This window comes from Lissotriton vulgaris, chromosome 12, assembly GCF_964263255.1.
Source record: "Lissotriton vulgaris chromosome 12, aLisVul1.2, whole genome shotgun sequence".
Lineage (NCBI taxonomy): Eukaryota > Metazoa > Chordata > Amphibia > Caudata > Salamandridae > Lissotriton > Lissotriton vulgaris.
In genome coordinates, this window is record NC_141700.1 from 744,469,695 (window position 1) to 744,581,462 (window position 111,768).

Here is a 111,768-nt window from a genome sequence, read left to right on the forward strand (position 1 = left end):
TTGCAAGAGCCCACGAGAGGCTCCAGGTTCCCACGTTGTTTTGGGCCCCTTGTCCCTGTGGGAGCCCAGAGTTGTACTACAGCTGCCCAGCACTTAGTGGGCAGCTGCTTACTTTAGGCCCCTGCATCTCTTTTGGCTGCCTGCGCAGCCTGCCCGGACTGCTCTGGACACAGGGCGTTTCAGCCCCAGAGAGGCCAGTTGGCCTGGGGGACAGTTCTTGTGTTGTTCCCTTGCGTGGGGTTCATGTTTGGCCCTATGTGTTTTGCGCAGATGTGATTTCCTGCCTAATGTGATTGATGCAATGCTTTTGCCCATGCCTCTAAATATGTGTTTTTATGCCTAGGAGGTTCTTTGCCCTAGAAGAGTGATGCTAGTGAGGTCATGGTGCCCTGCATGATATTTACCTAAGGTGTTTTAGGATTACGTAGGAGGTGTTTACCTGTTAGCAGTGAGTACTGGTTGCGTGCTACATGTGCTAATTTTGGTACTACAGTTATGATATGTTCTACGTGCTAGTTCTAAAAGAGATTACTCCTGACAGCGGCTCAGGTGGCCCTGTCCCATGTAAATAATCCCCTCTACATTCTGCCCGTGCCCATGGCACCTTGTAAAGTATATGTTTATTATCTAATGTTTGTGGTATAATACAAAGACTATTTTTTATATATGCCCTTGTGTGGAGTTTCGTTTGTGGTGAGCCTTGGGTGTTGTTGCTGGGTGCGCGCAAAAACGCTTTACACATCGCCTCTGAGATAAGCCTGACTGCTCGTGCCAAGCTACCAAGGGGGTGAGCAGGGGTTATCTTGGCGGGTAACTTCCTTGCCCTGACTAGAGTGGTGGTTTTTGCCTGTCCTTGGCGCAAGCCTCAGCCAACCAGAAATTCCCATTTCTAACATTGTTGGTCAGCGGTGAGGATAGGACTTGCGTTTGCGCTGTGCCGCAGCAGCGACTGGCTGCACCACAAAACTCTGCATTTTTTTTAGATAATTACATGTTGGGGTTTATTGTTTTTTGAAGTTCTAGTATTTCTTTTCACAAGAGTGTCATTTTCAAAGAGTGTCCAGTACATTTGATTCCCGCCCGGCTCCCAGAGTTTGGTACCTGTGTCACGTGTGGTCAGGTTGAGAAATCAGGGGTGGTAAAAACTGCCTTACCGGTCCAAGGGGGGTGTGTGTGGAGGAAGTTGTTGCCCTGGACAAATGAGTGTGAGTTCTCTGGGATAGGCAGCTTGCTGGATGCTTTGAACTGTGTACTCTTACTTCAGCTCATTTAAGTCCCCTGTGTTGCACGTGCCCCTGAGCGTCCTGCCAATATGGAGTCTGCTTTTAACTTCTGTGGGCTGTTGAGCTACAGTACATATGAGTTGATGGAGTTTTGTGTAGAAAGAGACATAGCAGTGAATGAGTCAGACAACCCGTCCAAATTGAGGGACAACCTGATCTTGTGGCAGAAGGATGAATGGAAACGTGAGCGCAGTGAGGAAGATAGGGCCTGGGCAGCACGCTATGAGGGTGGTGGGTCTGAGGGGAGCCCTGAAGAGTCTGAAGAGGAGGATGAAGATGACAGTGAATGGGCACCAGCAGATTGTGAGGACCCCATAGATAGGGAGTCCTTTGCTGGGTCCAGTGTCAGATGCAGCAAACCATTCCTTTCCCTGTCCCCAGAGGAGTGGGTAGATAGAAGGGAAGAGAGGGAGCTACTGCTGGCTTTGGAGAAGCACAGGTTAGAGCATGCCAAGGAGATAGCGCAGCTGGGTGTGCAGGAGAGGATTGCAGAGGCTGAGAGGGCCTTGGCCAGGGAGATGATAGCCCTAGAGGGTAGGTTATCCCCTGTCCGCAGTTATAGTTTTCTGGATTCCCCAGGGAGGGTTGAGTCCAGTGGTGGCAGCAATAGAAAGTTCGGTGCAGGAAGTGCCATTCCCCGTTTCCAAAGAATAGTACCTTGTTTCCGAGAGGACACATACAGGTTGAAGTTCAGGGGCAGTAGGAGACTGCCTCACCAGGATTGGGGGGATTTTGCGGATGATTGTCGTGAGGCACTGCTTGATTGGTTAGAGGTTCACGAGGAATCTGATTTTGATGGACTGCTCAACCTGGTTAACAGAGAGCACCTGTTCAATTGTTTTGTGCCAGAGTTGCGCCAACACCTATCGAGGGGTGACTACGTTTGTCCTTGGGACATTGCAAAGGAAGCAGACCGCTGGGAAGGTGCCAGAGGTTCTGACACGTCATGGGTGAGTGAATCCGAAAGTAGTGGTTCAGGTATCTTCCAGCCCAGTGTGGTGGAAGAGGCTCAGAGGAGCCCAGCTAGGTCCCAGTGTAGCGAGAGGGGTGAGGGGCTCACGTCTTATCTCAGTGGAGTAGGAGTGAGTGTGGAACTGAGTGTTCCCAGGTGCCCGAAACCCAGTCTCAGAATCTGGATGGTTTCTTAAGGGAACACCAGGTTGGGGACCTAGGCTGTCTTGTTAGACCCCTTGAGGAGAATCTCCTAGTGTCTAGAGAACCTGGAGTGTCTTTAAATAGTGCTCCAGTGGTTCTAGTGTCCGGCAGTGCCACTCCAGTTGGGAGGGCACAGAAGTCCGAAGTGAGGAGTGAATGGGGGATGTGTTCCCCAGTGGGTGATCCAGTGGGTCAGGGACTAGCCAGCTGGGCTACGTTCCCTTGGAGTGACCATGGTGACACCACTTCTGTTCTGGGGGATCTTCCCGCACTGTCAGGTGGACAGGGGACGGAAGATATGCGCCAGACAGACAGTCGCACAGCACATGAGTCATGTGTTAGCCTCAGGGGGATGGTGTGTGAGTCCCCAGAAGTCCTGGAGTGCCAGGCAATTATCCCACCTAGGGTTTTAGACCAAAAGTGGGGAGGCCAGGTTCAGGATCGGCTTGACCTGGAGGGTGGGACGTCTGTAACCAGAGTCCTGGCCAGTGCTTCTTCCAGGGGTACCTCTCCAGTTGGGAGGGTGCGGAACTCTGGAAGGGGGGCAGAGGGTGGGAGAGCCCACCTCTGACCCCGGTGCAACCTGAGGGGTTAAACCCTAGGTTGGGTGAATGGCGTTCTAAGGGTGCCTGTCAGAGGAGGAGGAACCCTAGAAGGAGAGGTAGGGGGAGGAGAGCCTTCCCTGTGACTCCTGGTCCGCCTGAGGGTATAGACCCTAGGCTGGAGAACAAGTGGCAGTCTAGCCCTGTCTCAGAGACAGGAAGAGTGGAGAATGGCTACTATGTGCCAGGGGTTACTACCCCCCACTCTGTGAGTAGGCAAGGACCAGTGGCACCTGGGTGGCCTAGGGCCTGGTCCTGGCCGCGGTCAGCTAGGGAGTACCAGTGGGGTAGCCCTGTTGTTCAAGATGGAGGTTTTAGAAGGAATCCCAGGGGTTCACAGTGGCGTAGAACAGGAGGGTGTCCCGGCAGTGGCGGGCCCGTGTCCGTGTTCTATCGCCCAAAGCAGGGAAGCCCATCACGGTGGTGATCGGTCTACCCTGCTTTTTGGCTGGAAGGGGGTTGTGTTGGACCCGGGCCTTTTTGGCCGGTTCACCCTGAACTTTTTGCTTTTGATGGTGACCTGGCATTTGTGATTTCTGGCTTGGCGCACTTCTTCCCTGTGTCCCAGGGTAAAGTGCGTGCATGTAGTGAGGTTGGCCTGCCCTCCCATAGGAATGCATGGGGAATGTATGTGACCATGTTAGTTCATGATGCGTGGGGAGTGCAGGCTCGAGTTTGGTATGTGCGGACTCGTGAGGTTGAATGCTGCACAATGATGTGTGCGGCGTGAATGGGTCTAGTGTGGAAGTGCCACTTCTAGACATGGGTGTGCGTGTGCACTGAGTGTGCTGGCATGTGATTGGCTGGAGCTGGCTGGTGAGCCTGGCTCCAGGAGTCTGGATGGGTCTGCCCCGGTGGTGAGTGGGGAGATTAGCATGCTGATGTGAGGGAGGGGAACAGCTGGGACCTGAATAGGGCTGGGCTTTCCCCACACAATGCTGGCTCCGCCCCCTGTGGTGCGACTGATGACCCTAGCCTAACTAGTGAATAGGAAGGGTGGCTGAGCACATCAAGAGTGCTCCAAAACCAGCTGCGACTGGTTTCTCTCCCACCCTGCACCCAGACAAAGGTTTTATCTGTATAAAAAGGGGCTGTGTCCCCTTACAAAATGTTCTTTGCTGATCCTAATTTGAGGGGGGCCTGCTGCTGCTGCTGGGCCCCAGGAGGAACCGCCACTGGGACTGCCTCCCTGCTTGGGGGGCCCTGTGAGCTTGCCTGCCTGGGCCCAGCCTTTGCCCCCCCTACTTCCTACAGGACGTTGCTTGGACCTTTGATTCTGTTTCTTACAGCGCTGGGAGCGCTGTATTTGTCCTACTAGCGCTGGGGAGAACTCTCTTTGCGTTACTGGTTGGAGCAGGTGCCCACCCGGCAGAGTTGCCGCCCTCGAGGGATTCCCCGGCGTGGGGGTCCCCCTTTTTCGCTGACTTGCGGCACGGGTGCCCACCCCTCATTGCCTGCTGCATATTGTGCCCTGGTCTACGGCGCGGGAGCCGACCCCGCTCATTGCCGTGATTTGGCCGTGTTTTATAGGCCCCTGGCAGGTGCCCACCCTGCCAGGAGCCTCGTGCTAATTACAAAGGTAGCCTACCCCGTACTGCCAAGAAATCCTCACGCTGCCTCCGCAGCGCGCCCCGGAGCCTGGAGGCTCATCCAAGGGGCTGCGCTGCCATCGGCTATCCTAAATAGCGCGACCCGGAAGTGGACCGGAAGTCGACGGGAGCCCACCCCGCGCTCCGGTGTAAGGAGGGAAGTGCCGGCGAAGGAGAGCCTGGTCGGGACATCGGCTGTGGAGACGAGGCGGAGGGGGCCCGAGGCACAGAGCCGGTGCCTGCCCCCACCGCAGAAAGAGGAGACGCGCTGCTCGCCTCCCAAGGAGAGACCCGGTGAGTGAAGACCCGGGTGGGCGGTTGCTGGAAGGTGTGGGCTCTTCGCACCAAGCCCCGAGCGGCCCCGACAGTCAGTGGGCCGCTCCCACGAAGCTCTCCAGTGCCGAGGGAGAGAGGGGGCATTTCGTTGTTTCGAGTCCCCTGCGGGAGACTCCAACGCGGGACATTATTGTTTTAGAGCCCTAAGAGGGCTCCGGGGGCCAGTGTCTTTTCGAGTCCAAGAGCAGGACTCCAACGTCCTGCCAGCATCGTTGTTTAGAGCCTAGAAGGCTCTGGGGGCATTTTGTTTATTTCGAGTCCCCAGAGGGGGGACTCCAACGTTGGGGCCACATTGCTGCAGAGCCCACGAGGCTCCAAGGGGGCCATTTTGGTTGCAAGAGCCCACGAGAGGCTCCAGGTTTCCACGTTGTTTTAGGCCCCTTGTCCCTGTGGGAACCCAGAGTTGTTCTACAGCTGCCCAGCACTTAGTGGGAAGCTGCTACGTTTAGGCCCCTGCATTTCTTTTGGCTGCCTGCGCAGCCTGCTCGGACTGCTCTGGACACAGGGCGTTTCAGCCCAGAGAGGCCAGTTGGCCTGGGGACAGTTCTTGTGTTGTGCCCTTGCGTGGGGTACATGTTTGGCCCTATGTGTTTTGTGCAGATGTGATTTCCTGCCTAATGTGATTGATGCAATGCTTTTGCCCATGCCTCTAAATACTTTGCCACTGGATTCAAGCAAGCCAGGCTGAAGACGGCTGGAATGCCAGAAACCGGTTCTCGGAAGCTTGTTTCCGGTCCAGGGAAGACATGGCTTGGCAGTTCGGGCTGGACTGTTCCCATGAGGCACAGGGTCAGACTGATTTGCATATAGCCATGTCTGAACTGGGGTGGCAGAGTGGGCTAAAGAACGGTGATGGATTAAACCCAGATCTTTTGAATGTGCAGGGTTAGGTATTGACCTGGGATAGGCCTTATAATGTTGGTGTCCTCATAGGGAACGTCAGTGTGCTTTACTGTCTGGGTTGCAGCGACCCTCAATTATACACTATGGGGAGGACTGCCTTAGAGTGCAGCTCCTCTCCCCTTGGGTCTAGAGGCACGAGCGTCATACCACTGTACATTGAAACCCGTATGAAAAGGACATTCCTGTAAAGTCCAATGTCATAACTGTACAGCTTATGGGCCATCCAGGACTGTGATTTTGTTTGGCTCAGCTCAGGATCAGAACCCAGGACTGTTGTTACCCTGCTGGACTGGTTTGATTACTTTTCTATTGAGCTGCAGGAACAAAGGACTCCCACCACAAAGGGATAAATTACCCTTTATTAGGTCAGCTCCTCAGAATAACGGGGTGGGGTGCACAGCTCTACATCAATCAATGAGCTATCATCCTGCGCCAGAAAGAGGCCTGGCCCAAGCCTATTAAATAAGTGGAGGGAGCCCAGACTCTGAAACCAAACCAGCTGGAGGGCTCCCTTGAAGTTTTGCTGAGGCAGGCCCTGACAGTAATGTCAATGAGGGGTGGAGCTGAGACCCCCTGAGCACATATGGCAAATGACTCCTGGGTGACACCATCTTGAAGTATCCCAGAAGTCTGTGCAGGAAGGTTGAAGCAGGGGCAGAGATGTGATGTGACACCTCAGGATAGACCAGAAATGCAATCATGCTGGCACATCTCACCCCACTTAATTGGCTTGAGCAGGAGGGGCAGCTCTCTTTTGACTGTGTTTTCTGCAGAGCACTGAGAATGGAGCTGATGCCATGGACAATTGGAAGGAGGAACCCCCTGACTGCACCTGGATTAAGGACTCTGCCTCTGATTCAACCCAGGACCAGTGGGGCACTACCCTAGGACAAGAGACGCTGGCACCCTTATGCCCCCTGAGGATCAGGTGGGGGAAAGAATGGTCTTCTGTGCCAGGAGATAGGGAAAGGCTGGTGCAGGGAGCCAGTGACACAACTTTTCTGGCAAATTTGTCCTTTTTGGGGCCAGAAGGCTGGAAGAAAGTGTTCCAGGTGGATATGACTCACCACCAGGAGCAAACAAAACCAAAATTGTTAAAAACGTCCCCACGGTGTCCGAGTTATGACCGTTGGCAGTTTGACGATCTTTGACCCTTGTTCCAGTGATGAAGCGAGGGGCTTTGCCGCCAGTTCTAGTTTGGCCCGGGAATTGCCCCGAGAAGCTAGAGAAGAAAGGGGATGTGTTGCGCTTTCCCCCGACTCAGAGAGAAGGGGCCCAGGACCCAATCCCTGGTTCCCGAGAAGATCGCTGTTGCAAGGGAGTGCATCACGCTTCCCCTTTTGAAAGCAGAAGGGGCCCAGGACCCAATCCCTGGGTGCAGCCCACATTCCTCACTCCCACTGTCTTGGCCTTTTGCTCAATTTAGTTTCTTGCTCCTATCTCAGCCTGCGGTGGTCTGAGGGTGATGGGACCACCACCACATTGCTCAGGACGACGTGCTTGTGCTCATCACACCATTCTTCAGCATCCTCACCCTCATTTGGGGGGACTCTAAAATCCTCACCGTCCCAGCTATGCATTTCCAAGCTATTCCGTGGCTGGAGCTTTCGCTCTACAACTGGAAGTGCAGCGTCTTCTAGTATCAAAGACTGTGGTCGCAATCTTTGTGGCCTAAAAGTGTACAATGTGAGTTTTCATGTTGAGCCATCATTCAGGGGTGAAGGGTAGTAATTGCACATGTGTATTACTATTAACAAACATGAGATTCTTTAGGGATTATGTATAAAGGCAATATTATATGCTGAATGTACTTCAAAAGTGTATGCTGCCAACACCCCCTAAGGGTAAAAATCTATAATTTCTTAATAATGAATTTATAAAGGTGATGCCCTTTAGAGGCTGTGATTAACTTGTGTTAATCATGTTAACACATGATGACTATACAGCTCTCTCAGTCATGCTTAGACATTTACTCTTGCTAATGCTTTATTTAAAAAATGAGACTGACAGCCACTCTTGATCAATGTTTACATGCTTTATTGCCAGTAGGCTCTCAGCCATGGTTATATGTAAATATTCCAATATTTCTATAATAAAATGCTTGTTGAGGTAATGAGGAAACAGCCCCTCGCACTGGTGCCAGTATTCAGTTCTCTTGCTCCAAGCTATGTTGAACCCTTACATAAAGGGACAAGATAATGTTTAGACATGTGAGTTGTTGTGCTAGACCACCTTCCCCGTTGGCAGGGTTAAGAATGATTATGCAATGTCATAAAAAAGTATTTCCATCAGCTTGTGTACTTTTGTAAATTGCAGCATAGTATTGAGTAGCGTGCGTGTATTAAATGTACTTTTTGCTTTTTCAAATCAAAAAGCACAGAGTGGACAGTCATTTATTAAGTGTTATTACTGCATATCTGTCAATTGTGATTACTAGCCCACGCCATCTCCTTAAGTAGGCCTTGGACTGCTCTGATTTGCTACCCTATGATAGTCAAAAGCTACAATTGGGCGGTTGGTTCCCAGTGAAGGAGAAACCTAGACCCATTACCTGGGTAGTCCTCATAACTAATGACTCATCTTTTAAGAAGTCTCATGTAGTGAGGATTGTTCAATGGGAAATGCTTCTTGCCTATGTGTGGTCTGGTGGCACCTCAGTTCTCGAGAACATTCTGTAGGAAGGGGAGTTGAGAGCCACCTTCAGTACCTTTGTAAAGGTGATGTTGGTTGTTGAGAAATGGAAACATCTCAATCATTCAGTATTAAAACGATCCTATTTAGCTGCTGGTGTTCTGGTGAATATTTGACCATAGGAGACAAACAGAAAAAGCTATTAGACATCTGTGAAATTATAGCTTGCTTTGTGAAGATGGTTTTGCATTATAATTGCTGAAACTATTTTTTATAATCTGTTCTTTTTGTGACATCTGATTTCTCACTTCACTTACTAGGCTTGTTGTTCAGATTTACCAGTGGATCCATGCAATGATATTCGCAATTGAGGAGGTAAATAGAAGTACACAACTCTTACCCAACATCACCCTCGGCTTCCAGATTTTTGATTCTTGCACACTGCTTCAGCGGGCTCTCCAGGGAAGCATGTGGATGCTCACAGGACAAAATGAGCCAATGCCCAACTACCAATGCCGAAAACAGCCTTCTCTTGTGGGCTTTGTTGGAGACTCTGGATCAGCAGCTACCATTACAATGGCAAGAGTACTTGGCCTTTACAGGTTTCCACAGGTTAGAAACCGGTGACATCCTTGGTGACGAAAAGTTAATTTGTGAATTAGATGTAGTCTGAAGGGCACCACAACCAGATTAAGGGGCTCATTATGATGGAGGATTTTCCGCATGCGGAAAATCCTCTGCGGACCCACCAAAGACCAACCGCAACGTTAGGATGGCTGGTGGGTCCTGGTTTCAGTCCGCCGCTTTTCCACCGCGGTTGACTTACAACCACGGCGGAAAAGTTGTAACATGGCTGGCGGTGTCTATCAGACACCGCCAGCCATATTAGGATGTCGTAAAAGAGATGCTTTTCCACGGCGGCTTTTCCGCCGTGGAAAAGCATGTGGAACTTCACTGCGGGGGCCTGTTGCGGGCCCCCTGGGTGAAGGGGGGGTGGGGGGTGCACATGGGGGGTACCTATGGTACCCCCATGCATTTGTATGCAGTAATCGGCAGGCACCGCACGGTGCCTGCCGCTTTCTGCATACAAATGCAATGTATGCATTTTTACCATTGCGGCGGGTGCAGCTTGATGCCGCACCCGCAGCAATGGTAAAAATAGAGGATGTGACCGCCAGGGTGGCGGTCACATCCTAATTGGACAGGAGGGAACTCCGCAGGCCATGCGGAGGTTCCCTCCTCCACTATGGTCGCGGACGGACTCAAGTCCGTCTGCGATCATAATGAGCCCCTAAATGAGGTATTTCATATGGTAAGGGGTTTGGGTCACAGGTGTAATAAAGTGATAAAGCTATGACATAGATCATTTATGTTTAAAATGAAGCTTGAAGGGACAATATAGTAATATGAGGTGGGTCTCATGTAAATAGGTTTAGGTAGTGGCTGATTTTAACCTAAAGTGAGGATGGATATCTCTCTTGGAAATAAGACAGACAAAAGGTTCGAGGTGAGATAGAGAGAAGAGGTAAGGTGTAGGTGTAGTTCTTATAGACAGATGTTTCTGTTGTGATTGGATGGAAGCTGTAAGTGTGAAAGGAGGTATCATGTAAGTATATGTGACTTTAGGTTGGCTGTGGGCTGCAGGACATTTGTATATACTCATAGAAACAGTGAGAATGGCAATTGAAAGTGTATTATAGTGAGAGAAGTTAAAACTAACTAAAGGAGCTGTAAATAGTGATAGAAAGTCTTTGTGACATCAGTATTGCTTCAACATTTAAAACAAATGGAGGACATATGCAGATCTCTTGAGTTTAAAAATGCAGTCTATAGAAATACCCATTCCCTCCTTGAGATCAAAGGCTGGCAATTCTGGAAACTATTCGAAACTGTAAGAAATGGAGTATTAGTTGATTGGGTAATAACCCACCTAAATAATATTCAAAAGAATTGTCTTGGCTAATCACAGAAGGCAATAAACAAACCACAGTTCAACCACATGCCAGCTAAGGCACAAAGAGCAGCAAGGCTTCATTTAGAGGCAATGTGTAAAATATGTATGGACTACTAAAGCAATAATACAGTGACAATACAGCACAAGAAACACCTCAAACCTATTTAGAAAAATAGAGTAAAATATAATACATTAAATTACAATAAAATTACAAATACCCTATAAGTACAACCAGAGAAAATATTTTTTTTATATTTGAGTTAAGCATAACACGAAAAATCACAAAGCACCAACCATGGGTATCTGTTCACGCTAGGTCAAAAGTAAACCTCGATGAAGCTCAGGTCACATAAAGGGATGAGGCATATCCAGGTGGAAAGTTTACTGTCTGGCTGTAAGAAATTGGGTTCTTTTTTTAGGGCAGTTGCAGGTGGTGGTTTTTATTTTTAGTGGGGTGCAATACCGGCCTGACGTTTACCCTTTTTTTCTAAATTTCCTTTAAGTAGGCTCACTCCTGCTTACATGTCTCCTCTTTCCCCTCACTCACTCTAACTCTCATTCTCTCACTTGCTCATTCTCACTTATACTCACTCCCACCCATTGTTACACACACACAAGCGTACCTATATCCACTGGTTCTCATTCTCACTTACTAACACACCTATACACACTCACTAAGGGCCTCATTAGGATCGCGGACGGACTTGCATCCGTCCGCGACCCCAGAGGATGAGGGAACGTCTGCATGGGCTGCGGCGTTCCCTCATGTGCAATTAGGATGTGACCGCCACTCTGGCGGTCACATCCTGGATATTGAACATTGCGGCCAGTGCTGCTTCAAGCAGCACCCGCCGTAATGTTAAAAGTGCATGTTTAACATTTACATGCACAAAGCGGCAGGCACCGCGCGGTGCCTGCCGCTTTGTGCATGTAAATGCTGGGGGGTACCATAGGTACCCCCCATGTGCACCCCCCACCCGCCAACACCCTACAAATGCTTCCTAATTTGGCTGGCGGTGTCTGATAGACACTGCCAGCCAAATGAGAGCTTTTCCGCCGCGGTTGTAATCCGACCGCGGCGGAAAAGCAGCGGACAGAAACCAAGACCCACCAGCCATCGTAATGCGGCGGTGGGTCTTTGGAGAGTCCGCAGAGGATGTTCCACCTCCTCCGGGCCGGAGGTGGCTTCCGCCGGCCCGGAGGAGGTGGAAAATCCTCCATCATAATGAGGCCCTAAGTCTGGACCTGGTGCAACTGCATCAGCTGTACTATTGATATCTACGCACCTGATTCACTTCCACTCCCTGTCACAACATTCACTCAATCACTCTTTCTAGTACAGTCATAATCCTATGCACTCCCTCATACTTGTGTGCACTCATTAATTTACACTCAATATTTTCTCTCACTTTTGCTCTCATTGACACTCTCACACACACACTTTAACTCAATTCCATTCATTCTCAAGAACTCACAAACACACTCACAAACACATGCACGCATGTATAGAGAAATAGCATTCTTTTTACTTACCTTGCTTACTTATCTGGCAACTCGGAGGCTCCATGGCTGCAGCGAAACAGGAATCTGGTGCTGGGCATTGGAACCAATAAGCCATGTGTGAGGGGATCAGAGTTTAACTACTCCCCACAGACATGCACAATCCAAAAATCCACCTACAGGGTATTTTTATATACAACCCTTTGTAGCTGGCTCATGCCTCCCCCTCATCTTATCATCAAGAGCCTGGAGAGGGGGCAGAGGGGGCTGCCCTCAACACTGGAAATGCTCAAGAAAACACTAAATGTATCTTCTTATGAACACTGCTGAATTTAAAAAAATGACAGAGGCCTCACATGAGGCACACGCCTGCTCCCTGTACCCCTCAGGAGCAACTGCTGGTTAGGGGGTGGAAACTCCTCTCAGGACACAACTAAAAGCCTTGTCTGGTTGAACCACAAAAGTTACTAAATTAGCCTGTGCTTACCCCTCTGATAGCTTGGCACAAAACAGCCAGGCTTAACTTAGAAGCAATGTGTAAAGGTTTTAGACAGCACACAAACAGCATTAAAGTGAACACACAACACAGGAAAACCCCCAAACTAATTTTGAAATATGGACTACATTTTAATAAATTAAATAATACCAGAATGACAAAATCCAATTATTAGAATCGGAAATATTCAATAGAATTTTTTTTTAAATGCCTCTCTCTGTCATCTGGTCATGCTACACTGGGGTAAGTTCACCAGTTTAGGCCAATCGCGATGGAGCATGGGTCAAATACAGGAACCATGTTAGTCCCACTGGAAAGTTACCTGATTAAGAAGCAAAGAGTTCATTTGTGGTGGAGGAGGCCACGGGGAGCAGGGCGACCATCATGAGCGTTTGCTGTTGTGAAAAGAGGAGGTCAGGCATTGTGAGCAGTGATTGCTGTAGCTTCATGTTGGCAGTCATCGCTGACTTTATTTGCTGTAGTGTTATGTTTGGCTTTTGTGTTGCTGGTCGTCACTTGCAGTCCCTATCTATGTGAAGATAATATCTCACTGGAGCTATACAATGGTGGTTGTCTCTGGTAGCAGATTCTTCAAGTGCAGCATCCTGATCACGGTCACAAAAAGCCAAAACTTGAGGATTTTTGCCTTCTCTTAAGGAGGAGTATACTCAGAGGCCAGACAAGTGTCCAGTACCTGGGGAAGTGCCTCATGGGATAAGGCACTCACTGCAATTGTGGCCATCAAGGATTAGGCAGGTCCAGGCATGTCCAGTTGTATCAATCAATCAATAAATCAATCAGACATTTGTATAGCGCACTACTCACCCATGAGGGTCTCAAGGCACTAAGGGAAGGGGGAGCAGCTACTGGTCAAACATCCAGGTCTTGAGACATCTCCTGAAGGTCAGCAGGTCCTGGGTCTGATGCAGGTGAATGGGGAGGGTGTTCCATGTTTTGGCGTCGAGGTGGGAGAATGATCTTCCACCAGTGGTCGTTCGGCGGATGTGTAGGACGGTGGCAAGTGTGAGGTGGGCAGAGCAGAGCTGGCAGTTCAGAGTGTAGAAGGACAGTTGTTCGTTGAGGTATGGTAATCAGGTGTTGTGGAGCGCTTAGTGAGCTTGGGTGAGGAGCTTGAAGGTAATCCTCTTGTTGATCGTGAGCCAGTGCAGGTCTCTCAGGTGGGTGGGGATGTGGCTGTGGCAAGGGAGTCCAAGGATGAGGCGTGCGGAGGCGTTTTGTATGCGTTGGAGTCTCTTCTGGAGTGTGGTGATGGTTCCTGCGTAGAGGGCATTGCCGTAGTCCAGCCTGCTACTGACGAGTGCTTGGGTGACCGTTCTTCTGCTTTCAGTGGGGATCCATATGTAGATCTTGTGGAGCATGCAGAGGGTGTTGAACCAGGAGGAGGAGACCGTGTTGACTTGCTGGGTCATAGGGAGCGTTGAGTCCAGGATGACTCCCAGGTTGTGTGCGTATTTGGTAGGAGTCGGGGCGTCACCCAGCGTGGCCGGCCACACCATGCAGTGGGGGTGGAGCCAAGAATGAGGACCTCCGTCTTGTCCGTGATCAGTTTCAGCTGGCTCGTCTTCATCCACTCAGCAACGGCCTTCATTACCTCTTGGAGATTGGATTTGGTGGTGGTATCAGGTCAGCTGGAGGGGGTATCAGGTCAGCTGGCCTTTGCAGGGAGTCTTCTGAAGCTTGTTGTGTTTTTGTAGTTTGACAGAAGGTCAGCCCACTGACCTTTGGAGTCACTCTAGTTAGCATAGGATGACCACAAGGAGTCCCAGTCTTACTTCTGAGAAAGCAAGTCAATCCTTCATGCAGCAGGACAATCCTCTGGCAGTCAGGCAGTCCTTCTTCTGTATTTTTCACATGTCCAGGAGTGTTCTGATGAGTGGCTGTGGGGGTCCAATATTAATACCTGGGGCCAGCCTGTATGGGGGGGCTGGGGGAGGGTGTTCCATGTCCTAACCCCACATCTGGTTCTGCAAAGGTCTTCTTCTTCCCTTGGCTAGGCTCCACTCTGTGTTGGTGACAAAAGACAGGGTAGGTCTGGTGTCCTGTTCCTTTGTGTGTGCAGGAGGCAAAGCCCTTTGAAGTGTAAGTGGGACTGGGCAAAATTCCTCCCAATGACTTCCTTCCAAGAAAGCCCATCTTGTCCACATCTAGGACTCTTTTGTTATACTGTCTGGAAACAATGCACAAGCCCTGACAGCAGGTTGATTCACAATCATGTGATGCAAGATACCAGCAGAAAGCACAAATTGTTGGGCCAATTTGTGCTCTTTTCAGAATTGTAATAAACTACGGGAAGTTGCTGGCCCCACACTTTTATATTTTGTCTCCAGAGTAAAGAGAAAACGAACAAAGATTAATCTTCTGTTTGTTGGGTATATTTATTCTTACCCTTATGAATTTGTCAATACTGTTTTCAAATTTTCATGAGTGAGAAAAACACTGTACAATAAATACACATTTATACATATATACACAACTACTTCACATTATACATATATACATTTTATAGACATTCTTCTTCTATAAGAGGATAGTTTTTATCCACAAATAATTACTCTTTGCAAGATAAATGTCAAGAATGGGATAACCACAAAAAGAATAAGCAAAGAAATTGCTAAAAGGAAGATCAAAATCAAACTTTGAAAACTGAATCAAAGTAGCAATTAATGAAATCTTGTGGTCTTTCTTTTATGCCTGCCTGCCGACGCGTTTCGAATCCGGTGTTTACAATTGCCAGATTCTCATCAGGGCTCTTTCGTTGTGGGTACTCTAAACAAAAAGTGTAGAAGAAGGAAATAAATAACTGGGGTTCTCTAGTTGTCTCATGTCCCTTAAGTCACTGGGTGTCACATCAAAACTAAAAGTACCTTCATTCATGGACGGGCGGTCCCGCGGGTCCACTTCTTCTAGTAGTACCGAAACAGTCCTCAACCTTTTATGGGGACGGATCACCTTAATGTGCAAGTGAAAGGGAGTATTTACTAATCTGGAGTAAAGACAGCACAGTCATGGCGGCACCAAATTAAAGGGCCTCGAAATCGTACCTTATTTCTTTAGGCAAAACGTATGTACAAAGACTTCGGTTCTTCATGTGTCGCACTCGTCGCAATCTAAAACAATAATCAGACATGGTACTTAGAGCCCGGTTCCAGTGAAGTCTAAGATTAAGTCTGCATACCTGCCGAGCAACGTACCGTACTCGCTCGTTATGGACGCGGGTTTATAGTTGTTTGGCACTTTTTCTCCTCCGCGCTGCTGTCATCAGCATTACTTGGTCATGGGGATTCCCTAAGTAAAGCGTAAACTTGTTAATACAATGGGACACGGTGCTCCCGTTTGTGTGTGTTTAGCACGAGTGCTCTCTCACCTGTCGGTATCTGCTCTGGGACGGAGATGCGAACGTTCTCTCGACGTGGTGGCCATGTTTGGTTCCTCCAATATAGACAATCATCCAACTGCATTCTGGACATTGTAGTGATGACAGAATTACCATCAGAAATTGTGTCAAAGTCTAGATATTTCAGAGAGCGAATTCAGCCCCGTCTGTGTGCTATTAAATTTTAGAATTAAGTAGGCCTCCTTTTTCAATAAGATCTGCTCTGTATTAGTCACCAGTTTCGACTGATTCGCACCGAACAACACAGTCCACTTAAAGTCGTGATCTCCATGTTTATTTTCTAAAAAATGCTGTACAAGGGGCGCAGTTAGGACCTTATTTTTGAGGCGTGATCTGTGTTGGGTCATTCGGGCGTTAACTTGTTGATTCGTCTTACCAACATAAATTTCGGGGCATGGACACACAATGGCATAAACCACGTTCTTGGTCCTACAAGTGGAAAAGCCCTCATGCTTCCAAGTGACATTCGCATGTTGAAATGTTTTGCCCTCGATGGTGGTATCGCACGCCACGCAGTTGCCACATCTGTGGTGTCCTTCTATGGGTTTCATCCCCCATTGTGATAGGAGATCATTTTTAGGTTTTGGTAACCTTATGTCAGCTCGGACAATCTGCTGGCCAATGTTTTGATTCTTCCTATATGCAAATATAGGACGAGGGAATGGCACTTCCAATTCTTCCAGAAGATGCCAGTTTTTCAGGACCATTTGTCTTATTTTATGGGTGTCCGGACAAAATGTGGTGACACATACCATGTTTTCAAGCTCACGTTTTTCTTTGACTTCAAGGAGGCACTCTCTTGGAGTATAGCGTGCCCTCTTGTAGGAATGTTTGAGTAACTTCCTCGGATACCCCCTTTGGATCATCTCCTCACAGAAATTCTGTCCATATTGGTCATACTGACCTACCTCAGAACAGTTTCTTCGTATACGAAGAAGTTGCCCATATGGCAGATTGGCCCTCAAGTTCCTTGGATGTGAACTCTTGTAGTGGAGGATGGTGTTTTTGTCAGTTCTTTTCTTATGCAGGGAGGAATTAAATTTGCCATCTACGTTTGATATTTCGACGTCCAGAAACGTCATTCTCTCGCAACTGGAGTCTATGGAAAATGTAATGTCTTGGTGTTTCAAATTTAACCACTCGTGGAACTCTGACAACTCATTGTGGCTCCCCTGCCACAGGAGCCACACGTCGTCGATATATCTGAACCATTGTACATTGAACTTTCGTACCAAGCCAAAATATCCCGAAACAGGTCTACGCCTTTGAGCAAATCATGCTGTCATCCATCAATAAACTGGAAAACAAGAAAAAATTTGTACGGCAGAACATTAGAAAGGGTCAGCGTGCCGCACTTAAAAGTCTCAAAGAAGATTTTACAGTAGTTATAAAACAGGCCGACAAAGGCGATGCTGTAGTTATCTGGCCTAGAGAGAAATATCTAGCCGAAGGCTCCTCCCAGGTTAACAACTTAGAGTGGTACAGGAAGCTACAAGAAGACCCCCTACAACAGATCCAGGCATTAATATCAGACATTGTCCAAACTGGCAGGGTTTTTGGGCCCAAAGGAGAGTTAGTTCCTATTGAAGAAGTTTCCAAGAACCCCAGTGGCATATTTTTTGCCCAAGATACATAAAGATCTAAATAATCCCCCGGGACGGCCCATCGTCTCGGGCTGTGAATCGTGCCTTGAACCCCTTTCCAAATATGTGGACTTTTTCTTAAAGCCTTTTGTTAATAAAGTCAAAGCATATTTGAGAGATACAACTGACTTTTTGACTAAAGTAGAAGGTACCCTGTTCGACCAAACAACACAACTCATGGTCACAATGGATGTTGCATCCCTCTACACGCAGATCCCACAGGACGAAGCGTTAGAGGTGATAGAACTTTACTTGGACTCTAGAGAAAGACCACATAGGGTCCCCACATCCTTTATTTTGAAATTAGCGGAAATCATGCTAAAAAAGAACTACTTCCGCTTTAATAAAGAGTTCTTTATGCAGATTATGGTCACCGCCATGGGGTGCCCTTATGCTCCAGAAATGGCCGTACTTTTCATGGCCGAATATGAAAAGAAATACGTGGAAGAAAATAATCCATTTAAACATCACATTGTACAATGGTTCAGATATATCGACGACGTGTGGCTCTTGTGGCAGGGGAGCCACAATGAGTTGTCAGAGTTTCACGAGTGGTTAAATTTGAAACACCAGGACATTAAATTTTCCATAGACTCCAGTTGCGAGAGAATGACGTTTCAGGACGTCGAAATATCAAATGTTGATGGCAAATTAAATTCCTCTCTGCATAAGAAAAGAACTGACAAAAACACCATCCTCCACTACAAGAGTTCACATCCAAGGAACTTGAGGGCCAACCTGCCATATGGGCAACTTCTTCGTATACGAAGAAACTGTTCTGAGGTAGGTCAGTATGACCAATATGGACAGAATTTCTGTGAGGAGATGATCCAAAGGGGGTATCCGAGGAAGTTACTCAAACATTCCTACAAGAGGGCACGCTATACTCCAAGAGAGTGCCTCCTTGAAGTCAAAGAAAAACGTGAGCTTGAAAACATGGTATGTGTCACCACATTTTGTCCGGACACCCATAAAATAAGACAAATGGTCCTGAAAAACTGGCACCTTCTGGAAGAATTGGAAATGCCATTCCCTCGTCCTATATTTGTATATAGGAAGAATCAAAACATTGGCCAGCAGATTGTCCGAGCTGACATAAGGTTACCAAAACCTAAAAATGATCTTCTATCACAATGGGGGATGAAACCTATAGAAGGACACCACAGATGTGGCAACTGCGTGGCGTGCGATACCACCATCAAGGGCTAAACATTTCAACATGCGAATGTCACTTGGAAGCATGAGGGCTTTTCCAATTGTAGGACCAAGAACGTGGTTTATGCCATTGTGTGTCCATGCCCCAAAATTTATGTTGGTAAGACGAATCAACAAGTTAACGCCCGAATGACCCAACACAGATCACGCCTCAAAAATAAGGTCCTAACTGCGCCCCTTGTACAGCATTTTTTAGAAAATAAACATGGAGATCACGAATTTAAGTGGACTGTGTTGTTCAGTGCGAATCAGTCGAAACTGGTGACTAATACAGAGCAGGTCTTATTGAAAAAGGAGGCCTACTTAATTCTAAAATTTAATAGCACACAGACAGGGCTGAATTCGCACTCTGAAGTATATAGACTTTGACACAATTTCTGATGGTAATTCTGTCATCACTACAATGTCCAGAATGCAGTTGGATGATTGTCTATATTGGAGGAACCAAACATGGCCGCCACGTCGAGAGAACGTTCGCATCTCCGTCCCAGAGCAGATACGGACAGGTGAGAGAGCGCTCGTGCTAAACACACACAAACGGGAGCACCGTGTCCCATTGTATTAACAAGTTTGCGCTTTACTTAGGGAATCCCCATGACCAAGTAATGCTGATGACAGCAGCGCGGAGGAGAAAAAGTGCCAAACAACTATAAACCCCGCGTCCATAACAAGCGAGTCAGGTATGTTGCTCGGCAGGTATGCAGACTTAATCTTAGACTTCACTGGAACCGGGCTCTAAGTACCATGTCTGATTATTGTTTTAGATTGCGACGAGTGCGACACATGAAGAACCGAAGTCTTTGTAAATACGTTTTGCCTAAAAAAATAAGGTACGATTTCGAGGCCCTTTAATTTGGTGCCGCCATGACTGTGCTGTCTTTACTCCAGATTAGTAAATACTCCCTTTCACTTGCACATTAAGGTGATCCATCCCCATAAAAGGTTGAGGACTGTTTCGGTACTACTAGAAGAAGTGAACCCGCGGGACCGCCCGTCCATGAATGAAGGTACTTTTAGTTTTGATGTGACACCCAGTGACTTAAGGGACATGAGACAACTAGAGAACCCCAGTTATTTATTTCCTTCTTCTTCACTTTTTGTTTAGAGTACCCACAACGAAAGAGCCCTGATGAGAATCTGGCAATTGTAAACACCGGATTCGAAACGCGTCGGCAGGCAGGCATAAAAGAAAGACAACAAGATTTCATTAATTGCTACTATGATTCAGTTTTCAAAGTTTGATTTTGATCTTCCTTTTAGCAATTCCTTTGCTTATTCTTTTTGTGGTTATCCCATTCTTGACATTTATCTTGCAAAGAGTAATTATTTGTGGATAAAAACTATTGTCTTATAGAAGAAGATTGTCTATAAAATGTATATATGTATAATGTGAAGTAGTTGTGTATATATGTATAAATGTGTATTTATTGTAGTGTTTTTCTCACTCATGAAAATTTGAAAACAGTATTGACAAATTCATAAGGGTAAACATAAATATACCCAACAAACAGAAGATTAATCTTTGTTTGTTTTCTCTTAACTCTGGAGACAAAAAATAAAAGTGTGGGGCCAGCAACTTCCCGTAGTTTATTGAATTTAATTGGTCCAGCTGCCCCCTCGTCCCAGGACCACACTCCGCTGTGTTACAAACTTTTCAGAATTGTTGCTTAAAATCTGACTTTCATATTAAAGACAACTTTAAATGACATTCATTTGAGTGTAAGGTAAAGCAGTATTAGTCAGTGGGACAGATAGGCCTTACAGTGAATAATGACGTTCTGAGTTTTTCACTCCCAGGATATGTCAAACATAAGTACACATGTACTACTTTTTAAATGCCAGGTGCCCTGCCCTATGAGCCATTATAGCCTTCTTTAGTGGTGATTTATAAATATTAAAAAGGAAGGTTTAATACCTAGAAAATGATTTATTTTGCTAGGTCAAAATGGCAGTTCAAAACTGCACTACAGGCCTGAGACATGTTTTAAAAGGCTACTTAAGTGGGTGACACATGATTGATTGTTGCAGGCTCACTAATAGTATTTTTGTTACAGGTCATGGGTACATTTAGTTCCATTTACTGGGGACTTTGAAGTAAATTAAATGTGAAAATTAGGGTTAGGCTAATTTTACCATGTTTTAGGAAGAGAGCAAAAGCACTTTACCACTGATTAGCAGGAAAAAGGAGTCCCAATGCCAACAAAAGTGGGTGCAGCAAAAGAAGGAAAATCTGGGGGAGACCAGGCAAAAATGGCCAGGTCCAAGGCTAACTTAAAAACTTTTATAGGGAAAGTGGTTGTCAATGAGTCATCAACAGGGCAAGTTAGATCCAAAGTGGGGCATAATGATGAAAGCAGGAAAGCTGTGAGTGGGCGATGGTTTCAGAGAAGCCATCTACACTATATTTGGACTTTGAAACTTCTCTGGAATTAAGATCTACTTTAGGCCTGGGTTCTGAAAAACCCTGCTCCACATAATGGAGCAGAGGTTTTTCCTCATTTGCACTTGCCAACGTCAAGTTGAGGAGCGCAGTAGAGGAAAATACACCTTCTGGTGACATTTCTCAACGCGGGCGGTTGAATTTCTCAATGCAGGCAGTCACGGATGGTTACGGCGCCTTGCATTGAGAAACTTCTGTTTGTGTTGAGAAAAGAAGAAGCGCCTTCTTGGGCTGCACGTGGTGCTATTTGCGCTGATCTTACAGCGCAGGACAAATACTCTGCACTGAAAATCAACGTGAAAGGCATTACCAAATGCAGTCCACTGCATGTGGAAATCCGCGTAGCTCGGCAGAGTTTTTTAGTCACTTTTTGGAGTTCCGTATAGCGTATCTCCTTGAACTTTGCTCAGGTCTAATCTCCTTTAATGGTGCAAACCAGCAAGGTGAGGTTGACCAGCAATTCAAACACCATCAGCTTCTGCTTTGCCAACGACCCCGATCTCTGTCTGTTCTTTAGGCAGAAATTTAGTAAGCGTTTCTAAATCCCACTTCTTCCAGTTTGGGTACAGGAGAAGTCCAGGACTTGAGGGGCATCACTTGGGGCTTAGGAGTCACGACAGCAAGGGGAAACAGCAAGGTCAAGGGGAGGTCTAGTTGCAACCTATAGCTCAAACATGAGGTCAACCACTGACACTTGGGGTCACTTCTGGGTTCCTGGGATCAAGGCAAAAACACCCCAGTGCATTGGACCATTTATTTTTTGTTCAAAAAAACTAATTTTCCAATTTTGTGGGTAATTTTCTCTGAACACCAAAGTTTTTCAAGTGGGTCCTTTTACCATGTAGCTCACTCAGCAAAATTCCGTGCTGTGAAGTGAGCCACTGAGAGAGATGAAGGCTGAGAGATCCCAGCTAGGCTGGTAAAGTTCTCTAAATATGGTGTGTAGCCTCAGCCAGGACACTCTCCAAGATCTAAATAACATAAATAGGTATAGCATTAGTTATGTTGAGTAAAACATGTTTTGCAGAACTGGGTGCATTTCATGAAGACTATGCTTGATATGGTGGTGTAACACGTTACCTACAGGGGACTGAGATGTTAGCAGTGGTAGGAGGAGTATTGTAGTTATTGGCAAAATGGTTCAAAGTAGCTGTGGTATAATTAACCATGAAGGACTGGCTGCAATGAAACTTTTTTGTGCATGAACCAGAGGTATCCTTATCTTTGCTGATTTTTAATTCTTGGCATTCTCATTTTTCCAGATCAGTTACTTTTCAACGAGTCCACTCCTAAATGACAAGTATGAGTTTCCATCTTTCTTTCGTACAATTCCCAGTGATGACTTCCAATCCCGTGGGCTTGGCGAGCTCATCATGCACTTTGGCTGGACATGGGTGGGTCTCCTTGCTGAAGACACAGACTATGGACAGCAAGGAATTCAGATCCTGAGGCAGGAGATTGATAAGGCTGGTGTTTGTGTTGCCTTCTCAGAAACTATTCTCACAGGGCGAGCTGACAGAAATGCCTTACAGATTGTCCAAGTGATCAGAGACTCAACAGCAAAAGCTGTTGTCATATTCTCTAGTGGAACAAGCTTAAACCCAGTCATGGATGAGATCTTGAGACAAAACGTGACCGGGAAGATTTGGATTGCGAGCGAGTCATGGTCTACCACTGCTCTCCTATCGACAGTAAAGTACTCTGATTTACTCACTGGCACCATTGGCTTTGCAATCAACAGTGGAGAGATGCCAGGGTTCAAGGAGCATCTTAGCAACATCAGCCTTTCAAGGTTTGCTGATGATATATTTATAAGAGAATTCTGGGAAGAAGCTTTTGGTTGCAAATGGCCTACACCCGAGAACACAGGAGGTCCAGAAGGTAACCGAATTAAAACATGCAAAGGAGATGAAAGACTAGACAGCGTCTTCGCTGATTTCACCAATTTACGAATCACATTCAACGTCTATACAGCAGTTCATGCCATAGCATTGGCTCTACAGGATCTGATATCCTGCAGAACAGGAGAAGGCCCTTTCCAAAATGCTATCTGTGCAGATAGAGATAATTTGCACCTGTGGCAGGTAAGACTTTTCCACAGTTACTATTGAAAAGCATTCAATGCACACCACTTAGCCTTGTAAATTGTAAAATTGATACTTGTATAGCGCACTACTCACCCACAAGGGTCTCAAGGCGCTTGTACGAATACCACTGTGGAACCCATCCTGGCTTTCCCTGTGAGGCGTCCACTCCTGGGCACCCCCAAGGTGGAGGACAGGCATCCTTAGCGTTGTGGGGGCCATTGTGGAGATTAAGCAAGCTATTGCCCAGAGTTGCAGAGTGGGACTCCATGATTGGAATAGGCATGGAGGTGAGAATTATCAGGTCCGTGGAATTTTGGGGAATTGAACCCTGGTCCCGGGCTAGACCTCTGCATCAGTATCTGCCGTCTAATCATTGAGCCACACTTCTATTTGAGAATGGCTTTCCCTTGTTAGCCTACTATGACTGGAGCCATATCAATTATATATTGATTGCCATTGAAGATTCATTCTGTGGAAATGTATCCTGTATTGGGTGGACTAAAAATCTAGCATTGTTTCTTCACTCAGGAACCAATGTTCCTCAATGAAGGAGTCTAACTTTAGGAAAAATGCAACATTTAGAAACAAAAAAATATGGCCATTAACAGTACACAATGCTATGGCAAGTTATGGTGTCAGTAACCAGCAGTGGGCTACGCAATTAATCCAATCTGGGATGATCTCTCCTAGAAAGCGCAACACTAGTGGTGCAATCTGATCGGAGATCTAGCCAAATTCCCCCACTCTCAATGGCCCGCAAGACCGCATATTCTTTGTCACATTAACACATCAATTTCTGAAGATTATGACCACCAGAATAAGATTTCAGACCAAATAGTACGAACCCCCAAAAAGTTGAGTCATCTCAATGCATGCCTTGAAAAAGCCCAGGGCTTGCATGCCAACAGGTTTATGAAACATGGGTTGTCTGTGTCCAGGAATGTCTGTATATCATTAAAAAGTAACTGGCACAAACAAAACAAAAATATTTTTTGCTTAGCAGTCTTTCTTCATTCCTGTATTAATACATATCAAGTTTTTTTGTTGTTTTTTTTTAACAAAAAACGATGGATAAAGGCCCATATTTTTTTTAAATTTTTAATTTTTTTTTAATTTATTGATTCTATATGTATTTATGAGCATTAACTGTATTTTACACACCATGGTTTTACATTTGCTGACAAAACTTGTTTTTTTAGGAATGCTTTTATGGTTTGCACATAAACCGAATAAAGATATTTGACTGACTACATATCAAGTAGATATTGAATGTGAACATTCAAAAACCTCTGTATATAATGTTTACCTCTTTGGTTTGGCAAGGGAGACTTACTCATACCATGGAAATGTAAAAGCACAACCTTAATCACTAGAGTATTGAGGGTCTGTGGCTCCAAGGGTCCCTCCTGTCTTCACTGGGCATATTCCAGTGTGGGGCCTGGAGCTTCTTCAGGTTTAGATAAGTTACAAGTCACGGATGTTACCTGTGGATAGTTGCATCATATGCAAATGCAGTTCTGATTCCCAGCTAGGCACTTGCGGGCCGATTCACAGAACTAACTTAAGACAAAATCCTAAACTTACTACTTTTGATATTCTCAGAAGTTAGGATTTTGTCTTAAGTTTGTCTTAAGACAGACTTAAGACAAAATCCTAACTTACGTCTGTCTTAAGTCTGTCTTAAAATTGTCTTAAGACAAACTTAAGACAAAATCCTAACTTCTGTGAATACCAAAAGTAGTAAGTTAAGGATTTTGTCTTAAGTTAATTCTGTGAATCTGGCCCATTCTTTTTAGAGGAAAAATATATACTCTGCCTCTGAATATTCCTTTATGGTAGAAATCCACAAAAATGTCTCTTATTTTCATTGTTTCTGCTCTTCTAGCTTCTCCACTACATGAAAAAGGTGCGCTTCCAGAATCTTGTTGGCACAGAAGCATTCTTTGATAGTAGTGGCAACCCTCCTGCACGCTACGACATTGTCAATTGGCAGCTGGGCCCCTCGGGCGCTGTCAGACACATGAAGGTGGGCAGATATGACCCTGCAGCCTTCCAGGGGCAGCACCTCCTCGTCAATGTCAGTGGAGTCCAGTGGGCGACTGGTGGCAGGCAGGTAAAGACTGCACGGTTGTACAGTTACCACACCTAAGCAAATGAAGGACAATAATGCATAGATGTAAAGACAATCAAAAATATTTGTCTTTTAGAGACACACAAATAAGTAACATAAATATACTTACAAGTAGAGCACCCAAAAAAGAATGTGATCTGACTTTTGGAGCATTTCGAGAAGGGAAGATTGTTTATATGCATGCATTTCCAAAGAAAGGGTGACATTTGAGTTATGCAGTATAATGGATTTCCTTGAACCCAAATTGCATACCCAGTCCATCAACCATGGCTGCAAGTACAATCTTGGCATTGCAATATTTAACTATGTTATATTATGTTAACAATGATTTGTTAAGCGCACTGACATCGATTGGTTTCCTGGCGCTGTTGAAGACAGAGGACAAAGTCAGAGTTTAAAGCCTGCAGAGTAAGTGGTATGCTTGTTGGTAGAGCCAGGTCTTTAGGGATTTCCTAAATGACATGAGGTCCGGACATAACCGGATCTCAAGAGGAAAGGCATTCCACAGGCGAGGAGCCAGGGTGCCGAATCTGCAACCGCCCGAGCATTTGCGTTTAAAGGATGGTGTCTGTAAGAGACATTGGTGAGCCAAGCGTAGATTTCGGGACAGGGCATGCTTTGTGATAAGTTTCGAAATAAATTCAGGACTTTTGCAGTGAAGCGCTTTAAATATCATACAGCCAAATTTGAAGGTGCAGTGCTGGGCCACAGGGAGCCAATGAAGTGTCTTCAGAAGGGGGGTGGCTGATTGCCATCTGGGCTGGCTCAGAATCAGTCTGGCTGCATGATTTTGTACCATCTGAAGGAGTTTCAGAAGAAACTGAGGGAGGCCTAGACAGATCGAGTTTGCGTAATCTAGGTGGGAGATCACAGTAGCGATCACCACCTGTGTCAAAGCTTCCAGGGCCAAGAGGCGATGAACCTTCCGGATTTTTCTCAATTGGAAGAGACACTTGGAGACCACCTGACCCACTTGTGTTTTGAGTGAGAGGTCGCTATTCAAGCTGACACCAAGCGTTTTTGCCGAAGATGAAGGGATTGGAGCCTGACCCATGTCTGTGGGCCAGTAATGTGAGCCCCAGTGTTTAACACTGTCCCCGGTCAGAACCAGCTCGGTTTTTCCTGGATTCAGTTTCAAATGATTTTGGTTCATCCAAGTTTGGATGAACCTCATTGTTGACTGAAAGAAGGAAATGGACGTTTCCGAGTTGTCGATTGTAAAATGTAGCTACAGGTCGTCCGCATAGTTGAGCACCGTCACCTGTTTGTCTCTGAGGGCCTGTATTAGGGGGAAGATGTAGAGATTGAACAAGTGGGGTGACAGGGACGAGCCCTGAGGTACGCCGCACGCAATGACCTGCTTGGTACCAACTAAATCACCCAGACGAAATGCCTGAGAACTGTCTTCTAAAAAGGACTTCAGCCAACAGGCTGCCGTGCCCCGGATGCCGGCCTGGGTGACACGGTCGATCAAGATGGTGTGATCGAACGAGGCCGACAAATCCAGAAGCACTAAAGCCTGCGGAAGGCGTTTGTCGGCACAGTCCTGGAGAGTATCCATTACTGAAACTACCACCGCCTCTGTTGAGTGGGCCGGGCGAAAACCCGCTTGATGTGATTTGAGGCAGTTTGATACCTCCATGAAGTTGGACAGGCAATTAGCAACATGAGCCTCCAACACCTTTGCTAAGAAGGGGAGAAGGGAAATTGGGCAGTAGTTTGCCTTGCAGGTGGGGTTTGCCCCAGGTTTCTTTAAGAGTGGTATTACTGTTGCTTCCTCAAATGCGAAGGGAACTTGTCCGGTGGCTAATGAATTGTTTAAGAGGGTGCAGGCAGGGACCAGAATAACTGAAAGGCAGTCTTTCAAGATGTAGGGTGGACATCTGTCTGATGGAGCACCTGATTTTACTCTCACCAGTAATTCTGGAATTGGTCTAAGGTAATAGGAATGAAGCTGCTAAGTGAGCCAGTAGTATTAGGACTTGCTGATTCAGAAAGGGTGGGGTTTATGGTTTGTGGAATACTGGCTTTAATGGCTGCGATTTTCTCTGTAAAGAAGACGTTCAGTGAATCGCAGAGAGTCTGGGTTGGAGGCAAGCTTGGGCGGGCGTTGTCAAGGTTTGTTAACTCATTGAGGATAGAAAAAATGTCCTTTGATTTATTAGTTGAGCTGATACTGCGGGAAGAAAAGTAAGCAACCTTCGTGGATAGGATAGATTTCATATATTCCTTCCTGGCCATGATGTAACGAGATTTAGAGTCAGGGGCATAGTTGCGACGCCAGTGGCGCTCTAATTGGCGAAGGGCCAATTTCTTTGCTTTAAGGTCCGGTGAAAACCATTTTTGGGCGTCTGCGCACCGGGCCAATTTAACCTTCTTGTACGGGGCGTGGACATCACTAGCTGTTTTCAGCCAGCAAGAGAGATTGTTTTCTGATGTATTAATGTCAGGGTGATGGGGTGGAATGGAATTGGCAAGTGTTTGTAGAAATTCAGACCTGTCTAGGGAGTTCCATTTCCTGGCTCGTCCACCCACAGCTGTAGCGGTTATCTTTTTAGGGGAATAGACGAGGTTAAATTTAAGAAGAAAGTGGTCAGACCATAAACATGGGGTATTTACCAGGGTTGTAAATAAAAGAGAGTTGGACCAGACCTGATCCAAGATATGAACTTTGCAATGGGTTGGTGAGAGCACTTGTTGTTCAAAATTTAGATTTGTGAGAAGCTCGGTGAGTTCACACGACTGAGGGCCTTCCAAAGGGTCATTAAACCAGTAGTTGAAGTCCCCAACCAGAAGAATCCTGGCATGGTCAATGGCCAGATTAGCGATTTGTTCGCTGAGCATTAGAGGGAAAGTAGGCATATTGTTAGGGCGTCTGTACAAAAGGACGCATGCCATTGTTGTGTAGGAGGTATCAATTTTTAGAACCAGATTTTCAGTGTCTGGGAGGTTCAGGCTAGTCAAGGCTATGACTCCCAGGTCATGGCGAAAAATATCCGCCACTCCCCCGCCAGGTTTACCTGATCCACGATCAGCATGGATAATACAATAATTTGGTGGCAGTGCCGCTATCATATCTGAGGCAGAGTCTTGGGTTAGCCAAGTTTCAGTAAGTAGGAGGATGTCAGGTTTATCCATATCCAATAAGATAAAAAGGTCCATCTTGTGTTTCATCATGGAGCGGGTGTTTAGATAGACTATGGACATGGAATGGGAATGGAAGCCAGGCACTGTGTGACTGGTAAGGCCTAAATTTGTCGTTATGGTAGTTTCAGAGGTGGAGGTACAGTTAGCTAAAATCCCCAATCTCTGGATCCCGGTTGTATGTTAGCCCAGCCAAGTGACCCTGACTGTTGTTAATGTTCAGCAGCTCCTCACTGGAATAAGTGGTCAGCCCGGCAGCATGGCCGGCCCCGGGGCCCGTCAGGGCGCGGACGGGCGCAGACGGGCTTGCCTTTGGCGTGCCTTCCGCATGCCGCTGGCATGCCTGCTGCGCACGTCCGCTGCGCGGCCGGGGGAGGCACATCGGAAAGTAGGTGGAAAGGGGCGTGACCTAGTGTCAGCGTGTGTGGCCTAGCTCCGTCACCCAGGGCTTCCCCCGAGAATGGCGGCGATGCTCCCCGTGGCCGGTAGCAGCGCCTTAATGGCTGCACGGGTGCAAGCGGTGAGGGGAATAGAGGAAGAGGGTAAGTGCCCAGTAGTTAAAACAAAACACAGATTGCACAAAATTACAATTTAAAAAACAGCGTTGCTCCCGGCTTCCGCCTCAGGAGTTCGTTTCTATCTGCAGCGCGCGGTGCTAGGGGCGCGGTTAAGTAGAGGAAGGAGGGGGCATGGCCTAGCATCAGCGGGCGTGGCCTAGCTCCGTCACCCAGGGTTTCCCCAGAGATTGACGGCGATCCTCCCCATGGCCCGTAACAGCGCTTTAATCGGCTGCACGGGTGCAAGCGGTGAGGGGAATAGAGGAAGAGGGTAAGTGCTCAGTAGTTAAAACAAAACAGAGATTGCACAAAATTACAATTTAAAACACAGCGTTGCTCCCGGCTTCCGCCTCAGCAGTTCGTTTCTATCTAACTATGGGGGTACCAGAAGAGGTTGTGCATCAGAAAAGAAGGAGTATCGATATTGAGACAAGCTCAGAGAGACTAGGCAAGGAAATGGACAAGACACATATATTATAAATGAAAGAAACATTTTATTCTTGACAAGCATTCGAATTTGAGTTTTTTACGTGATTGTCTCATGAAAGGCTTAGTATACGTACAAATGCACAACCATAGCAGGCTATCCCTTGCCAAACTGTTAGTCATGCAGCTAAAATGACTACAAATGTTTGTTGTATCTGCTACGGTACAAGTATGCCTCTTCCAGTGTGCTTGAGTTTTATGGAACTAGTATTTGGCACTTGTTTTTATACATTTTAGGCTGTATTTTATGTTGTTTGCATGGGGGAGAACGTTTTATTTTATTGGATGTTAATTGTTTTTTAGAAAGAGTAAATTGCAAAACGTCGATTGGTTTTATGGAAGGCTTTTCTAAAACGTAGGCAAACAGAGCAGAGTACTTTTCTTATACCGACTAGGAGCCTACTAGCAATGGTTTAATAGTTTTTTAATGTGACCTTTTAACTTTATTTCATTCATTCATTCAGAAACTTTATTTCGGTTCGATTAAACCATAAAAGCACATGTAATTTACAGAATTGTTTCAAAATATTGCAATAAGAGCAAAAATATACCCTCATTTTATTATCAATGGAATTCATCATTTTTAAAATTCACCGTCATGGGAAAAGATTTATAAAAGTAGATACTATATAAAAATTTGAGTTAAATATAAAATCTAAAATAATAAAATTTCCTTTAGTCTACATGTCTCATAAAGATGGCGCCACCCAACACCACTACAGATAACAAAGGTCCACAGCTTGGGCTAAACCTACTAATACTGGAGCTCTATACCTTAGGGAGCAACTTCCTACGAGTATTCCACATTATAAACAAAAACTTAGCTACAGCAGTCACAATAACTTTATACTTGGACTCTTTTTGGGAACTGAGGGTCAAGGTCAGGCTGCCAGACATTATTTACCGTCAGCTCAGACAGGCAGGCAGGCGTTGTACATGCTCGACATGCGCAGGTGCCTGGACGCCTGAGGCAAGCTTTGCCGGGATGAAGAATTCACAGCCTGAGGGCGTGACTTCATCAGCCTGGCACAGACCTGGCACAGTCCTGTGAGAGCTTCCCCCCTTGACACGGGATCTCTCTGATAGCCTCAGACCTGGGTGCTTCAATTTTAATCCCTGAAGTGCCTAGGGTTGAGTGTCCGTCATAGAGTAGAGTGGGGTCTGCAACTCCCACTGACCCCATCAAACTTATAGGCAGGGAAGGTCATCCTCTCATTGACTGACCCATGACAAGGTCACCGTGCATGTGCTTTTAAAAAAGATTTCAGGTGTATGCATGCATGTATGAATATGTATGTGCACGTGAGTGCTTTAAATGGATGTGTGTATGTCCTTGTGAATGGTGAGTGTATGTGTGCGCGCTAGTGTGTGGTTGGGTATGAGTGAGTGTGTATGTGGATGAGTGTGTGTTATTCTTGCCTGCCCTGAAAAAACACAGTTGATATACAGAATGTAGAACAATGTCATACATTCACCCCAGTACAAGGATCTGGCCTAAATCCATCGTTTTTTTTGCACTCCACACCACCCTGGGTTAGACACTGGCTATATGCAAATCAGCTCTGACCCTGTGCCTCATGGGAACAGTCCAGTCCGAACTACCAAGCCATGTCTTTCCCGGACCGGAATCAAGCATCCAAGGACCGGTTTCTGGCTATCAGCCTTCATCAGCCTGGTCCTCGGAAGCTTGTTTCCGGTCCAGAGAAGGCATGGCTTGGCAGTTCGGGCTGGACTGTTCCCATGAGGCACAGGGTCAGACTGATTTGCATATAGCCATGTCTGAACTGGGGTGGCGTGGAGTGCAGAAAAACGATGGATTTAGGTCCAGATCTCTGTACTGGGGTGAATGTATGACATTGTTCTGCATTCTGTCCATCACCTGTGGTTTTTGCATTTGTCACCCCGAGTGGGATGGGTATGCTCAGACGTGAGTCCCATGCACTCCACACCACTGGATTCAAGCAAGCCTGGCTGAAGACGGCTGGAATGCCAGAAACCGGTCCTTGGAAGCTTGTTTCCGGTCCAGAGAAGGCATGGCTTGGCAGTTCGGGCTGGACTGTTCCCATGAAGCACAGGGTCAGACTGATTTGCATACAGCCATGTCTGAACTGGGGTGGTTTGGAGTGCAGAAAAACGATGGATTTAGTCCCCGATCTCTGTACTGGGGTGAATGTATGACATTGTTCGGAATTCTGTCCATCACCTGTGGTTTTTGCATTTGTCACCTCGAGTGGGATGGGTATGCTCAGACGTGAGTCCCATGCACTCCACACCACTGGATTCAAGCAAGCCGGGCTGAAGACGGCTGGAATGCCACAAACTGGTCCTCGGAAGCTTGTTTCTGGTCCAGAGAATGCATGGCTTGGCAGTTCGGGCTGGACTGTTCCCATGAGGCACAGGGTCAGACTGATTTGCATATAGCCATGTCTGAACTGGGGTGGTGTGGAGTGCAGAAAAACGATGGATTTTGGCCCAGATCTCTGTACTGGGGTGAATGTATGACATTGTTCTGCATTATGTCTATCACCTGTGATTTTTGCATTTGTCACCCCGAGTGGGATGGGCATGCTCAGACGTGAGTCCCATGTACTCCACACCACTGGATTCAAGCAAGCCGGGCTGAAGACGGCTGGAATGCCAGAAACCGGTCCTCGGAAGCTTGTTTCCGGTCCAGAGAAGGCATGGTTTGGCAGTTCGGGCTGGACTGTTCCCATGAGGCACAGGGTCAGACTGATTTGCATATAGCCATGTCTGAACTGGGGTGGTGTGGAGTGCAGAAAAACGATGGATTCAGGCCCAGATCTCTGTACTGGGGTGAATGTATGACATTGTTTTGCATTCTGTCCATCACCTGTGGTTTTTGCATTTGTCACCCCGAGTGGGATGGGTATGCTCAGACATGAGTCCCATGCACTCCACACCACTGGATTCAAGCAAGCCGGGCTGAAGACGGCTGGAATGCCAGAAACCGGTCCTCGGAAGCTTGTTTCCGGTCCAGAAAAGGCTTGGCTTGGCAGTTCGGGCTGGACTGTTCCCATGAGGCACAGGGTCAGACTGATTTGCATATAGCCATGTCTGAACTGGGGTGGTGTGGAGTGCAGAAAAACAATGGATTTAGGCCCAGATCTCTGTACTGGGGTGAATGTATGACATTGTTCTGCATTCTGTCCATCACCTGTGGTTTTTGCATTTGTCACCCCAAGTGGGATGGGTATGCTCAGACATGAGTCCCATGCACTCCACACCACTGGATTCAAGCAAGCCGGACTGAAGACGGCTGGAATGCCAGAAACCGGTCCTCGGAAGCTTGTTTCCGGTCCAGAGAAGGCATGGCTTGGCAGTTCGGGCTGGACGAATCACATGAGGCACAGGGTCAGACTGATTTGCATATAGCGATGCCTGAACTGGGGTGGTGTGGAGTGCAGAAAGACAATGGATTTATGCCCAGATCTCTGTACTGGGGTGAATGTATGACATTGTTCTGCATTCTGTCCATCACCTGTGGTTTTTGCATTTGTCACCCGAGTGGGATGGGTATGCTCAGACGTGATTCCCATGCACTCCACACCACTGGATTCAAGCAAGCCGGGCTGAAAACGGCTGGAATGCCAGAAACCGGTCCTCGGAAGCTTGTTTCCGGTCCAGAGAAGGCATGGCTTGGCAGTTCGGGCTGGACTGTTCCCATGAGGCACAGGGTCAGACTGATTTGCATATAGCCATGCCTGAACTGGGGTGGTGTGGAGTGCAGAAAAACGATGGATTTAGGCCCAGATCTCTGTACTGGGGTGAATGTATGACATTGTTCTGCATTCTGTCCATCACCTGTGGTTTTTGCATTTGTCACCCGAGTGGGATGGGTATGCTCAGACATGAGTCCCATGCACTCCACACCACTGGATTCAAGCAAGCCGGGCTGAAGACGGCTGGAATGCCAGAAACCGGTCCTCGGAAGCTTGTTTCCGGTCCAGAGTAGGCATCGCTTGGCAGTTCAGGCTGGACTGTTCCCATGAGGCACAGGGTCAGACTGATTAGCATATAGCCATGTCTGAACTGGGGTGGTGTGGAGTACAGAAAAACGATGGATTTGGGCCCAGATCTCATCTCTGTACTGGGGTGAATGTATGACATTGTTCTGCATTCTGTCCATCATCTGTGGTCTTTGCATTCATAATAAATGCCCATTCTTGACATATGATTAACATTCTAGGTGACAATCGGAAAAACAAAGGAAAGAGAGCGAGAGAGCGAGGGAGAGAGATGGAGTGATACTGCACAAGCAGCGCAAGGCCTTGCAGGGCACCTAGCACCAACCTGTGTGTGAATGACCATCCTTTCACCATGAGCCCAAGGACGGTTCCCAATCGCAGCAGCAAAGCCACATCACATTCCCAAACCACAAGTAGTAGTCAGACAAACCTCTAGTAGAAAGCTCCATTGTCCCAATGAGGAGGACGGGAGGACACCTGCACATCTGACATTGGTCGAGAACATGCCTAAAACACCCTGAGAAAGATGCCATGGCAGAAGCGGACGACTCCCACACCACGCATTGCCCAAAAGAACTATCCGACTTATACACACCCCACACACACTGCCTGAGGTACCCCCGCATGGGATGGCCTTGACTCACAATGAAACAGCAAACAGATGCTGCCCAACATTGCACACATGTTCAAACCATTGCTCAGAGCCATGGCATATCCTCCACACAACTGCCGCAGCACAGAAGAGTGCAGGTTCCATGAGACGCACCAAGGCAATGGCAGGCCATCGCGGGCACATCACCAGGAAATCTAGTGGGACATTTTTGGTGAAATATTTGTTTTTACAGACCAACACAAAATAATCCTTTATACACAAAGGTCATTCATGGTATCTTTCAGGTTATTTCTGATATAACAGACACAACAAGATCAATGACGTAGTGCTGAAACTTTTCAACCACTCACCCCCAGTCACATGTCTGGGTGTAGTCCATCATTCTATTGCTCACCATGACAACCCAGTTTGAAACCAGCCATATGCCAATTAGTCTTGCTCCGCCTTCTCGTGGTAACAGACCGGCCCACACTTCCAAACCAGGTACTCCCTGGACCTGGAAAAAAGCATCCTGGGACCGGTTTCGGGCATCACCCCTATCAGCCAGGCTAGCATGACTCCATTGGCATGAAGAGCATGTGAGATGTAAATGTAAATGTAAATGTAAATGTATGAAGCTTATATAGCGCATGACTTACCCTGGGGCATCTCCGCGCTTGCTTAGGGAACACGTCCTGGTATTCCCCTGTGAGATAACCCTGGCAGGGTATCCACAAGGTGAAAGCCAGGCATCCCACCGCGAGGGGCCGATGTGGAGATTAAGCAAGCTATTGCCCAGAGTCGCAGAGTGTGAACCCGTGAGTCGAGAAGGCACCGGAGCGAGAATTAACGAGTCCGTGGAATTATTGAGCCCAAGACCCGCAGAGGCGGGGAATTGAACCCTGGTCCAGGGCCGAACTCAAGCTCCAGGTCTGCCGCCTCTAACCCCTGAGCCACACTTCTCCACCGCCTGGGCATATCCGTCCCACTTGTAGTGACAAATGTGAAAAGAACAATTGATGGACAGAATGCTGCACAATGTCAAACATTCATCCCAGTTCAGAGTTATGGGCATAAATCCATCGTTTTTTTGTTCCAAATCAGTCTTGGCCCTGTTCCCCATGGGGACAGTCCAGCCCGAAGTGCCAACCCAGATCCTCCCGGAACTGGAAACAAGCATTCTGATATAATGCGGATCCATTTAAACGTCTATTGGATATTCTTTATAACATTCTGACTTTGCGGACATAAAAGAGGCCCCTTCTGGAAATTTAGTTGCAATTTGTTGGACAGGCCGCGTGGAAGGCCCGCTCCCTCCCCGCATGGCGGGGCCCATACCCCTGCTCTCCCTGTATCCAAGACAAGAACCATCCAGGCAACCCGCTGGGGCAACCCACGACCCATCCACAACAGAACTCCAGCCCCCGAACACCCCAGTATCGGCTGGCCCGGGCCCCCGTCAGCACCACTGCCCCGGCCCAGCCGCCATCTTTGGACACTACATAACAAGGCTGCGTGGCCTCGGCTCGACCCCAACCCTGGGCCTGGCCAGGCCCCAACATCGAGGCACCACCATCCACCTAGGGGGTGAAGAGACCACTTGGCAGGTCAATGGGAGAAGGAGTGTCGATGGCTCCCCTCCGCCAGGTGTCGATCGCCCCCGGCCTCCCCGGGCGCTGGCTCCACCCCCCTGCTGGGTGTCTGGACTCCCTCATCCCGGATGGCGCTGCCGCGGGCCTCCTCGTTGTGAACCATCGTCCTAGCCTGCTGGCGCTGCCGCGGCCCTCCTCATTGTGAACCATCGTCCTAGCCTGCTGGCGCTGCCGCGGCCCTCCTCGTTGTGAACCATCGTCCTAGCCTGCTGGCGCTGCCGCGGCCCCTCTCATTGTGAACCATCGTCCTAGCCTGCTGGCACTGCCGCGGCCCTCCTCGTTGTGAACCACCGACCTAGCCTGCTGGCGCTGCCGCGGCTCATCTTTGCGGACCCCCAAGCTCGAGGATTGTGAGCTTCCCTCTTGCCGCACCTGTACCGGACCGGTACTGAGACTGTCCCGCTACCCCCTTTCCCCTACAGAGACTAGAATTGGCAGGATCCCCGTATCCTGGTTCCACTGTATCGTTACCACCTTGCCTCAAGATTCGTATATAAAGTGTGTTGAACTCATCCTTGTGTGGTGTCCATCTGTGGGGGGGAAGTTACTTGTCTGTACGATCGCCGGAGACGGCCCTCACCGGAGGCCTCTCCCCCTGCTCTCGGCCGACCCTCCGGGTCCCCGTCTAACACAATTCATTGTCATTTTATTGCTATCTCTGACAAATTCCCTTTGTCTGCAACAAAGACCATTCCGTGGCATATGATGGCTTTCTTATTGATATTTAGCCTGTTCCTGCATAACAGAGCACAATCGTTGGCATACGGCCAGCGTTCTAGTCAACCTTGCCATTATCGATCCCATCCTTGACATACCATAGGCTCTGCTTGTGACATTCTGATTGTTTCTCATGGACTTCACATTTGATGTGTATTCTTGGTGACATTCTGGTTGCCACTGACACATAAGAAGCCCACTCTTGACACACAGTGGGAGCTCTGTGCGACAACTGACCTGTTCTGTTATAAGACAAGTTCATCTTTGAAATCTAGTAGGCATTTGCAGCAATATTATTATAATGCCTCAGAAATAGTGACCCATCCTTGACAGACTGTGTGCATCCTTGTTAGCATTCTGGTGATCTCTTCAATAAAATAGGAAACAGTCAGGCTATACATGGAATGATAGTTGTCATCCTTAGCAAATCGTTCTCACGTTTGCAACATTGTGACTATCCTGTACCCCCTTTTTGACATATTGAGAGCATTCTTGGTGTCATTGTGTCTGCCAGATTTATAAAGTTAGGAGTGGCAGAGTCATGTAAGTTTTTCATTCCTCTTAGCCATTTCTGACTGGCTATCACTGACACAATGGTGAAAATCTAGCCTGTATAATATTAAGCATCTGATGGTAATAATAAGCATGAAAGGCATAATCTGTCCATGTGAGACAATAGTGTTCTCTTCTAAGTGTTCTCTACTAGGTGCTGCTTCATCAGTGCCAAGATTCGGCTTAAAACATGAAAAGAAAGAGATTGCATGATCCACCATAAGAATGCCTATAGATGTATGTAATTGAACTGAGTGTGGTTGCTCAGTTACAGGCAAATTTCCTATGTTTCATGTTCTGGTCGCTGAGCTAAATGTTGGGGAGGAATATGCCTCCTTTTTCGGCTTTCCCTCACCCCGCATGTTGTTACAACAACCGTGTTGTAACAATGCAATACCATCACCCTGCAAGTCCTTACAACGCTTTGCGAAGGGGAACGCTGGATGTTGGAATAGTATAATTTACTATTCCAACTCCTAACTGTGCGGACAGTAGGGAAGGTGTTGGATTTTAACTCCAACACCTTCTCCCCCCCTCTATAAGTCGTTGTAACGACTTGCGGGTAATGGTATCGCGTTTTCACAATGCTGTCGTTGTAATAACTGCGTTGTCACAACATGTGGGGATGACGGATGTGGGGTGACTCATGTTTACCGCTGGGGAGAGAGCTTCAAAGGACCGATCAAATCGAAGTGAATAGCATGAGAAACAGAATTAAGATTCACTTCTGCTTTTCTAGTGGCAAAAGGATCATAGGTCATCAAACCAGTTTGGGTGGGTCCAGCATTGCTTGCCATGGAGTGGATCAAATATAAATGGACGTTTATTGGAGCATAGTTTGTTATTAAGATCTGTGATATGAGCCCGGTGTGTGCCTGCCAGCCTCTCACTTCGACAGGACCTGCGCGTGGTTCTGAAAGAGGATCAGATTGAGCTCATCACCTGTTGATCCCCAGGACACAAAAAGAGCTGCAACGAGAGCTCTGCTTGTGAGTGTGTATGCCAGACTGTCAGCCACAACGATTTTATAATATAAATATTTTGTAGCAAGAATAGTAACAACAGAAATATTGTGAGGATAAGTATGTACAGGTAATACTAGATTTGGTATTTGTAATTCCACATATAAGATCCTTAAAGATATATACATGCTGCTCCTTAAAGGTGTATGCATATTGTGAAGATATATATTACTTAGTGTACTTGGTTTCACAATGTTTTGGTCTTAAATATATTGCTACTATATTTGAGTAGCATGATATTTAGGACTCGATATTCTGGTAAAGTATCTCTTGTGAAGCATCCTGGTGGCCATTTGAAACTGTCTTTTCACTGGTCCTCTTGAAGATAAAGTTTTGGATCATGGAAGCGAGTGACAAAGCCAAATTCCTCTCATTGAGTGTTTGTTCCCTTAAGGAGAACATTCAGCGGTCTTGGGGGTGTCAGTGCCAAGAACAGAAAATGTATCTGGCAAGATAATTGAAGAACTGAATTTGGTAGTTGGAAAAGTGGTATGCTATCTTCTGGTTTTAGCAAACACAGAGGGAACAAACACTCTGTCGAGACACAGGCCTGAGAAACAATCTTAAGGAAGTCTGTGAAGTTTTTTACGAAATCTGTGATGGGCTTTTAGGTATACAAGTCTTGCCCTATTACGAACTAGTTGAATGCTAGGAAGAAAGAGACTTTTTCCAACTGAGGTAATAAAAGTTCATGGTGCTATCAATGTATGTGAAAATTGTCCTATCCTGCACAATTTAGACTTCTTTTCAAACATTTCTTGGGGAGGCCTCCATTGAGCTCACTAAAAACAGAGCTAGGCTTGCTTTCTTTTTTAGCCTAATTCAAGTTAGGTCATTATTCCCCACCACTGCTGATCGTGAGCATCACTCATAACCTTTTAAAATATGTCTCGTTGTCAGTCTGATGACAGACACCTTTTTCTTTCCCCCAAAAAATAAGGAAAACATATTACAATTTACAATTCATGATTGAACATTTGTAATGTACTTCTTGCAGATCAAGGTGCTGCTTCAGTGTATCAAATGGTCAAGGACCTTTAACGTATTGGGGAGGAATATGGGAGGGATTGAACATTAATGGCAAGAGTGAATCGATTAAAGAAGAGTGAGACAATATGGGGTTTTAGCACCTGACATAGTAGTAGATCTTCCTCTTTCTTCACCAGAAGCCATCACAATGAAACTGCAGCCACCAATCAATTATCTGTGGAATTTTGGTGCCTCCTGAAATGTGCATTTCAAAATCTTAGGTACTGTTCAAGCGTGTTTCTCATGAGGTTGTATTCCAAGTAGACAGGTAACAGAGGGAATTTGGGCACTGGTTGTGATCATTTGATTGATTTGCATTGTCAAAATAGGATTGAAGAGAATATGAGGCAGATTTATCAAGACTTTGCACTTCCTCAAAGACACGCAAAGCAGCATAACGTCTTGATAGTATATTTCTTTCCACAGAGGAACTTTTTTAATCTGCAAAACTGTCCTTTTTGTAGCGCAATTAGTACTTAGTGCTACTTTGTGTTAAATTGCCTCAAGCATTTGCACCATGGGTGGTCCCTGAGCAACCCAACATTATCACTCATGAATTTTGATGGAAAGCTAGACCTACAATGATTGTCAGATCTCCCCTTGCATCAAAAATGTTTTTATTTCTCCTTACATATATCGGACCCTTTGATCAAATACTTAGGCCTACTCAACTAGGTTTTTGGGGTTTCAATGCCTTTGTTTTGATTATTCTTACATTATTTTTGTTCCTGGTTACATTTATTAAAGGTGAGTTGTTTGCCGCTGGTTGCTCACTTGTCTGCAAGTTTATTGATTTAATTTATTTAGGTATTGCATTCGCCATAAAAAGTTTCTTCATAGCTACCTTTTGCTTTTTTTGTTGCAAGTCCCCTTTAACAACAACAATGACTTAAAAAGCAACAGGAGCAGATGTATAAAAAGAAAGCGATAGGCAGAAAGTGTGTGAATGTTTTCAGCTCCTTAATAAGCAATCATGAAGTAGTTTGGAATAAAAGTCATTATAAAACTCAAAGAATCGAATTTTAAGGGTCTTTCTTCTTAAATAAGAATGATGTGAAGCCTGTTAGTGGCCGGCCTCTCTTATATATAATCTCTTCTCTGGCAATGGTCAGCACTGGTTTTCTCAGAGGCGACCGGGCAAAGTCGTGTTCAACAGAATGTGAAAAAGATTAAATATTATCAATTGACAAAAGAATGAAAGTGAAACAGACCTGTTCTTACGTTGTACAATGGACCTATAGCAGGAAAGTTAATTTTCAACAGCGTTTAAAAAAAAGCAAAAATACTTCCCAAGATAAAATGGAGCTTAAAGTTGTTTCGTATCCCGGAAGACTGAACAATTAATGCACAAAGCCAGAAACACCTTTCAGGTGCATAACTTTCAGTCATCAGGGCATACTCCGTTTGGAGGCATGTTTCAAAGCGCCCTGTTCATATGTAGACGTGTATCCATCTGTGCCAACGTGCAAAGGGAGAGGTCTTTCATGGCAAGATGCGTCTGAATAATATATAAAATATGCGCATTCCAAAACTCTATAGTATACTAACATGGAAGGTCTAGACTTGTACTTAAGCATACTGGCAGCCCGTATTTACTTTGCACATACTTACTGACAGGTCAGCCACGTCTTTATTTATGTGACTAGTAACCGCACGTTTCCTGAACTATATAGGCTAGTGTTTCAAAATCTAAATTTGTGATTCCTTGATGTTTCACACTGCATTTTCGCTGCACAGTGTGAATCATTATTTTGTGGCACTTTCTACTCCCCCACCAACATCCCCTCAGTCCCAATACCCCTCTGGACCCCCCTCGGCCGCCCCTACTCCCAACCCTCTCCAGAATGACAGTCCCCTGGCAAATGCTCCTACCCTCACTCAAACCATCCCCTAGCGCTATCCAATTCCACCACTCCTCATCTGCCCCCCACTAGACCCCTGCCAACTCTCCTCTCTCCCCCAAACACTTACTCCACTCCTCCATGACACTCCTACCCATAACAACTCACCCCTCATCTTTAATCCTACCCTTCCCTCTTCTCCAGAACCATCCCCAGCCACCCCCACAATTCACTCCTCCAAACCCCCACATCCCCTAATGACCGACCAATTCCGACACTCCACACCCTCCCTATTACTCCTCCTCCCCTTCTTACTAGCCCCTCATCGAGCAATGCCCCGCATATCTCCACCCCTGCCTTAACAAACTGCATGTCCATCCATTTCACCCTCCCGCTTCCCCCCGGCCCCGTATACCCTGCCTCCACCTACCCCCCCTTCCCCTCTCCCCCTTCCAGTCCAGCACACATCACGCCTAACCCCCCTCCCGGCTCATACACCCCTCCCATCCCCTGGCCTTCCCCAATCCTTCTCCCAACACAGTACATCTCACATTATCACCCCCTCTTAAAACTACCACTCCATGCCTCCAACCCTCCCTCCCTAGCCACTCCGTCCATAACCCCTCCTTTAGCCCTGACACCGCACCCCCCAACCTCCATCAGCTACATCGTAACCTAGATTTCAATCTTTCTACCCGAGCAACTGAAATAACACTGCTCAGAAAAGACTTCAATCGGATTAAATCCATCAATCCCTTTGTCTGCCCCCTTTGCCCTATGCTCTTAACCCTATTCACAGAAAGCACCCATACCCCAATCTTTGGACCCCTACGCCCCTCCTCCTATGCTCTGACAGACCACTTTGCACCACAAATACCTATTCATTCCCCGATCTATCTGCCCTATTCTACGACTACCTTAACACTCCCCCCCTCACACCAACATTCCTGTCATACTGGGGACCTGCAGAAACTCAGAGTCTCTGAGCTCCCCCTGGCACCCCCAACTCACCAGCATTCAACTCTTCCCAGCCCTTAACTCCAAACCGAAACCCCTTTCCTGCATGCTCGTGAACTGCCACTCAGCAGTCCCTCATGCGACCGAAATCTCAGAAACAAGCTTCAAGGAGGATGCGGACATTGCCTTCCTCACTCACTAAACAGAAATTGGTAACAGTTAATCGGAGCGCACAGCACAGTCGAGGTAGATGTATGTCCACAAACAAGTCAAATGGTGCTCAGGAAGAAAAGGAAGGGCTGGTTACCACAGCCCTCAAATGTTGACCAGTCACACCTGGCTGAAAGACCACTCTACACCCATCCTTTACCTTATGACCCCTCCTGGCTACTCTATTCTCAGAAAAGATAGACCTGAAAAAATAGGGGGAGGCCTAGCAATTATTTTCAAAGAAAAACTACAACTCGCCCAAATTAACAACCCTGACTACTCAACCTTTGAATACTTAGGAGTCAAATTCAAAATAAAAAACACCCCCCCAATACGACTCCATAACATATACCACCCTCCTGGCGAACACCTCCCATTTGTAGAAGAACTTTCCGATCTTATCTCCACTTCACTACTTCGTTCCAACTCCAACGATCTCTTCCTTGGATATCTTAACCTCCACCGGGATAAATCCAATGACCCTACAACCAACCTTCTCAATAACATTCTCGAGATTAGCGACCTCAAGCAGATTTGCAATGCCCCCACCCACGCTAAAGGAGCTACTCTAGATGCCATCATCTCCAAATCTGATCTAACATCCTTATCCAACATCATCCCCATTGACTTGTCATCTTATCCTGTTTACTATTTCCCCCCCAGCACCACCTGCACCTAAACAAAACATTAAGACTACTACTATCTCCAGAAATCTTAGGCAAATCCCCCTGGAGTGTTAGCGCACAAACTCCAATCCCATCTCGGTCGCTCTGCCCCCTCCTCCAACGCAAATGAACTTACCGAGCACTTTAATAAAGCTATATCAGAGGTTTTAGACAAACTTGCTCCACTAAAAACGAAAACGCAAAAAAATGTCCCCTTTAAACAATGGTTCACCCTTGACCTTAATAATGAAAGGCGCTCTCTGAGACTGACTGAAAGAACATGGAGACATCACCCTTCCCCATCCCATCTTGCTCTCCTCAGAAATGCCAGATTGTCCTACAAAAAACACATCTTTTCTGAGAAAGACTCATTCTTTCGTCTCCAACTCTCTCGCGCCAAAAACAGACCTAGAGAACTGTTCAACATTATTAGAAATCAAACCTCTCCTACACTGCCTAACTCCGTGGCCTCCATTAACAAATGTGAAGAAATCGCCAACTTTTTCAGTGAAAAAATTGCTAAAATTGACCACGCCTTCCTCCACCCTCAGCCACCACCCACCCCTCAACTCCCTCGCATTTCCACCCCCTATCTCCCTCTCCCTGCGAACACCCCTCTGATTCCTCCACTCCTCCTACCATCACTCACCCCTCCTGATCCTCTCCCTATTATCCCACCGCCTAAAAGCAATGCCTCATGGCATAATTTCCTCCACGTATCTGAACAGGAAGTCTTCAGCATCCTAACTACACTCAAACCATCCTCCCACACGAAAGACACTCTCCCGTCCGCACTTGTCCAAGATCTCAAACATGTTATTGTCCCCTACTGGACCAACATCATTAACACCTCCCTCGCTACAGGAAATTTTCCCACCTCACTTCAATTCGGACAAATCACCCCCATCCCCAAAAATCCCAAAGCCGACCCTAATGAGCCGAACAATCTCTGCCCTATCTCCAATCTCCCTCTCTTCTCCAAAGCCCTCGATAAATGTGCTCTCCACCAATTGGACAATCACATTGACACATTTAACCTTATTGGCCCCCTACAATCTGGCTTCCGCAAAGGCTGTAGCACTGAAACCGTACTGCTAAACATAGTAGATGATATTCACTTAGCCCTGGACAAGGGTGAGAGCTACCTACTTATCCTCATTGACCTTACCGCTGCAGTTGACACAGTCTACCACCCTACCTTACTCAATACACTGAAAGATCGCTTTGGCAATAATGGCACTGTTCTTACCTGGTTCACATCCTACTTCCAACATCAAACACAACAAATTAAAAACCAAAACAGCCTCTCTAAACCTACTTCTGTCTCACTAGGTGTCCCTCAAGGATCCATCCTTTTCCCCGCCCTCTTCAACCTCTTTATGGAACCCCTTACCATCATACTTAAACAAGCAAAAATCAACTACCACCTTTACGCTGATGACACCCAACTGTACTATAAAATGAAATCACATGATGATATTCTTCACCTTAACTCTACATTAACCATGATCTAAGCCTGGTTCCATAACAACCATCTTAAACTCAACCCTAACAAAACCGAGATCATCCTCTTCTCTCCCAAAAGCAACCCTCTCCCCATCCAAACATGGATTGCGGACCTTAACGCTCTAAACTGGTCTCCCCCCCTCGCTGATTCAGTCAAATCACTCGGTATCACCATCACCAATAAACTCACACTCAACGCTAAAAGTGCACTCTTCACACTCCGCCACCTCAAAAAAATCAAACCTTTTATCCCAGCCAACGACTTCAAACTAATTATCCAATCTCTGGTCCTATCCAAAATTGATTACGGGAATGCCCTTCTCTCTGGTACTCCCCAAATTCACCTAACTCCTATCAAATGCGTCCACAACCTCGCTGCTAGATTATCAACTAACAGTAAACGCTTTGACCACATCTCCCCTACCCTCAAGACCCTCAAATGGCTCCCCATCGAAGGCAGGTCCTTTACAAAATTGCATGTATCACACACAAAGCCCTCTATCAGGACACTCCAACATACCTCTCAACGAAACTCAAAAAAGCTGGCGATACCAGATCGTTGAGAAGCTCTAACACGCTTCTTCTCATTCCACCTCTTCTCAAAAAAATCTCATCTAAATCCTGCTTCTTCTCTGGCAAGGCCCCTACCATATGGAAAGCCCTCCCCAAAGACCTCCTATGCAACCCCTCTTATGACAGCTTCAAGAGAGACCTTAAAATTAATCTCCTCATCAAATTCTTGGACTAATTTAGGGCCTAGGTCCCCCCTCATCATACTGTCGCCCCCTCAGGATACTGCCTAACTTGTCCTCCCTATTTCATTATATAGTTTACTTGTCACAATGACTCACTGATCATAGTTATCTGCTCTCTATTACGATAAATGCATGATGATCATTATGTTATTCTATTTATACCTTTATTTTCATGTGATGTTTAGTGTTATTTGCTTCATATACTGTTTATTATGATGTTTTCCTCTCATCTTCAATGTTGATGTAAAGCGCTCTGATACCCTCGGGTGTAGCCAGCGCTATTTAAAACCTTTAAAATATATATATTTTTTTAAAAATCCTTTTGAGCCAGATTAATGAAGTTCTATATCTTCCTACACCCACTCCAAGATGCTTCATTCGTTTTAGCAATGGCTTCAAAATGTTGTTCTCCTGTTTCTCTTGAGAACATTTTGTTATGTACCATAAAGTGGATACAACTTGAGTGTTCATATCTTTTTAGGAAAGTAGCCAGAATGGTGTACAAAGCAATGCTGAAAATGTTCAACAAATGCTTAAAACTATACATTTCTCTATTAACTTACAATGGGAATACATTGAATTTTGCAGACAGCTGCGCAGTACGCAGTATATGTTCAGTGCACACATTTTCCACCATTTGTAGACATTGTTGCAAGTCCTCCATTGACCAAAATTGATATGTAACTATGCCTGCTGTCAAATTTGCTTCCTACTATCTCCAATATTATTTCTCAATGCATTTAGGTGCCCACCTCGGTGTGCAGTCCCAGCTGCCCTCTGGGTATGAGAAAGGCAGGTAGAGAGGGTGAACCTGCCTGCTGTTTCCAGTGCGTGTTGTGTCCTCCAGGGGAAATATCAAACCAAACAGGTATGGATGTAGAACCAATCTAAAACCTTGACAGCAGCATGTCATCAAGTAACTGCACCTTGCCCAGGTGATCAGATTTCCTGTAAACGCGTCTACAAAATATGGATAAACTGATCACCTAACTATCAAATACCTAATTCACAATTATCGCCATCTTACACTAATCAAACCAAGTATGGTTCAACCCAAACAAAAAAGGGACAATAATTGTGGGCAGCTTGGGAAACTGCTATCCAGTGCATAACATAACTTTATTACAAAAATGTCTTTAAAAATCTGTCTGAAATTAAAGGACAAAGCGCACAGGCACCTACAGGTGGAATGGATACAGACAACTAGTTCACGAATGCCAAAAAAATACTGAAATAGAGGTTTCTGCAGGAGTAAAACTTCGCTTGTAGGTAGGGAATGGGTGATAGTGAGCGTAAATGGCCAACAATGTAGCAAACATGCACACATTTACCTGAATGTAGGTATTTGCAAGCCATTTTCCTAAACTGTCTCACTCTTGACGAGATTGCTGATTTACTTCTACAAAGGATGAAAATAAATCTCTCTTAAGATGGGAAGAGCAAAACCCTAAAATTGATGTTCCCTATTGAGCTCTATTTTTTTCCAAAGGCAAAAATATATGCAACTAAAGATTTACATGTCATGAAGAAATTCACAAAAGGATATAGGCCTACTCCGGAAAAGCTGCAAGGTACAGATGTTTCTAGGATGGACCTTATAGAGGTTTATTTGAACCGCCTAGATCTGTATCATGTGCGGTGAAAAATATGTGGGTGTAGTTTACAACTCTTTTTAAAATATATAACCGGAGGCAATAGCTTTAAGATCATCCTTAAGACCAAGGTTATAGACAAAACGGATATATAACAAACTGATTAAATGTGGTGGTCGCAACGGGTGATATAGGCTTGGACAGTGCATAGTGTGTAATCACTACACATTTTACCTGCTGACAATGTACTTGCTTTCAATGACAGTCTTATCCTTCTTGTGCACAAGAGAAAGAAGGTAGGATTTGGGCTATTTTGAAATACACAAAGGAGGAAATGGCTTTTAGATGGTAAAGGAAAATGCTCTAAAGGAGAGGACCAACTGCTTCAAAGCAATGGAAATCTAAGGGGACACAAACAGACATTTGTGGAGTTAGGACATTACTAATGGGTGTGATAGGTGATTAATGTGTAGAAAATTAGTGTTGTGTCATGGATGAGCCTAAATGCAGGGTGAGTGGCTTGCACTGGGCTTTGCATTTGGTTAACAGCGGTCCTGATTAGTGGCAGTAGTAAGGAATGGGCATCAATCTGGGTTAATTTTAAATTGGGGTAAGGCTGATGGCCTTCTTCATGGGAGAAAATTGATGTTGAGGAAACCCACCAACAAGCTAATGCAGTACTGGGAAGATGGATGTTTCCTGTAACAGCTGAATAGCTCACAAATTGTCCTGTGAGAGACCATTGTATAAATTAAAGTCTTGTGGGGGCCCAAGAAGCAGGCAAATCAAATATTATGGCTTGCAGAAGTTGAGCTTCGGTAATTGTAGTGCCATACATCGTGTGATGGCTTTGAGATACTTATAGATATTAATTTTAAGGAGAAGGACATTAGTGTCTCCTTGATGTATGGATGGTGCGAAAGTCTGTAGGAGGAGATGATGTGACTGAGGAAGGTAGCATAAAGATGTAGAGACAAAAAAGTAGAACTCCTTGGACTTAGCCTTGGGGTGCACTGCCAGATAATGGAGTCATTGGTGAGGGGAATGGCCACCAGAAACAATGAATAGGTAGCAACAGAGATTGAATGAGAACCATTCTTATTCTAGATTTTTGTGGATTGTCATGTTATGTAAATTTGTAGAGCGTTACTAATCATCCGTGAGGGTATCCAGTTGCTCAGTAGGGCAGGCCTGAAGGGGGAGGAAGAGAGCATGCCTGTTTCATCTGGAAGAGTCATGTCTTAAGGTACCTTTAGAAGTCCATGATGGAGGGGGAGGTTCTAAGGTGTTTCAGAGGTCATTCCCGGTCTTGGTTGCGAGGTATGAGAAGAAACATTCTCTGCTTCTAGTCTATTTGATGTGCGGGAGTTGTGCTCTTGAATCAGATACAGATTGAAGTTGTCTGGTAGGCTAGTAGAAGTTGAGGCAGTGGTTGAGTTAAGCTGGACTGGGGTTGTGGAGAGCTTTGTAGGCATGGGTAAGTAGGTTGGACTTACATCTTTCCTGGACTGGGAGCAAGTGAACACTTTCAAAGGTGTGGAAAGATGGAGTTATTTTGCAGGATGTTCGAGATGAGTCTGGTGGCTGCGTTCTTGGTGGTTTGGAGTCAGAGTAGGGCATGGGCTCGGATTTCTATGTAGAGGGCATTTTTGTAATCAAATCTACTTGTGATAAGAGTTTGAGTGACCGTTCATCTGGTGTTCGTCTGGATTATGTACAGTTAAAACAGACATGTAATGAGAGAGTTGATTGAATAGCAGACACTTAAGGGTTTTGTAGCTTAAGAAAGAATGAGTTACAAGTGACAATTAGATGGAGAGGATAACGTCATGGTCTTCTTTTCCAGCTAAGTATTGATTTACAGCATTCCTAGCAAAAGACAGATATCAAAAGTGGTCAAAGTGGGCTGCACTGCATCCGGCATTGACCGAGCAGCCCCAGGAGAGACGCGTCTTCACTTAGACTTGCGTCTGAAACGCCACTCTGTTGGCATTCCACATGTACGGCCACCGTTGCCTACACTAATAAAGCTACTCCCGGATCTCATTTAGAGTGGAGTAAGAGCTGCCATTTTATGCAGTTGGAAACGGACCTCGAATTGCATCCACTTATTTTTAAATTAAGCAATTTTCTTCTGGACCCCCATAAAGACCACCCTGACGTTTAATTACGTGCACCATCGCTGCATTCTGAAGAGAAGGACACCTCCCTTGTGAGGTTTTCCACGTTGATTTACTGAGGCTTTATCTCATTCAGGCATGTTTTGTTCATTATAAAAGTCCTGATGATGATCCCATGTATCTAGTTGAGCAATAGGGATCGAAACGTCGACACCTATGAGTGGGTTTACACTTATAATATTGTTAAATGAGATTGTGTACACTCCACTCCAGGCAATACTGTTATTAATCTTTGATTTGTTCACAGTACCCTGTCCTTGCTCTCTTCCTTTGCCTGAAAGACACCCCTTTCACCCTAATTCTATCCTTCCTTTCCCTCTTTTTTGTACGGCACAGGCTTGTGTCAAGCTATTTCGTTTATATTGAAAGATTGGACATTGCCTCCAGAAAATAAACTCCTTTCCCGGCTGGGTTTGGAAATCGTAACTCGTATAGTTTGCCATTGTGTTCCTATACTGTATTGTTTTGATTCGTAAATAAGCTAAGGACCCTTGTTCTTTATAACGTAGTTATACCCATGGTACTTAGCTATCCGTTGGGTCCCCCTTGTATCATAAAAAGAAAATCATCTCAAGGCACTAGACAATAGTACAAAGTGTTTTATAGCATATTGAAGGGAAGAGTGTCAGATCCAACTAGATTAAGGGGAAGATGATTGGAGTATGTGGTAGGGATCAATACAATGGAGTCATGTACCGCACAATAGGAGGTAGAGGTGGTGGTGAAAAGGGTGTTTAATGTCTTCCTTTGCACACTAATTTTGAATAATAAATAGGTCATAAGAAGACTGATTTTGAGGAACATAGTGTTAGACCTGACCTCCTTGGTGTGATACTCCCTCAAACTGGTTTGACTTCACTTCCTTACTTTTCTGAACTTGGCTTTGTTGGAATTAAGTCTCTATGATGAGTTCTTAAGTTGTTAAAATGGCATACCTTTTTATGACACAATGTAGGAATGTCTCTTGATTAGTGTGCTTTTATGGTGGTATCTGCTGCACCAAATAAAGCTCATTTGAATTTGAAGTCTCTATGCACGCTACTTCTTCTAACCAGTGTTAAAGTGTGTGTAGTCTCTCCTTAAACGTGGTAAAACTGGTCTATACATAATTGTTACATTTAATGAACTTTTAAGTCCCTAGTAAATAGTACCACGTGTACCATGGGTGTGTAAATTAAATTCTACTAGTGGGCAGTAGCACTCATTGAGCCACCCAGTAAAGTAGCCCTTTAAATGTCTCAGGCCTGCCACTGCAGCCTCTAGTACTTTTTAAACTGCCAATTTGACCATGCAAAATTAATCTTTTGTCAGGTCTAATCTTTTCTTTTTAATAATTCAAATTCACCCCTAAGGTAGGTCATAAAGGCTCATAGGGTATGGTCACTGTATTTAAAAGGTAGGGAATAATGCTTTAAGTTTTACATGTCATAGCAGTGAAAAATCTCTAAAGTTGTTTTTTGTATTGTATGGCTTTTCTCTGCCATAGACTATCACTGGGTTGCCTTATTGCACTTAATAGGTGCTAACTTCAGATTGGGAGCTGGAAGAGATATGTTGTTTACATTTAAATTAATTGTAATTTAAAATCCTCTTTAATGTTAAAGTTCGATTATAAGTCACTATTCTGAAAATGCATTTTTTCCCCATGCCTTCCAGACAGTTTTCAATGACACATGATTGGGAATGGCTTTGCTGTGGTGGGTTTCATATTGCTCCCAGACTATAGACAAAGGAAGCCTAGGTGAAAGGAGAGAGGGTTGTCCTGAAGGATTTCTAGGGAGGACCTGAACCCTTCACTGATTACATTTCGAAGGGCCTTGCCTGCAGCACCCACAAAGAAACTTGACACCAGGGCTGCCTTTGCCACCCTAGACCCTTTGGAGCCAGAACAATGCAAAGGGGATGATCAGGTTATTCCCCCACATAAAGGCTGGCGCAAGGTATAAAAATAGGAGACCCTGAGTACTCAACAGAACACTCCTAGACCAGTGGAAAAAATAGACGGAATATCTTGCTCCGGAGAAGGATGCCTGGACTTGCTTGCCTTCATCTCAGTCTACAAAGAGTGAGGCCAACAGGCAGTAGGCTGACATCCTGTGTGAGTTACAGGACCATAACAATCTTCCAGAAGCCTCCCTGCAACTGCCCAGCTAACGATCTTGAACTGGCCCTGACTGGACCTGCCTGAGCCCTCCTGCTGGCCTGTACTGGGTGCGTTCTGAGACCCAAGAGGTGCTCCCCAGGCCCTGGATCCTTGGATGGCATCAGTGAGAGCTTCACTTTAAGAAACAGTGAAAATCTAGAAGTTTGGGCTCATCACCATCGCAAAGTGTCCTCTTTGAGCCAAAATCTGTCTGCCCGCGATTACCACCAATACGGAGCTCCAGTAGAACCTGTTCTTCACACCAACAACGACTGTCCCGATGATCAACCACTGTGAAGCTCCAGTGATGACTGGCTCTTTGAGCTACATCAATGACCATCAGTCCTGCTCCACTGGCTCTTCACCTTGAATTCCTCCCCCTCATGGTCTCCATCACTAGTGCTGGTCTCTGTATCAAACCCACTGTCCATCGCGGTTGACCTGAACCTCGAGCTTTCCCCCAATCTAGCATGACCGGATAGCCACAAGTGGCATTTTCTGCTTCTCTGTGCTATGTTTGCTAAAAAAAAAAATGGAAATCAATATCTCCAGTTCTACTTATTACTAATTTTATTTGTAACAATTTAATTTATTGTTCCAGATTGGTTTAGATTTTTTATTGTATTGTGTTTTTACTTTATTACTGTTTGCGTGCTGCATAAATGCTTTGCACACTGACAGTTCCGGGAGGGTTAAGCACAGGTTAATCTAGTTACTTATTTATTCACCCTGACAAGGATTGTGTTTATTATTTTAGTGGGCTTCCACCCCTCTCACTAATCATCCAATTTCTACATTTCAACAATGAGAATAGTATACTATAGGAAATTCCCACATCTGTCTCTGCCTTTGAATATTATGTTCTGATTTTTGGAAGTGGGAGTAGAATGATTTACACTGACTGCCCCAGCAGCCCAGAACACCGTCTAGATCGTATGCATCAGTCACAAGGTCCTCTACCCTTAGATCTTGGTTTACATAGCTAACAAACTAACAATATGTGGGGACCAAGGTCAAGTGAGGAGGTTTTATGTTACCATGTTAGAGACGAAACACAGCAGGAAGTCAAAAGCAAGAAATTTGGAACAACATCTTCTCCAAGCTCAGAACAGCATTAACTCTTACAATTCATGAAAGAAAAGCAAAACTCACATTTTCAAGGAGCATTTTCTCATATAGGAGAAATTCTCCCCCCTTTTGATACCTCCAACTGCTCCTCTCTCTACTCCCTCCAAGTGTCCTTCCATGGGCTTGCCCCTTCTACAGTGTTCTGTTGCAAGCTAGCTACATTTGACCTTTAGAAATACTGAAACATACATACATATATAGCCTCATCCTGCTGCTTGTCTACTGTAACTCTCTAGGCAATTGAGTCCTGTATGATAGTGGTATTAAATGTGTTATTGAGTTATGTGACACTAGTTATGACCAACAGGAGGAGTGAAGGCAAGTGGAACCCAGGGCAAGATGGAACCAGAGGTTAGGGGTGCTCATGGTGCCCTCAATAGGCACTTGTCCTAATCCTAATCTTAATCCTAATCCTAATCCTAAACCTAATCCTAATGCTAATGCTAATACTAATCCTATTCCTAATCCTAGTACAAATCAATACCTCTAAAGTTCGATTATTATCACTACCATTGGGTTTTCAGATCGGTCAGTACTACCACCTATTAGCGTTCATAAGTAAATATATGTACCTCATATAGTTATTTTCTCAACTCACATTATATTGAAAACAACAATAAAAGTCACTGTAAAATAATGCACTTGCAGCCTCAGAAAGTAAAAAAGCTAAATATTATTACTTCTTTGTTATGCTGCTTTGTTATGTTGTTGGTGTTTTTGTAGTGCGCTAATCATATGTAAGGGTATCCAAGCACTCGTAGCAGGTGTGTCAGGCCAGCACTAGAGGGCTTACTCAAAATGTGAGGTCTTTAGCTTCTTATGAAAGCCAAGAAGAGAGGAAGAGGCTCTCATGTGTTGTGGGAGGTCATTCCAGGCTTTAGGGGGCAAGTAAGAGAAGGCGTAGCTTCCTGCTCTGCTTTTGTGTATGCGTGAGATGTGTGCTAAGACTGGCGGAGCGGAAGGTTGGTTGAAGTGAATGTGGCTGTACAGGTAGGCAGGAACTGTGTTCTGGAGTGTTTTGAAGCTTTGGGTGAGGAGTTTGAAGCATGTGCACTTGTTTATCGGGTGCCAGTGCAGTTCCGTAAGGTGTGGTGTGATGGCGGCTCAGTGAGGGAGGTTGAGGACTAGTCTTCTTGCTGTGCATTGGATGGTCTGCAGTCTATTCCTAGCTGGTTGTTTATCCCTACATACAGTGTGTTTCTATAATCTAATCTGCTGGTGATGAGGGCTGGGTGATTATTTTACTGGTGTTGTCTGGTAGTCGCTTGAAGATTTTCTCCAACATACTTGGAGTGTGGAAGGTGGACGAGATCACTGCTCTGACTTGGGCAGTCATGTTCAATTTCTTGTCTATGGCAATTCTGGTTTGTTTTGCTTGTGAGCAAGATGTGGGTTGGGTCCAAAGTCTGTGGGCCACAAGGTGGAGTCCCATGGCAAGGTACCTTCCCCGAAGATCACCACTTCAGTCTTGTCTGTTTGAGTCAGTTGGATTTCATCTGAATGGCCCCTTCTGCAATACATGTGGAGAACTTTGTTTCTGGTGTTGGGTCTTTTGTCCAAGAGGGACAGTATCATGTGCATGTCATTGGCATAAATTAGGAGATTTAAGTTGTGAGGCAAGGGGAGTAATGTAAATGTTGAAGAGGGTTGGGCTGACCAAGGATCCTTGTGGGACTCCACAGATTAGGTCTTGTGCTTTAAGAGGAGTAGGGGGGCATGTTGACAGTTTGGGTTCCCTTCAGTTATGAAGAAGCAAATTATTTCAAGGGTGTGCCCCTGGATGCCTGCTCTGTGGAATCAATGGATTAGAATGCAATGGGAGACGGTGTCAAAGGCTGCTGATGGATCTAGAATGATGATGCCTTCAGTTTTCATCTGTCCAGGATCATCCAGATGTCATCTGTTGCAGTTATGAGGCCGATTTGCAAGCTGTGGTGGTCCTTAATCCTAATTGTGTGGCACTAGATGCTGGTGTTTGGTAAAGTGGTTGGAGAGGTGCTTTTGGATGACTTTACCCAAGACTTTGGTTGGGTAGGGAAGGAGTGATATCAGTTGCTAACTGGTGAGATTGCTTCAGATGGCCAAGGGTTTCCTTAAGAGGGCATTGATGTTTCGTTCCGGAAAGGTAGCTGTTTTGATAGAGGTGTCGAGGATGAGGAAGATATGGATTGTTTCATTGTCAAAATCATGGTGGGGTCAGGGGTCTGCCTAGACCCCAGAGTGAATGGTCTTCATGATGTTGGAGTATTCTCCATGCTAATCATGTCCCATGTGGTAATTGTGTTGCTTCTAGTACAAGAATACCTACATTACCAAACATATACCCATGGTAGAATATGACCTTGCATCATAATATACTATGATGAGTATTTTTAGCATTAATAGATGGTGAAGTACACTCCTAAACTTTGTAAGTGTTTTGTGATTGGTGATGTGCACAGGAGAGTGTCTAGGGTATTCTCTAGTATTATGAAACAGACTTGCCATTGCAATGGGTGACAGGTGATGTTGTTGAGTGTTGAATGACAAGCCATGGATACAGTTCACAAGAAAGAAGTATGGCTGTTAATAGTGCAGTATTTAATTTATATATTACTAAGTATCAAAATCGCATCAACATCCATTATTAATAGTACCCATTTAATGACAATCAGTTTCTCAACCATAGAAATATTGATATCTGAGTTGATATAATTGAGATTCAAACTCTTGATCTTAGCAAGTGGCTGGCACTACCACCAAAAGAGAATATTTTTTTCTAGCTTAGTCCAACACCTTTAGCTATGGTTTTGGAAAGGTCCAGATACAGACTACCTGCTAGCAATGTGCAGCAATATAAAGATAATAGTAGTTGGGAAGTGGTTTATTAGCCGTGATAAGTAGAGACCTACCACTAGTAAGAAGGCCACAGACCCAATTAAAAGTTCAGTTAGGGCCTCAATACATGATTCACTTGCTCAATCCTTTGTAGCTGACAATGAACAGGCAAGCTTAACTTAGGCAACAGGTGTGTAAAGCATTTAAAAACAGCAATACATTAACAAGCATGGGCATAGCCAAAAGGTCTTGCCTTTGAGTCATTATAAGTGTTTAGCCACAGCTATTGGCTTTGGCAATGTCTTTAAGCTATGTTGTAGAGCAGTGTGGCGGCTGTGCAGCATTGTGAAAAGTTATAATAAAAAGGTGTTATAAGCATTTGTGTTACTTTATATACATAACCAAGAAGACATTGTGTAGAACTGAACGTAACTATTAAAAAAAAAATGAACATAAAAAAAATTTAAAAAATGTTCTGTCTTTGCAATGCTGGTGAAGTATTCCTGCCATTGTAATGCTTTGTTGTTATAGCTTTTTTGTTTCGGGGGCAAGGCATAAACAACGGGAAGGTGAAGGCTGGGAAGTAGTACCTGCATTACCATAGGAGCAGCATATGGACACTAGTAGAGAATCTATAGATGGCAGATTCCAAGGGCAGACACACTTATGGCAATGGGCACATTAGAAACTGTGTAGACAGAGTATTGAATCAGTACAACATAATATATATATATAGATATATAGAAGCATTTAGGTCAGAGAAAGAGAATGAAACACTAAGGTAAGAGGGTGTAGAGGGAAGAAATAAACATATGAGAAAGGGAGACTGAGTTAGTATCAGATGAGTGCAACAGAATAGAAAGAATGATACCCACATGAAGGACAAAGGGAAACAATAAGAGTGAGAAATAGAGAAAGTGTGTGTGTATGTGAGTTTGTGTGTGTGCTTGAGAGAGAGAGGGAGAGAGAGAGAGAGAGGAAGTGAGAGAGAGAATGAGTTAAACTGAGAGGGGGAACAGATACTGTGTGTCATAATGCATGACAACAAGAGAGACTCAAAGAAATAGAGGATGAGTGCCTTGGTAATGGTCAGACAGAAAAATAGAGAAGGCAGATGATTAGAGATGAGGAGAAAAAAGAGCAGCAAAGAGGAAAAAAGAGGAGAGGGAAAATGATATGAGGAAGAGTGGAAAGAGATAAACAGAGGAGAGGAAAAGAAAGAAAAGAAAGGTGATGTTGCACTGATTCTGAAGTGGTTCTGTGTTGGTGCTGAGTTGCTGCTGAAATAGGAGTGGTGCCCTGATGCAAAGGTGGTGCTGTGCTGATGCGGAGGTGGAAGATGGCAACAAGGATAGCTGGCGTTCACCACAGGGAAAAACTTGGTAATCTTGGCACGATATAAATACATCATATGCAGCACAAAGACTGGGATAATCTTAAACCTTGCAATCCTAGATACAGACACCGGAGGGGCAGCACCCTGCCCCATTCCTTGTGAGCCAAGAATCGCCCAAGTTCCCACTCCCATCTCTCCTGAAAACTGGACTAGAAAGGTCTGAATGTGTTTTCCAATTTGCCAGCCAGATGATTAGTGTTAACCAATGGCCCATGACGGGGCAGTACTGTACAACAACTAAAAAGTGTGCTTTTTTGTGTGTGTGTGTTCTCGAAAACTAGACTTAAATTCTATGCCTCTTGCCTGTGCTTTTGTGTAGTGTCTCTTAGCTGTCAAGGAAATATGAGCCAGAGATAACTATCTACCAACTCTGGCCTTCTCATATCTGCCCCCCCCCCTTGGTATGACCCACCCAGGGAGCCCAGGACTGATATTGGAAGCAGGCCTTAAGGACTTCAAGACTGTGGATGAGTTAATTAATGGTCGCCACAGGCAAGTATTTTATCTGACACTGTGATGGAGCAAAGTTGCGCACGTAAAGCGACTTGCTTGTACTCAACCCTCTTAAACAACTCATAAAGTACTAACTAACATGTTTTGTCTTATTAAAATTGCACTAGACAACATTTCTAGCATCAAGGGGAAGCTTGCCTTTGTGTTTTTACTAACCATAATTCGCTTGCATTAAAATGGCCGCTGCTGCGCAGGATTTTCCATTGCTCATGCGTCTGTCACACTCACATGATATGACGTATCACTCTGCTTGGAGGGAAACTTTTGCTTCTGCGCACTAGAACCAAGATGGCAGCTCTGTGTCTTAATGTGCAAGAAGCTTGCATCGCTGCTTTTGCTATGCTGTTCGGTATGCCTAATACTTAACGCTATAGTTAAAATAAAGTAATGGGAATAGTGTAGAGATAAGTGGTATACAGAACATTCAGTTATTCATTGTTCTAAAACGGTTTATTTTCTATTTTTACATGTATCGCATTGAAACCCACACCGCACATGCACACCAGAATACAGAAACACTCAAGTCATGGCATTTGAGTGCCAGGGACAGTCTTGACTGAGATGCGCCTGGGAACTTCACCTCCTGACCCTTTAGAGAGGAAGCCAATATTGCTAATTTGTTATAACATTGTTTTTGTTATTGGAACAATCATTGTTGGGTGGAATAAAAGTGCATGGGAAAATAAAATGATGGGCGGGAACGCTAATTTCAATATTCTAAAGAAAAATTTTCATTCCAGTATGGTGTGATGACCTCTCCTCATCTTTTTGTCCAAAAAAAATGGGGATTCACACATTTGCAACATTGGAAGGTGGTACACTGCCCTGGAAAATAGTATAACTAGGGTAGGCTTAGCTAATTTGATTTTCCGACTTGTCCGAATAGCTGACCTGTCACTGAACCAACGCACTCAATAGGTGATCGACAGCAGAGTTGCTGGCGGAGCACTCTGTCAGAAGATTCGATAACCCAATCAGGGTTCAGGGAAGGAGTTTGATAACCCAATCAGGGTTCTAAGGGAGAAGATCTCGCTAACTCAATCGGGGTCTGACTGTTAGCTGCAGTGAGGGTGTGATGCAGGCATTGTGCTTTAGCTGTGGGTGCCAGTCTTAGAATGTGGTAGTCTTGTCCTGATCCAATTTGGCCCGTACCTGTCCTGATTTTGGTCTGCACCTGTTTTTTCCTGCTGGCACCTGAAATCTTGGGGTTCTGTCCTTTAACCCATCCCGTGGCCAGGGTTGGTCTTCACACCATTCTAGGTAACTATAAAAGTGTGGGTTTGTCATTGTACTGTTTCCCCTTTTTCTACCAACCCTATGTTTAAATGCTTAACGACATTTCTTTCCGAATAATTGCATATGTTGTTTCAATCTTCATCTTTCTATCTGAATGAGCAATTATTGATTTATTATGGTTTCAGACATTTAAGATTTTACATTAGATAAAGAACTTAAACTTTTCCCGAGATTGTGGTTATTTTATGAAACGCGAATGTTATTTACTGCCTATTATTCTAACACCCTTTATCCCTATGGATTCTAGGTACTCGTGACTAGGATTCGTAAGTCAATGGTATAGGTCCTATAAAGGAAAATTATAATATCTGATTAGAAGCGTAGGTAAGCATGGGCAAATTTTTGCGAATTCGCGAATTTGCGGATTTGCGAATTCGCGATCCGCAAAATTCACAAATTTGTGCGAATTTGCGGATTTTTGTTTTTTTGCGTGTTTGCAGGGTTTTTTGCGTGTTCGCGGGGCTTTTTGCATCTTTGCGAGCCGCTTGCATAGCGAAGTTACCCATGCAGTCGTTTCTGGGAGAGGGAGAGAGAGATAGATAGATAGATAGATAGATAGATAGATAGATAGATAGATAGATAGATAGAGAGAAAGAGAGGGAAAGAGAGAGGGAGAGAGAGAACGAGAGAAAGAAAGAGAGGCCGGATCTCTGAAGGGCCAGATTCCTGAGTTGCCCCTACAGAACATACAGCTTTTTATTTTTAGCAAAATGCATATGAAAATTGTGCTGTAAAGGTCTCTTTTAGTTTAACCCCTCCTGACAACTCTAAATGGGTGTATTTGCCATCCTCTCCCTTCTTCCTGTTTTTTATATCTGTAAGTGCTTACTGATGAGGTTTAATTCCTTGGACAGGTGCCTCGTTGCCTACTTGTAACTATTCTCTGACCCTGCTTCAAGGGTCAGAGCAGGGTCAGAGAATAGTTGCAAGTAGGCAACGAGGCGCCAGGAAGCAATTAGCAGCAGGTGTCCAAGTTGAAATTAATTTGTTTGTAACCCTTTTGTAAAAGGTTACAAAGAAGTTAGGTTCAACTTTTGCACCTGCTGCTGTAACCCTTGCTTGGCTGAAAATTCGTCCCCGCTGATTTGCGGATTTTACCGCGATTTCGCGAGATTTGCAGATTGCGAAATCGCAGAAAATCCGCAAATTCGCCCGCGAAACGGATTTTACGCCCACCCTTAAGCGTAGGTTCACCTGTTCAAAGTGTGTATGATATTTTATGGGCACAGGAGAGTATAGTAAAACGAGCAGGTGAGCCCGCGCTCTATCAGTAATTTCTTTGGTAGCAGCAGTATGGTTAGGGTTTGGTTGAGATAGGTAGTTAGTTGTAGTTAGTCGGTTAATTGAATTGCATTTGTGTATTTGAATTTATAATTGATTTTATGTATTAACCAAACTTGTTCGTACCTGTTATATGTTTGTTTTGGAATCCCCGTAGGCAGAATAGCGGGTGGTAAATGGAAGCCACACTGCAGTGAGGTCACTTGTCTGTGGAAGTAAGTGCATGGTTAGGTAAAACCGGAAGCACTATTTCGGGAATTTTCTGTATAAATGTGTGAATAATTGATAGCAAAGAGTTCGCTAGTAAAACTTTGGTGTGATGTCACCTAGAAAGGGTCACACTGGAGAAGTAACAGATTTTTCTGAGGTTGATTGACAGCAAAGAGGTTCGCTGGTGAAACCTTGGCTGTATATCACCTAGAAAGGGTAAGCCCAAGCGAGTAACAGGTTCTCCGATGTTTGCTTGAAAGGTAGACAAAAGGGATCTACTTGTGGTGTATGAAGAGTAAACGGAAGTTATTCGTAGTGAGTGAAAATCATCTTTTCTTTGAATGTAGTCGCTCAGGCACAGTGGCGAATGTTTCTACGTGGCAATTAATGAGTTTTACATTTGAGAGTGAAAATAAATTAGTTTCGTAATTACCTTGCAAAGGAGGGAGTCAGTTGAGGAGCTGCGCTGACGTCACTTACAGCCGCGCTGGTATTGGTTGAGACAGCAGGTGTGTAGCTGAGGTAATATTGTAAACGAAGGGTGAATGCAGGAGCGTGTGAACTTGTCTCACAGGAAAAGCAGCGCAACTATTGGTTGAGTCTATTTGAAATCTAAAATCTGATTGGTCATTGAAAATAAGAAACGCATTGGTATTGGTAGCTTTTCATAAACAATTGAGTATCATCACAAAGTGAAGCGGCATAAAATATATGTGGTATTTAGATCCAGGATTCATAGGAAATAGACCCGATAGAAAATATCTAGGCTTCGCTAAAGAACAGATGATTAGAGGAAGACCTTATATCATGTACGGAGATCAAAGAAAATTAAGAACTTCTTTAAGAAAGATAAAGTTGTTAAAACCAAAGAAGGAATTAATATTCCACCACCAAATACACCTGCATCATACATGATGGTTGAAAGGGGCTATCACATTTGCGTGTGGTTACAGAACTGGATGGAATAAACTAAAGAAGATGGAATTTTGGCATTCCCAGAACATGGCACTTTTAGTAGAGTCCTGTACAATTTGAGAACTCGCATGAATTAATTAGATCCTAGACCTAGATTAACTCAATACGAAGCATTAGAAGAATGGGATATAGAGGCTTTTGAGAGAGATCGACCCAAAAGTGACAGGAACCTGAGCAAGTTCTATCCAAAATTTCCCCAAGAAACAAGAGACAAGCAAAGGAAACAATGGAGACAGTCCATGATAGTGGAAGGATTGTACCCTGTATTAGCCCTAGCGTCAGAAAGCAAGAACACAGAGAAAACTAAAAATTTGATGACTACTGGTGACTCAGAAGATGATTATTTGGAGGATTTGTTAATGAAAAATTCACCACCTTACAATGAATGACCAAGTACAGTTAATCCAAGCGCTCCATTTCTAAAACCACCTTTGGTTCTACAGGTTGTACACGAAACCTCATTAGAGAAATTGTTATAGGAAAGGGAATGAGAAGCAATAAATAAACAGAGAAGTGAGTTAATCCAGAAAATTTCCCAGTTGAATACTAGTCCTGAAGCTTTGACAATTCCAGTATCCATAGGTCCCGTTGTTACGTTATATGGAGAAAAACAGTCTAGTCCTAAACCTCCCGTTTTGACTACACCTGTTGTACAACCTAAAAAGAACCCTTGATAATAGATGATCGAGCAAGTGAATGTGAGTCAGTGATTTCCCTGATGGATTTACTTATAAGAGAACTGGTGGGTGATTCGGTCAGGAAAACACTCTACAAGTTCTAGAGAGGGATGGATGGAAACATCCTCAGGTACAAGAAATGCTACTGTGGTAATTCCGGAAGAAATAGAAAGATGGTCCAGAGAAATATAATAGCTGAAATCACAGCCGAAAGTATTGAATATTTTTAAATTAAGAGTTGAATTAGAAGAAATGATTGCTGGAAATGTGGGATTGGAAAGGTTGAATACATTCAATGAAGATGAATTGCTGTTTATATTGCTGTTTATATGTCGAAGTATTACCAGGAATACAAAGGTATTCCATAAACCTTAATGAATTTGGCTGCTGACATGGGAATTGACATTGGTAAATCTACAGTGTTACAAAAACCTTATCAAGCTGAATTTTTTGACAAAGATTTAGAAAATATGAATGTGTCAGGACGTAATTTGCAAATAAAAGAACTATTATTGTTGCAAAAATGGGGTGATTTAGAAAGGTGGAAAGCGAGATGGATAAAGAAAAAATAAGAAGCACAGGGGAAAAGCACTGCTTCAGAATATTTATTAAAAGAACCAGAAAAGGTAGAACGATTGTCCCCCATGAGAGAAGTGCCAAGAGGAGGGTATGTGCATGTCCCATGGTCCCGACAGGATATTTTGTCATTTACAAATGATTTGCCGAAACCCTGAGAGAAACCTGTTGAGTGGTACAGACAAGTCAAAAGGTTTGTGAAGATTTCAAAATGTTTGTTAAAGGATTTGGATGGGTTTTTTGAAATTGTTGTTCCCGTAGATTTATGGACAGAATGTAAAATTGCTGTCGACTTGCCAAGTGATGAGTAACCAAGAGACCCAAAGACAGGAGCCCCATAAGATGAAGTAATGAAGAAATAGAATCAATTAATATTATACTTGAATGAAAAGGTACCCCCAAAAGAAACAGACTGGACGAGAATAGACAGAACTACACAAAATAGAGATGAATTAGTACACGCATACTAGGAGTGCCTTTTACAGGTGTTAAAGCAGTACAGTGGGCTGGAAAACATTGATATGAAAGATATGACCCATTTTATTTATCGTTTTGTGTCAGGATTAAGACCAGAAATCTCGCAAATGATTAAAGATCATAAGATTTGCTGGCAGGCCAAATCCATAGATGAGATTCTAAAATATGGAAAATACTGTGGGGATGAAATTGACAATAGACGAAAGAATTTAGAAGAAAAAGTAATGTGGGCACAAGTAAAGTAAGCGGAGCAACAAGAAATCCAGTTGAAAAATAATCAGAGTCAAGGAGATGGAAGTGGGGGTAAACCAAGAGGAAAATTCAACATAGATGAGGCCAGGAAGAAGTTTTGTTGTCACGGGTGCAGAAAATTGGGGAATTGGAAGAACAAGTGTAAAGCTGTATAAACAATAACCCTGTCCAAACAGACAATTTTGATTCGCAGACGCAGAATGGGGTGTCAAGGAAACAACTGCAGCAGGTAATACAAAATCAGTTACCACTTGCACCTATGCCAGATACTGGGTGCAAAGGCAAGCACAGTGTGGATACCACAAGTTGGGAGGGAAGTGGTAGGAGGGTCGTTGCGACATCACAATTCCTTTTGATTGACACATTCTTTGACGAAGATACCTACTGACGGTGCCTGAGATGGGAGGACGAGGAGTGTGTACATGGCGCATCCTTGCTAGTAGATCAGTCAGGTCCATATATTGAGGGAAAGGTTGAGGGAAATGATATTACCTGTCTTTAGGACACTGGCGCTACCCGTTCTACTGTGAGATCAGCAGACGTTCCAAATCTACCAGTCTCGGGAGAAGCGATCCAAGTACTGGGCGTTTCTAATAAACAAATTAGTACCCCAGTTACAGAACCAATGGAAGATAGAATAGGCAATTTTAACCCCTTCCACACTCATGACGAGCTGGGCTCGTCATGGTGTAGCCTCCTCGTACACTCATGACGAGCCCAGCTCGTCATAAAACAATGTAAAACAACAATTTGCAGCACAGATGGGGAAAACGCATAGCAGCCATGGAGTTAAAGAAATGCGATTCCAGTCTTGTGAATTTGTTAGGTAGGGATTTGAGGTGTAAAATGAACTGCACAATTTTTTGCTCACCAAGTGGTGTCGAAATTCAAACCCCAGATGAGCCTTGGGACCCTTACGGGTGAGTATTTGCGCTTTAACAAAGTAGTTGCGCTTTAACAATCCTGATTGATTGATTGAAGATGGAGTTTATAAATTAATGTAAGCTAGACAGGAGACAGAAAATAAAAAGGTGACTGTAGAAAACTTACCCAGAGAATCACAGCATACAGTAAAAGTATGGAACTTTACAGGTAAAGATGTAGGACTAATGGCAAATGTTGACCCAATAAAACAGTGAAAGAAGGAGCAGTTTATCCAAATGTTCGACAGTGCAAAATGAGCCCAGAAATAAAAGCAGGTGCTGCGGTAGAAACAAAGCGGTTGATTGAAACAGTCATCCTACAAGAAATAATGAGCAGTCCATGTAATTCACCGATAATTGGCATAAAGAAACCTAGCGGAAAATACAGGGTCGTACAGGACCTCCGCAGGATTGATAAAATTGTTATCCCATGTTGTCCGGTTGTACCAAACTGAGCAGTAATTCTGTACCAGATACCGTGGGAAGCCGAATGATTCATGGTGATTGATTTATGTCACGCATTCTTCTCAATACCATTACATCCAGATAGCAAATATCTTTTCTCTTCCGAATTCGACGATCATGTATACGTTTGGAACCATGTCCTTCAGGGGTATACGGAGAGTCCATCGATCTTTAATCAGATTTTGAAAAAGTGCCTTGAGTCTTTGGTGCTGCCAGGACAGTCTGTCCTGGTGCAGTATATAGACGACCTATTGGTGGTGTCTAAAACTCATGATGACTGTGTAGTTGATACCATTGCGTTACTGAATCATTTAGCTGAAGGAGGACATAAAGTGTCACCTGAAAAACTGCAGTTTTGCACCACATCAGTAAAATATCTGGGGCACCAGATAGAGAGAGGTGTCAGCAGGGTTACCTTAGAGAGAATCAGAGTAATCAGAAACATGGATCTACCTCAAACGCAAAAAGATATCAGAATCTTTCTTGGAGTTGTAGGTTACTGCAGGCAGTGGATTGTGGGATTTGCAGCCCTAGCGAAACCATTGATACAAATGACAAAGAAAAGAGCAAAGGACCCAGTAGAATGGGATGATGAAAGCATGTCATCTTTCTTAAAACTACTAGATTGTCTGTGCTCAGCTTCAGCATTGGGAATGCCTGAATACTCAAAAGATTTTGAACTGCTTTGTGACACACAAGACAATTGTGCACTTTCAGTTCTGACTCAGACACATGGTCTAATGAGACGTCCAGTGGCATATTTTTCTTCCACACTGGATCCAGTGGCATCTCCTTTGCCAGGATGTCTGAAAGCAGTAGATGCAACTTGCATGATCCTTGAGCAAAGTGAATCCATTATTATGGGACATCCCGTGACTGTGTATGTTCCACATGCAGTTGTGATTTTGCTAACGAGAACCAAAACTCAGTATTTGTCTCCTAGTCAGCTGACTAAGTATGAGCGAATTCTTCTAGGTGCAGAAAATGTGAAAATTGCTAGGTGCAATGTTCTGAACCCAGCAACACTATTGCCTGATTCACATTTTGCAGAAGTCAAAAATGAGATCGAACATAATTGTATTGACCTTGCAGAATACTGTACCAAACCTCGCCCAGACATAAGAGAAGAGCCATTAATAAATTCAGAGCATGAGCTATTTGTAGATGGTTCATGTTTGCGACATGAGGAAGGAGGATAGTGCTGCATATGCAGTGTGTACTTTATGGGGTCCAGTTGAAGCATCCTATTTACCTGGAGTCAAGTCTGCACAAGAAGCCAAATTAATTGCATTGGCAAAGGCTTGCAAAATTGGGAAAAATTTGAAAGTAACCATCTACACAAATAGCCAGTATGGCTATGGGGTTGTGCATGAGTTTGGCCAACTCTGGATGCAAAGAGAGTTTCTGACTTTATCAGTACTCCTATTAAAAATGGAAATTATGTGAAAGACTTGCTAAAAGCAATTCAATTACCAGAAACAGTGGCTGTGGTCAAGTGTGCTGCTCACCAATCTGGCAACGCCAGAGTGACAGCAGGTAATCGATATGCTGACCAATTAGCCCAATACTACGACAAAAATAAAATGTGAATAAACAAGAAAATTGATGCGAGTGGAAACAGCTGCCAACTTATGTTGCTTGGAAGAGTGAAAACGTGGGAAGAAGTGAGAGATTTGCAAAATGATGTAGAGCAGAAGGAAAGAGAAGCATGGGCAATGATAGGTTGTCAGAGAAGGCCTGAAGATGGTGTTATTATTTACCTTGATTGTAGACCTGTGTTACCAGACTGTATTCTTGCTCCTATGGCTAGGATGTATCACAGAGATTCTCACCTTGGGTGGGATGCCATGATCAGGTTGTTTAGACAAACCTGGTTCAATGCGGAATTCAGGAATGTAGCAGAGAGTCTTTGCCATAGGTGTTTAGTTTGTCAGCAAATGAATCCTGGGAAGAAAACAGTGGTGTTACCAGGAAAAATTGGAAAGGCAGAGGGTCCTTTTATTCGACTTCAGATTAATTTTATTCAGTTACCCCCTTGCAGAGGACTGAAGTACTTCCTTGTCATTGTCTGCCTGTTTTCAAAATGGGTGGAAGCTTACCCTACACGCAGAAATTATAGCATTACTGTAGCAAAACTACTATTCAGAGAGCTCATACCACGTTTCTGTTTTCCAGTATCAATTGAATCAGACCGAGGAAGTCATTTTAATAAATATTTGGTCTTATCTGTGAAGCATAAAAAATTGAGCAACAGCTGCACTGTGCATATCGCCCAGAGGCTTCTGGAGTGGTAAAACAACTGAATGGCACAATTAAGTCAAGATTGGGAAACATATTTAGACAGACCGAGTGACAGTGAGGATGAGTCAGAAATAGAAGAACTTACTCAGATTACAGAAATCAAAGCCAATAGTAATTCTGAGGAGGAACAGATAAGGAGAGATCAATATACTCAGACATTCAAGATACCTGTCACAGCTCCAGAGTCTGAGGAGGGACAGATAGGTATTAGGGCGAAGGCTCAGGAAGAAGAAGAACAAGAGATCGAGATACCTGAGCAGGATCAGATAGGTGTAGAAAAACCTGTTTAGGAAGAAGAAGGCGAACAAAGTCAAAGTCAAATTCAGCACACTCCTGAACAAGGCCAGATTAGTATCCAGGCGGAAGAAACATAAAAAAAAAGACCTGGACAAAGTCAGATAGAGAGGGATACAGAAGATCAAAATGTACAAATTGTGCCACAACTAAATGAAAATAAAAGAGCAATTGAAGAAAATCAAAGCACAGTGCCAGCTAAAAGACTCAGAAAGGGAGATAAGTGGCCTGGTTTTGTCAAGAGATTGAAATTTTGCCTTAATTCCATAAATGAAGAACCAGAACAAGTAAACGAAATATCAAGTCAAGCTGGACCATCCACAGAACAACTAAGAAGGATAAGTCCACGACTGAAAAGACTGAATAACAAGTTCAGAGGCCCTGAATGGACCTACGTCATCCTTGAAGATTTCGAAAACTTAGAAATTAGTGATGAAAGTGATGACGAATTAGTTGCTGATCAAGCTGACGAGGAAGTGAGACCAACTTGAAAGGTTCACAGGATATAATCTGTGGAAAAGTTACAAAGAGGAGTTAAGTCTACTTAGTCAGTAATGGCTGATCATACTGTTAATGGAAGACCGAAAAGAAACTGTTTAAAAACATGCTGTAGAATATTTACATGTGGTATACTGATAGTACTCATAGTATGGTTGGGACTGACAGTAGCTATCCCTTATCTAATGAGTAGAGACATGAATAATAACACTAACATATATAAGAAGGTAGATGCACCTGAAAGGATAAATACACATGAAAAGATGGATAGTCTCAGACAGCAAAAGATAGATTTAGAAACATCAGATGCGGAATGATTACAATATAATAAAGTTAGAAATAGATCACACTTGAATGTATTTGCTAACCTATTAGTACACTATGTAGAAGCCAAGGAAATAAATTACTGTTATGTTTGTATGAAATTACCCACATCTGTTGCAGAAGGTGTGACGTACCACCATTTGTCCCTGACATATGGTATTTCATGTAGTATTTTAGCTAGTTTGTTTTATAAGAAAGGACCATTACACTATTACTATTCTAACTCGGATGTGATTTTTTTCTGAACTTCCTATAAATAGTAACCTGAACTTTGTACATACTAAAAGTGACGTAACACGTCATATGGGTGAATATTTTCTAATAGGTACAATAGATATAGCTGAAGCACACAAGAACAATTTAACATGCATTTTACGTTAAAAGGAGAAAAGAGTTTTGAATTTAGTTGAGAAAAGGAGACAGGATTTCCAGAGAAAGACCACTGAACAAAAACAAAAGATTCCTAAATGGGCTGAAAATACAGGGGTTACCTTAAATGGCAAGACTCATGCTGCTATGTTGCTGGATTTCGAAAAGAAAGGGAAACTCTGTCTCCACAGGGAGAGAACGAGTTATTATAACAATATATTCATTGGTTCCAGTGAATCTGAACACAATTATAAGGTAATTGGGGGTTGGGGATTCAAAGATGGAACTGAACCTGTGTTTCCTGTAATTTATTATATTTGCGGGAACAAAGCATATTTTAAATTGCCTGTCCATTGGTATAGGAGTTGCTATTTTGGAATAGAATTCCCAAAAGTATATAATGTAAATAAAATCACTGGAAGGAATGAAGAAGCTAATGGATTAATTCGTAATAAAAGAGCTAGTTTTCTGAAATTGTAGGTGATATATTTGGTGCATTGATACCGTCAGTGGGAGTGGTTCTGAATACTCAAGGGATCTGCAAATTATCAACAGTGCTGGATCGTTTTCCACTGACACTGCTGGAGGATTTTTAGTGATCAATACCAAATTGGTTGCGATAAGATCAATGGCTTTACAAAATCGACTTGCTCTTGATACATTGTTGTCAAAAGAGGGCGGAGTCTGCAGAATGTTGAAAGCGCAACATAATTGCACTTACATACCGACAAAAGTGTTGAAATTAAAGGGTATGTAAAGAATATTACACATTTGGAAAAATAACTCAAACCACTGGAGGTTGATAGGGCATGGAAGAGACTTACAGATGGTCTCTCCTCTATAGATTGTTGGTTTTCTAATGTAGGAAAAGGTTTTGTAGGTAATATACTGATGCCAATGGTGGGAATAGCTCTGTTAATTTTAGGGATAATAATTTGTTGCAAATGGCGTAAGCACAACAAGACATATACAGTAAATAAGAAAGGAAAGAAAAGAAATATTGATGAAATTGAGTTAGAAGAGTTGAGTGAAAAACTTTTCCATGAATAATAAAAAGAAACAAAACAGAAAGTTTGAAGAAATTGAGTTGGGAGAAATGTGAAAGTTGGCATCTGTTTCATTAATTAGTGATGATATAAAATATCATCAAAGAGGGGATTGATGGAGCAAGGTTCCGCACGTAAAGAGACTTGCTTGTACTCAACCCTCTTAAATAACTCATAACGCACTAACTAACATGTTTTGACTTATTAAAATTGCACTGCACAACATTTCTAGCATCTAGGGGAAGCTTGCCTGTGTGTTTTTGCTAACAATAATTAGCCTGCATTAAAATGTGCGCTGATACACGGAATTTTCCATTGCGCATGCGCCTGTTACACTCACGTGACATATTACTCTGCTTGGAGGGAAACTTTCGCTTCTGTGCACTAGAACGTGTCTTAACGTGCAAAAGCCAACATCGCTGCTTTTGCTAAGCTGTTCGTTCTGCCTAAGACTTAATGATATAGTTAAAATAAAGTAATGGGAATAGTGTAGAGATAAGTGGTATACAGAACATTCAGTAATTCATTGTTCTAAAACTGTTTCTTTCTATTTTTACATGTATCGCATTTCTGGGCCTAAGATGTCATGGCATTGAATGAGTGCCAGGGACAGTCTTGACTGAGATGCTCCTGGTAACTTCACCTCCTGACCATTTGGAGATGAAGCCAATATTGTTAATTTGTTATAACATTGTATTTGTTATTGGAACATTCATTGTTGGGTGGAATAAAAGTGCATGGGAAAATAAAATGATGGGCGGGAACGCTAATTTCAATATTCTAAAGAAAAGGTATCATTGTGGTATAGTGTGATGACCTCTCCTCATCTTTTTGTCCAATAAAAATTGGTGATTCACACATTTGCAACATTGGGTGGTGGTACACTGCCCTGGAACATAGTATAACTTGGGTAGGCTTAGCTTGTTAGATTTTCCGACTTGTCCGAATAGCTGACCTGTCACTGATCCAACGCACTCAATAGGTGATCGAGAGCAGAGGTGCTGGTGGAACACTCTGTCAGAAGATTCTATAACCCAATTGGGGTTCTGGGAAGGAGTTCGATAACCCAATCAGGGTTCTAAGGGCGAAGATCTCGCTAATCCAATCGGGGTCTGTTAGCTGCAGTGAGGGTGTGACTCAGGCGTTGTGCTTTAGCTGTGGGTGCCAGTCTTAGCCTGTGGTGGTCCTGTCCTGATCCAATTTGGCCTGTACCTGTCCTGATTTTGGTCTGCACCTGTTTTTTCCTGCTGGCACCTGAAATCTTGGGGTTCTGTCCTTTAACACAGCCTGTGGCCAGATTTGGTCTTCATACCATTCTAGGGAACTATAAAAGTGTGGGTTTGTCATTGTACTGTTTCCCCTTTTTATACCCACCCTATATTTAAATGCTTAACGACATTTCTTTCCGAATTATTGCATATCTTGTTTCAATCTTCATCTTTATAACTGAACGAGCAGTTATTGATTTATTATGGTTTCAGACATTTAGGATTTTACATTAGATAAAGAACTTAAACTTTTCCCGAGTTTGTGGTTATTTTATGAAACGCAAATGTTATTTACTGCCTATTATTCTAACACCCTAGATCCCTTAGGATTCTACGTACCGGTGACTAGGATTGGTAAATCAATGGTATAGGTCCTATAAAGGAAAATATAATATCTGATTAGAAGCGTAGGTTCACCTGTTCAAAGTGTGTATGGTATTTTATGGGCCCAGGTAAGTATGGTAAAATGAGGAGGTGAGCCCGCGCTCTATGAGTACCCCGCTTGTCAGTTGTGATAGAAAGTTGTAATGTATCAGGCTAGTTTATACAAGCCTTGCACAGCAGCACCAAGGCCTCTTTCAAAAGAACATTTATAAGTGATCATAAAATGTTATTTCCCACAAATGGTGGCAAACTTCTTGAAGGTTCGAGGTGGCAGCGCTAAGGAGATTTCTACCACTCCCTCTCATACTTAGGTAAGGGAAATCTCTGCACATAGCTTTAAATAAAATACAAGTTAAATAACCATGGGTAGGAACCAGTATATGTAAAATCTAAGAAATTATAAAAAATGTCTCGGAAGAAAATGAAATGGTTATATTAGGTAGGGGCATCATAGATCTCTATCTCTAGATTTTTTTTACAGTAAATGAGTCATTAATCTATAACAATAGAACTGGACATCAGCCAATTCTGTGGAATGAAAAATTACAGTTTTAAATATTACCCAATTCAAATTACTGACCTCTAAGGTTTAGGTATTTGGACAAAATATTGAGTCTTAAATATCAAGGTCAAAAATATCAGAAACAAAATATTGTGACACAAGAATATCATGATGCAGAAATATTGTTGTGAAGAATATCAATGTATAAGAATAGTAATATAGTTTTCAAGAATATCTATGTTTTTAAAATTGTTTTGAATGATATATTGTTTTTTAATAATCTTCATGTGTTTTAGTTTTTATAATAATTGTATATGTTAAAGATTGTATTTATAATTGTTCCAAGTATTTTTAAACATAATTTGTTATTGTAAGTGCTTTATAATTTTTAATTTGTTTGCTAATAGTACGTTAAAGTGTTGCAGCAGGTTGCGAGTTTGTAGGGGTGCCAGGTGGGAAGTTAATTAAGTGTAAATATTTAACACATTATTATAAATGTGTTTGTAAATATTTAAATGATTAATAAATATGCAAATTGTGTAATTATTCTAAAAGTTATATATTAAAGTTGGGCTGTTGATTTTGTAGGGCTATAGGGTGGGAAATCAATAGCTAATAACTAATTAATATTACATTCAATTGGTTACTAATTACATAAATTGTGCAATAGTTATATTTTATATTTGTTATGTATTAAATGTGGGCTGCTAGGTTTATAGGAGTACAAGGGGACATTATTTCAGTAATAAATAATTTACAATTATCTATTAATTCATGATCAATTATTTAATTGATTATTATGTAAATTGTGTCATAAGTAAATGTATAAGTCATATATCAGGTGTGGTCTTCTGGGTTTGTAGGTGAACAGGTGGAAAATATTTTAAGCAATAATTAATTATCAATTAATTATTAGCTTTTAGATAATTATTTTGGTGATTACTAATTATGTTATGTGGGTAATAAGTATTTACTATAGTTTTTTGTATGTGGGCTGCTAGATTTGTGCTGTATAGTGTGGCAAGTTAAATAAAGAATACATTGCAGACATTTTTAATTGATAATTATTTATGACATTGTGTTAATAATCCTCTCAACTGCTTTAATATATAAAGATTTGCTATTAAGAGTTTTACATGTCTTGTAAACTATTGGAGTTCTGCTTCTTTTGAAGTGGGCTCTTACCTTATTCATCTTCCTTCATGAAGGAGGCCTGTCACAGCAGGTACAACTCCTAAGCTGACTCCCAACAACATAATTCATGGACGAGACCAGAGTTCACACATGGATGTCGGTCACCGTGATATGAGCATCCAAATATTAATCCCAGCCCTACTCTTTATGATTCCCGTAATAGCCCCATCTCCCTTCCTGAGATGTGCCATGCCCCCTTCTTGTGATCCATCACTGATCCAAAGGGTGGTCTTTTCAAATGTAAAATGATGTCTCTTCCTTTTTCCCTCCAGTTTATCCCCACCCACCTCATAGGAATGCAGCAATACACAACATTGTTTGGGTGGATTCCTCTCCTCCTCATTTCTTTACCAGTCAGGTGTAGGTTTCCCAAAATGGAACCCATGGTCTTCCATACAATGTACCATTGCAAGCAGGCTCACTCAGTGTACTTTCACAGCACACTTTCAGTCCAGCTCTGTTACCTCCATGCATTGTACCATTACAAGTACCCATGCATCCATCAAGCACATACAGTCTGGGAGCACCTTTCAGCGCTGAAGCTTTTCTATACTTAACCAGGGTGTGCTCTTTACAAGCACACTCTGCCAGTACACACACTCACTGTGAGAACTGTATAATACTTCATCCTTCATCTATTGAACTCCACACAAGTACACATACACGCAGCACATGTTTTATCCATGCATGCACTGCACAGCACTACATTTCTAATGTAATGTATTCCTCTCAGGCATACATATACCCAGTACATTTACTAACCACACATGCACTGCACAGTACTGCACCATCCTTGAGCAGTTCCTTTTTCAGGCACATATACAACTAACACAGTGTCACTATTCCTGTACTGTGCAGCACTCCACCGCTTACCTGATATAGGACAAGGGTGAATAGTGCAAACAGCAATGGACATTTTAAAAAGGTGGGTGAGCATGTAGGCCTCACTCTAGTGACACAAAGTATAAATGTACTGTTCACCACTACTGATCAATATGAGGATAGCGCTTTGGGCTCCACTCCCAGCCCAACAAGACCACAATATCTGACACATGTTTTTGTTTTGGTGCACACACATGATGCTGCTATGACAAAAAAATCAGCATTTTGAATCCAGACAGCAGTACAGGTGGGCAAACAGGGCAGGGGAACACATCTTTTACAGTGAAGAGGATGTTTCCATCGCAACAAGGTGAATAATATTTCCCTTGAACTTGATACAAAGTAAGGATCTCCCTGCCAAATATTTTCAGGAAAAAAATCCTGAAATTAGAAAGACTTACTATGAACATGCTTTTAGCCTCATGTGCAAATCCATCTTCTAATAATGCAAATAATAAGACATAAATTTAACTAGTATACAAGCAAACAACTTCAGCTGATAAATGAAACTAGAACTGTAAGGCCTAATTTTGTTCTGCCTGAGCTGTAATTAGACCCTAAGTGACAATCCTGTTGGCTTTCTGTTTCAGATTCTGTTGAGTGTTCCAAATGCCCCTGGGACCAATGGCCCAACAAAAAGCAAGACAGATGCATCAAGAAGACCACTGAATTTCTTTCCTTTGAGGAGCCTTTAGGAGCTACATTAACTGCAACCAGCATTTGTTCTTCAGCAATTCCTGTTATCATCCTAGCACTCTTTGTCCATCATAGGCACACTCCAATAGTCAAAGCCAACAACCGCTCCCTCAGCTATCTCCTGCTTATATCCCTCAGTTTGTGTTTTCTCTGTTCATTGACTTTTATTGGTTACCCAACCCCACAGAAATGTCTCTTCCGCCAGGCTGGCTTTGGTGTCATCTTTTCGCTTTGTGTCTCTTGCATCATGGCCAAAACCATCACGGTAGTCATCGCATTCAATGCCACCAAACCAAACAGTAACTTAAGGAGGTGGATAGGACCGCAAATCTCCTATGCAGTCATCAGTATCTGTACTCTTATTCAGGTTCTTCTGTGTGTTTCTTGGCTAGTTATCTCTCCTCCTTTCTCAGAAATTAATACTTATTCTCAGCCTGGAAAAATTATACTTGAATGTAATGAAGGTTCTTCCTTAGCTTTCTGGTGCATGCTGGCATACCTTGGATTTTTGGCTACTGTGAGTTTCATAGTAGCCTTCCTGGCAAGAAAATTGCCTGACAGCTTTAATGAGGCAAAATTTATCACTTTCAGCATGCTCGCTTTTCTCAGTGTTTGGATATCATTTATTCCAGCATACCTCAGCACCAAGGGCAAGTACATGGTAGCCATGGAGATTTTTGCCATATTGTCTTCCAGTTGTTCTCTGGTGTTCTGCATATTTTTCATCAAATGCTACATTATCCTGCTGAGGCCTGAGATGAATTCTAAAGCATATATGATGAGCAAGTGAATGAATAGCCAGTAAAACCATCATGGATTTTGTACTTTAATGTAAATGCTATATGTCTAAAACTATCATACCAATATCCAATACACCCACAGTACATATATGGATATATCCTCTGCAGTCATGATTGGTATATCATCTTTCAGTTTATCTTCTGAGTTGGAGCCACAAGTAAAGCTACAGTAAAAACCCATAATGCTCTTACACGTGTTATAGACAATGTTCCCTCATTTTATTGTTTATATTGTACTTAACTTATAACGACTAGAAACATAAACATATTTATATATTGCATGCTTTTATTAGAAGTGGGCCAATATATTAATTAGTTTTTCTAATATGGACAATGTTATAATTTTAGGTAAATTATAGATTAGGACAAGAAATTGCAAAATAGCCAAACAGTTGAAGTACTTTTCAAGATTCACAATTCCATTATTTTCAACAACACATTTGACCTTCATTTATGCATCTGGGAAATATGGGTCATATTCCCCATATTGACTTTCTACTGATGCATCCCAAATAAGTGCAAATTATAAAGAAGGCACAGGTTGTGCAAGCTTGTATTCACAAACTAATTGTGATCATGTGTAAAATGTGGTGCATTTAAAAAATATTATGCTGTTGTGCACTGAGAGAGCATGCTCAAATATTGACTAAGGGGAATAAAAAGGGTACAGTGGGTACATGTGCAGGTGCACCTCTAATTTACATAATATTGTTCTTGCATATGCATGCGGACACAAGACTTGCCCTCCCTCCCCCTGTGGAAGGTGTGCTCTATGATAAGGTACACCACAATGCAGACAGAGGAAACACATGTTTTCTGAATGATTTGGCCATTACCGCAACGCTATTACTTCTGCATAGGCAGCCCAAGAGCTTGGTGAACCAAGTAAGTAAGTAAGTAAGTAAATGTTATTGTTCAGTTAATAAAATCTTACAATATATCATAATATAATTACCAAATAAAACATCATCAATACCACTACATCATAAAATCCATCTTCAACCAATTAGAACCTCTCAAGGTTTACTTCAGTAGGCTTCAAGTGAAAAATTGTTTACCTAAGTCGTGTCCTGTAATAGAAATCCCCAGCTGTAGACCACCAACTAAGAAATAAAATCCAAATATCTTTGCCCAATTAGAAGTTATGAGGGGCTTCTATATTCAAATATTGCAGAGCATGGCCCTTATTGCACATACTTAGTATGATTGCATTTAACGAGTTCCTACAAACAATGTTATAAAACTGAGTGACTAATCTGTGCAACGGTGGCAAAGCATAGTGCTACGTCTAGTTAATAAATCATCTATTTCCTTTTAAATGTATCTTATGACAACAGTAAAGAAACAACCTGATTTAGTATAATCAATTACATGCAACTACAATGTTGGGGGCAAAACCATTAAAATTCATACTTATTAAGACCACTTCATATCATCATTTTTTTCATAGTTCTTTATTTTTCCTTTTTCCTAATTCAATTTAAATAATCCTCTTGTCCATTACGTATGCCACTGGATATACCTTTTGTAGCTCAATCTTTGCTAATTTGGACTCAGAAATTTTCCACAAAATATCAAATTGTCCCCTTAGAGACAGGCATTTACTGTTTCCTAACATGTTTGTATAGTATTTATAATAAATGGACATCTTCCCCTTGATACAAGACTAGTTTTAGTTTTATTAAGATTGACTCTTGACCGATGATCCACAGCATGCTGAGCAGTTGTATTAATTGAACACTGAAGCCCAACCTTTGTATAGCTAATCAGTACAACACCATCAGCATACAATGTATGTGAAACATTAAAACCAGCCAATGTAGGCGAGTGGGGGTTCACGCTATTTAGAGCAGGTAGCATTCTGGCCAGGTATAAATTAAATAAAAGCAGCACAAGTACACAGAACAGTTTTAGGCCATTTCTTTTTCTTATTGTTTTGGAGACAGGTTTAAATTGCCCAACCTGACCCTTGTCCAAGTGTCTGAGTACAGCCAGTGGATATATCTCAGGAGTAAAACAAATTTAAGCATATGATGTTTCTCTGCTTTGTAACAAATGCTGAGCAGAAGTCTACGTAACACAAATGTAGCTTTAAGGAACAGTACCTTGCCTGTTCAATTGTTAAAGCCAGCATCTGAATGTTGCTAGTTGTACCAATTCACTTTATAAACCCTGTCTGGTTCTTCGGCACAAATAAATTGGTCTCAGCACAGTCTGTTAATTCAGTAAGCAGGCATTTTGCTAAATATTTTGCATCTGCATCCATTACAGCAATCAACCTATAATTGGAAAGTAAGGAGGTTTGACCAGCTTTATAAATTAGGGTTAACATTGACCCCCACCAGCTATCTTCAATTTCTTGATTGTGAAGAATATGCTTGAATAAAGTGACCAGTTTATCTGTCCAAAATTGTGGATTCTGCTTGCAAAGTGACTGTGGCAGACAATTAGGGCCCAGGTCCCCATCTTGGTGACTCTTGGAAATACGTTTCTGCACTTTACCAAGTGAGATTGCTTTGAGTAAGAATTTAACTAAAATTTTGGGAAAAAAAGGTTTTTAGAGAACCCTTTATTGAGTCAGAACCCTGTACATTTCCTTTAAAAATATGTCCAGGAGGCTTCTGGGATAATTGAGGTAGATCCCCGGACCAACAGGGGATTCACTAGCATCCAGAATTTTATTATATCATTTTGCTTGGAGACAGGGAGGATTTTACATCTGTATAGGTCTACCTCAGATTTCTCTGAGTCCAAAGTAACTTTTCTATTTAACAAACTTAATTTGGGAAGAATCTCATTTTCTTGTAAAAGTTTGAGTTATTTCTCCAAGGCATTGTTCAGCTTTTTTCTTGCTGTTATAAGTTGAGTCAAATCCCACAAGTTCCACCCACCCCTAGTCCTAGTGACAACAAAAATACGTTTCAAAGAACAAATGGGGAGAAGAAAAAATGTTTGGGGCTCACCCAGCTGGCAGGTCCAAGTGCAACAAGGGTGAACAAGTGCCTTTTGTGCTCTTGAAAGCAACACCATATGGCTTTATACTTCTCTAACGTGGCAATATATGAGTGTAAAGCCACTCAACTAAGATTCTTCCTTTGTTTTATGTCTCATCTTCTATAATTTAAGGAATGATTTCCACCACAGAGTGATGCTTATAAAAATACAATTACATGTAAGCTTATGTATAGGTTTAAGTAAACTATATAGAAATGTGTCTATGAGATCTAGATTAGTAAATCAATTAAATTGATTTGAATGTATTCATCATTGGAAAATCCATTACATGTTTAGAAAATTCGAGAATGTGGGAATGAGATGCAGTTAATTTACAACATCTTCATTAGGAATCATGTGCACAGATTCCCCCTTCAAGCTTTTAAATGTATGTACAGTATTTTTTAAAAACATATTTGTATACTGTGTTAATTAGAAATCAAGGGGGTCATTAGGATGGCGGGCGGACTTTGTCCGGCCACCATCCCTACGTGAAGAGGGACTCCCCGCCATAAGGGCGGGGTCCCGTCGGGGCAATTAGGATTCAACCACCACAGTGGCGGGCGCATCCTGCATATTTAACATCGCGGCAGGCTGTGCTGAAAGCATGGTGCCTGCCACGTTGTCTATTGAAATGCCCCCCATAGTCCCCGGGGGCCCGCAACGGGTCCCCGCAAGCAATTCCTGCATGCCTTTCGGAGGCAGCAATGCCGCCACGGAAGGCCTTGTTTTCGCCCCCATAGTAATATGGCTGGCAGTGTCAAACAGACACCGCCACCATATTAAACTTATTGTAATATGGCGGGGGAAATGGGTGGCAGGCGGAGACGGATCTTGGGTGGATCGCCACCGCCATGCGGGCGGTGGTGATCGGCCCGAGATCCTAATGACAAGTATTAAAAACTTTACCATAAACTATACATTGACATTCAGATACACCATACTAACACACATTTACCGAATTCATTTTTCGGAAGATTAAACCTCAGTTTAATAAAACAAAATGATGCAAAGACCCATTATTTAAAATTTAACACATTTGCTTACTATTTCAGATTTTCTGAAAAGGGTTTTGCCCTTCTATCCACATATTTGGTGTTTTCTCTAAGGAATCAACACTGTACCAATATCCGATTTAGTTTTCTGCCATTCACGAATTACAATTATGACTGATTTTTAAATAGTTCATACAGTCCACCTCCTCACTGTAGACAGATTCAGAGTAGCAAAAAAATGACGTGAAGCATGATGGAATGATCACCACTTAAAATCATTGGATTGGTTCTTTTCTTCCAATGAAACCCATTGAAAGAGCGGATGTAAAAAAAAAAGAAACTAAAAACTCTTTGTGCAGGATCTCATTTCTTTATCTTTCATGAGGATTTCGGATTCCCACCCTCTTGACCCAAAATACTGTATAAGGAATTTACATGCTTGCACCAGGACCATTTAGTACAATCAATACGGTAGCAATTAGAATATCTTTAACACCAGTGGTAATGCACTCCTTTTAATATATTAATTTTCTTTAAAGGCCACAGACTACCTATCACACTCTCCTTTTGTTTGTAATAGAGGGTCCTTTACATTATCCATTTTATTTATTTCTCCAAGCTATGTCCAGTATAGGTACAATACTCAACATAATGTAATTGTTGTACCTCACATTTTTTTCCCACTGATCTATGATGCACGAAACCAATTAAAATATTACATCGAGAATAGCAACAATGTGCTCTCCTGCAGACTAACACAACTGAAAGCATTTATCATTCAAATTGTTGCAGTGAGCTTGGCTCCTGAAACGAGAATATAGAATGAGATAATATGCAACAGCCAAAAGCACATTTTCGATGATAGTAAGAATTTTCAGACTGAGTCCTCCATCAACAATGGCTAACTCAAAATGAATACACTTTAACTTTAACTATCATCAACTATAACAGGAGAAATACAGACAATGAGTTATCTTAACATAAAACCAATCTTAAATGTAAGTATGGATATATAAAATTTGCATCATCATGTTGTTGTGCAAAAATAAAACTTAGTGTTTGTGCGTCACCATCTGAGTGCCCCTACCGATCTAGAAATGGGAAATATTTTTATTTTAGAAAATGAACTAGTATATATCCCAAAGTTATACAGTTTTCCTACATAACTGGCAATGGATGTCCTTAAGTGAGCATCAGACAAAATTGTAACTTGATTGTCTTCTTGTTTCATTCCAAGCACAGATTTATACTTTGTTAAATAATTGGAAGGGGTGCACAGGCTATATAAAAAAAGTGAATGACAGTGGTTAGCCCTCCTGGGTACTCTGCTGTTGATAATATGTAGAAAATTAACACATTGGAAAAGGCACAAGCACTGCAACTAGCATAAACACACATAGAAGATATTACACTATAAACTGGAACAAAAACACATTTCTGATCAGACTCCATCGGAAACAGTACTGCTCAATTTGTGCCAGTGTTTTCCCTCGCTGTGCCCGGGATTTACGTTTCATGCCCATGGATTGTTTTAACAAGCTATAACACCATGGTGCCCTAGTACTCAGCTTTCATGTGGTGTTGATGTAGGGGGACCACCCCACTACCCACCTACAAATCATTGTGTTCAGGTGTGTTAGTCTAACAGGTTTAATGGAAATACAGCAAGTCTACAATGCCCAGAATGCATTACGTGATGACATCAGCATTTGTAACTAATAGTAGTATTGATAAAGACTTGGAAGGAGGTGGTCAGCCGATAGTGCTGTCAGTACTTGATGTTCTGTTATCTTTCTTGTTGGCTTTCTAGTCCACGGCTTGCCTCCTTCAGCACAACTTCTTAAAAAAATAAACACTGCTGTACTAGTGCAATTTTGGCAGCAGATTAGCCCGCCTAAAATCTCCCAGATGGGAGTAGTACCATCTTGTTTATTTCAAGGTCAAAACAGTGAGAGGACTGCTGCTTTGCTTGTAGGTAGGGGTACTGCAGCCAGCAAAATATGAACTACTCACAACAGTTAGTAGAATAAGTAGCCATTTTGCAAGGGTGAGTCACTTACTACATTTGCCTAGATACCCTCATGGGTGACAAGCATCACTCTAAAAACCCACCCTACAATACAATACAAATGCCAGAGTTCTGGTCAAACTCCGCCAACCGCCGAGTGGTGGAGTTTTTTCTTGCACGCAGCTCACTAAGAGTAAGTTGGCGAATGGGAATGTGCGCCCATTAGTGTGGGTATACACCCGTTACAACGCATCTTTTACTCCGCACTACCATTACAACGCGACTTTTACTCCGCATACCATTACAACGCATTGCGCTGGGGGGCGCTCTAGGATAGGGAATAAGTATAATTTACTATCCAACACCTTCCCTAGGGTCCACGGGGACTGGAGTTGGAATAGTAAATTATACTTACCACTATCCAGCACCCCAAAGCGCTATGCGTTGTAATGGTATGCATTGTAAATACCGCATTGTAACGGTATGCGGAGTAAAAGTATGCGGAGTAACATGGTACATCCTTAGTGTGATCTTCAGGTGCTAGAATGGCACCAAGCAAGATTTTCCCAATGTAGGCGATCACAATCATTCATGGTGAGAAAGCTGCAGCTCTAGTAGAAAATCTACTTGAGTGGATGCAAAACCAGCTCGAGGTGCAGCACCCTCAAGCACGCCGCATGGTGCTTTTCACGTTGATTCTTCAGCGTGGAACAAGCCCTTGGCACAAAAAATCTGTGTGACCAGCACAATGTGCTCATTTTGGCCCATTCCTGGAACTCCAAGGAATCTCGCTGAGTTTTCATGTAACTCCGCAGAATTCTGAGTAGTGAAACGCCACAAGTTATACCCACCCCTAGTATCTTTTCTGTCTGCATGCCTGGAATGTTGCTGTGTTCAACTGCTGCCTGCTACCTAATCTATAAATTGAGTTTGTCAGTCATAGCCTATCTACTTCAATTACACCAAAGCTTTATTTTTTCTGATATGTAGCCATCAGCCCCAATTGCTAGCTCTCAGGAAAATACAGTCTGAAAAGCATCATGAGCTAGTAAGAAGGGGGAGACAGGTCTCCAAATGATGAAAAGAAACACTGAAATAAATGCATTTTTCACTGGATAAATGACACAATACAGCTACAAGTCAAAGCACATGCTCTGAAAGAGTAGAATGTGTTACCTGTAAGGAGTGAAACACTTTCACAGTGTGTGATCTTGTTTCTACAGGGCTGACCACTTGAAAGTCATGCCAGGCAGTAATGAGATAATTTAGGACAGTGCCTGTCAGACAGGACTGACGAATTTTAGCAGAATTGTGAGTTTTTTTGCTGAGAAAAGTTGGAGTTATGCTAGTCTCCATGGAGGTACTGTGTGCCCAGATGTTCATGACTGAGTGAAATGTTTCTGCATAGTAACAGTTTTGATGGTGAAATATTCTTTATCAAGACAAATATGGGTTGATTATGTTTTACTCAATCCATTCAAAAGTATTAAATTGAAAAGTTTCTTAACACTAAAAAATTCATAGTGGGTAAAGGATCTGACACTATGACCAGAGCTACCAACTTTGGAACTGGGGAACTAAGTTTAATTCATATTGTTGGCTCAACATCCTGTGTCTCTAGGAAATCACTAAGGGCCAGTTTTACTAAAGGATTGTATTGGATTTGTGCCACTTAAAGTGACTCAATGCAAAGCTTTCCTGCACAAAAACCATCCTGCCTGCAATGCAGGCATCCTTGCACCATAGCGCTATAGTGCCGGCATTGGTGCTAGGCAGCACTGTGTGCACCGCACAGAGAGAGAGAGAGCAGGAATTTGCCATATGTTAGTAGATATGGCTCATCCCTGCCCTCTCAATGTGATGCAGCGCAGAACTGCAAGTTGTCTTGCTGCGTTGCACCATTTCACATCTTTGTAAATGTGCCCTTATTCTCCCTTTGCCTAATGGAGGGGTTGGACACAGAGTCTGGTGCACAAACACTCCCAGGCACACATGGCTAAATATAAGGGTGTTTTTTAAAGTAAGACAGACCCACTGTTTATGCAATGGGGCAGAACACCAAAATATAAAAAGTGGGCCTATTGACTTTATATAGGGCTCAGAATCTCAACATTTATAAAGCACATGTATTGTTTTTGTCAGAAAACTACCAATAATTATAATGAAATGCATATTTTACTAAACAGTGTGCAATAAAATTGATTGTCAATAAAAAGTGTCATAAAGCTTTATTAACAAACCATTAACATGTCTTTGGGTCCTTTATAAAAAAAAGTTTAAACTACAAAGTGCAGCCATATAACTGACCACTAGGGGGGGTCTGCCCTCAAGTTGAAGTGCATCAAGACCCAGCCAGGAGTGCTTTAATATGTTAAGCTCTCTTGCGGTCATAAATGTAATGACCCAGGAACCAAACTTGTTTTTCTTCGAAAGTTCCTGGAGGACCTCTGCACTCACTGCGGCCATCCACAAATGAAAAAAAATGCTTGGTGGTGCCACTGCTCCTTCTAGAAACACCCCCAGGCTGAAAAAATCTGTTTAGAAAAACACTGGATGTAATTATGGGGCTCTCCTAGCAAACAGCTTTGAATGATAAAAGAGCATCTTCTGCCACCCATTCATTATTCTTTTAAGGAACTGTGCAGGAAGGCCCAGAGCCCTGGCAGCCCCACCTTCTCCTTTGGAGTCAGCTCTTTGCTCCCCCTGGCAGGAGAAGGATTTTTTTCCCTGCTCTAACCCGTGTGGCAATCTCAGTTTCTCTGCCCACAAGAGTGCAGGCAGGGAACAAAATGTGTGCTCCCATCGGGCGGGAACATTTTTGCAGCTCCCGCCGGATGAGAGTCCACACATATTTTCATACATATGCTCTTACAGGAAGGGAAAGTTTCTCCTGGTTTTGTGGTCCTTGTGACAGATTGTAGCCAGCCCTGGGGGATGGGGTTCCTGAGAGGTGCTGTACACCACCTTCCCATGTAAATAAATATTGGCCCCTGGGGATGGGTTCCTAGAGCCATAATGAGGCTTAGGGAGTGGAGCTGCAATTCTCCTCCCCTTTTCAGGAATTCCAGCCCATGGGCTACGATCCCCAGAACATTTGGAGGATCAGGGAGGGGGGCTACGTGCCTCCTCCCATTTAATTTAGTATCAGTCATTGGGGATGGGGTCCCCAGGGCCTCAGAGAGTCTCACAGAGGGGGGTTACATGACCCTCCCCTTTAGTTCAGAATCGGCACCAGAGGATGGTGTCCGTGAGGCCTCAAAGGAGTTCAGGGAGATGGGCTGCAAATCCCTTCCCTATGAAACTGTTTTTACCACCCGCTGGTCACTTCACCACCTCTGGAGTCAGTGATTTTTGTTCCATTGTACTGTGTATTCACAGAGAATTTGAGGTAAAATATTAAAACAAAACATTTTTGATCCCAGCCATGGGGGTAGCATATCCCTATTCTGTCCCTTATATCTACTTTTTACATTTGTTTCGGGACAAGGGACTGAGGGCCCGATGTAGGTAAATCTCATTTACCGACTCTAGAATACCGAATTTTACCGATGCGGTATTCTAGATTTCGGTAAATGAGATGTAGGTAATAAATCGGTAATTTTTACCGAATCGGAATGATTCAGTAATTACCGAATCGGTATTTACTGATTCGGTAATTGCCATTGATTCCTATGGGCCTTGAGGCCCATAGGAATCAATGTCAATTACTGAATCGGTAAATACCGATTCGGTAAAATTACCGATTTGTCAAGGGGGACAGGGTGTCACTTTGACACCCTGTTGCACCCCTGATTCTGGCTTGTGTGCCATGTCGCACACATACATGCCCCCTAAGGGCATGTATGTGTGTCACATGGCACAGGTGTACATGCACAGAATTCTGAAGGGCCTGTGGCACTGTTTTCAGTGCCACCTACATCGAGATATACAGATTGGGTAAATTTACCGATTCGGTATTTTACCGATTCGGGAAATTTACCGAATAGGTGAATGTTAGGCCCCCTACATCTCAATCTCCAAATAGCGGTCGGTAATGGCCGAAATCGGCCATTACCGACCCGTATTTGGCGACGTACATCTGGCCCGAGTCCCCAGTCCTTAGATGGCAACCTCCTCATCGTTGATGTGGTGATGGCAGCCAATCAGATCTCATCTCAAGAACTGTTGGCTCTGCGCATCCTCCACAGTGTGAAGTATATAATGGTTTTGATCCTTAAAATCTCAAAACTACTGAACGGATTTACACCAAATCACAAAAAGTATGTTTTCTGGGACTGGCCTAGCGTTTTGCCAGCTTTGGGGGTAAATCTGTTCAGCTGTTTAGACTGCAGCAGTGTCTAAATTTCCAATAGAAAAATGTATGGGAGTTCATCCACCTCAGCTTCCTTTTGAAAACCCTGATTTCTCCAGTTATTTCTATTGAAAATGTTGGGAAGCAATACAGAAAAAGCTTTTTATTAATTATTTTAAATCTATCCAGCCTTTTTCAATACATTTGCATTTATATAGTTGCTTGGGGTGGTCATGAAGGGGTCAAACATGTAGGCATGTGTAGACTGTTTGTGACCAGATATGATCTGATTGAATACACTTAAATTGGCTAGTCAATTCTGATTTGCTTGGCACAACCTTAATAATAGGGTATGACAGTCATTACAGCACTCTGGAACATGGTCCAAGTGTCCTGAAAATGAATTATAAAAATATAAGGGGCAAGATAAGCACACTCTGACCCCAAGGATTATGTGAAGGAAGGTCCAAATGGGAACCTCCTCTTTTATTGGCTGGGCACACCATGGGGAACAAGTTGTGGTAGCTATTACAGAACTCAGGGACATTGCCCCTGGAAGAAATTGGGATATTACTTGAGGAGGTGCACCCATTGAGCTACTCATTGACTCATTCATACATCAATTCTTTCTGATAATCACCTCTAAAACGACCCCTATTAGCAATACTTATTTTTTTGTTCTCAGTGAGACACTCTAAGGGTCATATTTACAAGTCCCGTACGCCACATTTGCGCCGCCGTTGCGTCACGTTTGTGGTGCAGCAGTGGCGCAAAGCCAGCGCCATGCTGTGGGGTATTTACAACATGACGCATCTAGTTAGATACATCACGTTTTAAAGTCCAGCGCCACATGTGGGCGTTCCAGTGCAGGAACGCCTCGGAAAAGTGGCTGAATGAAATCTACAAGATTTCACTCAGTCAGTTTCTGACCCGCTGCATCAAAACCTTACACCTGCTTGAAGCAGACGTAAGGAGTGACGCAGCACAGCTAATGTAGGGCCCCGCCGACCAGTGCTGGAGTTGCGTAACGTCACGCTTGCGACAAAACTCCAGCACTGCTTCACCTTTACGGCATCAGATGCGTCACGCATCTGTCTATTCTTTTGCCATGGTGCGCCACATTGTAAATGCGGCGCATCCATGGTAGCGCAAGAGGTGTCTGCTGTGACGCAAAATAACTGGCGTATCCCTGCTGATATGCAGGGATGCGCCAGTTATTGTAAATCTGCCCCTAAGTGTGAGAACCACATTTGAACCTCTCAGCCTCTGTAGGAAGGTAGGTACCTGACTATGGTTACCCCCAACTTTTTGCCTGGTGTTTTGCTGGTTTTCTGACTTAGTTGACCTGGGGCCCTGCTAATCAGGACCCCAGGCCTACTGCTCTCTCTGTAAAATGGATTCCATGTACCCTAGGTACATATCTAATTGGTACTGGGCCACCTTATCAGACCCTGTAACTCAGGGCATAGGTGTACCCAGGGCCTACCAGGGGCTGCAGCATGTATTATGCCACCCCTGGCTGGCCAGCTAAATCTGACACAACTGGCTGCACGACAGCTGGGGCAAGGTGGTGTAATCACCCTTTGCTTTAGATATAGTATACCTATATCTAACCCTAAAATGGACACACAGATTCCTATCAGTCACTCCTATGGCAGGCCTTAACAATCCTGAAGGCAGAGTGCTTGGAATCATGTGGGATGGTGCTCTGGCATGAGCTGAGCCTGTCTGCAGCTTGCGGAACCAAGTCCTAATAGCTGTTCCATGATAACGCATACCATATACTCTTAAGTGCATTATAATCCTCGCGGTTAAATGCTAACTCTGGTATTGCTTTATCAAAACATGTCGAGTAAGGTGTCATACGAATTGGAATACTAACCCCTCGCCAATTCTGGCGACGGGGTTAGCATTCCACCCTTCTAGAGGGACACGACATGGATGTAACTGTGAACCCCGGTTAAAGTTAACTGAAGCCTCAGCTCCACAAAATGGATGCTGCCACCACAGACACGAGTCTGGCCTCCTGCTGCTGGGAGTCCTTCCAGCGAGGAGTGCTTGGACAAAGGGTTTCCTGTCCGGGGCGGTGCTAGCACCATCCCAGACAGGGGTTTGTGTATTCTGGGTAGGCAGGGCTTTACAGGAAGGTGACTGCAAGTGGCTCCCCGGTGCTCACTGTGCATAGGCCGGCTAGAACCAGTTCCAGGGGCACACAGCCCCTGAGCTGGGGACAGCCCGGCATGGGAGAGGGGTGTAACCACCCCCCTTCCTGGTCCCACCCCTAGGGCAGGACCTAGTCGCGTACCCACCCCTTTCTTTAGGATAAAGGCAGGAGCGGGGCCCCCGTCCAAACTAGATCATCTTTGGAATCAAGACACGACTTTCTACGAAAGGACTTCAAGATTTCTTCTTCAAGATTCTCCCTTGTGACTAAGGAGTAGTCACCCTGCATCCGCAGGCACCATCTTAAGAACACTGCGGTCTGCTGTAAGTCCTTCCTCCGGAATCCGACTGCCCAGCTCGACGAGAACCGGCTTCCCTGGCACCTCTGACCTCTACCCACCTCTACAGCTAAGCTGAGAACCGTGGGTGTGACGAGACCTCGAGGGACCGGCCATATTCAAGACTACCCAACTTCTTTCCAGCAGGACCGCCGAGGGATCCTCTGGTGAGTGCTTTGGGGTCCGAGAAGCCCCGACCCTGAGCAGCTCCAGCACCGAAGTTCAGCCTCCCAGCATCTCCACGATCTGCGTGGGGCCCTTCTGCTCTTTGCTGCTCACCGCGTTGTTTGACTACTAGCCCGCTGGCTTGTGGCCTTCTTAACGACGCCCGACGACTTCACCACTGCTGGTCTGGTTGCTCCAGACTGGCCCTTGCTCCCTTCCAAAAGAGGAGCACCCCAGACCCTCCTGGTCCACTCCAGACGCCATTTTAGGTCCACCGCGTGGGCTTGAATTTGCCAAGACTTGTTGCCCCAATCCTGGGTCCAGCAACGTCGACAGCATCATCCATCGTGGGACAGCTCATACCTCCATCCTGGTCGCCGACAACGCCTCCTGGTCCGTGAGACTACAGAGCCCAGCTTCGCCCACTCACCTAGTCGAGGTGACTACCATCCGGTGCCCTCCTGGTGCCACCTGACTACTGGCTAGTAGTCACGAACTTGGTCCCCTCTGCTTTCAGGTGCCTTCCATCTTCAAGATCCAGGCTTGGATCACTCCGAACTCTCTTCACTGGTCGCCTGCCAGCATCTTTTCCTCAGGATCCTGGTTCGTCGACGAAGAATCCCGACGTCTTTTCAGACCTATGCAGCCGCAGCCCCTGGGCTAGGTAACTTCGGCATTTCGGTGCCCCAGCATAGCCTCACTATCCAAGGGTCCAGATCCACTTTTGTTTTCTCCCTACCAGGTCGGGTTCGCCCGAGAACACTAACTTTGTCTTTACTAGCCTCCATAGACTTTGTCCCGCTTCCCGCGTGAGAGTGCACACTCTGCACCCGAGTCCCCTATGTCTCCTAGAAGTAATCTAAAGATTCTATAGTCAAGTCCTAGCGATTCCAAAGCCTATTAGTACTGTACTTACCTGCTAGTAATTTCGCATTCCACTTTTAGTGTATATGGTTTTTCGTGCCCCTCGGGCATTTGTGTAAATTGTGCTAACTTAAGTATTTTCGTAAGAGTTTTGTTTTGTGCTTAGTACCCTGTCCTCATAAAGAGTACAGGGCTGTTGTGATCTAAATAAATAACTGTTTATTTTCATAACACTTGTGTGGTGTCCTTTCACTTGGTGTTCAAGGGGTATATGTGGTGGTAAAACAGCTGGCTTAACACGCCCTCTAGAGTCTTTAGCCTTAGACTGCTCGTATCCATGCTACTAGGATAGCTGGTCTATAAGGTTGACTTACAACCAATCATCAATAAGGGTTGTTTGGAATGATACATAGTGATCACTAGAATAGTGAGCACTGCATATCAGGCCAACTTCTCACAGCCTCACATTCCTACAGTACTCATGACTCTGATATCTCTGAAAACATTCAAAGGCTGCTAACCACCTCATCATTTCAGATCCAAGCAAGTCAACCTTGTTTCTCCCTAGGACTAAATGGAATGGACTTCCCCCTAAAACTGTCAATGCGGTTCAGGACAACACTGCCAAAATATCATTGACAGAATATCATTTCAAATAAACCTGTCCTTAATATCATCTGCAAAACTATAATAGAAACTCTACATCGAATAAGAAAAATATTATGAGGTACTGATTTCAGTCTAACTTGATTTGGCCACCAAGTCATATTTGTAATGTTGTTTTATGTTGTGTTTTATTATTATTATTATTATTATTATTATTATTATTATTATTATTATTATTATTATTATTATTGTTGTTGTTGTTGTTGTTGTTTTTGTTGTTATTAATAATATTATTATTATTATTTATGTCTGTAACACTAGCATTTATGTATTACAAAATTATTGTTTTCTTTTTTCTTTTCTTTCTCAAATATTTGATTTCATAATTTGGTAATGGTAGTTGTTGTGATACTTTTCTACCTTAGCAATTGTCATGACAAATATGCGTTAGTATGCGCATATTACACCTTTTTTGCAAAATGCAGGTAAAGCAGGTATGCCATGGAAACAATAGTCTTGCACTTTTGAGAACTATATAATAGTTATTGATGCAACAGAATTTGACCCATGAGGAAAATGGCAGTTCTGTTCAGTCATCTTGGTCTAGAGGGGCAGCACATTTTCCATAACTTACTGGAAGTAGATGCTCCTTTAGATAGATTTGGCACATTGTATGTATATGCAGAAGCTGTAACATTTTACAAACAAGTTTTCAGAAAAGTCCAGTGTACTATTAGAACATTTTAATTTCTTTAAATGCAAACAAATCAATGAGGAATCGGTGGAGGATTATATATCAGCCTTAAGAAATTTAGGGCCACATGCATCAAGCATTTTTGGAGTCCCAAACGGTGCGATTCCTTAAAATCGGCCGTTTGCGACTCCAAAAATGCTTTTTCAGATGCATCATTATTTTTTAATGAAATTCGCTGATTTTGCGACTTTCCAGAATGCGATTGCATTTAAGGAATCGCAAATTTGCGATTCCTTAAATGCAATGCATCATTCTGAAATCAAATTGCGAGAACAAGGTTTGGAAGTGCAAATTACCACGAGGTTGAACCTCGTGGTAAATTGCGAAAAATGTTTAAAATGTACTAATTTACATTTTAAACAATGTCATGTTACAGACACACATGTCCTTAGGACATGTGTGTGTGAAACATCCATTTAAAAATACATTTCAGGGGTGCAGGGGGGGGGTCCTTTGGACCCCCCCCTGCACCCATGAAATTTTCTAAGTGCCACTCGCAATTTCCATTGATTCCTATGGGCCTTTTGGCCCATAGGAATCAATTGGAATAGCGAATTCGCAATTTTGAAGTCACATAATATTTGCGATTCGGTAAAAATTGCGATTTTTACCGAATCGGAAATATTTTGCACTTTCTATGATGCATCCCGTTTTGCGAATCCATATTTGCGATTCGGTAAAATTCGCAAATCTGGAAACGCAAAACGGGAGTTTGATGCATGTGGCAGTATGCCTCAATGTGCAACTTTAGTGACTTGCTTGAAATATACATTGAGGGCCAATTTGTTTACAGTTGTGCATCAAAGATTGTCAGAAGAGATTACTGAGTTGTAGAGATCTGACATTATCTGAGGTAAGTGACATTGCAAAAAGCAGGTAAGTGACATTGCAAAAAGCATTGAGAGGTCAATTGCTTCAAGCAAACGCATCGCTGCTGAGTCTTTGATGCAGGGGGTATCAATGGTGATTTACCTACTCGACATTGCTATTTCTATAAGAAATAAAAATGTAAAGTTTCTCAAAAAAACGTCCAAATTTATGTTACAGATGTAGATTCAAATCTCATATATATAAATAAATGTTGCAACAAGTGTTTCAGAGTTGGTAATTTCCAAGGAGTTTTCAGAATGCAAAACCACAACTCTAAATCATCAGCATCAATCTGGATACTGATTAATGCTCCTCCACTAATTTATCTAGAGTTGCATTGATGGTTACAACTGGAAATGATACTTTACACAAAGTTAAAGGGCCTTGGTATCAGGCTCTCATCAGAGGTGTGCATTAAATATAATAATTGATTTTGGAGCTCCCAATCATGGTCATTTCTGATTCTTCAAAAAGATAAGTGGAAGAAGACTCTGTTAAATGATACTGATAATAGCCCAAAGGCATTTGGGGAAATAGGATATTAACAACATTTTGGGCTACTTTATTGATGCACTTACTTGTCTGGACAGCAGGGCCATTATTAAAATGTACATAGGTTTCAAGGGGAGAAACATCATTGGCTGCTAATTCCAGGGTCTGAAAATCGAGTTGATATTGCAGATACCCACATATCTTTTATTGAATCGGATGATGACATGATGGCAGACAAAGTCATTGGTAAGTTTTCCAGTGTCTTCTTGCACAGTAAGGGAAACATCATAAAATTTGAACACCTCAAGGAATTTGCTGTCTCTGTTGTATACAAGGTCAGGCCAATTCCCATGAGTATCAGAGCATATAGTAAACGTTTACTAGATAAGTTGTGTTCTGAAGGTGTGATATGAGCCACAGAATCATCTGAGTGGGTTAGTCCTGTGGTATTTGTCAGAAAAAAACTGGTGGGATTCATCTATGTGTGGATCTATGCACCTTAAACAAGAAAATTGTTATTGATTGCCATTCTCTGCCCAGGATGTAGGAACTTCTGTCCAATTTGTGGGTGACCATCGTTCTCTCTTTGTTGGATCTTAGATCTGCCTACCATCAAATATCTCTTGCTGCTGAGAGTCAAGATCACATTCATCACTCCCTTTGGTGCACACAAATGTATACACATGCCTTTTTGTTTGGCTTCTGCTGCAAATTCTGTTCCAAACATTTATTGACAGCATCTTGATGTGAATCCACAGTGTATTATGCATGTGTCAGGATGTAGACATCACATTGAGAAGGGAGAAATACACATTCCTAATCAATCAATTAGACCATTTGGGTCTCTATATATCTGATCTGGATATCAAACCCGAAATGTTTTTGATTAAAGCCTTTCAGGATACTATGTCACATAATAACAAGGACACATTCTGTTCATTTCTGCATCTTTGAAAGCACTATTCACATGTTATTCATGGCCATGCTTTAGTTGTACAGCTCCGAGGCAGCTCGTCAGAAAAGGTCAGAAATGTTTGTGGTCTGATTTTGCTGCTGAAGCTTATGTGAAAGTCAAATCATTATTCACTTCTGCACCAATTTTATCTATGTTTAGGTGCCATACTCTTTCAATGAGGAGGCAACAAGAAGCACATCATTGCCTTTGCTTTCCGTTTGCTTACTCCTCCGGAGGCTAACTACAGCACAGTCAAACAGGAATCATTCCCGTGTTTGTGGGCTGTCGAAAAGTTCAGGACTTTTTTGTGGGGCATGCAGGTTTATATTTACACTTATCACAAATCTTTGATAGATATACTGAATGGTAATGGCACTGGTAAGGCTCCATCCAGATTTGAGGGAATTCTTTCAAGGTTACAGGAAAATAATTTTTATATCAAGTAAATTCCAGGAGGTAATAACCCAAGAACACACTGTTTGTCTAGACTACCCTTGAGGTTAAAGTAACAGGAGACTTGGTAGATGCCGTTGGGTGCATGGTCGCTTTCTTTGGTGATGGGAGAACTGAGCAAAAGTTTATGATTCCCAAGATGGAGTGGTTATGAGCGCAGGAAAAAGATGCTTCATTAAAGGTGTGATGAAGTGTGTGAGAAATAGGTGGCCTAAAGAAAGAAATCTAGATTCAGTTTTGAAGCATTTTGCTCATATATCAGATGAGCTGTCTATTGTTGATGGGTTTGTGTTAAGACATGACATGCTCACCCCACCTTTGTCTTTAAGAAAGTCTTTGTTGCCACTTCATATTAAGATCACCTAGGGGTAACTGCCAACATACTTAGTCTCAAATAATTTTATTGGTGGCCAGGCATGAATGGCCAATTGAATAAATGGGTTTCCAAGAGTTACATTGAAGAAAGGGGCCTGATTAGGGTCACCCGGATCACTCACGACCACCTCTCAGCCTTCCATACCAAATGAAGAGTCGATCAAACAGTAGAGAAGACATACCAATATCTGTTTTTCAGGTACACACAGAGTGGAGCTCAGTCTGCCCAGTCACTTAGGAGTGCTTCAGAGGGACTGACATCAGCAAGCATTAAGATACATCAAGTACATTTCAGATCCAATGAAGGCACGCTCATAGTGGAATTTTCCAAAAAGATGCAGCAAAACAGTGAAGTACAGAAAATAAGTTTTGATTCTTCGGCCTGAGTACATACTACCTACTACTCAAGGTCACTCTGCCTGTGCCCGCGACTAAATAAGTGGGAGAAGGCCTCTATCTAGTGGGAAAGGTATGCACTAAAAAGAACAATGTATTTATTATTGAAGTTTATTCCGGCCTTGGGGAAATGAAACGTAACTGAGGCCTCTTCTCAGAAATGATCAAGGATAAGTTTCTATTATATCCAAAAACGGCACTGACATAGAAAATGGCGCCGCAAAGGCTAACATACATGGATCAACACTCAAACATAACATTTTCTATTCTAACAATGTGTTCAGTTTCAGATAAACATTGGAGAACATCAAAAACCAAGTTGCATGCAGTTCTCTTGCCTGATGGTCCAAGGTTTCCATGGAGACCAAACCATATGCTAAAATAGTGGTATGCGAACCACGACTCGAGTCAAGACAATAGTCGGAGGCCGTAGAAATACCAGGGACCCTAGGAACCACCTGAGGTGAGTATCTATGAGCCCCACGGAGGTGGTGTGTAGTGTAGTAACATGACTATGTTCTCTGTACAAATCAACGTGTCAGTCGCAGTTGCAATTTTAAAGAAAAAGGACCCTACCCAGTGGACACTGAAGAAACCCTGTGGAAGACAAGAGTTTGTAGAGCCACTCCACCCGAGGATACCTTAGGAACCAGGATACCAGCCCCAGGGAAGCCAGGTGCATAGGCGTGAAGTGGTGTCGGAAACCGTTGTCAAACTCAGTGGTAGACTTCAGGAAGATGCCTTGCTGGAGAAGATGAAAATGTCTGGTGGAACCCAAAGGTGGATTCACAATCTGAGGAACCTGCAAGCAAAGGGGACTGAATCTATGCCACTCAGGAGTGAACAGGAGGCACGGTAGACGAATGCCCACCGATATCTGTGTTGCAGGGAAGCTGATGGTGAACTTGAACTGCAGCTGTCTAGACCAGGCGTTGCTGTGGATGACCATGAGCTGAATACGAGCTGTTCCACGTCGGGTGTCGAGAGTTGAGGGGTTGGTGTCTGTCAGAAGCACCAACAAGCCTTGGCAACTGCAACCAATGTGGAAGTTGAAGAAGGTGCAATGTCAGGACAAGCAAGGTCCAGGACACTCACCACAAGCAGGGGAGTCTGGGCAGGCCCTGCACAATCAGGGGAGTCCAAAGAACTCAAAGATGACCTCAAGAAGACCCACAGGTCGGAGGCACTGTAGTCACAAGAGGACCTCAAGCAGCTCACCAAAGATGCAAGGCCACGGTGCAAGTGATGTGGTGAGGATTAAGATCTTGGTTATTGGAGATGCTTGAGATTGGGTCTACTTGGAGCCTGAAGCTTTTGATGGAAGGAAGCGAACAAGCATTTGCAAATGCGAGTTGACGCAGTGCACAGGATTCAGTTCCTGCAACTCCAGAAATGGATACTGGCCTCAAACTTGGTGAGAGGACAGGGCAGGTCTCGAGGGATGAGAAGAACCACCACCTGTGTTGCTGAGCCTTTTGTAGTCCGTGGAAGCCTAGGATCAGCAGACCTGTCAGCTTAGTTGCAGTGCCTGTAAATGCAGGGAAATGACTCATTCACATCAAAGGAGATTTGTTCAGGTGTCTTGGATGCCCACAGGCCTTGGAAGGTTTCCTGTTTGGAGCTCAGGCACAGATGTTGCAGCAGACGAGAAGGTCAAAGATATCAGGAGCAGAAGGAGTCTTCCAGGTTGCAGCCTTGATGCCCAGAGTGAATTCCAGCGAATTCCAGAATGCCCAGACGGTCGAAGTTGAAGTGGTGCCTGAATTCAATCAGATCCCGGGGAGGAGTTGGACAGTGGGGAGGATAGCCCCATGTCCTTTGTCCAGTTTTACACCTGAGCAATAGCCAATGGCTCCTAGAGCTGGTTTGAACTGGTCTATGCAAGGAGGGCACCAAATGTGCCCTTCAAGCAGACTGAGTGGCGCTGGCAAGTGCTCCCACCCAGCCCCAATTCACTAAACCCTGTCTGGGAGGTGGTCACACCTCCCTGTGACAGGATACCTATTGTTCTGTCTTCCCCTGCTCGAGAACAGCAAAGCAGCAGGAGGACAGAATTGTGTCTCTGGTCGGCAGCAGCCATGTTGTGCTGTCTAGTTCTAGATGACTGTTGCCGGGAGCACTTAGAGCCTAACAGAGGGCCTTTACAATGCGTGGAATCATTCCCCCCACACCTTTTATGGTGTGGGGGTATGATTCTATCATGTTGGAGGTATGATTCCAACATGTTTGATACTAAACATGATAGGGTTTGTTACAGCTAATTTTGTGATGGTTATCGCGTAACGAAGCTGTGCCCCTCTATATTTTATATGGCTGTATCACTTACAACCCGGGAGAATGGACTCCAAAGGCTGTAGGGGTGTCCTGCTCATGCAGGGGCAACCGATCACTTAGAACCGAGCACCCTGCTTTCAGGATTGGAAAGGCTTGCTGTAGGGCTGACTTATAGGTTTTAACAGCAGTGACCTTTGATATAGGAAACCTATACCTTTCTTAAGTGGGGCTAGCCCCAGCTTACACAGGCTGCAATGGAAAGCCTGTATTGACAATTTGAATGGTCTCCCATTGGTGGCTTAATACATGCTTCAGCCCATGTGGGACTCCTGGGGTACCTATGCACTTAGTACCTTAATACCATATATTAGGGACTTATAAGTGTACCCCAGTATCCAATCTGGGATGTACCTAAGTACTTACCATAACAATTTAGGGGAGAAAGCAGAGAGACTGGGGTCCTGACTAGCAGGATCCAATTCAGACTAGTTGGAAACTGCATAGAACCAGGCAAAAAGTGGGGGTAAACATAACAGCAGATCCTACTTTCCTACAGTTTCCACAACAGACACCAATGCTGTCATTCATTTGACATTTTCTAGAAATCTTACTGAAATAGTTACAGACAATGGGACACATTTTAAGTCACATCAAATGAGACGTTTCATTGAGAGCTATGGGATTAAACACCTGCAGGGAGCACTATATTTACCTACGTCCAATGGTCTGGTTGAGAGAGTCAACAGACTTTTAAAGGGAGGGGTGCAAATGGCATTGACAGCTGGGGTTCAAGAAAATGTATGGTACCACCTAGTGCTTTCTGTCATGATTGGGTTAAAGAACTTCTTGGTTCAGACAAAAATATAGATGTGAAAGTGGTGACTAAGAAGAAACAATTTGCCATGGAACATTACTTTGGCAGGGAAGATATCACTAAAGATATTTAACAGCTGGAGATCGGGTACTCATTAAAAAACCCAGCAGGGTAAAAAAGGAGGAATCTAAGTTGACTCTTCCTTCCAGAATCTCCAAAGTATCCAAGGGTTCCATACATTTAGAAGGTAAAGGATGGTGGAGCAGAAGAAGCCTGGTCAAAACACCACCAGAGCAGGCAAGGAGAACTCAAGAGGTCAAATAGAAAGGAGCAGTTATGTATGAGGAGCACACAGATGTGGGATGTTGATTCCCTGTTGATGCAGAATATTTAACTGCAACTCATAGTTTGAAATATAAAGGTGATGTTTTCATTCAGTCAGGTACTAAGCCAATGGGTAACATTAATGATCTATTATTACACACAGAGTTGAGCCCAGTCTGCCCAGTCACTTAGGAGTGCTTCAGAGGGACTGACATCAACAAGCATTAATATACATAATGTACATTTCAGAATCAATGAAGGCACGCTCACAGTGGAATTTTCCAAGAAGATGCAGCAAAATAGTGAAGTACAGAAAATAAGTTTTGATTCTGAGGCGGGGTACACACTACCTACTACTCAAGGTCACTCTGCCTGTGCCCGCCACTAGACAAGTGGGAGAAGGCCTCTATCTACTGGGAAAGGTATGCGCTAAAAAGAACAATGTATTTATTATTGAGGTTTATTCAGGCCTAGGGGGAAATTAAACATAACTGAGGCCTCTCCTCAGAAAAGATCAAGGATAAGTTTCTATTACATCCAAAAATGCCACTGACAAGAAAATGGTGCCGCAAAGGCTAACATACATGGATCAACACTCAAGCATGACATTTTCTATTCTAACAATGTGTTCAGTTTCAGGAGGAGTATAGTACAGAACTTAATGCTACCACACATTAATTAAAGAAGTTTGCAGTGTGTTTTAGACCAAAAAGATAGAAAAGGCTAGAAACTCTTTCAAAGAAATGTTTACCATTTTAAAATCCCTACAGTCCCCTGATAATTTAACCGACCCGCATATCTCCACAGAGGAGTCATGCAATAACATCTCAGAATTTTTTGTAGATAAAGTAGCTAAGATCTATGACACCTCCCCTACGGAAGCACAACTGGGCAGAAGTATCAACTGCACTATGGGCACGATATTTAAGGGAGAAACCTTAGACGCTTTTAAGATGCCTGAATTAGATGAGTTGAGAAAGCTAGCGAATGGAATAAAATCTGAATCCCCGAAGGACCCAGCTCGCCCAGAACTGTTGATGCAGGGAGTGGAGTGTATTTTACCCAAAATATCTGAACTAATCACATGCTCCTTCCAATTGGGAGACATTCCCTATGGATGGAAACAAGCTATGGTCCGCTCTTTAAGGAAAAAATCACATATTGACCACTCACTAATTGAGATCCTGCGCCCTATCTCACTGCTACCTTTTTTCACAATATTAGCAGAAAAAGCTGTGAACATATAGCTGAGTAATCATTTCGACAGAAATAATCTATTGCATCCCTCACAAACAGGTTTTTGAGCTGCTCATTCTACAGAGACAGCCCCGTTCCTGGCTATGGAAACCCTAAGACAGCAAGCGGATGAAGGCCACATAGCTGCTCTGGGCTTGCTGGACCCCAGCGCGGTGTTTGACACTGTATCCCATGGCCTCTCCTTCAAAGACTAGAAATGAGTGGAATTAGGGGATTGGTGCTGTGATGTGCCCTCCCGTCGTCTCAAGGTTTTCAGGTCACACAAGATGCCCAAACTTCCAAAGTCTTCACCCTGCTCCAGGCAGTGCCCCAGGGTTCAATCTTATGCCCCACATTGTTTAATTCATACTTGGGCCCGCTGGCCACCATCGTGGATGGTCATAAGGTCTCTATTGTATCCTATGCTGATGACACGCAACTTATCATCACATTGTCCCAAAACCTAGGTATTTTTGCCTACCGTTTCTCCCAATGCATGGAGGATGTAACAGTGTGGATGTCAAATCATTGTCTGCAATTGAACAGCAGAAAAACTGAGGTAATGATAGTGGGAAAAACGCCATCCATCTGGTCGTCAGCATGGTGGCCTGAGACACTCAGCCAGCTTCCAACTCCCAAGACAGAAGTCATAAACCTAGGAGTCTGGCTTGATTCCAATCTGACATTTGAGAGTCAGTTTCGGAGACTCACATGTAAATTTGTTGCGACACTAAAAATCTTGAAGACGGTCCTCGGCCTATTACCTGGCAATGCCAGGAAAACTATTGTACATGCCGTGGTCACCACTCAGATTGACTACGGCAATGTCCTATACTTAGATGCATCTAAAAAAAGAATCATGAAACTGCAATCAATACAAACGCAGCAGCCCGCCTAGTGCTGAATCTACCAACAAGAACGTCCATATTTAAAGCCTTAGCCAGACTGCACTGGCTACCAGTCGAAAACAGAATACTGTTCAAGACAATGTGCCACTGCCATCGTATTCTCATTTCCTCATCATTTGACCCGGTCAGCCAGCACCCAGTGGGAACAGATACCCTCCCTCCTACCACGGTCTGCCAGCTAGCTGAATTCCCACTGCTTGAAGAAGACTCGCTAAACACTCTTATGTTGAAAGTTACATCAGGCTCCCCTTCAAACCCCGCTCCCCCACGCCATCTTTTGAAAGTTGCAGATACCATTAGACCAGTGATTCTAAATATTGTAAACATGTCAATCACCACAGGGAGAGTACCTGAAACTTGGAAATGTGCACAAGTTAGGGCTCTGTTAAAAAAAAAACAACCTCGACCCAGAAAAAATGACCAACTACCGCCCCATTTCACTCCTCCCCTGGGTAAGTAAGCTGCTTGAGAAACATATCAACACCAGCCTTATGCTCTATCTGGAAGCCAACCATCTGCTCCATGATTCTCAAGCTGGCTTTCGCCCAAAATTGGGGAAAGAGGCGGCATTACTGACTGTCACAGAACTAGCCCGTAAGCACATGGATCAAGGCGGCACCACAGCAATCATGCTGCTGGACCTAAGTGCCGCCTTTGATACCGTAAACAGTAACATCCTTATTTCCCGACTAAAACAGCTCGGAGTGACGGGAAGCGCCATCTCATGGTTACAGTCTTTTTTGGAAAATCGAACCTTCCAGGTGGTGGAGGGTGACATTCATTCCAAATCTTGGCCTCTCAACCAAGGTGTGCCTCAGGGGCTCCTTCCTGAGCCCCACACTTTTTAACATTTATATGCAACCATTAGCAGAGGTTGTTCACCCTTTTGGCTTTGAAATCGTAACCTACGCTGATGACCCCCAGCTTGTGGTGGCCCTAAATCAGCCAGGAAGCACCCCCTCCAACCTGAACAGCTGCCTAGTAGCAGTTACAAAATGGATGGCCTCTTCCCATTTAAAACTTAACGGGGACAAAACTGAACTGATGTTCCTGGGGAACACAGCCGGCCCCAGACCAACCCTACAATGGCCACCCTGTATGCCCCCCCACCCCCAGAGCCAAAAAAGCAAATCAAAAGCTTGGGCATGTGGTTGGATGATACCCTAAGCGTCAATCAGCAAGCTACAATACTCTCCGCCACCTGCTTCGGGCTGATGCGAATGTTGCAGAAAGTCCTACCACTCCTCCCTTTCCAGGCCCACAGGATAATGGTCCAGGCCATCATCCTGTCCCTAAATGCACAAATAGGGTCAAAGGGAATATTTATTGACCAAGCATTGTTATCATCCCTAATGATTTATACAAACTAACTACTAAGATAACAATGGGTCAGGAAATCAAACTATTTAACAAAATCTGTGTTGTCTGAAGGATGCAACCACGGAATCTACAGAGAATGGAAAGGGGCGACCACTCGGTCCCCCGAACGTATGGTGGAGTACCCCGATCCCCCCGGGAAGCTATTTTGGGCGGGGGGCGAGCCTCGGCTGGTATGCCCGAAGCGGCGTAGCCAGGGCGCGCCTTTTCCCTCCCAGCAGTGGGTTGTCCTAGACACCGAAGCCGCTAGCCACGCCCCGGAGGCGGATTGGAGGTGAGTCCACGCCCGCCCGAAGAAGGATAAAAGGAGCGACAAGCCAAGAAAGCATCCTCTTGTTCCTGTGCTCTGAAGCTGCACCTCCCCGTTGCACGTGAGCTCGAGACGGAACGAAGAGCCAATTTTGAAGGATTTAATTTTGTCTTTGTTCTTTCAGCGAGTCAGCGTTGGATGATGCCGAGCAAAAAGGTCGGAAAGAGGGTCGGTACTGATCAGATGCTCCGCATACTGGTGAAAGACATGGCCGAGATGAAGAAGCAGATGGCGGCAATGAATGGTGTGGGGGGACCCAAGCGAATCGTCGGGCCAGCATTGCCGGGAGTAGTCCCTAACGGGAGAGGTAGAAGGGCCAAGAAGGGAGCGTCGGGGGGTGAGGCCCCAGTTCCCGAGGCTCCGCCGGCGCTCCCAGATACACCAACTGAGGCCCCGATCCCGGTCCCACACGAGGGGCAACCAATCCCGGTTGTGGTCACTCCCGTGAACGGGGAGGATATGCCTCCCGAACTGGCTGCACAGTTAGCAGCATGGTTAGGAAAAGATAACGAGGGGGCCACGGCTGACGATGCCAGGGCAGTGTTGAAGCAGTTGCGGCAATCGAGAGATGCTGCGAAGGCACCATGTCCTCTTATATCCCCACAGGCTCCCGTGGAACAACCATTAGCGGGCGTGAGTTCGGCAGCGACTACGGTCACGGCTACCGGTTCAGGTAAGCAGCTATTGCTGATGGCGGGGGAGGGATCGGTACCTTCAAGAAGGGAAAAAGTTGTTCAGCATATCCCGATGGACGTCAAAGAGAGGATATGGGCTGATAAATATATAAACATGTTTTCCTTACTAACCGATCATTATGAGATTGAGCATGTGAAACATCAAAAGGAGTTTCTGCATCCTAGTGTTTGGTGCGCCAAGATGGCCGCTTTCAGAGTTGATGAATCAATAGGTAATTGGGGCAGAGCGTTTGGAATGTTCATTGCGATTATGGGGGAAAGAAGGCCCGAAATGTTGGCGGAATTAGCCGTATATCAGACACGTATTATGGAAATGTATCAGACACATGATGGCAATCAATGGTTTTGTTACGATAGCATATTTCGTAAGTCCAAGGAGTACGACACATCTCTGACGTGGGATTGTTTCGACTCCATTTCCTGGCAAAAAATGGAGAAATCAGGCATGACGAAGGCGCCATCAGTGGGGGGGAGCGGGGGCGAATTTTCCCGCCACTCGTCTGGGGCGCCCTTTCGGGCGGGATGTAAATGTAAATGTATTTGAGTTTATATAGCGCACAGCTACCCACAAAGGGTTTCCCGGCGCTTGCTTAGGGAACCCGTCCTGGTATTCCCCTGTGAGATAACCCCGGCAGGGTATCCACAAGGTGAAAGCCAGGCATCCCAACGCGAGGGGCCGTTGTGGAGATTAAGCAAGCTATTGCCCAGAGTCGCAGAGTGTGAACCCGTGAGTTGAGAAGGCACCGGAGCGAGAATTATCGAGTCCGTGGAATTTTTGAGCCCAAGACCCGCCGAGGCGGGGAATTGAACCCTGGTCCAGGGCCGATCTCAGCTTCCGGGTCTGCCGCCTCTAACCCCTGAGCCACACTTCTCCACCATCAGGTAATGATCAGCACTCAAGGACTAATGGCAACTCAGGTAAAAAGGGGGCATGCTGGAGTTTTAACAGAGGCAAATGTACAAGGCCCCAGGGGTCATGCAAGTTTAGGCATGAATGTGCAGGGTGCGGGCAGTCCTCGCATCCCGAGACCATGTGCAGAGCCAAAACGGGTGACACGGGAAGTAGAGGGGGCGCCAAACAGGTCTGAATCAGTCCGAGGGGCGCATCTTCGGACTCCTGTCGATACCATAGCAATGATTCCTTGGCTCAACGAATACCCGGATCATAGCTCCGCTGGGGTGTTGCGAAATGGTTTTTCATATGGTTTCCGCATCCCGGCGGGGGAATTTCAGGGTAAATCACAATGTAAGAACCAACTGTCGGTTTTGCAGAATACGGCGGTGGTACAAGCAAAGATTGGGAAAGAGGTGACCCGGGGTCGGGTCGCCGGACCATACGACGTGCCGCCGGTTGCTAATTTTGTTTGCTCGCTTCTGGGAGTGGTCCCCAAGAAGGACCCAGGGGAATTCAGGTTGATACATAACTTGTCAGCTCCGAGGGGTCTCTCGGTGAATGATGCGATTGACCCAGGAGTCTGTTCGGTGCGATACGCATCGTTTGATGAGGCTGTCGCCATGTTGAATCGCCTGGGGCCCGGGGCGCTGATGGCCAAATCAGATATCGAGTCAGCGTTCCGGTTGCTCCCGGTACACCCAGATGATCAGCGTCTCCTTGGTTTCATGTTTCAGGGACGCTATTACATGGATAAATGTATGCCGATGGGTTGCTCCATATCTTGTGCGTATTTTGAGAAATTCAGTAGTTTTCTCCAATGGGCGTTCACAAGAATAACGGGGTTTACGCATGTTATGCACTATCTTGACGATTTTCTGTTCCTGGGGGCAGCTGGGGACTCGGAATGTGCACGGGCTTTGAATGCATTTTGTGATCTCATGAGACATTTTGGCGTGCCATTGGCACCAGGTAAGACGGTGGGGCCATCTACTTCGCTCGAGTTTCTTGGAATAGAGCTCGATTCCGAAGAGGGGTGCTTCCGGTTGCTCAAGGAAAGGGTAATAAAATTCAAGGCCTCGCTGGAAACATGCATTAGCGAGACAAAGGTAAATTTGCATCAATTGCAACAGACTGTGGGTCAGCTGAATTTTGCCCTTAGAGTGATACCAATGGCTCGCCCTTTTTCCCGATCGATTGCACAAGCCATGGTCGGCCTTAAAGAGGGGCACCACCGCACAAGGCTCTCGGCAGAGGTTCGCCAGTACATGCGCATATGGTTGGCATTCCTGGCGGATTTCAATGGCCGTGTCGTGTGGAACAAACCGGCGGTGTCCTCCGAGGAGCTGGGGTTGTGGACAGACTTGGCAGGGAGTGTGGGCTTTGGCGCCATATTTGGTAATCACTGGTCAGCCCGAACATGGCCGTCATGGTGGCATGAGAGTGGGCTTACAGGTAACATTGGGTTTCTCGAATTGTTCCCTATTTTGGTGGCCTTGAAAACATGGCCTGAGGGGTTTCGTGATCACTCTGTGGTGTTCTGGTCTGATAACATGACCGTGGTTGAGTCTATCAATGGTCAGGCAGCACGATGCAAATGGATTTTGAGATTGCTTAAAGAAATTGTCTTGCTATGTATGAGACTAAACGTCCTGTTTAGGGCAAGACATGTGCCAGGGGTGCTGAATCAGGCAGCTGATGCGCTTTCTCGTTCCCATATACAGGCCTTCTGGAGTTTTCTGCCCACAGCGGACCCAGTGGCGGCACCATTTCCCGAAGCTCTCTGGTCTCTCGGTGCCCCGGACTACAAAACCTCGTGGGAGAGAGTTTAGCACCCAGGACAAGGAAGGCATACGAAGGGGCGTTCCGTTCCTATTGGTCCTTTTTGGGTTCTGCTAGGGGGGAGCTTTGGGGCCAAGAAGAGTATGTCCTGAAATTTTTGTTGTCATTACATCAGGCAGGCAAATCAGTAGCTACGGCCCATAGGCACCGGGCCGCCATTTCTTTCATGGCACAGGCTCATGGTATCCAGAACCCCACAGCGTCTTTTGTGGTACAGAAAGCGCTGCGTGGGTGGCAACGCCTTGAGGGTCGCAGAGCGGATGAAAGGCACCCGATAGGTCTGGAAAGGTTGGCCTTGTTACTGTCCGTACTCCCTGCAACATGTTCATCTAAGTCAGAGACAGTGCTATTCCGGGCCGCTTTTGCATTAGCATTCCATGGGGCTATGCGGGTAAGCGAACTGGTAGCAAGGAACAAGCAGGATACGGGGGGAGGTCTGTGCCGAGGGCACATACAAATTAAGGGGGAGACGATGGTAGTCTCGTTTGCCAAGTCCAAGACCGATCAGGGAGCGATCGGGGACAGTGTAGTAGTCCAGCGGATTCCCGGATCTCCCATGTGCCCGGTTGCATGCGTTGAGGAGTATTTGGCGCAAAGGGCGGCATCATGGGGGGGAACCTTGCTGAGGCACGCCGACGCCACCCCACTGACTAGGTTTCAGTTCCAGAGGGTGCTTACAATGGCAGTTACAGCCGCGGGCTTGAACCCGTGCGAGTTTGGGACCCATTCCTTCCGGATAGGGGCTGCTACAGAGGCTACAGCCAGGGGTCTGAGTGTGGAAAAAGTGAAACAGTTGGGGCGTTGGTCCTCGAATTGTTACAAAAGGTATGTGCGGTTGCACATGTTGTGAAGCTGATATCATGCACTCACGCTTCTTGTTTTTTGTTTGGTTTACAGTTTCGCAAGCTTACGAGGCGGGGCGGACTGTGCAGTCGACCCGACACCTGGGAACCAGCGGTCAAAGACCACCGGCTGAGGAGAAAGTGGTGTGGGTCGTGGGCCACTCATACGTGAGGCGTGCCGCGGACGTATTCAAAGCAGGTGACATGATTCACATGGCTGGGGAATACGGGTACAGGGTGACCTTCTACGGAAGGGGCGGGCTCTGTATTGACCAGTTTCAAAATTTTATGGAGGGTTTGTTAGGGCGGACAAGGTCACCGCCATCTATAATCATAGTGCATCTTGGGGGCAATGATTTGGTGACCACTGGTCGACGAGTACTTCTCGAGTTGATACTATCCACTGTAAGTTGGTTGGCGAGAAGGGTTCCGGGGTGCACGATTGCATGGTCGCACATGATTCCACGGAAAGTGTGGCGAGGGGCTAATTCTGTGTCTGCTATAAATCATTCGGTAAAGAAAGTGAACAACAAGCTTGGTAGACTGTTTCGTACAAGGACATTGCATTCGATTCCGCATGGATGTATCAGGGGGGACCATATGTATCTAGAAGATGGGGTCCATTTGTCCCGGGTGGGGAATTCTTTACTCATAGGAGACCTCGTAGCCTGGTTAAAGAGTTTGCAGCCATGACCTTTAAGTAGGAGTTTTTTGGGGGGTCCGGATAGCCGGTCAACTATCCGGCCTGTGGCGGTAAGGTCATGATCGGTGAACAGTAATTGGAAGATCCCTAGAGGTGGGGCGTCACCCATTACGGATGGGAGCGCCCGGGGGAGGCGGCCATTGGCCCCTCAACGGGGAGGCGGTCCCCTCTAAGGATGGGGACGCCGAAAGGGAAGGCGGCCATAGGCCCCTCCCTGGGAAGGAGGGGCTGCAGGGCCCCTCCTGGGAATTTCCCGGGGCCAGGACATCTGCGACGGCAGATGTGGTAAGTTGTGTGGGGTGGGAGGGGGGTCTACGCTCCCTTCTAGACACCTCACACGAGTCCTCGGACGACCACTAAAGATGGCGTCGAGTTAACATGGGGCCCCCGTCAAGACAAGGGAAATTGGAAATAGGCACAAAGGTACAGTCCTCTGTGCGACCGCCCCTCACAAGTGAGGGGGGAGTTCTGGTTAGGGATCTGACACCGGTTACGACCTTGCCGTTGGCCCGTAATGTTAGGATGTACAATTTCAAGTTTGAGAAATGCATTTGCAGGATGTTTAGTATCGGCTAGGAGAACCTTTGTATTAGAGATGTGTTAAGGTCAGCCAAGAACATCGTAATGTGGAAATGAAATTGTACATGATATGAAACTGTTATTTTAATGTTTTAATTTTGTTTCATATTTTAATAAATACGGCCGGGAGGGTAACTCCCTCCCGCCTTCCAAAAGTTCAGAACCGTTTCCGTATTCCCATTCATTGGGGATTGTGTTGAGAGGGGGTGGCGGGTATCTCAGCCATATGGAAAGGGGCGACCACTCGGTCCCCCCGAACGTATGGTGGAGTACCCCGATCCCCCCGGGAAGCCATTTTGGGCGGGGGCGAGCCTCGGCTGGTATGCCCGAAGCGGCGTAGCCGGGGCGCGCCTTTTCCCGCCCAGGAGTGGGTTGTCCTAGACACCGAAGCCGCTAGCCACGCCCCGGAGGCGGATTGGAGGTGGGTCCACGCCCGCCCGAAGAAGGATAAAAGGAGCGACAAGCCAAGAAAGCATCCTCTTGTTCCTGTGCTCTGAAGCTGCACCTCCCCGTTGCACGTGAGCTCAAGACGGAACGAAGAGCCAATTTTGACCCACCCACCAGCCCCTGATGACAGCAAGTTGTTTTGAATAAAGTCGTGTGACGTGGTATTGTTTTCTTACAGGTTGTTATGAATAAAGTTGGTGATTTGGTATGCATTAAAGTTGATAATCTTCTTTTTCAGCATGTTTTATTTAGCAAAGTAGTTGCACCAGAGTTGAACAGTGATGTTCTGTAGAATTTATACTTTGAATTGCTTAAGTGTAATTGTCTTTTCTCCTCTTTAGTCTTAGATTGTCGTATTTATTTTTGGTCGGGCGGTAAGGTCATGATCGGTGAGCAGTAATTGGAAGATCCCTAGAGGTGGGGCGTCACCCATTACGGATGGGAGCGCCCGGGGGGAGGCGGCCATTGGCCCCTCAACGGGGAGGCGGTCCCCTCTAAGGATGGGGACGCCGAAAGGGAAGGCGGCCATAGGCCCCTCCCTGGGGAGGAGGGGCTGCAGGGCCCCTCCTGGGAATTTCCCGGGGCCAGGACATCTGCGACGGCAGATGTGGTAAGTTGTGTGGGGTGGGAGGGGGGTCTACGCTACCTTCTAGACACCTCACACGAGTCCTCGGACGACCACTAAAGATGGCGTTGAGTTAACATGGGGCCCCCGTCAAGACAAGGGAAATTGGAAATAGGCACAAAGGTACAGTCCTCTGTGCGACCGCCCCTCACAAGTGAGGGGGGAGTTCTGGTTAGGGATCTGACACCGGTTACGACCTTGCCGTTGGCCCGTAATGTTAGGATGTACAATTTCAAGTTTGAGAAATGCATTTGCAGGATGTTTAGTATCGGCTAGGAGAACCTTTGTATTAGAGATGTGTTAAGGTCAGCCAAGAACATCGTAATGTGGAAATGAAATTGTACATGATATGAAACTGTTATTTTAATGTTTTAATTTTGTTTCATATTTTAATAAATACGGCCGGGAGGGTAACTCCCTCCCGCCTTCCAAAAGTTCAGAACCGTTTCCGTATTCCCATTCATTGGGGATTGTGTTGAGAGGGGGTGGCGGGTATCTCAGCCATATAATTTGTGGTGAAAATATTATTTCCCATCAGATTCCCATCCTGTACCGCCCTACATCATTTGGGATCCTTCACCCCGAAGGAAAGTGGTGTTTATCCACTGTAGATTAGGTAGATTGTAGCCTAATCTAATGGAAGGAATCTCTGGTGTAGTTGCGAAATTAAATGGCATCAGGGGGTAAACTGACTAGCAGTGCAAGAAATGTGAAAAAGTAACAGTGCTGAGTGCAAAAAAAGGGTTGGTTAAGATTGGGTTGTGGAAGTGGAAAAAGCAACTTTAATGGAATCCTATCCACACCCAAGGATAAAAACAGTGCATAGTAGTGTTGAACAAATAACTACTAAGATTGGTTGTAGGTCGACATGTTTCTGCAGTGGATATAGAGTCAAAGGATCTCCTCCTGCTTCATCAGGACCTTAATACAATGCTACTGCAAAATGTGAAAAAAGGTGAAAGAAATATAAACTATATCACCTGGAATTCGCTCAATTTCTGGGGAATACACGCCCCACCTCACCTGGCTACAGCTCATCATCCTGTCCCGTCTTGATTATAGGAATGCTTTATATCTGGGTGCACCGACCAGCACACTTAAAAAGCTACAAGTCACTCAGAACGCAGCAGCACGTCTACTGCCCGGCCTGACCCGTAGGCATTCGGGCACTGCTGCCCTGAGGAATTTACACTGGCTGCCCATCCAAGCCAGAGTAAAATTCAAGGCTATGTGCATAATGCATAAGGCCATGTGGAAAAACGCCCCCGCAATGATCTAGCCACCCCTTACCATCCCCAAAGATCACTGCGTTCCAGCACGGCCTTTCTGGCAACAACACACAAAATCAAACGGACCAGGTGGGGTGGACGCTCCTTCTCCCTGAATGCTGTCACCACCTGGAACTCTTTACCATCCACGCTTCGTAGCAGCCTAATCATCTAAAATTCCGCAAAACTCTTAAAACCTTCCTCTTCTCTAAGTAAATCAGTGGACTCCCAGAGATATGCTTCACAGCGCTACGAGGCCTTCGGGTAGTAATGCGCTTTACAAAACTCACTTTCATTTCATTTCATTTCATTTCATTCTGGCAAATAAAGGACCTCAATACCTTCAAACTATTATAGCAACTTACGCACCTGGTAGGAACCTGAGATCTGGAGGCAAAGCGTTTGTAAGGATTCCCACAATCAAAAAGGCGAGAATGAGCGGTTGTTCCTTTAGATTCCTGGCATTCAAACACTGTAATACTCTACTTGTTGAAATAAGAACAGAGCCCAGTGAAACGACTTTCAGAAGAAAGCTGAAGACATGCTCTTTCCCACCAGTTAGTTAATTGTCTCCATATTCCAACTATGATAGACCTAGTTTAGGAATACAGATCCTGTATGACGCTCTGCCATACTGCCTCTGTTTTGTTTCAGCTACTATCGAGGGGACACACCGCCGGTGTAACCATGCGCTCTACAAAAGTATAAAGAAATAAATATAACTAGTAGTTCTGTACACAGATCAAGAATTTGTCGCAATGTTTCTTTGCCTGCAAGGTTCAAGGAGTATTATATGCAATGAATATTTTATATTATATATATATATATATATATATATATATATATATATATATATATATATATATATATATATATATATATATATATATATATATATATATATATATATATATATATATATTATCTGTCTTTATTAATGTTTTTGTTTTCTATACTGGGAATGATGATGTTGGATATTGTGTATATTTATATGAATCACCTGTGCATGACGTGTTGCACTACGAGATGCACAGGGATTGCTAAGAATGTTGTTGTTCAATCAAGTGTGGCATAGCATTCTGACTTCTGGCCTGTTGGAGGGGCTGCTGACTTTGGCAGAGCCTGGAGTTGGTTGTGGGCTTCTCTAGCATAAGACATAATAAAGTCTCCAATATTTACACTTTGGTGTCCTGACTTATATACCAGGCAACAGAGATCCTTGGGGCAATCCATAACTAAATGCAGTAAATGGGATTCTGTAATCCCTGTATGAACTGCAGTCTCTAATTTCATTATAATCAGCGATTTGTGACACACCCAGATGCTGATTTTAGAAAAACACATTAGTACTCATCTATTATTAGTTAATTACAGTTGAGTTTAGAAGTCACAATGGATTTTGCCAGAGCCAGAAGCTGAGGAGAAAGCAGGTTAGATTACAGAGCATAATTGAAGGAGCTGTTTAAAGCAATGAAAATGGAACACTGTTTTTTTTCTTCTGCTCTATTTTAACAGGTTACTGGAACAACCAGAGAGACTGTGTTTTTTTTTCACTCCTCAGATGGAGAAAAGCTAGAATCTTTCTACACATTCTCAGCTAGCGCAGCTTTATTTTTTTTTTTAAATCTGACTTCTATGGAAACGTTTATAATATCTATTTGGAACAAATATCTAACAGGTTTTTAATGTGTTTTTTTTTGCACCAGAGGTATTATTTCTAATTGTCCTGTTTGCAAACATGCTTGCTCTTTAAAATGAAAGAACAATGCACCAAGGTTTTAAATGGTTTGTGGTTAGGGTGATGGTGTGACCAAGTATTACATGGAATAAAGGACTCCCTGGCATACATGATAAGGATATTGCATGACACCTCCGAGTTCCATAAGCTAATAAAGGAACTTAGTCTTCAGATTTGTTCCTCTATACGGATATGGAACTCCTTAGTGACTTGCAATATCCTTATAATGTGCAGCAGGGGGAACTTTATCCCTTATGTATTGTCTCAATTTCATGTTTTGTCTTTCCCTAGCCTGTGAGGTGTTTTTGCAGAGCTTGCCCTAAAAACTGATGCAGAGCCTAATGGGTGCTACTTCCCTTTTTTTGCTAGGTGCCATATGCAATTGATTGTAAGTATGAAAAAACACATTTCATCCAGGGAAAGAGAAAACAAAGCAGTATAGCACCAGGGGCCATCTCGTGGTGTGAGGAAGCAAGCTACCTCATCTTTACTAAAGACTTCATGCTTGCTTAAAATTAAAAATATGTAATAAAATGTCCGGCAAAAACCAGTTGCACTTGCAATTCACCTGGGTCCTAAGGACCCATTTTCTCCCCCGTTTTGATGACCCTAATCTAGATGGTTCTGCAGAGGTTTTTCAGAAGACACCTGGGGCCAGAAGTATAAAACATTTCTACAGGCGCAAAAGGCCTGATTCGCGGATTTTCTTTTTTTTTTCAAATTTACAAACGCCAAAATGTTACAGAATTGCAATTTGCATTTGCAAGTTAGTATATGTAAGGGGGTTTTGTAGGGCATTCCTTCAAAATACTGAATCAGTTTGGTATTTATTGTTGGTCTGTGGCTAAATTCTGGTTGCAAATCAGTAATACTTTATCACTAGATTAAAAGTGGTAGTAACCAATTCACAAATGGAAAAGGAGGCCCTTGAAACCCGTTCCCTCTTGAAAATGTTTTTCTAAATGCCTCTCGTCTTCCTTTAAGGAAAACAGGAAGCATTTAAAAAAGAAAAAAAGAAAAGATTGCTTCATTAAAAGGCAAGATGGTCTGCTAACCCGGCAGGCTACCATTCCAGGGATAGCGAGGATCCCGAATGGGTCGCAAATTGCGACACACATCATTATTTCATGAGGTACATTAAATTGCAACTTACTAGGAATCGTTATTTGGAATACAAAATACATACATTAGGAATATCAGTTTCATAATTAGGAAATCAGTCCTCATAATGTTTGTACATCTGGCCTCTAGATTTTTGTAGATGAATTCAAAATTCCTAAAATAGTAAAAATTATGAATCTGCTTGGTTTCTTTGGTGAGGTTAGTACATGTGATGGGAAATAAACCCTGTGGTTTAATCTTTAATAAGTAGTGAAGCAGCAAATGCCCTATCTTAATGACACAAAATAAGTCTTAAAGCCTACTCAAGTTTATGGATTCCCTTAGACATCGCCAGATTTGCCTACAATACAATTGGTGAAACACCCTTTTTAACACCCTTTTTAAATAATGATTAATGAAAGGGATCAGATGATTCAAACATAGCATTTTCCAATATCCTTTCTTGAGATGCTGAAAACATAAATGTTCTTTTCTTTTGGCACAATCAGACTCAATAATCTCTTTAACATCTTTCAACTTAACTTAAAAATGTGGCTTTATCTA

The 111,768-nt window shown here is 44.1% G+C and overlaps 1 protein-coding gene across 1 annotated transcript; it reads left to right on the forward strand.

Moving 5' to 3' along the window:
- The first annotated feature begins 8,853 nt into the window (after positions 1-8,853).
- On the forward strand, positions 8,854-74,500 carry LOC147678541 (vomeronasal type-2 receptor 26-like). Its single transcript, XM_086946590.1, has 6 exons — positions 8,854-9,111; positions 22,425-22,515; positions 24,852-24,853; positions 25,135-25,362; positions 45,796-45,919; positions 73,605-74,500. The coding sequence occupies exons 1-6, from the start codon at positions 8,854-8,856 to the stop codon at positions 74,498-74,500; spliced, it is 1,599 nt and encodes a 532-aa protein (XP_086802716.1).
- Positions 74,501-111,768: the final 37,268 nt, after the last annotated feature.

Bases quoted from the DNA above. Each gene is read 5' to 3' on its own strand.
- LOC147678541 (XM_086946590.1), top strand. From the start codon at position 8,854: ATGATATTCGCAATTGAGGAGGTAAATAGAAGTACACAACTCTTACCC. The intron at 9,112-22,424 runs GTTAGAAACCGG...TCATTTTTCCAG, and splicing joins GCCTTTACAGGTTTCCACAG to ATCAGTTACTTTTCAACGAG. The intron at 25,363-45,795 runs GTAAAGACTGCA...CAATGCATTTAG, and splicing joins GGGCGACTGGTGGCAGGCAG to GTGCCCACCTCGGTGTGCAG.